Raw genomic sequence first — 121,896 nt, forward strand, 5'->3', positions numbered from 1 at the left:
TGCAAGTATCTTTGAAGCACTAATAATTAATATTGAGAGTAAAAAGTCTAAATATATTTTATTGGATTATCTATACCTGGAAAAAAAAGCCCACCCAATCAAACACTCTTGCTATACATCTTTATTTATTTATTTATTTATTTATTTATTTATTTTTGGCTGTGCTGGGTCTTCAGTTCGTGCGAGGGCTTTCTCTAGTTGCGGCAAGTGGGGGCCACTCTTCATCGCGGTGCGGGGACCGCTCTTCATCGCGGTGCGCGGGCCTTTCACTATCGCGGCCCCTCCCGTTGCGGGGCACAGGCTCCAGACGCGCAGGCTCAGCAGCTGTGGCTCACGGGCCCAGCTGCTCCGTGGCATGTGGGATCTTCCCAGACCAGGGCTCGAACCCGTGTCCCCTGCATTAGCAGGCAGATTCTCAACCACTGCGCCACCAGGGAAGCCCTCTTGCTATACATCTTTAATGTTAAAAAATGAGAAAGTACATGGCACAAAAACAGAAATATAGATCAACGGAACAAGATAGAAAGCCCAGAGATAAACCCACGCACCTATGGTCAACTAATCTATGACAAAGGAGGCAAAGATATACAATGGAGAAAAGACAGCCTCTTCAATAAGTGGTGCTGGGAAAACTGGACAGCTACATGTAAAAGAATGAAATTAGAACACTCCCTAACACCATACACAAAAATAAACTCAAAATGGATTCGAGACCTAAATGTAAGACCAGACACTATAAAACTCTTAGAGGAAAACATAGGAAGAACACTGTTTGACATAAATCACAGCAAGATATTTTTGTATCCACCTCCTAGAGTAATGGAAATAAAAACAAAAATAAACAAATGGGACCTAATGAAACTTCAAAGCTTTTGCACAGCAAAGGAAACCATAAACAAGACCAAAAGACAACCCTCAGAATGGGAGAAAATATTTGCAAACAAATCAACGGACAAAGGATTAATCTCCAAAATATATAAACAGCTCATGCAGCTCAATATTAAAAAAACAAACGACCCAATCCAAAACTGGGCAGAAGACCTAAATAGACATTTCTCCAAAGAAGACATACAGATGGCAAAGAAGCACATGAAAAGCTGCTCAACATCATGAATTATTAGAGAAATGCAAATCAAAACTACAATGAGGTATCACCTCACACCAGTTAGAATGGGCATCATCAGAAAATCTACAAACAACAAATGCTGGAGAGGGTGTGGAGAAAAGGGAACCCTCTTGCACTGTTGGTGGGAATGTAAATTGATACAGCCACTATGGAGAACAGTATGGTGGTTCCCTAAAAAACTAAAAATAGAATTACCATACGATCCAGCAATCCCATTACTGGGCATATACACAGAGAAAACCATAATTCAAAAAGACACATGCACCCCAATGTTCATTGCAGCACTATTTACAATAGCCAGGTCATGGAAGCAACCTAAATGCCCATCGACAGACGAATGGCTAAAGAAGATGTGGTACATATATACAATGGAATATTACTCAGCCATAAAAAGGAATGAAATTGGGTCATTTGTTGAGATATGGATGGATCTAGAGACTGTCATACAGAGTGAGGTAAGTCAGAAAGAGAAAAACAAATATCGTATATTAATGCATGTATGTGGAACCTAGAAAAATGGTACAGATGAACCGGTTTGCAGGGCAGAAATAGAGACATAGATGTAGAGAACAAACGTATGGACACCAAGGGGGAAAAGCGGCGGAGGCGGTGGGGGGGTGTGGTGTGATGAATTGGGAGATTGGGATTGACATGTATACACTGATGTGGATAAAATGGATGACTAATAAGAACCCGCTGTATAAAAAAATAAATAAAATAAAATTCAAAACTTCAAAAAATAAATAAATAAATAAAATCCTTTTGGAAAAAAAAATGAGAAAGTACAAATATAATGTAATTATAACCCATCTGAACCCTCTTTTGACCCACCTCCCCTATGTCTCTGCTTTCCTTTATAAAAAAGACTAAAAGAGTTGTCTTTTTTACTGTCTCCAATTTCTCTTCTTCCTTTCTTTGTTGAACCCATTGCAGCAAGACTTTTGTCCCCTCCACTCTTAGGGCCACCAAACATCTCCACATCTCTAAATACAACAGCCATTGCTAGTCCCCATCTAGCCTTCTTCAGTCTCTTTTGCTGGTCCCCCGTCTCCTGAACCCCTAAATGCTGAAGTATCCCAGGTCTCATTGCTGAGCTCTCCCCCTTCTCTATACTTTCTTGCTTAGTTGCGTGCTGATGGCTCCCAAATTTATATCTCTGGACCCAATATCGGCCTGGGATTCCAGACTACTTTGTTCAACTAGCTATCTGACATCTCCACTTGGATGTTTAATAAACATTTCAACCTTAACAAACCCAAAACCAACTCTTTATTTCCTACCCAAATCCTGAGCCTCCTGCAACCTTCCCCATCTCGATGGCAACTTCAACCTCCAGTTGCCTGAGCCAAAAACCTTGGAGCCATATTGGTTCCTCTCTTTCTCTCCCACCCCACCTCTAATCCATGAGAAAATTCTATTAGCTCCATCTTCAAAAGATATCCAAAATCTAACCACTTCTCCCCACTGTCTAAGCCATCCTACCTGGTCTCCCCATTTCCACCCTTGACCTTACAGTCTTTTTTTTTTTTTAATTTTTATTTATTTTTGGCTGCATTGGGTCTTCATTGCTGCATGCGGACTTTCCTCTAGTTGCAGCAACGGGGGGCTACTCTTCATTGCAGTGCGTAGGCTTCTCATTGTGGTGGCTTCTCTTGCTGTGGAGCACGGGCTCTAGGCATGTGGGCTTCAGTAGTTGTGGCACGCAGACTCAGTAGCTGTGGCTCTTGGGCTGTAGGGCGCAGGCTCAGTAGTTGTGGCGCACGGGCTTAGTCGCTCCATGGCATGTGGGTTCTTCCCAGACCAGGGCTCAAACCTGTGTCCCCTGCACTGGCAGGCAGATTCTTAATCACTGTGCCACCAGGGAAGTCCCGACCTTACAGTCTTTTGTCCCCATGATAGCCATGGGCATTTTTCTAAAACTGAAGTCAGATCACGTCACCTCTTGCTTAATCTCATTCAAAGTAAAATACCAAGTTTTCACTTTGTCAAAAAGTCCTATATGATGTGGGCCCAGCTCCCACTTCGACATCATTTCTTACCACCTTCCCCCTATTCACTCAATTCCACATGTTCCCTGCTGTTCCCCAACCATCCCAAACACAGTCTCTCCTCAAGGCCTTTACAGTTGCTTTCCCCTCTGCCTGAATACCTTTCCCCAGATATCCACTTTTAGGTACCTACTCAAATGTCACCTCGACATGGGGGACATCCCCCATCACTCTAGATAAGCAGGCACATGCGTGAGGGTACACATGCACATAGACATCAGCCTCTTGCTATCCTCTTACCCTGATTTATTTTTCTTCCCACCATCCAACCTACATTTATTCGTTTATTTTCATTTGCTACTTAAAGTGGGGTCAGCATCAGCATCACCCTGATGCTTGTTAGAAATGCAGAACCGCAGGCCTTATCCCAGACGTACTGAATCAGAATCTGCAACAGGATCTTCAAGTGATTCACATGCACAGTAAAGTCTGGAAAGCACTGGGCTAGTTCCTAACTGCCATGAGAATGGGAGCTTGTTTTCTTTCATTACTGTAACCTCAAAAAGCTGAGGTACTCAAGATACATTGAATGAATGGATGGATGGATGAATGAATGAATGAACACATAAACTGTTGCACCTGTTTCGAATGGGACTCCAATCTGATGATGTACAAAATGTTGGAGAGGAGTAAAAATGACATCCTAGGTCAAAATTATCCCCCATATATTGTGCTCAATTAGAGATTCTTTCAAAATGCAAATACATTCCCTGAATAAAGCAGTCATTAACAACTTGCTGTGGATTACTTAGATGAGATAATTATTCTAACATCTAACAGAATCAGCCAAACTAAGGGAATAGGAGTGAAAGAAGGCTGAAACTTTAATGAGTACCTACTCTGTGCTGGGCACTGTAACAGGCAAGAGGGAAACAAAGATAAATCAGGAACTTACAAGTTGGTGGGAGAAGCAGAGGAGGGCCAGGGGGGTGGAGCGCCTGTGAGGAGGGCTTGAGAAAGCCCAAGGGCAGTGAGAGAGTCCAGGGTACTCCTCCCTATAGCATCCTGTGCTTCTGGCCACAGAAGTAAAGAACCCTTTACTTCTCCTCTGCCTGAAATGCTACCATCAACCCTGCCAACACCTACTCATCCTCCAAAGCTCCCAGTCTTCCAGAATTAACTGTGCCTTCATTTTATTTGCTCTGACCACACAGTATCAGAGTTCAAGGACATGTATCACCCTATTCATGAGGGGTTTCTAAAAACTGTCTGACCCTTATGCATGTCTGTATCCCCTGCCCCAGCACAGCACCTGGACAGAGTAAATGTTCAGTCAATTTTATAAGAAGAGCTAGCATTCACTGAGCATTTACTATGTACCAAACACTGTTTTAAACACTTCGGATATATTAACTCATTGAATCTTCACAACAACCCAATCAGATTGGAGCTATTATTATCCCCATTTTACAGACAAGAGAACTGAGGCCCAGAGAGGCCAGGTCACATAATGGAATGAGCACTGTACCTGCACCTAAAAGACACACAGGAAATGTTTACTGACATGAACTGAATGGAAGATCAGTAGTTAAGAAGACCGGGAAGTCAAATTTGAACTTTACCAACCTGCCCAGAGCCTCAGAGGGCAAAAGAGAATGGGGAGATGTCAGAGCTTGCCTCTGCAAAGAACCTTCTTTTCCACACCAGTCTCCCACATGCAAAATAGAAGTCAGGGAGCAAGGGTTTCCTGGAGATGGAAGTTAGGAGAGGAAGTCCGAGAGAGGACATTCAAGACAGCAGCCTTGAGAAGGAACCCCAATTCCTCAGGAATATTAAATCAAAAGAATTTGGGGTGGAGTGGGTGGAGGTGGGCTGGGAACACACTGCAGGGGCTCCAGGACACAAAGGTCCTATAGCACTGTCCAGAAACCAACCTATTTTTACCTATTTGTCAGCCAAGGCAAATGTCTGGCTTAGCCTTGCTTAGAAAACAAGATGCAGCAACCATGCAAATGACATGACTGTAGCAAGCTAGCACATTCAGGGGGATCTTAGAATTAGCGTTTGGCTTCTCATGCAACCCGGCCTCAGACTCACTCTACAGCGAGTGGCAGCACCAAGCAGCAGCTGTGCCTCAGAAAAAGTTCAAAACCAGGGAGTCTGTTGAAAGTCAAAGGTCTCAGAAAAATGTCAGCTGTTCTCCTGCCTCCCTCCTGACACTGCTTCCTCCACAAACCCCTTGGGACTCCCTGCATCAGGTCCAGGACTCACTCACCCTGCAGTAAAGCTGCCTCAGGTAGAAATCAGAGAACAAATGAAAGCAGGCAGGAGGCAAGATAGGGAGCCCAACGTTAACTCTTCCATTGAGAGAGAAACAAGTCATGTAGTTGAATCAGAGGCAAACACACAGGAAACCATGGAAACCAGTAGTAGACTCTGGATCCACAGGTGAGCTGGACCACGGGAAATTAGTCATCAAGAGTGACAGCAGAAAGGACACCCAAAAAGCACAGAGGATGCAACGAGTCAGTCCAATGAGAAGGAAGAAGACAGAGGACTACTGGTTTTTACCATCATTTAAATCAAAGCATCTTTCCTAGCGAACCCCAGGATCACCACACTAAGAGAAAAAAGGAAAAGGACATCAGGGCTAAAAACAAAAGATACAGAACAGAAGTCCCCTAAGTCAGGCTCTGGCAGTCTGAAAGAAGAGCCAAGAAAAGTCACAGAGGTTGAGAAGGGGCAATGTACAAAGGTCAGAAGAGAGGTCAGAAATTCAAAGCCGATCAGAGGAAATCATCTGACATATAAGGTCGAATAGAATAAATACATAAAATCTAAATTTCACATATTACAAATGGTTGAACAGATTTTGGTATCTGCACTCAAATGGAGAACATCCAAAAGCTGGTATCTCAGAAACTGTTTACAAAACTATTAAGGATCTCATTCATTTTAAATAAAAACTCAAAGTGTGTTTCTGATCCAGTGAATACTAAGGTAATTACATGTGTCTGACCCAGAACTTACCTTTTAACCATCAAATACACATCACTAAAAACTGCTAGAGGCATAAAAACTGGGGGCTAAAGTTCTTCGGAGGTTTTCCCGGGTCTCGGGCACACATCCAAAGATTACTGAACTTTCTCACCACTATAATCACAAGAGACAATTCCTGGAGAGCAACTTGCACACATAGACACCTCATGTCAGTGACCTTTTAAGTGAATCAAAGGAAAATGGGCTTTGAATGAAGCTGTTGAAGACAGGAAATGTTTTTAACCTGAAACCCTCTTATCTAAAACAGTGTGAACTCCTTCATAATTAGGAGATTTAATCTAATTTGGGGGACGAGGCACACTGGGGAAAAAAACAGTCCTCTTCAATCCTTGCTAAAAACCACAGAAGTACAGAAGCATACTGGCTGAAGCAAGGGCTATATTCCTTGATAAATGAAATGTACCAAGAGCCCAGAATTTTACAAACAAAAGCCTGCCCTTCACAAGTGCCATAGTAATCATTCTTATTTCAAAGGCAATTGCTGACCCCACAGGAAGTTTTGAAGAACATTAGCCAAATAATTCCCCCTAAATAGTTACAACAGATTTTTTAAAACCGCCCAAGAAATTACAGAAATCTATTTCCTGAGGATTCTTGGGAGTCAAAAGAGCCAAGCGTGGTTATTTTTAACTAACCTCCTGCAAACAGTGGATTATATACTCGATCCCTTTGCAAGATGCAAGCAATTATTTTAGGTACCTCTATCCCAAAAGAAAAAGGAGTCTCCTGTCAAGACAGAGAGGAAAACGCCGACACGGGAATTGCCTAAAACTCTCTGGGTCATTTCGTGCAGTTAAAACAAAGTGGACAACCGTCAGGGAGCCCAAAACATAGTAGACGTCCCCACTTTGTGTGTTCTACTAAAACACATCCCTTTTCAGGTGTCCTAAACACAGCATATCTTTATCTAAATGAAGCGTGCCTTGGGGACCACTAGGAAGGACCTGCCACTTGTCCAGAAGGAAGATGCGAATGCACTTCTTTTTACTTCCCCGCCCAACGGTGCCTTCCCGGGAGACAGATTTCTGACAGCCCGCCTGCTGTTGCAGCAGCAAAGGGCGGGGGAAATCCTAGCGCCGGTGCTGCAAAGACCTCTCCATCCACCGCCACCCGGTCAGGTGCCGGCCCCGACGGGCAGCCCCGCTCCTCCAGAAACCTCCGCGGGCACAAAGCAGCCGCCAAGTGCTTACCCGAGTCGGCCAGGCAGTGCTTCGGGAGGGCCGCCAGCAGCAGGAGTCCCAGCAGCAGCAGCGGCGGCGGCAGCGGCGGCGCATCCTGGGACCCGGCAGCCCGGGGGCCCCTCACGCCCGGGCAGCGCGCGGCTCCCCCGCCAGCCCGGCCGAGCCCGCACGCCCGGATCCGGCCCCTGCGCCTCCGCACCTCCGGCCCATCTTCCCTCGGGTCCTGTGGCTTCGCCTCCTGCCGAGCCATGGGGACGCTTCACTCATCCAGGCCACTGCCTCGCTCCGCACCGCTCCGGGGAGCCCAGCCTTCGGCGCCCCGGTCCTCACCGGGCATCTCCGGCCACGGCCCGGGCGCCGGAGGGCGGGGGCGCGGGGCGGCGCGACTCGCTGGCTCGTGCTGCCGCGCCAGGAGCGAGCTCCGCGGAGCCGCGGCTTCACTCGCGCAGGGGCCGGGGCCGCATGGAGCCGCGGCGGGAGCGGGCCGGGGTTCCCACGGTGCCCGTCGCCGCGCGCCGGCGCGCCCGGGGCAGCGAGGGTGGGACGGGCGCCGCCCGGAGCCCCCACCCCCGGGCGGGCTCCCGCAGACTGAGGGGGCGAGGCTGCGAGCCGCGGGGGCCGGCAGCCGCTGGGCGCGCTCGGGGCCCTCCTTCCCGCCGCCGGCTGCAGCCTCTCCGCCGCGCTCTCCTCGCTCGCTTGCTCGGGCTCGGGCTCCAGCTCCGGCTCCGGCTCCCGGGCCGAGAGTGTTACTGCAGCTCAGAGCGGCGCCTCATTGACAAAGAAAGCACGTAGCCACCCGAGCGGGCGCGGGAGGCGAGGCGGGCGAGGCAGGCGCGCGCGCGCATCGCCGCGTGGAGCCACCGCGCGCCCCCCGCACCCGCGCGCCCCTCCGGGCTCCGGGCTGGGGAGGGGGACCCCTCGCGGCTGTTCGCGCGCCGCGGACATCCGCACAGGGCGGTGGAGGGGCGGGCTTCCCTTCCTCGCGTTCCCCACCAGTCCCTCGGCTGGAGGAGGGGAGATCGGCAGGAAAGGTCCTCCGGCCCGGAAAAGCGAGGTAAAGAGTCGTGGTCAACGTGCTGAAGAGGTCAGAAAGCCCTTTGGCCTGGGTTTGGGAAAGCCCTTTAGATGGGGGAAGCGCTTAGTGCTGTTTGTTCACTACTTCTCTGAGGGGCCCTCGGACACCCGCATGCCCGTTTTACCCCTGAGGAACCGAAGCGCCTGTGGCCTAGTTGCAGTAACACTCTGGGTTAAAACGCATTGTAAATATTTATTGCAGCCACACAATGTGCAAAGCCGTGCGCATTGGAAAGGCCAGGGGAAAGTCTCTTCATAAAAGCCCCTTCCTGAAAATAGGACACTTAGTCACTATCCGGTGGGACACAAGGGCCCCAAATCAGCAGAACTGGCCTCCTTGCTCTTCCCCTTGCGAAGCTGGATGTCCTGAAGCAAGTTACCTAGTTCATCGGAGCTTCACACATCCCCTATTTATTGACTAATATTTATTGAGGGCCCACTGCTTGCCAGCTACTATGCGAGGCACCAGGGATCTAAGTGATGAGCAAAAACACAGTCCCTGATGTGATGAAGCTCCAGCTCGATTCGTTCAACAATACTTCCCGACGGCCTGTTATGTGTCAGGCACTGTTCTAGACACTGAAGACAACAGCCACCAACAAAATCCCTGCCCTCTTAGAGCTGACATTCTAGTGGAAGTACACTGGCAATAAACAAATAAGTAAGAGATAAAATGTCAGCCGGTGATAAAAGCTATGGAGAAAAATCAGTGTGAAAGAAAAAATCGGGGAGGGAGTGTTGCAATGTTAAATAGGGGGGAGGAAGGTGTCACCAAGAAGGTGACATTTAAGCAAAGACCTTAAAGGAGGTGAAGGAATAAGCCTGGCAGGAAGAACATGCCAGGAAAAAGGGGCAGCAAGGGCGAAAACCCGGGAGCACAGCTGGCTGGGGCATTCAGGGCACAGCAAGCCAGCCAGTGGGCCTGGAAAAGTGTTAAATCTCACTTACTGTGCATCTGTAGGATAGAAATAACACCATATTTCATCTAAGACACACATTTTTTCACATATTAACTTCTCAGAAGTCAGATGTGTCTTATCATGCACCTAAAATTTGTTGACATACAGTAATACCTTCTTGGGGTTCTTATTATTTAAGCTTGCTGTTCAATTAAATCACTTCTGCTGGTTTTTTTTTTTTAAGTTGCAGTCTAATTGCGGCAATAAAAAAGCTCAAAAAAATCATTTTGAGCCACTAATGAGAAAGCCGTGATTCAGACAACACCATAAGATAGGAGGCATGGTGCTGGCCACAAGGGGTGATCCCAGGGACAGCGGGGTGGGGCGTGATGGTGCCAGCAGTCCAGGCAAAGTTGGACTGAAAGATGCCAAGGTCTGGAGCAGCAGAGGTGCTGAGGAGCAGGGAGCATGGAGGGAAAAGAGGGCAAAGAGAAAAGACAGCAAAGGTGGGCAGGGAGGTAGAAAAATGCATGCGTGGAGCCCTGGGGCCGCTTGTTTGAAGCTAAGAACTCTGTTAGGAAGAAGTGGGAGGTAGAGAGGGGAAGGAATATTGGGACCAACTTGTGGAAGGCTTTGGACACATTTGGGCTTTTTCCCAAAGGGAGGGAGAGGAAAAGGGGAAGAAAAGTCAGTCTCAGGAGCACCAGTGATGTGCGGGCTCTGAGTTAGCAGCTGAGGACACACAGGCAGGTGTGATGGAGAGAAATATAAACCCTTTACTAGTCATAGCCTCCCCCGCCCCACCCCACGAAACCCAGTCCTTTTCTGCACCTTGCAGTGGGGAGAGAATAGAGAGGGAGGCTAGGACTGAGGAAGCCAGAGGGGCTGACTGAATTCACATGGAAAGGGACAGAACGTTCGTTGCTGGCCTAAGAGATAGAAAAGATCCAGAAGGGGAGAGGCTATGAGGCAAGAGAGGCAAAACCCAACCAAAGCTGGGTTCTCCGTGAGCATGTAGAGAAAGTGGAGAGAGATTTGGGGGACAGAGATTTGGGGCTGAGAGATAGCGAAGTATATCCTCTGCATTGTAAATGGGATTTTCCCTTCAACATTATTTGCCAGAGTTAGATAAGGTATAAATTACTTGTCAGTGTTTTTGGTGGTTAGACTGATGTTTCATTGAATTTTTCTCTCTGATGAGCTGGCCTCAAGAGCAGACACAATGCTTATCCTCAAGAAGCCCCCAGTCTCAAATCTAGTCAGGGGGCAGACACATACGGCATTAGCCTCAGAGAGATGCAGCGAGTATGCGCTAGAGGCATATATGCACATCACCCATCATCGCGAGCATGTGGGTGAGGGCTGGCTATTTCTGCCTGGAGGGAGAGGAGAGGTGAAAGGAGATAACATTTAAACTTGGAGTTTGCTGGCACCACAAAAGGTGAGGTAGAAAGGTGTGAGAGTTTGCAGCATTTTTCAAGGAAAAGTAAAGTATCTGGTGAGGGCAGCACAGAGGGGACCTGAGGAGATCCTGCTTCAAGGCCGGAGACCTAAGCTGGAGGCAGATGTAGAGAGGCTGAGTTTGTACCTTATCCTCATCCAGTAGAAACATCTCCGGAGAGGTTTTCTGCAGGCCCAGGAAGCTTGATGAGATCCCAGTCCTTGACTGACCGGTGAGGGTACAGACTCTGTTACTTGACTGCTTAGATTTAAATTCTGCCTCTACCATTTACTAGCTGTATAACTTGGGGCAAATCCCATAATCTCTATAGATCTTATCTATAACATTGGAAATAGTAAGAGCACCTACCTCTTTGGGTTGTGTTAAGGATTGAATTGATACATTTCAAGCATTTAGAAGTACACTTGACACACAATAAGCAATCAATCTTATCTGTTACATATAATATGACAATTGCAACCCTCTTAAACCATAAACCCTCTTGTTAATTTTAGTCTATTTAAACAGGGCTTTTGGACTTAACCTATGTGCGAATTTTTTACTATGTAGCTTTATAAAGTCAGTGTCTTTTGTGCAAAGCATTTATGAGGCAGGATTGGGTTCGGGGGGTGGGGAGATCAATCCCTGGGCAGTGGTTTTAGGCCCTCAACTTGACATTTCCACCATTGCCATGGAGGGGAATGCCTGGGCCTGTTTCATTCTTTTTGCAATAAGCAGATATTTCTCCTCTAGTTCTAATCTCTGTTACTGACACTCCCTGCTGGTACAAAGCCCAGGTCTACACTGTGAAGCCCTTCTTTCCTGTGCCCCAAACTGTGTTAGGTCCTGGAGGCCCTGCGGTGTGCAAGGCGCTGCCCCCATCCTGGAGTGAAGGAGACAAGTAAACACACAAGTCTGCCTCGCCTGGCAAGTGTTGTGGGCACACGCAGAGGGGACCTGAGAGAGGAGCTACCCGGTAGAATGGGCTAGAGGAGGCATGAGACTAGAGAGAAGGGGCCACCTGAAAGGAGGCTGTTGCAGAAGGGTGGATCATCTTGGTTTCCCTTTTCGCTCATCTCTCAACCTATGTTTCTAAGTTTCCAAAGCTCACTCTAAGGCCCAGCACAACAGGCCCAACAAGGTGATGCCAGCACCCACTAGGGCCAACCCCGCGTGCCCAGGTGGGTGATGCTGATCTCAGCCCTCGCCGTAGCCCCTACCGCAGCCTAGAGATTCAGTGTTTGTTGATTTGAACTGGTTTTCCATTAATGATATTTCAGCTCCCCGGCTTCTGGCTAATTGCTCTCCAAATCCTCCAGTGGGAGGAGAAAATTAGTTTTTCAACCGTCAAGGGCTAATTTGTCTTGTTAATATTTGTTGCTTTGGGGGCTCGTCCAATCGCAGAGCGGGGATATGCTCCAGGTGTTGGCACTCTGAGGCTAGCTCATTTCCACTGCACACTTTGCTTTCATGTTCCAGCTTAGCTACGTTAAGCCCTTTCCTCAGGCCCTATGGGATGGCAACTAGCACTGGCCATTGAAAATCTCACTGATTCACAACCTGGATTCCAGTCCTAACTCTATCACCTAGTAACTGGTGACCTTGGGAAAATTTTTTAAACTCTCTGTGCCTCCGTATTCCTCTTTAAGAAAATTGGACATGTCTACCCAAGATATCAAGGTATCTACCCAACATAAATAAAAACAAATGTGCACACAAATACAAATATTTGTAGCAGCATATTGTTCACAAAAGCCAAGAAGTGGAAACAACCGAAATCTCTCTGAATTGGTGAACAGATAAAATGCTCCAGCAGCATGCTATTCATCAATAAAAAGGAATGAAGTTCTGAAACATGCTACAACGTGGATGAACCTTGAAAATATTATGATAAATCAAAGAAGTCAGTCACAAAAGGCCACACATTATATGATTCCACATATGTAATGTCCAGAAAAGGCAAACTCAAAGAGACAGAAAGTAGCACAGTGGTGACGGGGGGCCGAGGGAAGAAAAATGGGGAGTGACTGACTGCAAAGGGCACAAGCTTTCTTTTTAGGGTGACAGAAATGTTCTAAAATTAGGTCGTGGTGATGACGATTAGCTCTGTAAATATACCAAAATTCATTGAATTGTACACTTAAAACTAGTGAATTTTATGTTATGTAAGTCATAGCTCAATAAAGCTGTCCAAAAAAAACTAAGCTTGGCACACAGTGCTCAATAAATCTTTGATGTTATTTTTATATAAAGTCTTTCTCAATGCACATAAAGGAGAGAATATTTACATTTAAAATTTCATTTTAAAGTTCTATCATTTTTCAAAGGTCTATAAGAAGTGTAATACAAACAGTACATATCCTAACAAGGATATTAGCCCACTAGCAATAAATGCCAGCTCCTCCAACCAACCAATGCCCCTTTTTGTTTGCCAAAAACACTTCTATTTTATTAGAAAATCTAATCAAGTGCATCTTCAGACCAGATGAAACCATCACCCCTTCAGAGGCAACTTGCGGGAATTCCCTGGCGGTCCAGTGGTTAGGACTCCCCGCTTCCACTGCAGGGGGCATGGGCTCAATCCCTGGTCAGGGAACTAAGATCCCCAAGGCCACACAGCACGTCCAAATAATAATAAAGGCAACATGCACAGTAATAATGTCTTCCATTCTTGAGTACCTGTTAAGTGCCTGAGAGTGGAGACTTTCTATATGTTAACACGATCCTATCATTCTTCACAATGTCTGATTTAAACCATCATGTTTTCTTCACTCCTCCGTTCATTCAATAAACCTTTATTGATCTCTACTATTAATATGTGCCCAACATTGTGCTCACTGGGACTATGAAGATGAGCAAGACAAAATCCATCGCCCTCAGGGGTCTCAGGATATAGCAATGGATAAATTAAATCATAAAACAATGATTTATGCCATAGGTGAAAAATGACATAAGGAAGGAGATATGAAATCTCTTCCTGAGTCAAGGAAGGATGCCAGAGGAGGTGACACTTGAGCTGGGACATGTCAGGCAGACAAAATGGGGGCAAGAGAGAGGGCATCTGAGCCGTGCCAAAGTATGGTATTATAAATCAACAGGTACCTTCACACAAGACCAGGATGCTGATATGGCTGCTTAGTATGGGGAGGAAAGCAATGAGGGATTCTCTTGGTGAGGCAGACCAAGGACATATCACAGAGAATCTCCCCCTAAGAGATTTGGACATTACCCTAAAAGTGATAGTCACAATTTTAAAGCAGGCTAGCATACAATGTCAACTCCAGGATTTCTGCATGAGGAGCTTGGGGGGGAAATGGTCAAGAACTTGCCTTGAAACTGAATTTGATAGGCAGAACTCTGCTCTCAGAACTTTGTTCCTTTTTATCGATGAATAGTATGCTGTTAGACTGGATATTTACTTGCACTGCCTCCCTTGCCCAAGCATTTTTTTGTCATCTCCACTGCTACTATCTTAATCAGAACTGAATTTTAGTAAGACCCCACAGCAAGTAATAAGGAGGTTGGTTGGAGCTGGGAGAGGATGGTGGGCTGGAGGCAAGGAAGTCAGATAAGAGCATTAGTTTAGACAAGTTCCTAGGCCTGAGCCAAGGATGAAGTGGATCTGATAGGGGTAACTAATGATAGGAGGAGGACGGGGGTGGGAATTGAGGAAAACATTCAGCCTTTGGACTGGGGTGATTGAGGATGTCATTAACCAAGATCTGCGAATATAGGAAAGGGAGGTTTTAGGGAAAAGAAAACAAGAGATAGAAAGGGCATTCAGGTAGAGATGCCCATTAGGCCCAAGTTTCATACATTTTAATGTGTACATAAATTTGTAGATCTTGTTAAAAAGAAGATTCTGATTAAGTAGATCTGAGGTCACCCAAGAGTCTGCATTTCTAAAACACTCCGAGGTGATGCTAATCCTGATTGATAGATCACACTTGGAGTAACAAGACATTAGGTCATTGAACACAGGGCTTAATCCTATCTCAACAAATGAATTTTTAGAAATCAAATTCCTGACCTCTGGTAATTTTTGAGAAACTATTCCTGTCTTCTCACAAGTTGAAACAAAAAAAAGACAGATTTGCTTCTGTTCTTTACTTCCATGTAAGAAGATTATACTTCCTCACACATTACTGTGTGACTTGTAGTCTTGCTGTCCTGATAATTTTTCCCTCCCTATTGATACGAGGCTTGGCCATATGACATATGATTGGATAATGGCATGTGACAGTAGTGAGCGCGTGCCAGTTCCATTCATAAGCTTTAGGAACCATTGCGAGGTCCAATTCTGCGTCTTTTCCCTCTTCCATTAGGAGAGCATGTCCAATATTTATTACTCCTTTAGTCCAGATACAAACATGAAGAAAATCCATGGACTATACATAGGCTGTAGCTAGGAGCAGAGCTACCACCAACCTGGGACCTACATATAACAAGAGCAAGAGATAAGGCTGTGTTGCTTTTAGCTACTGAGATGTTGAGGGTCATTTGTTACTGCAGTATAACCTAGTGAAAGTTGACTAATAATAGTCTCTCTGCTATTAATGAAAGAAACAAGGCTAGGAATGAAATAGAAGAGCTAAAATAAATGTTTCGTTTTTTAAAGTTATTAACTTTTCTTATATATCCTCTTTACGGATACCAAGAAGACATAGAATGAGGTTGGAGGCTTATAGTAAACCTTGAGATCATTCGAACGCAAGTTATCAGGAGAGTTTAAAGAACAGCAGCCTTGGATATGTCATTCTGCCTATAAACTTGAACAAGTAACAAACAGCCCCTCTGCTGTTCACATAAATGAGGAAAGTGGAAGTACTAAATGCTTTATGGGGTTATGTAATGATGTGCTGGATCTGGCTTGTACCAAAGTCAGCTGAGAAATTTTCAGCTATTTTGTGAACCAGTTGTTAAACACACTCATTATTAAAAACTGTATTTCATAAACTTACAATTAAATGATATTAAAAACAAAAGTAATAAATATAAGCAGCTCTCACTTTATATGGTTCCGATACACACAAATTTCAGTTACCACAGTTTAGTTAAATAACACCAGTCCGTCAACAATGTGGTCCAAATTTTAGTTACCACAGTATATTTACTATGAGTGAAGGCATAAATTACAAACTTTGCTGTTGGCTCTTCAGTCCATAAATCACTAGGTTAATAATGAACGCACTTCATGATCAGTGACCAATCACATCGCCTCTTCCAAAGACTGTTGGTGATTGATCACTGCGCATCTGTTCATCAGTTCATGCAGACAGCAGAGTATGTAGTTTTGTTACCTTCTTGTCTTCCCGTGATAAACCCACGTGACATTTTACAAAAATGGATAATGGAAAGAGGGAATTGGCCAAAAAAGATGAAAGTGCAGCAGAGAAATGGAAAATGATAATGCTGGAAGTCAAATTTGAATCAAATGTAAATGGAGCCAAAGAAGACAAAGCTGATTGTGAGAAGGCTGACACGCCGCTGTTTGAGAGACTGTACATATACAGCCAGAGGAACTTAGTGAAGGCAAACTCATCAACATAAACTAGCAAAGTGTTGTGACAAAAAGGATGACGATGTCCCAGAGAGAAAGTGATGCCAGCAACAGAATTCACATTAGAGGAGTTACCAGAGATATCTCATGACTTTCAAAGCACAAAGGATAAAATGTTGGAAGATGATCGAAAAGTACGACAATTCACCAATATATAGAAAAGATGCATCATAAGTTATACAATGAGAAGAATGCAAGCACTGTTTAAACTCTTGATAAGTATTTTACAAAGAAATAAAACTTTAAAACTCTAATTCTCAATGTTTCTAATGTCTTAAATTATGTATTATATTAGCCGTACTATTTTTTCATTTTCCTATATACATTTATAACCAGCAGCAGAGAGTTTGTAATGCTTTAACAAAAAATATTCAAGGTGAGGGAACAATTGTAATTATTCCCATTGATTATTAAGATCACTTTGCATGGTTTCAGCTTGCATGGTCATTTTTATGGTCCCACACTACTGTGCAAAGGGAGAACTGCTTGTTTTCAAAACTTACCTCTCATTATTTCACTACATTTTGCTATTATCTGTGCTCTTGATGTTATTTATGTCTATTGTAACTATTTAATGGAAGTACTATCTAATGGTGCACATCTCTTCCCAACTTTATTTTCAGTGACATCATGTAGGTAGCTTGAAATGCTATGGCGGGAATATTTATAGCACGGAAATAGCAAACACTATAAACTCAACTACAAATTAGAGTTTAGTTTATTGTTTTGTTGATTTTCTAGACTTAAGTGATGAAGAAAATGTTAATGCAGTTAAAAGTATATCGTGTGTGTAGCTGTACGTTATAAATAGCACCAAAAAATTGAGGGAAAGCATATTCTCCCAGTGTTTGAAAACTATCATCAGACTGAGCAAAGAGTTCACTCATGTCATTGACCAACAGTGTATATATGATGATATATGACCAAGGTATATCTTTGTTGTTTCACTTTGGTCTTAAATGTAAAAGAAAATAACAGTGAACATTCAGGTCAGAACCGCCCTTGTTCATCAATAACATAAGCAATTCTTTGCTAAATCAGATAGTAATAAAGCATTTATTCATAGCCTGATTTTGTCAAGTTGTGGCTGAATTATAACCATATAAGAGTTTGGCAAAACTCAGTGAAAGCCTTCTGTGAGAATCAATTGACTATATGAGATTTATAATAAAAAGTGTTGTATATTTTATCATTTGTCAATTGTGTGCCACACATTATTTATATTAATAAAGGTTATAACACACTTATGTACATACATATGCATACAACCCCCAGGCAGCTATTAAATAGTTACCACGCTGGCTTTAGACAATGTAGTGAGGCGAAACATCCAAAAGCTTCAGAGTCAAACAGGGGCTTGTTTTCAGCATTGTTTCTTTCTGTGTTGTTTTATTAGTAAATTACTGAGCCTCTCTAAGCCTTTTCTTTCTTCTGCAGAATAAAAAAATAAAAAATAAAGAGGGATTTTGGCACAGGAAAAGGGTTATCATGAGGGAGATAATGTACATAAAAGGCTCTGGTAAAAACTAGGTACTGAGTCACTTTTTCCTGTTACCGTTTCCTTCCCCTTCCAGTTGCAACCCTCTAAGGTTGATTTCCTTTGCTGGAGATGAAATAATCCACACATTTTTGGACTACATGGCAGGTATACATGGCAGCAGAGGAATAGAGGGATGAATGGATATCTCCCTTTGATTCCATGATAAACCAACTAGTCTATTAATTCAAGGATTCACTGAGGCTTGGATTCCTTTCTCACTTTTTCAAATTCTATTTACAAAAGTCAGAAACTTCTCACTTTGTATTATCAGTGTTCGTGGGACATAGCCTACCCTGCCCCATCTCTACTTTGTTATTTTCTTTAATGTCGTTAGCCCACCAAACTGGAAAGAAAAATTATTAGAGTACTCTTTCTCCCCCTGCTGGCCATACTACAATATAGCAATAATGAAATGAACGGAATGATCAAATGTCAAAAGTGAAAGGAAACTCAAAGAATAACTATTCCAGCAAACCGGCTACCCACAAACCAACTCTGGCCTGCAGATGACTTGTGTCTGGCCTACGCCATATTTAAAACAAACATAACATTTTTTTTACGTTTCATTAGTTGTCAATATTTCACTGACATCCGTATTTGTTTTCTCAGAAAACTAGAAGTTGGTAGACGTTGGGTGTGCCATGCCACATGCGTGTCCTGCTCCCTTTGGACTTAACGCCCTGCTTGGCCACAGTGCCCACTCAGTCTGCTTCACTTACTTGTGTAGTCTGCCCAGCCCTTGCTGCCTTTGAGTTTGAAAGCCCAATCTCTCTCTCTCTCAATTTACCAGGGAAGCCCAAACTTGCTCAAAACCAGACCACCTACATGAGTAGCCAAGCAGGTAATAAAACTGGGCCTCCTAAATTCCATGCAACAGATTTTTGTTGATTTCATTCATTTATTTAACAAATGTTTTAGTGCCTGCCATGGCCAGGTACATAGAGTCAAAGACATGGCACAAACAAGATAAAAACGGCCTTTGCATTCAGAGTTTTAGTTAGTGAGAAAAGCAATCAAGATAATTATAAGAAATATGATGAAAGTGATGAAAGAATATGGGGACTATGATGAAGCAGCAGCACAGCTCCTGTTCTCACTTCATCACCTCCTTCAAGTTCATCATCATCGTCATGAATATAACACAACCATTTTCATGATTTACTAAATAAGGTCCTCAAATCCTAGGGTCCACATTTACTCAAAATCCATTGGGCACAAGGGCTAAACAATGGGGAAACAGCAGTAAACATGGCATTTATTAGATGAATTTTCCCATGCACGGGAAAACTCATCTTCCTCCCAGGTCAACTGCAATCAGAGTGTAAGCCTGAGAGTCACAAGATGGTTAAGGAAGGTAGGCTGTAGTTGCTGGACAAACAACATCTCTCTGCAAAAACGGAGTCAGGTATGAGCTTGAGTAATGGGGATACAGGATTAAAGCTAAACTAAGAGAAAAGATCAGTCTTTTCTCTTGGTCAGCAATACCTATGATACCATAATTGGACAGTACTACAAAAGACAAACGAACTACCTCTGTATCATAAACATTACTCACCTGGGTCCTTTGAAACCTTGGCTCTTTGGAGAAATGGCTAACTCCAGATCCAAGGCAGGAAAAATACAAGGTGAGCATGAGACACGTTATTAGGCCAGAAAATGAGGAAACATCCAGAGACTAATGCAATAATGTCAAAAGGATTCGACAGACTTGAAGATAATTAATAATTTTAACTTATTGAATAAAGCAAAATCCATGAATCCATAGTGGTGAGAGAGACAGGGAAAAACTGAAGGGAGCACAGGGAGAAAGGCAGAAAGCCTTTATTAGAAGAATGATGCCAGGTAAAGAATGTAGAAGGAACGATATAATTGAAAAATCACCATTTTGCAACCCCCAATGTAATAACTGATTCAGACAACAATCATCAATGGACGCTAAAGCCAATGAGCAAAATGCTACTGATACTGCCACAGTGCCAACCCCACAGACGACAATGGAGAGATTTGCTAGTAACCTCTTTATCTTAGTGTCACAGCCGATAATGGACAACCTGACATTATGCGCCCCTTAATGTGAAGCAGTAAGGCACAACTACTCCTACAATTCTTGCAAATGAGCAAACACTAAATCTGATCAAACCACTAGACCCAACTTGTACTTCACAGAAATTCATGCTACAATTAGCATGAAGAAACAAACACAGAATGTAGACTATTCTAGCCTGAACTCTTCAAAAAAATGTCATTAAAAAAAAAAAAGACTGTTCTGAATTTGAAATAGTCAGAGACATGTCATAAACAAAGGCAATGGGTGAATCCTTTTTTTTATATACATATATGCACTAATATGTATAAAATGGATAACTAATAAGAACCTGCTGTATAAAAAAATAAATTAAATTCAAAAATTTAAAAAAAAGGAAAACATTTATTCGCAACATCTTTTTTTCTCACATCTTTATTGGAGTATAATTGATTAACAATGTTGTGTTAGTTTCTGCTGTACAACAAAGTGAATCAGCTATACGTATACATATATCCCCATATCTCCTCCCTCTTGGATCTCCCTCCCACCTTCCCTATCCCACCCCTCTAGGTCATCACAAAGCGTCGAGCTGATCTCCCTATGCTATGCAGCAGCTTCCCACTAGCCATCCATTTTGCATTTGGTAGTGTATATACGTCGGTGCTACTCTCTCACTTCGTCCCAGCTTACCCTTCCCCCCTGTGCCCTCAGGTCCGTTCTCTACGTCTGCATCTTTATTCCTGCCTTGCCACTAGTACCATTTTTCTAGATTCCATGTACATGTGTTAGCATACGGTATTTGTTTTTCTCTGACTTACTTCACTCTGTATGACAGACTCTAGGTCCATCCACCTCACTACAAATAACTCAATTTTGTTTCTTTTTATGGCTAATATTCCATTGTATACAAGTGCCACATCTTCTTTATCCATTCATCTGTTGCTGGACATTTAGGTTGCTTCCATGTCCTAGCTATTGTAAACAGTGCTGCAATGAACGTTGCGGTACATGTCTCTTTTTGAATTATGTTTTTCTCAGGAACCTCCATACTGTTCTCCATAGTAGCTGTATCAATTTACATTCCCACCAACAGTGCAAGAGGGTTCCCTTTTCTCCACACCCTCTCCAGCATTTATTGTTTCTAGATTTTTTGATGATGGACATTCTGACCAGTGTGAGGTGATACCTCATTGCGGTTTTGATTTGCATTTCTCTAATGGCAATGGGTGAATCTTGATTGGCTCCTAGACAGGGGGAATGGGGAGATGGCTATAAAAGACACTCTTGAAACATCTGGGAAATTTTGAATATGGACTGGAAATTAGATGTTATAAAATTGTTAATTTTGCTAGGTGTTACACAGTTTTGTGATTAGCTGAAGAATGTTATTCTTACAAACAGATGCATGCTTGCTTAAGTACTTAGGGGCCAAGTATCATGATTATCCACAAAAGGTTCAACTTAAAAATTACATATAGAGAGATGAAGTTAATGTGGCAAATGTTAACTGGTGAATCTAGGTGTAGGTTGTGTGTGTGTTCGTTATACTATTTTTTTTGTTTTTCTAATTAAAAATTGGTTTATAGTAAGTATAAACATTCGATGTGATAAGAAAAAGTGAATTCTTTGGATTCTCCATAGTCACCGAGGAAATAAGCAATGTAGAACAAAGCTGATCACCTCTCTAAATTCCACATTTGGGCATTCAAAATATTTCTGAAGTTTGTAAAACATGCAAAATGCTCATGTTATAAATTGAAGTAGAAAATATCAGGATCTAAAATTGCTTACATTATTTTAACCACGTCAACACTTACATTTTTGAGTTTAAAAAAATGTTTTTCTGCATTTTCCAAGTACAATGTAATCAGGTGTTATTTTTATGATTGAAAAATACTAATTATTAACATCTTATTTTCCCACTTCAAATAACCATACTTCCATTTAGGGAAAAGTACAGATTCTCGGTAAGATAAAATAAGAACAAAAAGTTGACACAAAAATTAACATAAAGTGGACCACAGAGCTAATAAAAGCCAACACCTAAAACTCCCGGCACAAAACAAAGGAGGAAGTCTTTGCAACTTTGGGACTGGCAAAGCCTTGTTAGGACACAAAAAGCATAAACTGTAAGAAAATAAGTAACTTGGACTTAATCCAAATTCCAAACTTTTGCTCTTCCAAACACCCTGTAAAGAAAATGAGAAGAAAAGCCACAAACTGGGAGAAAATATTTGTAATACAAACGTCTTGACAAAAGACTAGTATCCAGCATCTCTTCTGGACTACTTCAGCAACCTCCTCTGGTCTTCCAGCTGCTCCACTGGCCCTGCCACCATTCTCCACGATAGCCAGTTCATGGTGTTTGCTTCCCATGAATGTAACACAATAAAATCTAGACTCCTTTGTTTGGCAAAAGGCCTGCATTCCCACCCCTCTGGTTCTGTCTTCTAGCTCCTGCTCCCCACTCACACACTTCCTCTCTGACCTCACAAGCCACTTTCCTGTTCTGTCCATATTAAATCTCATCCCTGACTCAGGGCCTTTGTACATAATGCTCCCTCTACCAGAAATACTCTTCCCCTGCGTGGCTGACTAGCATTCTTGTCACAACTCAAATGTCACCTTCTCATTGAGGCATATCCTGACACACTCCTTCTAGGTCACTTAAACAGGCTATTTTCTTCATTCTGCTTACCCTAACTGAACTTAATTTACTTTCAATCTTTCCCTCCCACAAAAAGATCTGTAGGAGCAAAAGAATCTTCTGGCTTTGTCCACTGACATATGCCTAGCATGGAATGCTTGGAACATGGTAGATGCTTCATAAATATTACTGAATGACTCCTGACATACCTGCTGTGACAGGCACTCTGCTAGGTACTGGCTGAATGGTTTACGTGTGTTGGTCAAAGACTTTTTAATCTCTTTAGAAAAAAATATTTTAAATTCCTAGATCCATTTAAATAGCTAAATACTTCCTAGTACACTCAAGAAGCCAATTTACCTTCAAGTAAATTGCAAAATCTGGATTTCACCTACATGTGGGATCAGTACTTTGGGCTAGAATGGTCACATAATTTTTAACAACTCACACCGGTAAGAATGACTAAATGGAAAGAAACAAAAAATACGTGTGAGGATGTAAAGTAACTAGAACTCTCATACACTGCATTGAGTGTAAATTAATTTAACCACTTTGGAATACTGTTTGCAGTATCTAATAATGTGAAACATCTGTATACCCTATGACCCAGGAATTCCATGCCTACATATATACCCAAAGGAAATGCATACGTGTTCACCAAAAGATATGAACAAAAATGTTTGTAGTAGCACGATTCCTAATAGCCAAAAAGTAAAAACAACTCAAATGTCTATCAACAAAACAGATAAATGATTACATATGCACACAGATGAATACTATACAGTAATGATCAACAACTACATACAACATGGATGTATCTTAGAAATAAAATGTTGAACGAAAAGAAGCCAGACACCCAAGTGCATATACATCGAGTAAAAGTTTACTGAGAGAGACTGAGAATACATATTCTCACTGGTATGTTCTGGCGGGGCGCTGAGAAACCTTCCTCCCGATGTTTCTCTAAAGTTAAATCCTGGAAGTATGAGGTGGTGTCTGAAGGCACAGCCGAAATTGGCCTACTGGAACCACATGCTTTTGAAGCCTTATGTTTTATATCTTAAAAATACTTGTGAATTCCCTATTCTTCATCTATGCATATTGAACAGAAATATTTACCTCAAAAAATATTCAAGAAAACAATATTCAAGGGAAGCAGGCCCTGGTTATCCTGTGGTTACAGTACTGTAGCACACTACCTTAGACTTCAGTTTAAAAAAGAACTGCTGGAAAGTAGACTGGTTTGGTTAGACAGCCTGGTTCATGTCTCATTAGTGCTGGGAGTTTGGGCAACTTACCTAGATATTTTGAGCCTATTTCTTCATTTACACAATGAAGATAGTATTATATCTCACAGGTGGTTTTGAGAATTAAATGCGACGATGTTAAGTTAGGTAACTCAATGCTCCTAACCGTTTCCTTCCCTACCCTGTAAGTAGTACTGGGGTGGAAAAAAAGTCAACAAGCTGTTTGCTGCAATATATATATTTTAATTCAAAGTGAATCGACAGTAATACACCATAAATTCTTATTTTGACACTCACCAAAATAGTCACCTGGAAAACCCGCTTTTTGTGACAAAGTACAGAAGGCTTGGTCACATTTAAATCACTGAGAACTAGAGAGAAATACTATCGCAAACCGTAATAGACATTACATCCATAAAAATTTTCCCAGTCCTTATTGTAATATTGCACAGTGCAATTGCTACATGGCAACCTAGTGTAGCATAGAAGTAAAAGCAAAAACAAACCAAAGAAAGAAAGCCACAAGTCTAAAACTGTTAAACAGTTAACAGTTCAAACTTAGTAATCAAATCTATATCATTGGGTTCTTTAAAACAAATCTTCCTACACCTTGCAGTGTATGATTTAACTTTTACTTAACACAAACCAACTTTAAAATTAGTAGTAGAGATTTTTAAAATGAAAAAGTTTTGCTACTACAGTAACATATTTAAACACCCTGAAGGAAAAGAAACGAAAAATCACGATATTTGATTAAAAAATAATTTGTAAATTAAAGTAGTATGCAAATACGCAACTTGGAAGTCATGCAGTGTTTTATTTAAGAAAGCAGTAAAACCAAAGAAAACTGGTAAAAATGGTTTTAAAGAGAGTACAAATTCTTTTGTCAGTATGCTAAATTTTGACTTTAGCAGGATCTTGGATCTTTTTTTATCTTCTTAAACACATAAAAAGCATGTGATTAGAATCAGTTAAGAGCAGTGTACTTAACTTGGGTACGCCTTTATCAAACAGGACTATTATATTACGAAAACACTGAAGTTTATCATTCACCATCAATTTAACAAGACATCTCAGTCTTGGAACAGAAATACAGGAAATACGATGTTTCAGGGTAGTGAACATGGCCCTGAACAGAAAGAAAACTGCGCCAGTTTTGTACCTGGTACAAACATCAATCAATCCTTTGCACTTGGTGTTTCTGAACATCCGCTGCCAGCAATGATTCTTCTCCAACAAGTGAGCAGATACCAGTAAACTGCTGGACCAGATAAATAAAATTAGAAGGCTGTGGAGGGCAGCAAGTTTACTTAAATAGTGACTCCATAAATTTGCCATCTGTAAATAATCTTTTAAATTAATCTTAGGCTACTCCTTTTTATGTGTAATATATATATATATATTTCTATTTATATAAAATGCATAGAATTGATCACTAAAAACACTGAAACTTGTGGGGAAAATTAAGTCCTTCATTTTCAGTGTGACTAAAAATGTACTGCTGGTTTTTATCTTATGATCTAATACTGTAATTTTTAAAATTAATTTCAGGCACATTTATTTCATTGATGATTATTAAATAAAACACTGCTTGTATTAATGGAGTAAAGAAAAGTTTATCCATTATTAGCTTATTGTCAACGCTGTACTAGATCTGTACTAGTGGTATGCAATTCATTTATCAAAGAAATGCTGTAAATCCAAAACAGCTGGAGTTTTACACTCAAATGCTTTGTACTGTTTATTCCAGTAAATGCTATAAGATTATATTCCAGATTTTTAAGGAAAAAAAGTTAAGTCAAGCCTGCAAGATACAGCTTTCTCAAGTGTCTACAATGCCAGTACGAAAATTAAAAATTAAGTTACATTGATACATCCCAGTTTTTTTTATATGCAGTGATGAGCACAAACATTAATTAGAGATAAAATACTGATGCAAATAACACACCCCAAAATAACATATGCAATTTTTTTCCATCATTTACAATACAGTAGTTACAATGACACTCCAAACAGAAAAGCAAAGTAAAAAATCAAAACCCCAACTTCTATTTCATGTAATTAGACTTATACAGAAATTAGAAGGCTAAATAACAACTAGTTAATCACCTAATTTCACAGCTATCTGAAGTGGCAATCGTTATATAGCAGCTTATCTATGATACATTCAAGATAAATGATACAATTTATTATTTGCCCATAAGCTAAAACACAGCCTGCTTAATACCTTCCTTTAAATTCCACCTCTACACTACAATATACTTGAGGTCTATGCAAAAAGTAGCTACCTTTTATATAGGAAATGGATGATTAAGTCTTTGGTGCTGTAAAAGCAACTTCATTTAAACATCACCACCACCACCACCCAAAAAAAAAAAAGAAAGAAAGAAAAAAAAGGAGGGAAAAACCCAAGACGCACTTCCTAGGAAAACAAGCATGTAATTTCTGTCCCTGACGGAATGTATTAAATAAGCAAACACCACCAACAAGCAAAACAAGTACTACAATGTAAAAATACTTAAAAACAAAACAAACCCTCTCACATGCATAAATGAAAAATTGCACACAAAGAACTCACATCTTTTCAAGCTTCAATAGTAAATATTCTGCTACTATTTATTAAATACTGCATGGTTTGCCCAAGCTAGGATGAAACCACATCATGAATCAATGAGCATTTTGCATTTTCTTTCATTATCTACTCAAAGTCATGCCTACTGCATCTCTAAACATTTTATTAAATCCAATTATACAGCAAACACTCCCAAAATAAACTTAGATTGTATTGCAGTTTCACTTAACAGTATATAAAATGCTGTGTTGTGACAGGTATCAACTATCCATTAGATACTGAATCAATTTTTCTTAAGCACTACTACCTGCTTGCTTTTCTTGAAGCTAGATCATTCTGAAAAATCAGACAGCAGAATTCAGCTATAGCAAACACGCTGCCCTCTTAGTAAGGAAAAAACAGCAACAACCTGAAATCATACCACACAAAACCAAAAATGAACATTACTCCATCAAAGGAAACTAAAAAGTCTGAACTTTAAGTGCTGCAGTCCTCAACATTTATATATAGTAATAACATTAACAACCTCAAATATTTAAGGCACTATGTGTGGGAACGGTTTACAATGCAGCTGAGATTATTAGAACAACATTTAAGAGCAAAGTCTAGGCAACATTGTGCCCATGCAAAGACACATGCAAATGTAAAGAACAATAGCTCAATTTCTTAGGTAAGTGACCCAACATTTATACACTAAGACACAGATAATACAATTCACTTGTATGCTGTAATTCTGACATATGTGCATCTGTTGCTCTAAATCTGTACACAGAATGGCTTCCCAAATATAGACGTGTCTTGCACTAGTTAGAAGGCAATTTTATAAAAAATAGCGGGAGCAAAACTGGACTTCTGCTCCCATAAGTCACCTGCCTAGAGTTACTACATAAGAAGATAACATGACCAAAGACAAGTTATACCAAATGTGCAAAACACATTAAAAGTGAGTTTTTTTTAAAGCTCAAAGTTGTTTAAATTGCACCCAAGTCTACATGATTCAAAAATAATTTTCTTGTGCCATGGCTAATATTTATTAAATACCATGTTTTATTTTTAATCAAATGTTTATATCATTGAGCTTCCTCAATATACTCTTTTGAATTTTCACATATATGGATACTGGCTGAGTTTGGTTGGACTCAGTGGAAATCCAGTATATGCAGGTGATGCTGCAATGTAAGAATGTGGTGGGAAGATTGGTTTGTACTGAGTCTGATGAATGGTTGGGGATGGTAACAGACGGGGATTTATGCCCACTGGGACTTGGTGAACTATGCCACTGGGATGGGAGATATTATAAGTTGGATGCTGTAACATAGGTCTTGAGGTACATGGAGAGGCTAAGAGGTGGGCCACTGGTGCAGCACTGCTGAGGGTAGCTGATGATGGGTATGGAAGTAGAGTAGGCTGTCCTCCGAGGTGCGTATTTCCAGCCAGATGGGCGTGCACAGCTGTGTGATTAGGACTTCCATGAGAAAGAGTGAATGGATTACTGGTAACACTAGTAGGGATATAAGCTTGCTGTCTTCGATGTCCAAAGTTTCCATTCCACTCTTGATGCCCAGATCCAAAGTGCTGAACCTATCCAAAAACAAAACAAAAAGATTAATTACATATTTTATAAGTCAAAAAGAAAGGGAAATTACAAGATACTCTGTGACTGATAACCCACAGAGGATCTCTCAGATCTTAGCTTATAGTAAGTATAAATAGAGTGGAGAAAAATATCGATCAATTTTATATATATATTAGTATTAGCATTTTAATATGCATTACTGCATATTATTATAATATTAACACTGCCACTACCCCTGCTAGTAGTGTCACTATTCCTACCACTACTGATAGCTACCATTTGTGGAGCACCTATTATATGTAAGACTAACACTTTACATACGAGATGGTATTTAATTCTAATTATAGTTATATAGCTATCATTCCCATTAACTGTGGTCCAGACTTGTTGAAGAGACCTGGCCAAGGTACTATACATAGCATTTGGCAAAACCAGGATGTGAACGCAGGTCTGACTCCAATACCTATGGTCTTTTCTTTCCCCCAAGTGAAACACAACTGCCAAGCACAGTGCTGACCAGATGGCAAGTACTCAATAAGGCATCTCTCACCATCACCACAACTAACACACAAGAAATGTAACCATCAATGCATTGGTGTGCATTCTGATTTAAAGGGTCTAAGACAACAAACACACTAAAAAACTTTAAGAGAACCTAAGAACCTAATCTTTCTGAAAAATTCAAGTTCCATGGATAATCTGATAATTATCCTATTATTAAGCCAATTACTTTTTAAGTCACTTGGGATAATGAAAAGGGAAAAATTTATTAAGATTTTATACAGTGTGAGAATCTTTTTCCCCCCAGTTAGAAAACTGCTGAATTTGAATCCCAAAGACTCATAAATTCACAAACATACCTGACTGAAATTCAAATGCTGCTGCTGGAATGCTGATGTCAATTTTTGCTGACGATTACCTACTGCGGAAGGCTGGTTTAATCTTCCAGGAGCAGATCGTCCTTTTATTAATGGCTGGCATACAGAATCTGGCAACAACAAAATATCAGAGAGTAGCTGCTTTTTCCTTCTTATATAAAAATTAGAAAGGTCTTTAGATATTTTACACAATAGTGATTTGAGAACCTTAAAATTAAATAAAAAGAAAAGATCTCATGGTTTCCAAGGACTGGGTGACATTAGAAGATGTCTCCTTTGTACAATAGATTTGGCAGGGTCTGGTTGGAAATTCAGAGATGACTTTTGGCTCTAATGTTCCTAAATTAAGACCTTTTAAGGGACAATCAGGGAAACAGAGAGGACTCAGTTTACCTGTGTTTGCCATATGCTCATCGGCATTTAATCCATTTTCTAGTCCCATTGGTGGCACCACAACAGTACAAACAGCTGGTTTGGTTTCTGTGTCAGCAGAGGTTACCAGTTCTGCGTTTTGATGAGTATCCGCCACAAAACTGCTCTCTGCAAACGGACTGTCATGTCCTGAAGAGTCTGATGTTGGAGAGCCATCCACAGTATCACAACTACTTTCCTGTTCTTCATCTGACATACTACAACAAGAAAGTATTTTTATGAACAATGTTTTTCAACATTAAATCTAAAGTTAAATAATTTCCAGACTCCCAGCAAATTGACAAGAATCTTATTCAACTATTTCATACCTAATTACAACTTCTTATCAAAAAAACATTTTTCATAGATTTCCTAGACTCTCACATTAATTCTCTTTTCAGACTGCTAACCCTAATTCTGTCTGTCTAGGAACACCCTCTTGGCACGTATTTTTCCCTCCTTTCCCTTCCTACTTGATCCTTAGTAGCAGTTCATAAAATCCCATTTATAAATTACAGAAGATTTCATCAAGACACTGCAAAAGAAGTACTGTTCTGGATAACTGAAACAAAATGTACAAACATATAAGCATGCAACTTGCATATTTCAGATTAAATTCTAATGTTATATACATGCCTTTAGTGATAATTTGGGTCCTTTTAACTAACCAGTTACCTGAAAGGTCTTTCCCACCTCTCTGAAGGTCTAGCCGGAGTCCTACTTCTCTTTTCGCCCTGACCCTTGGGCCCTGCCCACCACCCCCCAACTCCTTGGGATTTTTACAGCATTTATATTCTGTTTTACTACTCACTTCATACTTAACAATTTGAAGCATCTCTTTTTATATGTGTATTTTAATTATATATTTTTATCTTTGTATCTTATTTATATATATACACATCTTACATGTATGTGTGTATTTACATATATGTATGTATAATATCAACTTCAAAACCACATTATAAACAAGTTATAAGAAGAAGATGTGTTAATACTTCTTTATGCTTCCACAGAGCTTAGTTATAACCAAACTATTCAAAACCATATTTCCTGACTAAGGAAAAAAGAGAAAACGAACAAAATTAAAGCTGAAATTTTTCAAATTTTGTTTCCACTAAAAAAAAGAATTTCTAAAAGCTAAAATCAAATGTATTTCACTGAAATTTTTATGGCTCATCTCCCAATGCGTTAGTACATCATGCAGGTTAGGAGAAGCTCACTACTTTAGTGGCAACGCATGTCCCTGGCCAAAGGGAAGGGTAGGAAGGAAATACACATGAAACCATGCAAATCAATCACTATGAGAGAAAAAAAATCAGCAAATACTCTACTGACAGTGGGTCATTACTTTATTATGCAAAATATTCCTTTTTATTTTGCTGAAGTATATGTTCTTATTCCAAATTTAAATTACAATAGTAATCTGTGGAGCTGGAGTTGATAACGTGGCTTTTTCACCCTTTCAAAAACAAATGATTCTTCAAAAATCATTTATTAGAACCTCAATTTTTCATTTAGATCTGTTCTGTAATAGTAAAGAAAATTACTACTTAAAACCTGAATTTATAAAAAGATGATCTAGTTCAAAAATTATGATCAAGAGGGAAGTCACTGTGGTAAACTGGCAGGTACTTACTAATTTAAACAACAACAAAAGAAACATAGGCTTTTTAGTGGACTTAATATTTATAATGTACTGCTATTGAAATTCCTTTACCTGTTCGGTCTCTTGCAAGGGGATGGGCTGGACTGCCCTGAGGAGCTGGTGCTCAGAGTACTATCAGGACTACTTAATGAACAAATCCGATCAATATTCAAAGTGCTCTGGCAAGCTTCACAATCCAGATTACCTTTGCATCTAAGTAAAGAGGGAAGGGAAAACTGGGTCAAAAATGAGAACATACCCCCCAAGTAGCCAAAATTTACATTATTTGATTAAGGATATGAAACAGTTAAGAGTGACCTACATGGACAAAAATCTAAAGCTCATAATACAGGAAAAATGCTATAGTAATCATGGCTAAACACTATTCAGGAAGTTTACTCTGAAGGACATGAACAGACAAGTAATAAATCACAAAGCTTCTTCTTTTCCACTGCAGCAGAGGGTGCCATCATCATTACTTAAGGGTGCAGGGAAACCACAGGAAACTGCTTCTGGCACTTACTCTCTGAGCGAATGTCTCTGCGACGTCTCTTCCTCATCAGTGTCACTGCTAATGGTGATCACACTCACCGCAGGACTCGGGGAGTCAGCGATGATGATGGTTTGCCGCTGTTTATCTGAGACTGATGAATCAGAGTCCTGCCTGATAGAAGTTTCACAACAATTTCTTGCCTCTCCTTCTGAGTTATGATTGTCCTGTGTTTCTATGCAACTTGCTTCCTCGACATCTTTCCCATTTACTATCTTTGGAGAAATAAATGCTGATTGTGGGATGTTGGTATTCTGCAATGAATTACTCCTGCAATCAAAGGAACAAGGTGTCATTTCTATAATCAAAATATATACGTGACATTTTTCTAAGACAGCTTGTTATAATTAACAATGCAAACCTTCACTTGTTAAGATTATAACACACTAACATACAGATCGTGAGTCTGTGATATATAAAATACCTCTAGAAATATGAGTGTAGATTGCATTTACATATATTCAAATGGTCTTTTTTTTTTTTGGTAAATGTGATATCTGAGTATCTAAAATTGTCTAAAATTATAGGTAGATAATAAATCAAAAGGGCAATAAAGACAATCTTACCAACTGAAAGCATTTATTTCCTCTCTTCCTGGCTCCCATTCCATTAGTTTTACCAAAATACCTCTGAGAAATTGAGAAGGGAGCTGGCTTAGTGTTTGTAACAAAGCTATCAAAGAGGTCATTTTGAATACAACAAGAGTGACCCTTTGGTGTACATGCAAAATTTATTTTAATGATTAATTTTCAAAATGCAGAGGAAAGTTAAAATATCAATACCAACCTGTTCTGGCACAGTTTATTTTTCTTGGTGGTGGCAGGCTGAGGCCACACAACATGTGCGATGCCCACACTAATTGGCTGAGGGGCTGATAAGGTGATCTGATTGGTTAGAAGAGGTTGCGGCATCACTGAGCTGTAATGATTGCTGTGTGAAATCATTTTCCTAGGGAGAAAATTTAGAAAAATTGAATCCCTACTTTACCATATCTATTTTGCAAACTATTTACAAAGAAGTACCCTTGTTTTTAACTTACCCCCAGTCTCCGAGCCTTTGTGAACCAGCCATACCCTCAGAAGCTAATGTAGTAGTAGCAGGAGCCATGGGTGTTATCTGTTGCCAGGCAGGTACCAGCATCTGCTGTGTTCTACCAGACCATGTCTGTTGCAGCAAAAAACAAAACCAAAAACAAAAGAAAAACTAGTATGATACAAGTTAACTCAAAGTAACAATCTTCTAGACGGGAATAAAGACACAGACCTACTAGAGAATCAACTTGACAATACGGGGAGGGGGAAGAGTAAGCTGGGACAAAGTGAGAGAGTGGCATGGATATATATATACTACCAAATGTAAAATAGATAGCTAGTGGGAAGCAGCCGCATAGCACAGGGAGATCAGCTCGGTGCTTTGTGACCACCTAGAGGGGTGGGATAGGGAGGGTGGGAGGGAGGGAGATGCAAGAGGGAAGAAATATGGGGACATATGTATATGTATAACTTATTCACTTTGTTATAAAGCAGAAACTAACACACCACTGTAAAGCAATTATACTCCAATAAAGATGTTTAAAAAATTTTTAAATTTAAAAAAATTTAAAAATTCAATAATTAAAAAAAAAAAGTAACAATCTTCTAATAATTATAAAAGTTAAAGTCAATAATCTACAAGGATCGAATCCCCATCTAGGTCATTTTCACTGTTTCCAACAGCACCAGCTGATATATTACAAATGGATTAGTGCCTCTACCTGAGTAAAAGGAGGACAGCATATATGTAAAAATAATGAATTATTACCAACCTGAGAAAGAACTCCTGGTCGGATCTGTAGTGGCTGCATGGCTGGGGCCTGTGTTACAAGGGGTACTGTATTATCTACCCTTATTGAATAACTAGTGGGTTTACCATGTGTTGCAGGAATACCTGTGAAATATAAAAGAACAGTTCTCAAATAAAAGAAAAAACTTTTCTCTGAGTTACCTTATAAAACTCTTAGATTTATGAATTGTTAAAATTCTTATTAAGATTATGAAAAAATCCCCTGCATAAAATTTTCATATTAGAAAGCAATCTACTTGGAAAGTGAGATACTGTCTATCTACCTTGTGGTACATCATTCCAAAAATTATTATAAAGCTACTCTTTCTACCATTTTAAAATGCACAAAGTTGAATGATTTGTTTTTGAAACTTCCCATTCCTTTTAAAGTTTGCTATTATAGCTTTACTTTCCTTTTAGAAAGTTCTGCCACTGGTAAGACACGGAAAGGTGAATCTGGCTCAACATCCTTATCCTCTAGCAGGTAAATGTTCATCTTTTCATACAAACTTTTAGCTATGCTTGGTATTCTCTTCTTTAAAACTATGATAGGATCTTATACATGTCACCAAAGGAGGAATGTATCACAACTTCAACTTCAATGGCCATGATGGTTTACATGATTCAATAAAATTCAGGATGACACACTCATTTCAACCTCTAAAGGAAAAGCAAACAACAAACTTTTCTGCCTAATATGTTGACACAACTAAGCATTTATCATTGTGGTTTAATCTACTAGTATTTCTAGTGGAGAGCTACTGGAACTCCAGGACAAACATGTTCCATTTTGCTTACCCCCTAGGAAAATTAGAAAGCAGGATTACTACCCACGTTAATCCTGTTAATATTAATATGTCCGTGTCATACATTGCAAGAGCACCTTGCAAATATTAAGTCTTATGGTACTAAACTTTAAGAGAGTAAAGTAGTATTACACCAACTAAGAACTTTAACTAACAAGATTTTAGGGATATCTCCTAAGATTAGTAAGCTGAGTTACTAGAATAAATTCACTACTTCATAATTCCAGTCTATTGTAGCACTTACTTTCAATATGGGCTGGCAGATCATTTAAACATAATCAGTTTTTGGATAAAAGTGACCTTGTGTGATCAGCCATTTAAAAAAAGAATTTAAAAAACAATTGTTTTTTTTTCCTACTGAAAAATAACCTTACACTTTTTATTGCACAAATATTTGTAAGTGATAATTCTAAGGAGAATTTTATTGTGTTTATTTTCTTCACAGAGGTGCTTATCCTACTGGCAGGAGGTTCTAACCTCTGAGCTCCACCTAAAGAGCTACATGTGAGGGACTTCCCTGGCGGTCCAGTGATTAAGACTCTGCGCTTCCAATGCAGGGGGTGAGTGTTCGATCCCTGGTCAGGGAACTAAGATCCCACGTGCTGCAGCGCATGGCCAAAAAAAAGTTAAAAAAAAAGAAAAAGAAAAAAAAGAGCTACATGTGAATTAGATCTACAAAGATCTGTGAGTTATTTTCTTTAACTGACCTTCTAACCCTTTCCAAAAAGCATGTCTTGATCAGCAAATGCTCCAAGGAATGGAATATAAGCACACCCAGGCTGTGTAGATATATTGCAGCAATAGAGAATCTCATCAGAGAAAAAAGCATCCTCACTTTGATAAGGATGAAATCACAGAGCAAATTCTTAAATCCCAAACAAAACAGATTGCCCTTAAATTCTCCTCGTAATCAATGCCGTAAGACAAGAAGAATTCTCCTATAATCTTTTTTTTAAATCAAATTCAAAAGTAGGTTCAGATCCCACTTTTCTATATGCTTATTAGGTTAGCTAAAATTTTTATCTTTGATTACATTTGCTTGATACCTGGAAAGCATGACACAAAACGTTTAAAGACTGTTCTAGTACAACAGAGGAGAATTTTGCTGGAATGCGTTTGATTCTAAAATAGCAGTTTTCATCCAGAGGGGATGAATAAGTAGCTTTTCAGATTGCCAAATAATGTTAAATGCTTGTTTAGTAAATACAACAACCTACACTCAAATTTGTTAAGTAAAAGCTTGTCTAAGTCTTCTGTACTTAAACATGGCACAATATTAGGGATGTGGGGGCTTCCTTGGTGGTGCAGTGGTTGAGAGTCTGCCTGCCAATGCAGGGGACGCGGGTTCGAGCCCTGGTCTGGGAAGATCCCACATGCCGTGGAGCAACTGGGCCCGTGCGTCACAGCTGCTGAGCCTGCGCGTCTGGAGCCTGTGCTCCGCAATAAGAGAGGCCGCGATAGTGAGAGGCCCGCACACCGCGATGAAGAGTGGCCCCCGCTCACCGCAACTGGAGAGGGCCCTCGCACAGAAACGAAGACCCAACACAACCAAAAATAAGTAAATAAATAAATTTAAAATATATATATTAGGGATGTGGCATCCATATAGCTATACCTACATGTTATATCTATAGTATCTAAAATATATGAAACGCATGATGAACTTAAACAGTGTAGACCCAAGGTAAAAAATATAAAGTGAAGGACAGGGGCTCCCTGGTGGCGCAGTGGTTGAGAATCTGCCTGCCAATGCAGGGGACACGGGTTCGAGCCCTGGTCTGGGAAGATCCCACATGCCGCGGAGCAACTAGGCCCGTGAGCCACAATTACTGAGCCTGCGCGTCTGGAGCCTGTGCTCCGCAACAAGAGAGGCCGTGATAATGAGAGGCCCGTGCACCGCGATGAAGAGTGGCCCCCACTTGCCACAACTAGAGAAAGCCCTTGCACAGAAACGAAGACCCAACACAGCCATAAATAATAAATAAATAAATTTAAAAATAAATAAATAAATAAATAAATAAATAAATAAAGTGAAGGACAACAGACATAAATTTTATTTTAAAATACAAAGTATAATGGTACCATAACTGCTACCCAATAATCATTTAAATATGTTTCTTTGAAATGGATTGGCACATTATGGGGTAAAGGGGTAAGAAGGTCAATAACGGGATTTTCCACAGAGATGCCAAAATGGATTAGAGGGAAAGATTTCATTTCTAAGCAGACACTATACTAAGATAAGAAACAGTGAGACAACATATTACAGAGCCTGCCTGTTATGCTGCTGCAACTGCACCTGTTAGTTCTTTAAGCCAACAAATATTTTGCTTTCTCTCACTATTAATTCTAAAACTATTGTTCTTCACATTTGATGAGTTAATGAGCCTGAAAGTATCTTCTTTTCTTTCTGTTATCCTTGTTAGGAACCACTTGCAGTTGTTAACATATGTACAGAAAGGTTACTAACGTTTTATTAATTATAAGCTACATAAAAAGATAAAAGATTTGCCTAACCTCATTGAATGTTTTAAGAATGATGCTCAATTGTATTTAGAAATGTGTCCACAAAGCCTTCTGGTACAAACAGAAGGTAGCTCTGAAGATAAAAAATCGTTATTCCAAATTTTTTTTTTTTTTTTTTTTAAGCTGTGCCGCACGGCTTGCAGGATCTTAGTTCCACTACCAAGGATCAAACCCGGGCCCACAGCAGTGAAAGCCCAGAATCCTAACCACTGGAGCGCCAGGGAATTCCCTGCTATTCCAAATCTTGATGAAATATACCACACGGTAGGTAGGTGACCCCAAAACTGATTTTGGTACATAGAAGAGATCATTAGAACCTAAGAATCTACTAGTACAGATTAAAAACTCATCTAAGTGAAAATGTATTTGTCAAGATACCAATTACGTAGTAACTGATTGAAAAACAAAAAAGCATCAGTCTTGCATGCTCAAGTATTTAGAAGTAAAATGTCTATGACTTACTATTAACAGTATGTGTATGTGTAATAGACAGACAACAAATATAACATGTTAATACTTGTTGAATCTAGGAGAAAGGACATTATTATTCTTTGAACTTCTCTATATGTTTGAAATTTTTACAATAAACAGTTGAAGAAAAACAAAGAAACACAACAGCCTCTTTAAGAGTGCTGACAATATGATATAGGTATTTTTATTACCAAACCAGCCATGGGTCACTGTCACAGATAACAGACCAAAGCTACCCTGGTAGAACCAAAGTGGCTAAAGAGCTGCCATGTTTTCACATCTCTCATTACCAGCCAAGCAAGTCAACAAACATATTCTTTGTTAGGCACTGTGGGGAAGATTAAAATAAAAACTTTAAAAAGTTGCTCACATTCTTAAACGAAATAAAAATTTCAAATATAACCTTCAGAATCCAGAAATATTACAGCTGGAAACGATCAAGATAGTATCTATTCAGTCTGTTTTCTTTGACAAAGGCTGAAGCAAGTTAACAAACTTGTCTGGGATGGCAGAGCAAATAGCAGAAAGAGAACTAGATCCCAGGCCCACTTAGCACCAAGAGCTCTCACTTAACACTATACAGCATTACCACCACGCTTCAAAGAGTCATTTCGGGCCCATTTGGAATCAATCTCTTGATTTTAAGATATAACTAGATGTTACAGCCTAGCAAGGACAAAACGCTACCAAAGGACCTAGGAAAGAGGGCTTTATGCTAGCTATTCCAGTCAAAAAGTTCATTGCTATCACCCTTTTACCACTAAGAAGTTCCTCAGTGTGAAAATTTATGGCATCTTCAAAGGTATTCTGTCACCATCTCACTTGAGGATTTGATTTGACATTTTTATCTAAATAAGGGCAATTTGATCAAAATCAATCTTCAAGCAAACAAACAAACTAAGCTATGGGTAAAGAACAAGACTACAATATTTTAGGAAAGAAATCCTCTGGCCAAAACTTAAAGAACTGAGCTCTCAATCACTGTAATGTCCAGTGATGACATGCAGATAAGTACTTACTTGAACATCTGGAGCAGTTATACCCAGTATAGGATAATCCATACCTTTCCAAGTTCATTAATTTCCACTAAGGTATGTTATCATGCTAGACTCTACAGGAAATACAACTGTCATATGGTCCATTTTGTTAATGATGACTACAGTGGAGCTGCAGTCAAGAAGTATCACTGGTCGAAAGGCTACTGACCTGCTTAAATTAAATTCAAATGTAGCAGTAAATGTAGCAAAACCCATGCAGTATATTTAATGAATAGATGCCTAAACTTATTTTAAAGTAATGCATGCCTAAATTCAAAGTGTAATTGAAATAAAAGTATACCTTGAATAGCTGGTGGACAGATAATCAGGGTCTGCTGAAAAGCATCACCACAACCAAAATGAGCAGTTCCAGCCTGCAGAGGAATCCCATGGTGCACAACTGAATGAGCAGATGTGGTTAATGCCTGAAACGATAGACGTACATGGCATTCATTATACAGAGCAGGCTTCTAATTGCTGTACACATACTTTATAAGTAGAAATCAAATGCATTTCAAAAAATCATAATTCTATGATAAAAATGGACCCAGAAATTGATCTTACTGAAGTCTACTTTTTGTAGAGTTGAGACATAGAAGGGCAGGCAGATCATACTGAAAGAATAAAAGGTGAAGGAAAAAAATGGATTTGAGTAGATATGCTCCAACTGTTACCCTGAAATATTAGAGATTTAACAGAACAGCCATAGTAAGACTTCATCAGCACTGGAACTTCTAACTGCTGACATGGAAACTTCTGCATATTTCAAAAGCAAATGAGCAATCATTTAAAAAAAAAAAGAGGAGCATAAATTATCGAATACTATTAAGTTCTTACCTGACTTCTTAATGTGCCAATTTTAGTAAAATTTGCTGTCAGATTAGCAGTACTGCTTGGAGCAACTGGTCTCAAGAGTGAAGTTTTATTGTGATTATTTGTGTCACATGAATTCGGATGGGACTTACAAATATCCATAATATGAAAACAGGACTTTACACTGCAAAAGAAAAATCAAAAGGTAATTGTAATATTATTTTTTTTAATGTTTAGAGTAGTTTAAGATTAAAAATTATTTCTAAAAGGAAAAAAAAAGTCTATGGCTTGCACTTCATTTGCGTATTTCCAATAGTATTTCTACTAGGAAATCCTGTAAGATCAAATTTCAAAGCAAGCAGAAGTATATACTTGTTATCTGGAATATTTTCTTGAGACAGCAAAGCAACAGTGAGCACTTTTTGGTTATAATTTTAGGACCCCTACCCTAAACGGTTTTTTTCCTAAACTTCTAAACCTCCACATCCCTGAATTAAGGGCGCCATGTATGTGGTTACTACGTTATTTTCAAAGTGCTTACATACAGAAACCATTAGACATTTTTAAGTACTGGGGGTGTGGAGACTAGTTGGGCTTTATAAAAACATCTATTTTAATTGTAATTCACAATAACGAATATCAGTTTGTTCCTTTACCTCCTTCATTCAATATTTTTAAAATATTAAAAGAAGCTATTTTAAGTCACTTACTGTAATCTCTTCAGCCTATAAAAAAGAGGACTGGGGTTCAAAGAATTCACAAGATTTGCCTAAGGTAACTCTTCTAAGCCCTTCTCAATTTGGGCATATACTCTTCTCTACTAACCCATAAAAAAAACCTCCTTTCCTTCCACAACACAGAGGGGAAAGAAGGGGGACAAGAAAAGCAAATGCTGTGAAAGGAAATTGAAAATGGAGTTTGCAGGACTCAAAATTGAGGGAGGAACAACTTAACACTTCCTTTAACTATAAATATGCCTGGTTATTAAGGTAAGAATGTCATGTAAAACGACATCACTCAGTCATTCTCAGTATGCTATTTTGGAAAAAGAACATTGGAATGTGATTTAGATTTGCATTCTATTTCTACTCTGCAATTTACTGTCTATGTGAACTTGGCCAAGTTAGCTTAACCTCTTTTTACTCAGTTTACTTATATTTAATGAAGAAATTGAATCATTTTTCTAACACACTGGTTTACCACAAACAGCATTATCATTTCTCCAGAATCATTTTAAAAGATTTTAGAGTAACATACTGGTTGCTATGCGGGAAATCTAGAAGATGTTTCATATTAACAAAAGCATGGTTCAAAGTCTCTGCTGGAGTAATTCTTAAATCTGCATCAATCAGCAACATTTTTTTCAACAGACTAACAAATTCTCTTCTATCAGCTTTCTCAGCCAAAAGATCACTTCCTTCCAAATCCATCACTGTGTTCACCTGCAAAATCAAAATTTCAAGTCATCGAATAAAAATAAGCCATACAAGGTAGTATATGTTAAAGCCTCACAGTTTACAAAAAAAGCCCACAACACAGGAAAGAACAAAGAACTACAATTATTTTGAAATAAGAAAGAACAATTGAGGTTAACAAATCCTCAAAAATATTTTGAGGTACCAAAGAGCATTCAAAGCAGGAAAAAAAAATTTTTTTAACTAAACAAATATCCACTTCTAGAGAGATGTAAGGAAAAGAAACATGTCTGTTAGAGTTTTCCTTTTTATAGAAAATACTTGAATAATACAAATTAAATATTTGATAAAGATGAATGCAATTTAGGTTCCTGAAACCTTAGAATCAATTTTGTTTGAAAAGCTTAAAAACAGCAAGCACTCTACGTCACGTAGAAAATGATTAACGTGTTTTGGCATTCCTGGCATTCAAGTCCACCAACTTAAGCATAAGATTGACAAATGTGACTGCGGTACTCACATGCACTATATCATCCAGACTGTTGAATATGTACTTTCTGGCTTCTTTAGACTTCATTCCTGTCTCAGCCTCATGTTCTTCCAGTGTCTTATCGAATATATCAGAGAAGGAAAATATCTTATTACCCACCATTTGTAAATTCTTTATTTCTTCAATTCTGGCACATTCAGCCTAATATATTGAATATTCTAAGGCAAGTAGTAGTTTCAAAAGAATAACTATCAAAAATGTAATTTTGGGACTTCCCTGGTGGTGCAGTGGTTAAGAATCCACCTGCCAAGGCAGGGGACATGGGTTTGAGCCCAGGTCCGGGAGGATCCCACATGCTGCGGAGGAACTAAGCCTGTGTGCCACAACTACTGAGCCTGCGCTCTAGAGCCCGTGAGCCACAACTACTGAAGCCGACCCGCCTAGAGCCCGTGCTCTGCAACGAGAAGCCACTGCAATGAGAAGCCCATTAATCGCAACAAAGAGTGGACCCAATGCAACCAAAAATAAATAAATAAAATGAAATTTTTTTTAAATGTAAGTTTTTAGAAGTATACAAAAAATGAGAAGTTCAGGTTCAGATCAAAAAATATTACACATATAGATAAATTTCCTTAACAAAATAACTAAAGTTAATCATTAAAGATTTACTAATCCTAGGAATAAATTAGGTACTTGGGTTATGTAGTAAGTGGTTAGATTCAATCCCTGTCCTATAAAGCTTAATAAATGTAGAACTGGGTAGGGAAGATAAACACAAAATGATACACATAAAAATTTTTTTAACTATTTAAAATGAGTTAATAATTGTGTTGCCAGGTTAGAGAATGAGCTAAGGTATTCAGAAAGGACTCTCCTCGTTAAAAGGGGGGGTGGGGGAGGGGGACTGTCAAAAATGAAAATTCAAAAGAAGAAAAAAGTGCAATGAAAGAAAAATAGGCACAGAGTGTATTATCTGTGAACACGAGGCATCTTAGAAAATGTTTTTCTAAATATTTTTTTTAATGAATTACCTTTAATCTCCAACCAGAATGAGAGATATCTGTTTCTCTGCAAAAAAACCTTGTGGATTTTGTACCCACATTTAACAACTGTTCTCCTGGTAAACCTTGAGTCTGAGAAATGTATCGAATCTGAAAAATAATTTACGAAACGGAAGAGTCATTCTTTTATTGCATTAAGATATTTATTGAACAACTATATCAGACACTAAGCTAGATGTTAGGTCAAGAGTTAAATGAGGTACAGTGTGTGCCCTAAGAAATCAGTCTAGTGGGGAACATAGAAGTAAGCAATTATAATACAGTGTAATATACATTGATATAATACAGGTATAATAAATACATGCCTTATGGAAAGGCAAAGAAGAGACACATAAAATAATTGTAGTCATATAAAGTTCCAGATGAGGTGATGCTCCAGTTGGGTCAAAAAGAACAAACAGTTTGTTAGCCCTGAAGGAATGGGAAAAAATCTGAATTGTTATGATTTATGCTAAGGTTATAATATGAGTAAATATGGAAAATAAAAAGAATACATTCACACATTCAGAGACTGAAGTTCACTAAGGGAGAAATGGCAAGAGACGAAATTGATCTAGCAGGCAAAGGGCTTTATCAGTAGGTTAAGAAGTCTGGATTTTACTCCGAGAGGTAATACTGGGAAACCACCGGAGAAACTGGAGAAATCTACACAGGCAACTGACAAGTTACTTGACTTAGTGACAAGCTGACGTGGTGAATTAGGGTTATAGGAGCATTGGAGGGGATGCGTCTATGTCACTAGCATATGTGTGCTTGAGTCAGTAGAGGAGGACACAGGTGTGGATGAGCTCTCTCAGGAGGACATTGAAAAGCTCCATCCTCAGGGTCTCTGAACTCAACATCCTTCTGTTTGAACACTGTTCCCCCAGACATCTGTATGGCTAGTGCTTCACTTCCTTCAGCTCTCAGCTCAAATGTTACCTTATTCATGAGGCCTTTCATGCCCCACTAATAAATACGAACAAGCTCTCCCCTGCTCAGTACCCCTATCTCTACTTATTCTGTTGTATTTTTCTCTACTGTGCTTTTTATCATCTGATATTCTGTACATTTACTTTGTATTTTCTTACCCCATTCTGCAGTAGAATCTAAGTTTCATGAAGGGAAGAACTTTGTTTTGTTTTCTTACACGTACACCCATGACAGTGTCTGGTACATAGTTGGCCCTCAAATATCTGTTCCCCAGATCAACAACTGGGCAGCACAGGGAATAAACAGAGGCTTAACCCCTTGAAACTGTGTTTGAGAACACAGGATTCTTTTTTTAAACTTCAAGTACAACTAGTCCATCCTCTCCTGCATCTTGTATTTCTTGCTCTGTATGAGATTTTTGCCCTCTATCTACAAAAATGTTTAATATCTTCCAGCCTAAAAACAACAAAAAAACCCAAAAAACTCCCTTAACTATTTAAAACACTTTTCTCATTCAGTTAAAAGCCTTAAAATAGTGGTCTATATTTTACTTTCCATTCTAACCTCAACACACAACAATTGGAATTTTACTATTACTCTCACGAAATGATACTGTCCTGTTATTAACTGAGACATTTAATAGTCCCATATTAATCCTTATCTTACTTCAACGCTATTGGCTATTTTCAAGTGAATAACTTGAAAACTCTGTTCCTTTCTTTTCCACATCATTCTTTTCTATTTCTCTTCCTACTTCTTGGCACTCTTTAATTGCCTTCCTCCATTTGTTATATGGCATTGCATTCTAGAGTTTTATCTATCTTCTTTTCCTCTACAAGCCCCACGTGCCCATAGTTTTATCTCTAATTCTATGTCTAAATATTTATCTCTAGCTCTGGAGCTGTAGATCCAACTGCTTGCTGATACTCTCCATCTGGCAGGCCTTCAGGTACCTCGAAGTGAACACATTCTAAACTGATTTTCCTTAAACCTGTTAATCCTCATGTATTTCCCCCTTTGGAGACCACCACCAACCACCCGAATCAGAAACCTGAAATTTATGCCCAACAATTACCTCACCCTCATCACCCAACATCCAAAACCGTAACAATTTTACCTCATTAGTATTTTTCATAACTGTCTCTCCTCTCCATTCCTCTTTCAGGTCTTCTTCAATTCTGAGTTATACAATCTCACAAGCCTCCTAATTAGTCTACCTGCCTCCCTAATGACCCCATCCACTCACTCCCAATTCATTATTCACATTGCTAAGAACAAGAAATTGCTAACAGCCATTTTAATAAAATGCAAATCTGATTATTACTCCACTGTATAAAATTACTTTACTGCCTACAGGATGGATTCCAAATCTCTAAACATGGCACACAGGCCCTCCAGCTTTATCTCTTCCGGGCTCTTAACATGCTCCTGTACTCCAGCCCCCTCTAGCACCTGCTAAACCTTGCATGGGTTAGTTTCTCTTTCCTAGATTGCTCTCTAACCCCTACTTATCAACATCCCTGTTCCTCTCCCTCCTTACTCCCCTCCCTGCCACTTCACCAAATCCATGTGGCAAATTTTACTGTTCCTCCTTCAAGACTCAATTCAGGAACTTCTCCTCTGTAAAGCTAGGCCTAACCATCCAAAACAGAGGCAATCACCTTCCTCTGTGCTACCATCACACCTAGAACATAACAATTTTACTGCATTTATAACACTACATTACAATTATTTTTACATGTCAGTCTTCCCTGCTAGACTATGCCCCTCCTAACAACAGAGTCTATGTTCATGCATATTTGTATCCCCAATTTTACATGAAATGATAACTAAAATCTCCACCTTACAAATTAGTTTCATTACATTAAAGTGCAGTACCTCCTGCTCACCCCACATCCCCCAAGTGCCTGAGTTCCCTGTTTTATGGAAACAGAAAATGAAAAGTACTAAGAGCTTAGTACCTCGATGTTGCATCAGAGTATCACAGATGGTAAGAAAGGTGCTCAACAATTCAATTTCAACAAACATACACAGGGCATTTATTATGTGTCAGATGCTAAAGCTATGCAGAACAATAAAATATGTTGCCAATCTTCAAAATTTATTCAAAAAATTCAGTAGAATAAATATTTAAGCACATAATCTGCAATTAAACTAGGAAATGCCATTATAAAGAAGAAAACAAAGTGCTAAGAGAATACAATAGAGCAATTAATATACCTAAGAAGTTGAGATGGCACTGAAAAAACAAAACGGCAAATGAACCTGCCAAGTTTATTTTTGGTCGTAATGCCTGCCAGTCATTTGAAAAGAACTTGGTCCATCTGTATGCCCCTCCTGTCTCCAGTGGATGAAGGGTGCAGACCTGACCTAGAAGCAATTAATTCATAAATTTGCCTTGTGAACTCAACTAGAATTAAGCTAAGCAAATCAGATTTACAGTGTCGGAAACGCAAACTAAGAAATTCCAGATACTGTTAGAGGATGAGCTGAAGAGTTATAAGGCAGAGCTAGAGTTTGATGACCATGTTAACATAACCAGAGTTAAGAATGAGCAGAAATTCTGAGTAGCAAGTTAGAATCAGAACAGATAAAAGCACTTAAAGAGCAGCTAAGTTACACTTAAGATCGAGCCCCAGAGTGAAATTCTACCAAAGCCTATTAATTTCTCTAAGTGTTGCCTTGAATCTAAAAGCACCTTCAACTCCAGACTTCACAAAATCGAGTCATAATAAAGCTCATTCTTGGATTTTTGGACAGTCCACACATAAATAAATGAACTCTTCCTTGAGTCAACTTGAGAAGGTCTCTTTGAGACCTGAATAGCTTGACAAAATAGAATTCTTTGAAGATTCCCACCCCCACCCCTGGAGTGAGCTTTATTCTTCTTACATAAGATATAATTTGATATTACCAAGTATAATAAAATTTGAATATAAATTCAGGCTTTCAGCTGTTCTGGATAAGATTCTACCTAAACTCTAACAAACATTTTTCAAGAGCAATCAACATTTACCAACTAAAAACTGTCCATTCATACATAAAAATATTATTTTATTTCCTAGAATGTTACTGATATTTCCCAGCAAATATAAGTCAAATCAAATACATATAGCACTAATGAGACAGTAGATTTAATTGATATTTATAGGACATTCCGTCCAAAAACAGCAGATTACACTTTCTTCTCAAGTGCGCACAGAACATTCTCCAGGATAGATCACATCTTGGGTCACAAATCAAGCCTCAGTAAATTTAAGAAAGTTGAAATCATATCAAGCATCTTTTCTGACCACAATGCTATGAGATTAGAAATGAATTACAGGGAAAAATACGTAAAAAACACAAACACATGGAGGCTAAACAATACGTTACTAAATAATCAAGAGATCACTGAAGAAATCAAAGAGGAAATAAAAAAATACCTAGAGAAAAATTACAATGAAAACACAACGATCCAAAACCTATGGGATGCAGCAAAAGCAGTTCTAAGAGGGAAGTTTATAGCTATACAAGAAACAAGAAACAAGAAAAATCTCAAGTAAACAATCTATCCTTACACCTAAAGGAACAAGAGAAAGAAGAACAAACAAAACCCAAAGTTAGCAGAAGGAAAGAAATCATAAAGATCAGAGCAGAAATGAATGAAATAGAAACAAACAAAGAAAACAATAGCAAAGATCAATAAAACTAAAAGCTAGTTCTTTGAGAAAATAAACAAAATTGATAAGCCATTAGCCGGACTCATCAAGAAAAAGAGGGAGAAGACTCAAATCAATAAAATTAGAAATGAAAAAGGAGAAGTTACAACAGACACCGCAGAAATACAAAGCATCCTAAGAGACTACTACAAGCAACTCTATGCCAATAAAATGGACAACCTGGAAGAAATGGACAAATTCTTAGAAAGGTATAACCTTCCAAGACGGAACCAGGATGAAACAGAAAATATGAACAGACCAATCACAAGTAATGAAATTGAAACTGTGATTAAAAATCTTCCAACAAACAAAAGTCCAGGACCAGATGGCTTCACAGGTGAATTCTATCAAACGTTTAGAGAAAACCTAACACCCATCCTTCTCAAACTCTTCCAGAAAACTGCAGAGGAAGGAACACTCCCAAACTCATTCTATGAGGCCACCATCACCCTGATACCAAAACCAGACAAAGATACTACAAAAAAAGAAAATTACAGACCAATATCACTGATGAATATACATGCAAAAATCCTCAACAAAATACTAGCAAACAGAATCCAACAACACATTAAAAGGATCATACACCACAATCAAGTGGGATTTATCCCAGGGATACAAGGATTCTTCAGTATACGCAAATCAATCAATGGGATACACCATATTAACAAATTGAAGAATAAAAACCGTATGATCATCTCAATAGATGCAGAAAAAGCCTTTGACAAAATTCAACACCCATTTATGATAAAAACTCTCCAGAAAGTGGGCAGAGAGGGAACCTACCTCAACATAATAAAGGCCATATACAACAAACCCACAGCAAACATCATTCTCAACGGTGAAAAACTGAAAGCATTTCCTCTAAGATCAGGAACGAGACAAGGATGTCCACTCTCACCACTATTATTCAACATAGTTTTGGAAGTCCTAGCCACGGCAATCAGAGAAGAAAAAGAAATAAAAGGAATACAAATTGGAAAAGAAGAAGTAAAACTGTCACTGTTTGCAGATGACATGATACTACACATAGAGAATCCTAAAAATGCCACCAGAAAACTATTAGAGCTAATCAATGAATTTGGTAAAGTTGCAGGACACAAAATTAATGCAGAGAAATCTCTTGCATTCCTATACACTCATGATGAAAAATCTGAAAGAGAAATTATGGAAACACTCCCATTTACCATTGCAACAAAAAGAATAAAATACCTAGAAATAAACCTACCTAGGGAGACAAAAGACCTGTATGCAGAAAACTATAAGACACTGATGAAAGAAATTTAAGATGATACCAACATATGGATGTTCTTGGATTGGAAGAATCAATATTGTGAAAATGACTATACTACCCAAAGCAACCTACAGATTCAATGCAATCCCTATCAAATTACCAATGGCATTTTTTACAGAACTAGAACAAATCATCTTAAAATTTGTATGGAGACACAAAAGACCCTGAATAGCCAAAGCAGTTTTGAGGGGAAAAAACGGAGCTGGAGGAATCAAGATTCCCTGACTTCAGACTATGCTACAAAGCTACGGTAATCAAGACAATATGGTACTGGCACAAAAACAGAAACATAGATCAATGGAACAAGATCGAAAGCCCAGAGATAAACGCACGCACCTATGGTCAACTAATCTATGACAAAGGAGGCAAAGATACACAATGGAGAAAAGACAGTTTCTTCAATAAGTGGTGCTGGGAAAACTGGACAGCTACATGTAAAAGAATGAAATTAGAATACTCCCTAACACCATACACAAAAATAAACTCAAAATGGATTCGAGAACTAAATGTAAGATCGGACACTATAAAACTCTTAGAGGAAAACATAGGAAGAACACTCTTTGACATAAATCACAGCAAGACCTTTTTTGATCCACCTCCTAGAGTAATGGAAATAAAAACAAAAATAAACAAATGGGACCTAATGAAACTTCAAAGCTTTTGCACAGCAAAGGAAACCATAAACAAGACGAAAAGACAACCCTCAGAATGGGAGAAAATATTTGCAAATGAAGCAACTGACAAAGGATTAATCTGCAAAATTTACAAGCAGCTCATGCAGGTCAATATCAAAAAAACAAACAACCCAATCCAAAAATGGGCAGAAGACCTAAACAGACATTTCTCCAAAGAAGATATACAGATTGCCATCAGACACATGAAAGGACACTCAACATCACTTATCATTAGAGAAATGCAAATCAAAAGTACAATGAGGTATCACCTCACACCAGTTAGAATGGGCATCATCAGAAAATCTACAAACAACAAATGCTGGAGAGGGTGTGGAGAAAAGGGAACCCTCTTGCACTACTGGTGGGAATGTAAATTGATACAGCCACTATGGAGAACAATATGGAGGTTCCTTAAAAAACTAAAAATAGAATTACCATATGATCCAGCAATCCCACTACTGGGCATATACCCAGAGAAAACCGTAATTCAAAAAGACACATGCACCCCAATGTTCATTGCAGCACTATTTACAATAGCCAGGTCCTGGAAGCAACCTAAATGCCCATCGACAGACGAATGGATAAAGAAGATGTGGTACATATATACAATGGAATATTACTCAGCCATAAAAAGGAATGAAATTGAGTCATTTGTTGAGACGTGGATGGATCTAGAGACTGTCATACAGAGTGAAGTAAGTCAGAAAGAGAAAAACAAATATCGTATATTAACGCATGTATGTGGAACTTAGAAAAATGGTACAGATTAACCGGTTTGCAGGGCAGAAGTTGAGACACAGATGTAGAGAACAAACGTATGGACACCAAGGGGGGAAAGCCGTGGTGGGGTGGGGATGTGCTGAATTGGGCAATTGGGATTGACATGTATACACTGATGTGTATAAAATTGATGACTGATTAAAAATAAAAAGTTATCACAGGACAAAACGATAAACTAGCATAGGCTGCTGGCTCCTTCCCTAGAACTCAAATTTGGAGACAGAATAACAATGGAGGTTGATGAATCTGAATAACTAATATACAGACTGTGAAAACCCTCTTCAAGCAATAGCAGATTGACAGTGGTAGTAGGGTAGAGGTGGAGTCTGGAAGAGGGCCAGTGCCAGGGAGCTAGGGCAGACTAGGGCAGGGTTCAGCTGGACTCTTTTAGTGTCTTGAAAGTATCATTATCCATGAAGTAGTGTAGAGGTGGTCTACTGCTAATAGCATAGCTTCTAAATTCAGACTGCCCGTGTTAGACTATTGGGCAAGCTTATTAAACTTCCCCACACCTCAGCTTTCTCATCTATAAAACTTCATAGGGTTGTTGTGAACATTAAATGAGTTAAAGTGTTGACAGTTCCAGGCACACAAAAGAGCTCGATAAGTATTAATTAGTAATGTTACTACTATTGCCCACTGTACTGCCACTGTAAGGCAAAAAATAAGTTAAAAAAATAAAATAGCAACAACACCCCAATTGGGTATCCAAGTATATCATGGCAGCTGATGCCCAGAATAGGAAACAGATAACAGACAGAGGCATGCCCTTTCACATCCTAATTAGTTGATCATAATCCAGGGAGTTGAGGAAATTTTATGAAATTCAACCACATAAATAGACTAAAGTAAAAAAACAACCCCAAAAAACCCCACTCGTGAATATTTTAATAGATGCACAAAAGCATTTCAGAGTCCAAAACCAATTTAGGATTTTAAAAAAACCTTAAAATTAGGAATAAAGGGATAGCCCTTATCTTGAAAACAGACATTTATCAAAACCTATACAGCAAGCATCATATTTGAAAATGAGTATGAAGTCCAAGACTAGAACCAAAAAACACATCACTCCTATTCGTTTGCATTCATATATCTTGGAAAATACCTTTTAAAACACTGAATTGATAACTGTGTGGCTATTTATGCTGTATGCTAATAACTTTTTTCAATTACTGCACCCTTTTGGAATTAAAGTAATATACATTCTGAAAATATTGTTGATCTGGATCAGATAACACCTCCCAGTTTAAAAAAAAAAATCTGTTATAGATTTTAGAAAAACTGAGCTTTGGTCAGGACTTTGTGTTAAATTACCATTGTAACGTTTGACAAGTCATTTCATTTTTCCAGGCCTCAGTTTTCTCCTTTATAAATGTGAAGGGGTAGTAACTAGATAATCTGTAGGGTCCTTTTCAGTATCAACATTAGTTGTCCAACACTACAACTGTAAAGTCCAAATCCAGAGTACAATAGCAAACTGACCTTTATATTGCCACTAGATGGTGTCCTGCTCCAGAGTACTATGCATGTCATAAACTGTGGTCCACAAAGCCAAAGGTATATTTCTAGAATTTGACAGGTACCTCAGTACTTCAGCAGCTAAGGGATTATGGGACTCTCCAACTAGATCACTAACTCTTTCAAAACTAGTAACAGTTTGGCACCTGCATCGAAGTTAATGATTGGGTAAAAAGATGAAGGAAGCTAGAATGTACGGAAATTTTTATGGAAGTGGTCTTTTAAGAGGTATGCTGAACATGGAGGGGGAAAGTAGAGAATATTAAAAAAAAACCTGGCCTAAAAGAAATTTTATGGGTAGAAAGTCATTGGAAGAGGATAAGATTAAAGTTAATGATAACATCTAACCTAATAATTAATATTAAATGACTTTTAGGGTCATCTCAGCAACATTTAAGTCACTAAATTAACTACCTCTCATATCCCCTTTTATATAGAAAGCTAAAATCAGGCATTTTGCTACAAGTTATGTGTGCTTTAAAATGTTCTGTTTTCTATTTTTTTCATGTTTAAAAGTTAAATAGTATATCATTTAAATAAAAATACAAGCCAGACAAAATATATGTAACCACTGTTAATTCTGACTAACATTTTCTACTAAAATATGAGTTGAGTATATATCTCTCTAATAAGGGAGATGCTATGAAACTTTCAAATAATAGTGAAGAAGGTAACAATTACCCAAAAAAGAATCTTGATATTAAAAACCAAGTAAATAGCAAACAACATTGTCTAGGAGCTTAGAGAGACTAATGAACACACCTGAAAACTACCATGAAAAGTGTGTAATGAGGTGATTTGCTGGATTCTACTGAGAGTCATTTCAATAATGTTAAGCTAGACTTTTAGCACCACCAAAAACAGCTAAAAATACTAAAGAGGGTTAGGGTGACTGAGGTACTTAAGACCACCAGTAAAGGTTGTTGGTTCAAGACCAGCAGCTATGATGACTTTTATTCCTTGGGAGAGGCTGACATTTCAGCTGTCATCACCCAAGTGATGTCTGTCACCCAAGCAAAGCACTATCATTTAAATGGACACAGTCCAGCCCTTTATATATCTATAATATAAAAATGGTACCAAAAAAATTCTCCCAAAAGGTTTTCAGGCCTGTGGATTATACCCTTGTTTATGAAAACACTTTAAAAATCAAGTTCTGTTTTGAGATCCTGAATTTAAATTCCGTTAGATCCCAGGTTTTGCCAATTTATTCTAAAAAGAGTCTCACATGTATTGTATACCTGGGAAAATGCATTCCTGTAAGTCTATTATTTTTCTTTACATTCTACCAATTCTACTGGGTTATCATGACAGTTCTATTACCTGGTCATACTCCAAGGCTCCTGGGTAGAGAGGCCATCCAAGGAATAATTCTGCAATCACGCATCCCAGTGACCACATGTCTATGGCTTCACAAAATGGCAACCCCAATATAATCTCTGGAGCTCTGAAATTTAAAAAAATAATAATAATCAATCAATCAATCAGAGCAGTTTTCTTTTAAAATTATCCGATTCATTTGATATTCTAAGAGAAGTTTGTAAAATGAGAGCGAAATCATCTACTATTTATAGTAAGTCTTCATTTTTCAGAACTTGTTGAAACCTAGCCATAATCCTGAATTAAACTTCAAGGGGTGCTATGAGTACAACATTGCTATGATAAAATATCTATACTTAATCCGAGCTTTACTAACATGACAGTAAAAAAAGGAAAAGCATAGATCTTGTTTTTGAGACTACAGGAGATTAGAAATAACACACTAGAAAGAGAACTGACAAATTAAAAATACATGCACCATGACACCAACAGAACTTAAAGCCAGACACCGGAATATAAGACCCAAACCAAACAAAACAAAACCCCAAAGGCTAACCATGGATCTAGACGTGGGTATTACTTCAGAAGATAATAATAAAAACTGGGCTATTTGTTATCCAAAACAGATAAGACCAAGTTCAATATATTCAGCCTTAAAAGGCAGAAAAGTACAGGATACATCAAAACAGTTAAAAAAGCATTTTAGCACTTGAAGAGCTTTGATTATTTGGAAAATTATTTCATGAAAGATACAATTCCCCGATAAATTATCTTGCTACTTCACATGACTTTTCCATAAGAAAATTAACATTCTAAGAGTTCTCTAAATCCAAAGTCATACAATCATAGTTATCCTGCACAGTCTCAAACTTACAGAGAAGTTATAAGAACAGTACAATAAATACTTTCTCCTAACGCACTTGAGAGTAATTTGCCAAATAATGGCATGCTTCGTATTTCCTACAAACAAGAATATTCTCCTACATAATCACAATACAATCATCAAAATCAGGAAACAAATACTGATACATCTCCACCATCTAAGCCTTGGACTGCGAGATTGGCCAATTACACTGATAACGTCCTTTATGAAAAAGAATCCAATTCTGAATCATGCACTGCATTTAGCTGTCATATCTCTTTCAGTCTTTTCCAATATGGAATAGTCCCTCAAGTTTTTCCTTGATTGCTATGACCCTGGCATAAGATATTACAGGCCAGTTATTTGTTAAATGTCCCTCAGTATGGGTCTCTCTGATGTTTTCTTGTAATTAGATGAGGGTTATAGATCTTTGGGAGAAATGTTTAAAAAGTGATGGGGTTTTTTTCTCATTATATGCTATCAGGTGGTACAAAATTTTGATTTGCTCCACTACTGATAATATTCACTTTGACTACTTAACATGGTATCTGCTAGATTTCTCCACTATCAAGTTTCTCCTTTCCCCTCTGTAATGAAGTATTTTGTGGAGTTTCAATTTGAGACTGTACAAATAATCCAATTTCAATTTATTCATTTATTTACCTACGTAAGTATAATGGATTCCTATTTTATTCAATGGGTTATAATCCATTACTATAATTACTTATTTTGATGCTCTAATTTTCCCAGACTTGACCAGTCGGAACTCCCTCAATGAGCTATGGGTCCTCATTACTATTGGGATGGCACTGTTCCCAGGATCTCTCAGTGTATATTTTATACAGTTAAAAAAAATAAGCCTTCTGCTAATTTTTTTTAACTGAGAGTGCTGATTGTCACTATCTCCTAATGCGGTGGTTCTCAATCTTGGCTGCACATTACAATCCCTTTGTCCTGGCCACACCCCATACCAATTAAATCAGAAACTCTGGGGATGGGAGGTAGGCATCAGTAGTTTTTAAAGCTCCCCAGGTGATTCCAACACATGGCCAAAGTTGAGAACCAAAGCACTAGACTCAAGTAGTTAAACCCAATGGGAAAACTATTCCATCTCCTCCCTTCAACTCTTCTGATCAGAATAAGTTCAAAGGATAATAAACAAATTGTTTTCTACCATAGATTTGAGATCTGTCCAGTGACTCTCTACTCCTAAACACCTCTGCTATAATTAATACTTAAGATTCAGTAGACTCTTAATGCACAAGTACTTGTAAAAAACAAGTAAGTGTCATGGGGAGATGTTACGAGGCATAAAAGAACCTTAAAACATAGTTATAAAAGGTCTTCATTCTTTTGACGAAATACTTAACTCAGTAAGTGTGTAGATGTACAAACATGAGTTATATTCAGCTATAATCAAATGCTAAACTGTATTGTAGAAAGATAAAAAAATAGGTTACACTAAATTATCAATCTTATATATTCACAATATAGAGATATTATCCTTTTTTGTTCACTATTTTATACGCAGAATGTAGCAGAGAATATGCACTCAGTAAACATTTCTAGGATAAGTCATGCCAACACAGGTTGATTCACACAAAGGAAAGAAAGCATCAGTGTGAAATGTGGGTTTGAACTAGGCCTCAAAGAATAGAAGTCTAGGCAGAAAGAAAGAGAAATGGACACAAGAGTTTATAAAGGGTATATACTAATCTGTACTTTAAAAGGTTCAAAGCAAAAGGCAGCCTGTTTCAAAAGTATGGAGTAAATGAGATTCACTAGTGATACTTAATCATGTACTAATTTGAATCCTAAAGACTTATTAATAAGACTGAGCTATAGCTGCGTATAAGAGCTTTATGATTATTTTGAAATAATTAATATAAAAAATTCATGGGAAAAAAAAAAATTCATGGGACTTGAAATTGGCTACTGTAGAAAACTTCAACACTGCATTTGGTAATGAAAGAAAATTAACAAAATGATAGTATCTAGGATATTCAACTTAAAGAGACCAAAATTATTTGAAATCTGGTTAACAATTAAGAAGAGTTTCTGTCAACTAGACAAAGAGTGATGAATTCCTTCTGCCATTTGTTACCATTTAATGAATGAGCCAAGTTTCTAGTTGACAGTGACAAGAATATAGAGTTATCTTTTCAAACTCTTGACTAGGAATTGTATAAAACCACTTCAAATAAAAATCTAAGATTCAAAAGTTGTATTTATGGAAGCAAACTCAACTTTCTCATTTTAAAAAATGAAAGAATTTTAACTGCAAGTTTTATACAAATTCATTATGTATTATTGCATCAGTTTAAATCCTCTGAGAAGCAGATAAGATGTGCAAGAAAGTTCTTGGGGAAAATGTCTCTGAAAGATACACAGGGAGAGGAAGAAGGAATAGGTGAAGAGAGCCTCAGACCTTGAGCAGTTCTGACACCTGTGAAAGAGGTGCAAAGGAAGAACTGGGTGGAAAGAACCTCCAACAGGAGTGCTGTTAAGAGAAAATCTTGGCAGGGTCAATGGGGAGTCCCCAGGCAAAAATTATCTGCTAGGCTAGTTCCCCAACAAACTAGAACAGCGCAGCTCTAGGACCCCCACTGTGTTTGGTCACTGGCTGAGAGCAGCCCAGCAGCAAAGGGGCCTCTCCGAGCACTGATGCATTACCTAAAGGCACAACAGCTGGAGGCTGTCAGTTAACCGCCCTTCACAGGAGGTTCTCTTGAAGTGGATCCGAATGGCACAATTCCAAGGCTGCCACAACTATCTTCCCAAAAGCTTTTGTATTTTATTTTATAATACTACATATCATAAAGAAAATGTAATAAATTCCTTTACCAAGTCTGAGTCAAATGTGCCTAAATTCTCTCCAGTTTACCGTGGCATGCCATAAAACATTATATTTTCTATATGTATCATCACATGTAAAAAGGTGGGAAAGCAATACCGTTAAGCATTTACAGTCTAGATGAAAACTGCCAGAGCTGTCAGAGCTCTGCTGGCCAGTCTTACAATACAATAAACTTTTAAAATCAAATTATGCACTAAAGAATAATATATCCATCTGTCAGTAATGAATAATGCTTAGTTTTCTGGTTGTATCTTAATTGGCTCTCAAATTATTCCTCTGGGCTAAATATACTTTTGTATATAAATGACCACAGCAGAAATTCTGATTTATGGACCACTCTTAAAAATAAATCTTTTGTTCTACACCTAAAGGAAATTCTTCTACTTCTTTTCTCATCTAACTTAACTCCCCTCTGAGCACCTATAATGTGGTGGTGCTAAGGATATAGCAGGGAACAGATATCATTTGTACTTCTGTAGACAGGCAAGGCACACATTAAACATGTCCACTGGACCGAGAGTATAACTAAACCTGTTGTTCACCACTCTATAAATAATAACTCACAATTAGAAGGCAAGTGTCAAATCCACAAACCAACTCAAAAATTTAGGTTATATGGTAACAAAGGCAATCTACATATAAAATGCCATGTTTCCTTTTTTTGCTATATGACTTTAATAAAATTTATCAATATTCATTAAGACCAAATCCTTTTTTTACTTTTCTAAAACCTTGAAACACTGATATAACATACAGGTAAAGTGGGGAAGCTAAAAAAAAATTTTTTTAAGTGGGTAAACTGAACTCTGAATGGTTTGTGGGTCTTTTGCTAGAGAACTCAAAAAGAATGTTAGCAGTAGATGGTTCAATTAAGAACACAGTGAAATACCATCACTCAGAAAAGAAGATAACTATTAATGGCATTACTTTATTTCATTTTTATTTACTTTTTTAAGCTGAAAATTCAATTACTGGCAGAGAAACCCAGCCGTGTTAGGAAAAGGGATGTCTCAGTTCAGGAACTCAATATGTCAAGTTCTAGGAACAATTATATTCTTATAAGAGAAAGATGCCCTGGGTTATCCCTGCAAATGCCATTAAACTATGAACTCATGTGATGATTTCATGGCCATCAAGAAAACAGTGATCATAATATGACTCCTAACTTATTTTTTCAAATACAGAGAATATAATGCTTAGGCCAACTTGATTATTTAGTCTGCCTAACGTTTCTCATTAAAGTTAATCAACTAGCGTAATGCTGATATATTTCAGTTTCTTGAGAATCTAGTGACAGAACCCAGGTCTGGTCAAGTCTAGGACACTGATCAAATAATTTCTGAAATGACAAAACGAAGGGCCAGATTCTGATGATTCTGTCAGAAATGTCACTCAGTAAAAATGAAAGGTACAGCTATCCAGACTTCTCTTGATGATACTCCTCTACATACAAGTGTATAGCTACATGCTTCTCTCTATTTTTGACAATAAGAAGATACCAGAGAAATGCAGCACAAACTTGGAAAAGGTAAATAAATGGTAAATTCAATAAAGATAAAAATAATAAAATTAGAACAGTCTTCTCTTGAGGTAGGTGATGCAGAAGGCATTTCTTATAATAACAGTTTTATTAAGACATAATTCACATACCATACAATTCACCCATTCAAATGGTACAATCAATGATTTTTAGTATATTCACAGAATTATGCAACCATTACTGCAATCAATTTTAGAACATTTTCATCACCATCAAAAGAAACCCTATATCCATGACCAGTCACTCCCCATTTCTCCCAAACTCCTCCATCTCTAGGCTACCACAAATCTACTTTGTCACTTTAGATCTCTCTTTTTTTTGTCTCTTTTTTGTCTTTTTTGTCTCTTTAGATCTGCCTGTTCTGGACATGTCATACAAATGGAATGGCACAACATGTGATCTCTCATTTGGGGGTCAACCACAGGTCATGGGTAAATTCTGGGGTAAAAACATTCATAAGAATGTTTTGCTACAGTGGTACTTAAAAATCTCTGCAGAATGTTCTGGGAGGACAAATCTTGGGAGTCTGGTAAGGAAGCACTGACTTCAAATAATGCAAATCATCTAAATAGAGCTAGATTTTAAACACTCAACAGACACCTAGCAATCCCTCTAATAGCAAGTAATTTACCTGAGCCTTAGTATTTTCATTTTTAAAATGGGGTTTTACTGATGTAGCGTGCTCTGAAAATTATCCAAAGGACTAAGTAAAAGAATCTATGTAAAATGTAAAACATTATATACATTCTCTTAATTTATTCATACTCCCACTGTCCTAGTTCACACCTCCTCTCTTCTCAAACCATCACCTCCTCCCTCATCCTCACTCCTGACTCCTGTCCTTGCATCCAACTTTACTGGGGGCAGGGGGGGATTTGAAAGAAACTTCCACATTCTCGCCACCACATCTACTAGCCCACTTGCATCTGTCAGTGCTTCTATCTAAGGCACCCATGCTCACTTACTGAAGTACATCACTCCACCAATTTCCCACTCTCTCTCATCACCAACCTCTCTCTCCCTCTCCCTCCTTCTCTCTACATATATATATATATATATATATATATATAATGATATCCCATATCTCCCATTTTGAAAAAAAAAAAAGAAAAAGAAAAAACTTTCTTGTTTATATACTCTCCTTCAGCCATCACCCGTTTCTCTATGCCCCCTTACACCAGTCCTTCTTGAAAGCACTGTTAAGAAAAGCTGCCTCCAATTCTGCCCCTTTCTTGAACTCACTCTAATCAGGCTTTCATTTCCCCATCATTCCACCAAAATAGCTCTTGTCAAAGTCACCATCAGCCATTGCATTGCCACATCCTTGATTTATTTGACTTGCAGCATTTGACACAGTTGATTGTGCTCTCCTGCTTTAAACAGTATGCAACTGACTGCCAGGACACCACTCTGCTCTCCTCTTTACCTCACCTGCAGTCCCTTCTCAGATTCCTTTCCAGTTCCATCGTATTTCCACAACCTTTAAATTCTGGGGTGCCCCAAGGCTCAGTCTTTGGATGCCTATCTTCTCTAACTACATTCATTTCCCTTAGGTGATCTCATCCAATCACACAGTTTTAAATACCACCTCTATTCTTAAAACCCAAATGTGTATCTCCAACCCAGACTTCTCTCCCCAACTCCAGACTTACGTATCCAACTGTCTACTCAACATCTCTTACTGAGTGTCTACTAGATATCTCAAACCGAACATGTTCAAAACATGTTCATAATTCCCTCCAACCCACTCCTCCTCCAGCCTTCCCCACCTCAGGAATGACAACTCTATCCTCCCAGTTTCTCAGGCCCATAATTTGTGCGAGAATCAAATTTGACTCTCCTCTTTCTCTCACTTCCTGCATTTATCGGCAAATCCCATTGACTTTATCTGCAAAATAGATCCAGAATTTGACCATTCTGCTTTACCTTTACTGCTACAACCCCAGTCCAAGCCACCAGCATCTCTCGTTGCACGCTCCCCAACTGTTCTTGCTTCTGCCCCGTCCTCTACCATCTACTCTCAACTTAGCAGCCAGAGTGATCCATTTAGTACACAAGTCAGACCGCATCACTCTTCTCCTCAAAACCTCCCAAGAGCTTCTTCCCATCTCACAGTAAAGTCAAGTTCCTCACAATGGCCTCCAAGGTCATACGTGATTCAGCCCGCAGCTGTATCTAGTATTTCCCACCATTATCTCATTTGTTTGCTCTCATCCACCTACACTGGCTTCCTTACTGTCTCTAACCATAGTTGCTGCCTCAAAACCTTTACATTTATCTAGAAGAAGGTTCCAGGCAGAGGGAACAGCAGGACTTGATCCCCTCACTCTTAGTTTGTGTTTCTGCCCAAAGATCTTATTAGAAAGGCTTTCCCTGACCACCTTAAACAGAAGGGTAAGCCCCCACCAGCACATATACTTATCTCTCCTCCTTTATCCTGCTTTAGTGTTCTCTATAGCACTTGCCACCAACTGATATATATGTTTGCTTATTATCTGTTTTCCCCTCCCCCAGTAAATATAAAACCCATGAGGGAAAGAACTTTAATTCTTTCAATGCTATATTCCCAGCACTGAGAACATTGTCTGGCATATAGTAGGCATTTACTCATTAATTTGTTCACTGAATTGATCAACCAGTGGAAGCTGTCAGAGTTCTGCTGTGAATAGCTTTGTTAACTCAAACACATGAGCCAAACAAGTATAGACCAAGAGACTTTTTTTACATGCTAGCCACTTTACATTTGGGACAGTTGAATTGTTTTGACTATTAAATAAAAATCAACACCATTTCCTGAGTTTTAACAATGGCCAGGCATCACAGAAGTAACTTTTAACACATTAGCTCATTTAAATAAAATGTTCTAAAAACAGATTTCAGCATTGTTGTTCTGTTCCGAGATCAAAAATGCTGGTAAACAAAATGTTCCACGTAAAACAGAAGAACCCCTCAACTGAGTACAGTCAGGCCACAAAATCATGAGAAATAATAAATCGTTTTTGAAGCAACTAAGTTTTGGAGTTGTCACACAGCAACAGATAACTGAATCACTACCCGAAGTTACCCAGAAAGTGATGGAAATGAGATTTCAAATGCCTTATTCCAAAAGCTTTTCTCTATACCATACCATCTCAATTATAAAATCTTGTAACCGAAAGAAACACAGAAAGCCAAACTAACAGAAAATCTAGAAATTGACACCGAACGTATTTTTTAACAATTCAATTAAAGTTATGTTCTAGTTTTATTTTCCACAGAATAAGAAAATACTAACTGACCTATATTTTCTAATAGTTCTGTGCCTTTTTTGAGGCTAACTGGTCTTTAGCTTTCTAGGACAATCAAAGTATTTCACTGCCATTTTTTAAACCTACTTTTCATTCTGTGTAAATCCTTTAAAATAAATATAATAACAGCAGTAACATCAAGCAGTTACCTAGCACTATGAACCAGGCAATGCTCTAAGCACTTTATAAACATTAACCCATTTGATATTCATACCAATCCTTTTAATAGATAAAGAAACAGACACAAGGATAAGCAACTTGCCTAAGGGTCATACAGCTAGTGTGACAAGCAGCTGGGATTTAAAGCCAGGTATTATGGCTTCAGGATCCATGCTTTAACTACTACGTGTTAAAATAAATAATTCCTAGGATTACTAAAACTATCAGACTTTTATCTTACTAGAAGTCCTCCCACTCAGATGCTATACTTATCATTAATGTGTTCTTTTCTCTTTCAACATATCACCTTTGATTTTTAGACTAACCGGGAAATGTGAGATATACACTTATGTTAAAAGAACTGTAGTTGACATTTTACTAAGTCCTTTTCCTGATCTTTAAGCATTTACTCATCTTAACCATAAATAATCTTCCATGTTAAATACACAGACATCTGCTGGATACTTCTCAGTTAAAATACGGCTCTTATTTTGGCAGATACTGTGGTTCCAAAAGATGACTACAACAACCTTTTACAAAAGCAATAAGGAAATGAGTTCAATAGTAGATGTGACCATCCAGTAGGTGTGATTACTAATAAATATAACGTCAGGTACTCAATAAATTCTTACAAGGCAAAGCCCTTAGCAAAAGACAGCAAAGACCTAAAGTGGTTATAAAATGCAGGCACTAATAAACACGTGTTTATACAAGCACAGCAAATCTAGCAAAGGATACACACCCAAGTTTTATCAGCAATTATCTCTGAGGAATCAACCTGGAAAGGAGAGAGAAGTATACATTTCCATAATACTTGTTACTAAAACAAGCATCTCATACAATACAACAAAAGACCAATGTTTAAAATTTTTCAGTCACCTAAATCTTACAGGAATTTCGTGTTTTCTTCTAATATTATTACCATCAAACTACATAATCAGTGTTAACTCAATTTTTTTATTTCCTTTTATTCCCAGGAACAATTTCCTACTGAGAATCTCTGACGCTGGGAGGGAAGGAATACTGGAAGTATCCCTGAGAGGCTCTACACTGTCTGCAGGGGCTATCACGAAGGAGACTCCTCTAAGTACAGCAGGGGAACTGGAATACCTCCAAGAATCTTCCAAATCATAATGCAACTACAATTTATGAAAATATGAAAGAACATTTGTACAACTGGAACTTTAAAGAAGGATGACTTAAAATATACTAGGGAGTTTACTTCCAGCTTAATCAGCACTTGTTTAAATATCCTGCAGAATGGTACTTTTTTAAAGCAACCAACAAAACTTCAACACTCTCAGAAAGGCGAATAAATTTCAAAAGAGCCAATCAATCACTTCTAGAAATATTTTCTTTTTGAAGTCACGAGTGTTTACCATGATAAGAAACTTGTTGCTGTAGGCAGTAACAACGCTACAGAATACTGGATATTCGCACAGATTGCTTTTATGACTGTAACTGCAACTATTCATTAACGTGTTCAAATGTAATCAAAGTACAGGCTCTTAGAATAGACACTCATTCAAACGTAGCTTGAGTCATAGACTAAAAATACCACAATTAAAAATATCCTAATTGCAAGGCCACTTAATCTTTTAAGTATGCTGCACAATGATCCAGATCAAAGCGCCTCCAGATCAAAGCGCCAAGTACAAAGAACTGCAGTAATAATAAATATCTTCAAAATCTATTAAATGTAAAACCTGAGAGGTAGAGGATAGGTGATAGCAAAGATTTAATAGTCATTACCAGTATGCTAAATGTATCGCTTAGAGCCCAACACCGAAAAGATGTATACATCAATAATTTGCACATCTATGACTGATCAATAGCTAATATTTTGTAAAGGTAGGAGTCAGAAATTTATTTCGTTTACAGACAGCCCTATTTATTTTATGTTTTATCTACCAAGAACAGTTGCAAGATCTCAAAATTCCATCTTACGGAAGAGAAAACGGAGGAAATTGTTATTAACATATATCAAGAGAGAGAAGCTTGGTAGGGGAATATGAAAAGTATCTGGAAAATAAAGGAAAAACATGTCAGCAACTGAGGTTGAAAGTGTCTGTTTTTTATATATTGGTTTATATGCTACTGGATGTAGAAAAGTCAATGTCTAATTATCACAGATCATATAAATGGACTATATTATTAATATTTTACATCTGCATTGCATTTGTATTTTACAACCCTTTCAAATATTTTATTCTATGAGGTAATAAGACAAATGCTGTAATCTTTATTCTACAGGTGATTAGGAGGGAAGTACAAAACAATACAGGATTTCTCAAATTTATTTGACCATGAGATATATTTAAAATCATAATGTATCATCAGTAGATGCCAACAGAAGTTCATAATCTATACAGTGTATTTAAACTAAACCAGACAAAAAAAATTATTTAATTGCAATAAATGACTCAATTCTGCAAAATTACTGAAAATAACAAAAATGTTTATTGAGCTCTAGTGAGGAATCAGATTCTGTGCTAAGTGTTTTATATTCATTATCTCATTAAATTCTAACAAAATCCTCTGAGGTGGGTACTGTATTATCCCACTGTAGCCAAGAGGAAACTAAAGCACAGAAGTAACTTTCCAAGTTCTCTCAGCAAGTGGGAGGGCTTATAAACAAACCTACACAGTCTCAGTGAAAATCCAAGCTCCTCAACACCATGTAGATAGATCATTTTATTTTATGAACTATTGCAAATGCGTTATTTAATCATAAGACCACATACCTATGCATTACCAAGCAGGTAGATTAGATCACTCGGTGAGCGATCTCTTACACAACCTGGTGGCACTCTGGAGCATGCCATTTCTTAAAGGTGAAATTCTTAAATTTCACTTAACTCAGTAAATATATAACGATTTTTCTCATACTTTTTTCCTTATAACATTTTATGTTGACATACTTTCAGATTTATAGAAAAGTTACAAAACTAATACAAAGAATTCTTATACACCCTTAACCAGATTTGCCAAATGTTAACATTTTACCACATTTGTATTATCCTCTTTTATACACACACACAAATATGATTTTTATGAATCATTTGACAGTTAAGATGCAGACGCTGTATCCCTTTACCCTTAAATACTTCATTCAGTGTTTACTTCCTAAAAACAAGGGGAGCCTCTTACATAGTTACAGCATATTCGTCAAAACCAGGAAATCAATATTACTGTGATACTACTATTCAGATTTTGCCAATTGTCTCGATAATGCCTTCTTTTACAATAAACAATTCTTAAAAATAAATAACTCCCAGACTCATGTCTCTTTAGTTCCCCTTATCTGGAAGAGCTCCACAACATTTTTTTCCCCAAAAATAAAATTTATTCTTCACATGGTTGCATACTCAATTACATTTTATTCTCAAATCAGCCAAATTTTCCATTTTAGATTAAGAATGCAATGCCTTAAAGGAGAAAGATACTCTCGGATATGATACCTATCCTCTCCTTTTATATCAATTCAGCATCCATAGAATCCTAACTTAATCATCAAAATCAATGCCAAAAGCGAATTTTCCTCAATTACAGTGAAACTTCCTCATACTTATTTCGCAGAGTGGAGAACAATATAAGGAGAAAAGAGTGAACGCGCTCCTCAGCATTTTGATGGTTCTCATGATGCTGTCATTTTGAAGAATACAAACCAGTTATTGTGTAGAATTTCCCTCAATTTGTGTTTAGTTAATGTTTCCTCACGAGAAGGTTCAGGTTATCTATTCAGCAGGAATACCAAAGGAGTGACACTATCTACAACTTAATACCCAAGGTCCAGTGCTAAAGAAACAAACAAGCAAACAAACAAAAAGATACCAGCCTAACAGGAACTATAATCAAATGCAAAGAAACAAAAGGAGGAAATATCAATAGAGGCAGCCTCACAGTTACCTAGTTATTGAAATAATAACAGGGACTTTAAAATAATGATAAAAAAAGAAGTTCAAGAGAATGAATGAAATGATAGAAAGTTTCGGCAAAAAAACCTGGAATCTACTTGTTAAAAAAACAAATTCTTGATTTCTAAATACCATTCCCATACTAAAAGGAACTAATAAGGCCCCTTGGAGAAATGGCTGATTCCAGAACCGAGTGGGGAAAAGTATAAGGTAGGCCTGGAAATCTTGTGCCAGAAAAATTACTCATCAATAAGAAGAAATGATCTACTGATACAAGCAAAAATACCAATAAATCACAAAATCCTCATGTTGAGAGACATAAACCTTAGACAAAAGGTATGTTCCACTGACATGAAGTTCTAGAACAGAAAAACTAATTTGTCATAAAAAAACTCAGATCAGTAGATACGAATGAAAGGGCTAAGATGGAGGGACAGATATGAGGGAACTTTCTAGGGTGACGGTAATGTTCTATATCTCGATAGGAATTTGGGTTACACAGGTGTGTGCATTTGTCAAAACTCACTGGGATAGTGCTTAAGATTTGTGCATTTCACTGTATATAACATGTACTTCCAAATAAAGAATCATAAATAAATACTGAGCTATTTTATGAGAGGCATGCCTAAGTGCTTAATGGTACAGTGTACTGATGTCTGTAACTTACTTTGAATTCCCTCATGAAATATAGATGGAATGACAAATAGATAGAGGGGTATCTGTGATAAAGCCAATATAGCAAAATCTTAATTGTAGAATCCAGGTGGTGAGTATATGCATGTTCACTGTATATCCTTTCAAATTATTTCTAAGTTTGAAAAGTTTCACAATAAAATACGGGGGACGGAGGGGATTTAAATAAGGCCAAGCAGAATTTCACACACACACACACACCATAGTCAACTGCTTAAACCAAATAAAAAACCTTAAATATACCCAAAAGGGAAAGAAGAACATACCATCATCAAAGGAGCCAATTTTCTATAGAAATAATGGACACCAGACTATAACATCTTTTAAAGTGCTGAAGGAAAATAACTCCCCAAGCATTCCCAGGGGTAAATATATATATATACTTCAAAAATAGGCCTTCCCTGATGGCACAGTGGTTGAAAATCTGCCTGCCAATGCAGGGCACACGGGTTCGAGCCCTGGTCTGGGAAGATCCCACATGCCGCGGAGCAACTAGGCCCGTGAGCCACAACTACTGAGCCTGCGCGTCTGGAGCCTGTGCTCCGCAACAAGAGAGGCCGCGACAGTGAGAGGCCCGTGCACCGCGATGAAGAGTGGTCCCTGCTTACCGCAACTAGAGAAAGCCCTCGCACAGAAACGAAGACCCAACACAGCCAAAAATAAATAAATTAAATAAATAAATAAATTTTAAAAATAAATAAAAGTATTTTTTGTAGAATTGACACACTCTAGAATTCATCTAGAAATCCAAAGGACCAGAAACAATCCTTTGAAGAATAAGCAAAAGGACTCATACTATCAATCATGGTAATGACACTGTGATACTGGTATAAGAATAGACAAATGAATATAACAGAACAAAGAGTCCAAAAACAGATCCACACATATAAGGTCACCTGGTTTGTGACAAAACTGTCCCTTCCATGTAGTGGAATAATAAACGGTGCTCAGTTAAGGGATATCCATGTGGAGAAAAATGTACATTAATCCCTAGCTCATACTATACACAAAAATCAATCCCCAAAAAACAGCAGAGCTAAATGTGAAAAGTAAAACAATAGAAGTTTTAAAAGAAAACAAGCAGAAAAAAATCTTAGTGAACCTAGAATACATGAAGATCCCTTAAATAGGACACAGTGTTAATTATAAAGGAAATTTTTGAGAAATAAAACTATTTTAAAATAAGATTATTATGCATTAAAAGAGTCCACATACTCACCCAAGGCAGCCTTAAGAGAGTGAAAAGCAAACCATAGAATGGAAGAAGTTATTTTTCTCCTAAAAGTTTCATATAGAGAATATATACTTTAAAAACCACAAATGAACAATAAGAAAGCCAAGCAAATAGAAAATTAGGCAAGGGCTTCCCTGGTGGCACAGTGGTTAAGAATCCGCCTGCCAATGCAGGAGACACGGGTTCAAGCCCTGGTCTGGGAAGATCCCACATGCTGCGGAGCAACTAAGCCCATGTGCCACAACTAGTAAGCCTGTGCTATAGAACCCGCAAGCCACAACTACTGAAGCCCACGCGCCTAGAGCATGTGCTCCGCAACAAGAGAAGCCACCGCAATGAGAAGCCCGCGCACCGCGACGAAGAGTAGCTCCCGCTCACCACAACTAGAGAAAAGCCCGTGCGCAGCAACGAAGACCCAAGGCAGCCAAAAATAAATAAATAAATAAATTTATAAAAAAAGAAAATTGGGCAAAAGAAACTTCACAAACTAGAACAGCCAAACAGTCAATAAACTTGACTTGGGTAGTGGTTATATGGGTCAGTTCACACTGTAATTTATTAAGCTGTAAACTTAAAATTTGTGTACTGTATCTTATATGTCAACATAAGTTCACCCCTCCTCCCAAAATGTCTGTATTAACGAATATTAACACAAATTCAACTACTTTTTCTAAGATTTCACAGTTTCTACTCCAAAGAATAAAGCAGCACATATACCTAATGCAGGCCACCAGGGAATAATTATGGGAGACTCCTTATCATCTTGTTACCATTATTAATTTCCTTTAAACCATACCACTTTTTTTTTAAAGTAGCTTCTACTTATAAAATGTCCCAAGACTGTATTGTTTTACATGCATTATGGAGTTTAACCTTCATAAGAACCTTTGAGGTAGCTAATATTATTTTACATATGAGTAAACTGAGGTTCAGAAAGGTTAAACAACTTGCTCTAAGGGACACAATAAGTGGCAGAGCTGAAATTATGAAACCTGTGAATAAATAATTTGGCATTATTTAGCACCAGATATAAGTATAATGTTTCATTTGTTTTTTTACTTAAATTCTATCCTTCTTGTTTTGAAAGGCTTTGTATTTAGTGTCTCATATGAACCACTAAAAAGTATAAAGTTTTCTTATAAGCCCTAAAAAAGGAATATCATCATATCCAAAATACTATATCGTGTTTAGAATCTTGTTACTAATTCAATGACATATTAGTCTCTCTGAAGGACTTATATATTAATGAAAAGCAATTTAGAGTAAATAAAATCTTTAAAAGATTCAAATACATTTCTGTCATGTTACATAGCTTCACCATCATATTACTCAAATGAGTTTATTCAATGAGTTTATTCCTTCTAAATACTTCTAAAAGTATTTTGCTTGAAAATGATATCCTGTTTTCAGATGACTTTTGCAGTCACTGATTGTCAATTTCTTCCATTATGTCTTCCCATTTACAGAGAAGCTATATCCTTAGGTTCAAAGAATAATTTATTATTACTTTGTTATTACTCAAAATCTATAAATACACCCCTATTACATACATGTAAAAGAGTTATTTATAAATGTTGATATGCCAAATCTCATTTAGGTATACTGCATTTCACTAGTCTCTTCTATAAAGTAAGTTGGACTAAATGTCTATGTAGCTGTTTCCACCTCTATTTGCTTGTACATCCAGCATCCTTAATACAAATATTTTTATCTTTAGGAACTGTTGATGATTAACTTAGCCTTACAGGAAGGAAAGGGGAAAATCCACGTTTATTTTATAATGCCAGGGAGCATTTTGCTACAATATGAAACAGCTCCTTACCACAGAGAGACTCCTGACATAACAGATATACAGGGTTCGTGTTATCAGGGGGTGTATGATAAAAACTATTGAAAGTTATCAAATGCTTCCTAAGTACAACATTTTACCCACACATTTTTAAGTATTCTAATCCCTTTTTTGATTAGTTTATCAGCCTCTTCCAACTGTACACAACTATTTCAAGGACAAAGGCATGCTATAATCTTGATGCCACCACAATTAGGTTTCCAAAAGGTCATTAGGTTGTGACATTTGCTGATCAGAACTGAAGGGGTAAAAAAGAGCAAAGTAGTTAAAAAAAAAAAAAAAGTCTTCTAATATATCTGTGTGTGCACACATCTGTGATCTCTCAAACCAATCCATAACACACCTCTAACAATGCAGGATAAGAAGAGTAAGAGGCAGACACTATAGGTTAAAAAATCAATTACTAATCTAGTACAGAAGGCCAAACCAGAACAAGGCGGTGAGAAGAGCATGGCAAAATTTACATATGAGGATATTTCAGAGGTAAAATCAAAAGGATCTGGTCATACAATGATTAGATACATAGCACAGAAACAGCCAACACTAAATAACAAAGGAAATGGTTCCTTTAATAATTTTGATATGTAATATGGGAGGATGAGAAAACTTTGGGAGAAAGATGAATCATTTGAACATGAGTTAGTAACATCCAGAGACTGCCCAAGGAGATAACTGGAAACAAACTAGGTGTTCAAAGGGAGAGCAGGGCTACAAGAAGATATTTGAAAATTTACCATATTAAGCAAACAAACTGAAGTCATGGGAGAGAGTAAGATCTCCAAGAGGGAACTATATTGAATGAGAAAGGGGCCGAAACTGAACCCTGAAGAATGTACTCATTTAAGAGGTGAAAAAATGAACAAGAAAGTTTGTCAGAGAAGTGAAAGAAGGACCTGAAGGTATAGTGTTTAGGAAACCAGTACAGAACATTTCAATAAAATAAAGCACTAACAGCAGTGAAAGACAGAGGTCCAGCCAGATGTGGACTTTAAACAAAAAAAAAAAATCTACCAAATTTGGTGATTAACAAACCAGTCATCAGTGTCCTTCAGCACAGGAGTTTCAGGAGGATGAGGGGAAATCTCTGAAGAAGGAGCATGGTAAAATGGATAGACTGAACTGAGCTCAAATCACAGCTCTGCAATTAGCTGTGTACCACTGGGCAAGTTGCTTAACGTATCTGAATCTCAAATTCCCCATTTGTCAAATAAAGACAGTACTACCACTTATCATGGTTGCTATAAGGATAAAGGGTAATTATGAAAAGTTTCTGGCACAGTGGCTGGTACTAAGCAGTCAATAAATGCTGCTTTTATATGAACTCTGTTTACTTTTACATTCTCATTCCCCACATAAGAGCATCTACCAGTACAACGTATGACAGAGAAGACAGATATAAAACTTTTTAAAATGTAGTGAAGAGTGAAGATAAAATTTAAATGATTTTGCTTTTTGCCTATTTACAGCCACCAATTTGAAAAACCAGAAATACCCTTGTGATGACAAGAATGTGAAGAAAAGGACACGTTCACACATTATTGGTAAGACTGTGCACTGGAATGGTACATTTCTGAAAGGAAATTGGCAGTGACCAGCAGCATAACGTACATATCCTTTGACCCAACAATTCTCCTCCTAGAAATGTTGTGGAAATGTACCTACAAGTGTCCAAGGACTTCCAGAAGGTTCCCGGTAGCATTATCAGAAAACAAACGAAATGTACATCATAGAGAACTGTTTAAAGAACAAAACATATTATAAAAATTATAAAGCAGAGTCACAATAAAGGGGAAAACTGTTCCTGTTTTGCTTCTTAGCCTTCTGTATTATTGAATTTTTTCTGACAGTGAGCATCCATAACTATTATAATTCTAAAAACATTAAATCAAATAAATTTTACTTAGTACACTGGTTTTAGATAAATACATTCGAAACTTTTTGTAATTCACTGTTCTATCAAAAAAAAACACATTTGTTCTTTTTAATGTCAAAGTTTAGCACATATTAAATTCTCTCCTAAGTAATACAATCTTGCCACACCAACTGATGACTAAATTATTCACTGGCCACTGAACTGGCACTCTTCCGTGGCAGCAGGCATTCTGTTAATAACATCCAGGGTGCTGAATTCCATTCATGGGAAAATGCTGAAGACTCAGAAACAAACAGGCACATGCATTCTGAGGTGCGTGGGGTCAGGACCGACATCTAATCCATGATGTCATTACATTCTATTACAGTACATTCATGACACTATATACACCTTTGAAACAAAGCTATATAGCACAAGGGGAAAAACTGATAACCTTAGAAATTAAAGGCTTTTATTCAACTTAATTTTAAAAACCATCACAAAAGTTTTCTTTTTAACCTGCTATACTGTTAGTTATTTCTATTTCTATATAACTACTATATTCAATTCTAGAATACAGTCATTCCAATCTGACATAAAATTACTGACTAGCCGTTCACATGGCATTACATTTATTACATATTTTACATCTAAAATCAACAGAATTAACAAACTCACTTTGTGACCAAGCTTTTACAAAATGATTTTGTCCTATGCCATACTAGTATTACTTAGCATTTATGTACTGTTATCTTATAACTTAACATCACACATATACAGCAAGAGGATCATAATACAGCTTTAAACCATTAATGTGCAAATATATAAAGTTAAGTAGCCTCCTCACAAGTCACATATACTAAGTAAATCAGTACTAGAATTAGGATTAAAATTCAGAATTCCTAATCTGCTAGTTCTACCCAAATCCTATGATATTTTTCATGTTGTTTCTTTTTCGTTATTACTGAAATCATTTGTGAAATCATAAGCACTGATTTGTCATCATATAAAAGAATTGAGTAAGGGATTATCTTAGAAGAGTTTATTAGGGAGAATAAAGTATGGACTCTTCAAAATACAGAAATGATTATATGGGAAATGCCGTATTATTATTATTATTTTTTTAAATTTTATAGCTACTTTATTTATTTTTGGCTGTGTTGGGTCTTCGGTTCGTGCGAGGGCTTTCTCTAGTTGCGGCAAGCGGGGGCCATTCTTCATCGCGGTGCGGGGACCGCTCTTCATCGCGGTGCGCGGGCCTTTCACTATCGCGGCCCCTCCCGTTGCGGGGCACAGGCTCCAGACGCGCAGGCTCAGTAGTTGTGGCTCACGGGCCCAGCTGCTCCGTGGCATGTGGGATCTTCCCAGACCAGGGCTCGAACCCGTGTCCCCTGCATTAGCAGGCAGACTCTCAACCACTGCGCCACCAGGGAAGCCCTCCCGTATTATTTTTCATTTCATTTCAGGAAGGATGAAGGGAAGTAAGGAGAAAATTGGGAAGAAATGAAATTAGAAGTTACAAGTGCCTAGGCACATAGAACTGAAGGGGGTCTTAAATAACCTTTACAGAATTTAATACTTAGAATATCTAGATTAATTCCAAAGCTGTTTCCAAATGGACAGAATTTAGTACAAGGCAAAGTAGTCGTATTCTCTTTTCTCTCTTGAAGTAGTTTAGTTCCTTAGGTACTTAAAGAGACCTTATCTAAACTATAGTCACTTGGCACAGACAGCCCAAGGACAGTCCTCTAAGCAAGATACTAATACACTTTGTTCTAAATTGGGTCTTCGTTGCTGCACAGAGGCTTTCTCTAGTTGTGGCGAGCAGGGGTTACTCTTCGTTGCAGTGCACGGGCTTCTCACTGCGGTGGCTTCTCTTGTTGCAGAGCACAGGCTCTAGGTGTGTGGGCTTCAGTAGTTCAGTAGTTGTGGCATGCGGGTTCAGGAGTTGCGGCTCACAGGCTCTAGAGCGCAGGTTCAGTAGTTGTGGCACATGGGCTCAGTTGTTCCACAGCATGTGGGATCTTCCCGGACCAGGGCTTGAACCCGTGTCCCTTGCACTGGCAACTGGATTCTTTTTTTTTTTTTTTAATAAATTTATTTATTTATTTATTTTTGGCTATGTTGGGTCTCCCTTGCTGCACACAGGCTTTCTCTAGTTGTGGCGAGTGAGGGCTACTCTCCGCTGCAGTGCGCGGGCTTCTCGTTGCGGTGGCTTCTCTTGTTGCGGAGCACGGGCTCTAGGTGCACGGGCTTCAGTAGTTGTGGTACACGGGCTCAGCAGTCGTGGCGCACGGGCTTAGTTGCTCTGTAGCATGTTGGATCTTCCCGGACCAGGGCTCAAACCCATGTCCCATGCATTGGCAGGTGGATTCTTAACCACTGCGCCACCAGGGAAGCCTTAGTTCAGGATTCTAAACTGAGATATATTTATGTTCCTCAGATAAAATACATGTATCTAATCCACTTGTTAACCAAGTTTCTTATGGTTAGCAGAATCAGTTACTTTACGTAAGTGGGGGTGAGGATATGTTAGAATTCTAGTTACCAAAGAGGAAATTTTTTTAACAATGAAAGATGCCTGAAAACAAAGAGGCCTACTTCATGTAATTCCCAAAAAAATTTCCCTCGATATAAACTTAAAGACTACATAGAGAAGAATAAACTCATGGCCTTAGAACAGTCTAGACATCTAAAAGACATCTATGAACTTCTGTATCTGTTTCTATAATATACCTGTAATTACCCCAAAAAAGTATTTATTTCTTAAAATTTAAGACCACAAAAAAGTGACATCACAAAAAGACCTATTATACTTATCCCACTATATGAAATACTCCCACACACCTTAAGTACCCATGGGTCTAAGCAGGACCTCGTTTTAAAAGGGAAGTCTCCTGTGATTACTGAAAAGAGTTCAGGGTGAGGTTGGACAAATAAATGTGTTAGGATACTATTAAAAGTTATGCATGTATGGGTAGGGGATTATATAAGAAGATATCAAAAGTCCCTTCCAACTTTAAAATTTTGAGTCTATGTTCCAGTAATTCACAATAAGAGTAAGTATTTCCTAATTAAGGCTCAGTGAGTGCCTATTCCACATATAAATACCCTACTATGCTAAATATAGCTCAGAAGGAATGACTACAGGGTACTTCAGGAAAAGACTATCCAGGAGGTAACATCTAAGTTAAGCCTTGAAGGATGAATACAATTTTCTTAGGAAGAACAGAGAAGGATATTCAGGCCTAGACAAAGGAATAGGAGTGAAAAGTACACAGCACGTTCAGAAATTATTACTAGGCAAGGGATGCTCTGAGGGTAAATTGTACTATAAAGCTGAAAAGGAAAGATGAATCAAAATGTTAACATAGACAAAATGCATTATGTATTGACTATACCCACTGGTCAATCTACATTCTTAAATTGTGACATATATTAAAGGTAGTTTTAACATTGAAATTCTCAATATGTATTTTTATAACTATGTATGGGGACAGATGTTAACGACTTATTGTGGTGATCATTTCACAGTATATACAAATATTGAACCATTATGTTGTACACCTGAAACTAATGTAATATTATGTATCAATTATACATCAATAAAAAAAATTCTCAATGTGACCTCAAATTTGAGGGAAAATGATGATATAAATAAAAACAATTCAAGGGACCTCGAATATTCATCTCTGAAAAAGAACAAAGTCGGAGGGCTCACACTTCCTGATTTCAAAACTTATTACAAAAGCTATGGTAATCAAATCACGCGGTATTGGTATAAACACAAATAGGCCAATGGAATAGAATATAAAGCCCACAAATAAACCCTCAAGCATATGATCAAATGATCTTCTACAAGGGTACCAAGACCACTCAATGGGGAAAGGACAGTCTCTTCAACAAACGATGTTGAAAAACTTGATATCCAAATGCAAAAAAAAATGAAATTGGATCCTTATACTCACAATATACCAAAATTAACTCAAAATGGATTAAGGAGCTAAACCCTAAGACCTAAAGCTACAGAGCTCTTAGAAGAAATCAAGGAGGAAAACTTCAGGACATTGGGTTTAGCAATGATTTTTTTGCTATGACACCAAAAGCACAGGCAACAAAAGCAAAAACAGACAAATAGCACTACATCAGACTTAAAAATTTTGTACATCAAAGGACACAGAATGGAAAGTTAACCTACAGAATGGTAGAAAATATTTGCAAATAATATATCTGATAAAGGGTTAATAACCAGAATATATAAAGAATTCCTACAACTCAACAACAAATAACAAGTAAGTTTTTAAATGGACAAAAGAATAGACATTTCTCCAAAGATGATATCAAATGGCCAATATGCATATGAAAAAGTGTTCAACATCACTAGTTAAAGAAATGCAAATCAAAACCACCATGGGATATCACCTCATACCCATTAGGATGGCAAAAACAAAGAAGGAGACAGCAGGGGAGAAGGGTAAATGGAAGTAACCCAAAAGTCCACGGATGGAAGAATGGATAAACAAAATGTGGTATATGCATACAATAAAATATATTCAGCCTTAAAAATGGAGGAAATCCTGTCACACGCTACAACATGGATGAATCTTGAGGACATTATGCTAGGTGAAATACACCAGGCACAAAAAGACAAGGACCGTATGATTCTGCTTACATGAGATATTTCAAATAGTCAAACTCATAGCAACAGAAAGTAGAAAAAGTAGAATGATAGTTACCAGGGGCTGGGGAGAGGGAGAAAAGGGGAGGTGTTGTTTAATGAGTATAGAGTTTCAGATATGCAAGATGAAAAGTTCTAGAAATCCATTTCACGACAACGTGAACATACTTAACACCACTGAACCGCATGCTTAAAAATGGTTAAGATAGTAAATACTATGTTATGTGTTTTTTCACAACAAATAATGAAAAATAGTTTCCATATTAAAAATAATTTTGGCCACCAAATTGTTAGCTCAAGATGATACAGCACAGATATCAATTTGTTTTTCTAATATGTAGGTAGCGGTATGGACAAAATTTTTCAGAGTGAAATACATAAAGAAAGGGGTTAGCTAAGTACAAAAGTGGTCTAATATTATGTAGCAATTTTTAGAATAATTATGTTTAACATTCCTTCCTAAATATTAATATAGCTCAAATTATAATTCAGTAAAATAATTCTAAAACAAAATGTAAAAGAATGTTTTTTTAATTCCCATCAATAATCAAGATTTCTATTTTTTACCTATTAGAAATTGAAAATTGTCTAAAACTAAGTAAAAAGAAAAAAGAGGAGTTAACTAAAATTCAGAAAGCATCTTAGCTAGTCACGTTGATCTGAAAATATTTAAAGTGACTTAAATCACTCAATCGTGAAACTAAAGGAACTTAGTCACAGTTGCAACTAAAATATTATTATCAAAAACTTCATGAAAGTTTAGCAAGGTGGGCTTCCCTGGTGGCACAGTGGTTAGGAATCCACCTGCTAATGCAGGGAACACGGGTTCGAGCCCTGGTCCGGGAGGATCCCCCATGCCACGGAGCAGCTGGGCCCGTGTGCCACAACTGCTGAGCCTGCGCTCTGGAGCCCGTGAGCCACAACTACTGAGGCCCGTGCACCTAGACCCTGTGCTCTGCAACAAGAGAAGCCACCGCAATGAGAAGCCCGCGCACCACAACAAAGAGTAGCCCCACTTACCGCAACTAGAGAAAGCCAGTGTACAGCAACAAAGACCCGATGCAGCCAAAAAAAAAAAAAGTTTAGCAAGGTAAAGGCATGAAAGATCTAATTTCAATTCTATTTAATCAAACAAACATTTTGAATCTTACACTTTGAAGTTTATATCCCTCCCCCACACCCAAAACTCTGCTTTTGATTAAAGCCACACGCTAGGAAACTACCAGTATATTCCATGGATATTAAGAACTATGATAACTGTTTTTGGCATTCAATTTGAAAGTGTTTAAGACCTAACTGCATTTATTTACTTTTTATTGTAGAAAATTTCAAATACGTACAGTTGAACCACCATCTACCAACCACCCAGCTTCAAAAATTACCAGTGCATCAACAAAAAGACTCTAAAATTATAATGGCTACCCACTAGGTGGTAGTTGGAAAATCCCAAGTATATTACATTTATAAATACTTCAACAGGGAACTTCCCTGGCAGTCCAGTGGTTATGACTCCGAGCTTCCAATTCAAGGGGCACGGGTTCGGTCCCTGGTCAGGGAACTAGGAACCCACATGCTGCATGGGGCAGGTAAAAAATAAAAAAATTTTAAAAAATTAACTTTTTTGGGGGAGCAGGAGGGCTGTGTTGGGTGTTAGTTGCAACATGCAGGAATCTTTGTTGCGTTGCCCGGGCTTCTCTCTAGTTGTGGCGTGCTGGGCTTTTGTATGTTTGTTTGTTTGTTCTCTCTAGTTGTGGCACGCAGGCTCCAGAGCACATGGGCTCTGTAGTTTGCAGCACGTGGGTTCTCTCGTTGAGGTGCAAGGGCTCGGTAGTTGTGGCACGCAGCCTTAGTTGCCCTGCAGCATGTGGGATCTTAGTTCCCCGACCAGGAATCAAACCTGCGTCCCCTGCATTGGAAGGTGGATTCTTTATCACTGGACCACGAGGGAAGTCCTAGAAAACTTTTTAAAAAAATACCTCAACATATAAAACTTTAAGAGGTACTTTAATAATAATAACCACAATTCTATTATCACACATTAAAAAATTCATTAATTCCTTAATATCATCTGACATCCCATTTTTCTCTACTGCCTTATAACTGTCTCTTTACAGTTGATGTGTTCAATTAGTATCTAAATGGAGGTCACACGTGAAATTTCTATTTAAATAGTTTCATAGAGTAAGATTACTCTATAGAAACTTAGATTTAAAAAAAAAGTCCAAAGATATACAGTTAACCAAAAGCAAATTGCAAAACAATGTATTCTGTAACACTGTTTTTGTTTAAATATTTTTCTTAATATATGATAAGAAAAAGTAGTCATTTCTAGGGGGTAAACAATAACCATTTATTCGGGGGAATTATAAAAACAGCCTAAAATAACTTAACTTTAAAAACAAAATGTCATGATTTAGCTTAAAATTTTTTAAAGGCTATTATTTCACTTCCTCTGATTCAGGCAGTCATGTCTAGTAGAGCTTTCCAGGTTAAGTGCATATATATAGAAATATACTCTGAATCATAATGACATTCCTATTTGACAAATGAGAAAGCTGAGGCCATGGAAGTCAGGTGTTTGTCCAAACTCACACACAATTTAAGTCAACAAATATCAACCATAACAAAGCATCTATCTCAAGGGAAAAACATTAATTCTAGTAAAAAACAAAATAGACACATTAATACTAAAACGTATCTCAAAATCTATCGATTTCTTTCCACTGGCACCGCCTCTTCTCTGTGGATTGATTACTTTAATGCCTCCTTCCTAATGGGTTTTCTACTCCTACTTTCATTCTTGTCCCCTTCCCCCTTGAAAGAGCAGCCAGAGAGATAAAGACATAAACCATATTGTGGCTACCCTCCAACCTCAAGTCACACCTCTACTACTATACCCACTCCAACAGGCCGAACTCTCATCGGCAGGCTTTCAGATTCTTTACCTAACCAAGCTCTTTCTAATCTCAGAGCCTTCACGTGTGCTCTTTCCTCTGTCTAGGGCTCTCATTCCAACCACTGTGGATGACAGGCTCCCATCAGATCTTACTTTAATATAGCATGTCCTTATAGCTTTTTCCCTGTCCACCCAATCTAAAGTAGGTCCCTACAACTGATTAGCTATTTGGAAAAAGAACATTAGATCCACACCTCACACCAATTACAAGAATAAACTCGAAATGGATTAGAAATCTAAATGCTAAAAAAGTATCTCAATACGTACTAGAAGAAAAGAGGGCAAATGCTTCTTTAAACTTGGTGTAGGAAAAAGGCTTTCTAACTATGATTTAAAATCCAGAAGCAATAAAAGATTGATAAAATTGACCACACACACACAAAATTTTCACAAGGCAAAAAACATAAAAAATGAAACCAAAATGAAAGAAAAAGGGCAACATATATCATACATAAAGAGCTAATATCCCTCATATATAAAGAAATCTTAAAATCTGAGGGACAAAGGACCAAATGCTTGATAGAAAAATGGGCAAAAGATATGAATAGACAATTCACAAACACACACACATACACACACACACCCTATAATTTTAAAATGATCCCTAAACATGAGATACTTAACTTCACTCATAAGACACATGCAAATTAATACCACAGATATACCACGCTTGGCAAAATTTTAAAAGAATGACAACATATTCTGTTGGCAAGGCAATAGAGAAGGAGGCACTATCATACGTTGCTGATGAGAATGCAAATTTATACAGTCCTTATTGAAAAGAATTTGGCAATATTTAACAAAACTACACATGTATTTACCTTTTGACTAATTCCACTTCTGGAAATTTACCTTGAAGATGCAACTCCAACAAGACAAAAATACATATGTACAGAGTTATTCTTTGCAATTGTTTGTAATTGGGATACACAATAATTAGAAAAGTGGTTAGGAATTCCCTGGAGGTCCAGAGGTTAGGACTCTTGTGCTCTCAGTGCTGAGGGCCCAGGTTCAATCCCTGATTGGGGAATTAGGATCCCACAAGTCGTGTGGTGCAGCCAAAAAAAAGAAAAAAAGGCTAAATAAACTATGGTAATACACACAATAAAGTGCTATTAAGTAGCAAAACAGAATGAGAAAGATCTCTGTGAATTGACATGAAGCGATTTCCAGGAAACACTGTTAAGGGAAAATAGCCAAGCGCAAACAGGTATCTACAGTATGTTATCTTTCTTATAAAAGGGGAACTGAGACATTTATCTGCTTACTTGCACCCACTGCCAAACACACACACACACACACACACACACACACACACACACACACAGAATAAATTAAAAAACCAATGATTATGATTACTAAAAGGGGTTGGGTAGGAATGAGGTAGAAAGAATGAGGGGAAGTCATGGAAGAGGGGGCATGACACTTCTGAGATAATATTTTAATATTGTTCTGATTTTCAGAACTATGTTAATGTTTCACATAGTCAAATAAATAAACAAGGATATAAAGGACCCAAAATGGAATACAATGAAATGAACTTAATTATATTTCAAATAAATAACAATCACATTGAAGATGGGGGAAAGAGGAGCTGAGGAAGAACTAACCTAAGTAACTTTGGAACCCAGTACTTTGAATACATCCTCCAAGTCTAAGGCTAAAGAATAAAACCAACTATAAATAAATCCATACTCCAGCTAGTAAATTAGCAGTGGTATGGGTTAGCAATTCCAAAACTACTTGAAGTGTATTCTAGAATTGAGCAAAGAAGTAACATTGTGGATAATGAGAGCCAAGTTCCTTCATGTCAGAGAAGAGATCATAAATAAAGGAAGAGGACAGAATGAACTCTGAGGTGTCAGAACTAAACATATCAGTATGAATTCATTGTTTTAATATATAAACAGATAGATACAGAATTACAGAATTACATATACACACTAACACAAACACACACACACATCTTCTAGCTTTGCCACTCAAAGGACCTAAAAGCAGTAACACCCTAGTACCAATGAGCACATCTGGGACTAGCATCCAGATCTTGTTTCCTAAATACCATTATCTCCAATAACAGGAACCAACGGTCCTTAGAAAAATGGCCAATACCAAGCATGGAGCAGGAAAAGTACAAAGTAAGCCTGGAACATCTTGTGCTGTCAGCAAGTAAGCTCTCAAGGAAGGACAGGGCCATGTCAAAGGGATACAGGAGCAAGCTTAAAAAGGCTCTTCTTACTAGACAGTTTAGGACAATTGTGCAGTAAAACAAATGACAAGTAATAGATTATAACCCATTGAATATGAATCTGTAAGTCTATACAAGAACAAACAGAGTGAAGGAAAGCTCTTCCTTACAGGAGAATTCCTTACACAGAGGAATGATAATGATAAAGTTAGAAAATCATCATTTTGCAACCCCACACTTAATAACTGTTAAAGGCCATATTCATCAATGGATGCTAAAATTGGCCTGTGAAAATAAGATGAGAAACAGTATATAGGAATAGTCTCAAAGTATCTCTCCACAAGATACTTATTAATTACAAAGAAAAAACCTTATAGTAGAAAAATCTGGCAGTCACCACCTCAATCAAGTGATCAAAGTTAACATTACTAGTAATGGGACGAATTGACAATATGTGCCTCCCGATATGTGAGAACAAAACATCAGTTCTGTAAGTTAAGACACATAACATGAAAACATCAGACAAATCCAAACTAAGGAAGTTCTACAAAATAACTGGCCAGTACTCTTCAAAAGTGTCAGGATCATGAAAGGCAAAGAAAATAAGAAGCTAATCCAGATAAGAGGACACTAGAGAGATATATGTGGCAAATAATGCAATGTGTGATTTTTTTTACATTGAGATATAGTTGATGTACAATAGTATATACAGGTATATAACATAGTGATTCACAATTTTTAAAGGTTATATTCAATTTATACTTATTATAAACTACTGGCTATATTCCCTGTGTTCTACAATATATCGCTGTATCTTTATTTTATACATAACAGTTTGTACCTCTTAACCCCCACCCCTATTTTGCCCCTCCCCCAACCCATCTCCCCAGTGGTAATGACCAGTTTGTTCTCTGTATCTGTCTGTTTCCTTTTTGTTACACTCACTAGTTTGATTTTTTAGATTTCACATATAAGTGTTATCATACAGTATTGTCTTTCTCTGTCTGACTTATTTCCCTTAGCATTATACCCTCTAAGTACATCCGTGTTGTTGCAATGGCAAAGCTTCAGTCTTTTTTATGGCTGAGTAGTATACCACTGTATATATATATGGCAATGTGTGAACTTGAATTCTGAGCAAGAAAAAAGTCAACAGTAAGACAACTGGCAAAATCTGAATTAAGTCTATAAATAAGCTACTAGTACTAAACTGATTTTCATTTCCTCAAATCAAATAGTATTGAGCAGTTCAAACAGTTCATCAAATCAGTAATACTGATGTTAACCAATGATGGTTCTGATTATTGCACTGGGGTTATGCAAGAGAATGTCCTTAAGTTTAAGAATACTGTGTATTCCTAAACATAAGGACATTCTCTTACATATAATTATTTAGAGGTAAAGGGGCTTTATATCTAAAACTTGCTCTCAAACACTGTAACAACAGAAAAAATATACCTGTGTATCTGTATGTGCACACACACAGAAAAAGAATGAGTGATATGGGCTTCCCTGGTGGCACAGTGGTTAAGAATCCGCCTGCCAATGCAGGGGACACAGACACAGGTTTGAGCCCTGGTCCGGGAAGATCCCACATGCTGCAGAGCAACTAAGCCTGTGCGCCACCACTACTGAGCCTGCACTCTAGAGCCTGCAAGTCACAACTACTGAGCCCACGTGCCACAACCACTGAAGCTTGCGTGCCTAGAGCCCGTGCTCCACAACAAGAGAAGCCACCGCAATGAGAAGCCCACGCACCACAATGAAGAGCAGCCCCTGCTCACCGCCGCAACTAGAGGAAGCCCTCACACAGCAACGAAGAAGGGAGAGAGGGAGGAAGGGAGGAAGGGAGGAAGGGAGGAAGGGAGGAAGGGAGGGAGGAAGGGAGGAAGGGAGGAAGGGAAAGAAAAGAAGAATGGGTGATAAAACTAGGGTGGTAAAATGCTTCTATTTGAAACATTTGGAGAATCTGCATAGAATTCTTTGTACTATTTTTGCAACTTTTTTATGTCTAAAATTATTGCAAAGTAAAAAGTTAAAAAACAAGACAAAACAAAAAAGTAAGTATCCTGTTAGTCTCTCTCCCTGTTCTTTTCCCATTACTTTACTTTTTGGTTATCTACACATTAGATTGTAAACATCATAATGGTAGGGTCTATATTTTTGCTCCTCAATGTATAACCAGCACTCAGCACAATATTTTACACTTTATAGGCACTAAATATTTTGAATGAAAGACTTAATCATGGGGCTATATTAGAGTTTTCTATTCACATATCTTTGCACTGAGGTCTCCATCAACTGATGAATGGATACATAAAATGTGGTATATCTATACAATGGAATTATTTGGCAACAACAACAAAAAAAGTGAAGTGTTGATACATGCTACAACATGGATGAATCTTGAAAACATGACACTAAGTGGAAAAAAGCCAGTTAAAAAAGACAACATACTGTATGATTACACTCATGAGATGTTTGGAAAATGCAAATCTGTAGAGACAGAAAGTCGATTTTTTGTTGCCTAGGGCTAGAGGTGGGAAGATTGTGGAAAGATGGCTAAAGAGTGCTGGGGAGAAGGGATCGGGGTTCTTGAGGGGTAAGGAAAATGTTCTAAAATTGTGGTGATGATGCACAACTGTGAATACACTAAAAGACAATGAATTGTACACTTTAAACGGGTAAAATTCATAGCATGTGATTTATAGCTCAATAAAGGTGTTTAAAAATAAAAACTTTAAGAGCTCTGTCAAAATTTTTATTTGAAGGCCTGATATAGTAGTAAAGTAATCTATGTCTGTGACCACAATGTATGGCACTGAAAACCACTTCATTACAGACTTTTGGAATCTTCTGTTAAAACTTCTGTTAAAACGAAACCCAGTTGACAACTTTTTATTTGTCTAATAAAGATTCCTAAGCAAAAACAACTTTTATGATACAGAGAAGAAGCTGCCAGCAATTTCAGCCAATACTGAGCTCTAAGGTAAGGGTGAGTTTGTGAGAGAACACTCCTTAAGACTAGCCAATCCTGGGAATTCCCTGGAGGTCCGGTGGTTAGGACTTGGCGCTTTCACTGCCATGGCCCGGGTTTAATCCATGGTCTGGGAACTAAGATCCCGCAAGCCAAAAACAAAAAAAAAAAGACTAGTCAATACTAACTCCTTCTCTACTTTCAAGTCTCATTCAAGTCAAGGGTCATCTTTCCCCAGACACCCTCTCTGAACCCTCACATTAGGCTAAGGGCTCTGCTCTGGGTTCCCACAGCACCCTGCACACACTTCTACCCTAGAACTTCTTGAGACAAACTATTTTTCTCCTCCATTAAATGATGAAACCATGTTTTATCTGTATCCCTAGCACCTAGCACAGTGCCAGTACACAAAAAGGGCTCAACAAAAATTGTGTTAATCTTGCATTGTAAACTGGGACCTGTGTGAACTGTATAAGCCTCAGTTTTCTATTTATTAAATAGGAATTCCACCAAGCGTCTAAGAACACAGAGATTGAGACATGAGGAATAAACTAGGAATTATATGTAGAAGCACTTGAAAAAAGGATGCCGTATACATGCACAATCTTCTGTTATTATAAAGTACCCTATATAAAATACTAGTTATTTTTTTATGGATCATTCTGTGTGCCTTAATTTTGTTACAGGAACTTTGTCTTTGATACTTCAGGGTCTAAAAAGGCATGAGGGGTTGGGAATGCCCTAAACCAAAACTGATAAGCCTGAATTGTGTTTTACCATTACATATCTCTTTGTCAACTGTCACATGGAAAAAAGCAGCATTTACTTCAACAACAACTAATGCTAAAAATAAGCAGCAAAGAATACAACTGCTATACAGGTTACTTTCCAGCCCACTTTCCTGTCTCTCTGTCTCTCTGCTCTGAAATGACTCAGAACCACAGGCTAAAATTCTATATTTAAAAAAGAAGAAAAAGATATTTATGACCTGAATGTTGCCACCACACCTCATAAATACAGCACCTTCTGCTGCTAAAACCTTTTATGCATTCAAGAGCCCTACGTGTTCTTGACAGAAACCATACTCAAGCAGCTGAATTTAGAACATGCTGACCTTGAGCAAATCAATGCCCTTAGCATGTACTTCTGGCTTATATCACTACAAGAGCTAGACAGCCTCACCATCTATAGTAGTCAACAATTTCTGGCCACTATCCGCTGTCTATTTTAAGATATCCCTACTATGCTTCTGTGTTGCACAGTTCAAAGAAATAGAATAACACATGAACCTGTGTTTAAATGCAAATCGTTTACTTTGGAACCTGGGCTATGTGTATTCCCACTGTGATTAGCTCAAAAATATTTAATTTGGTAAGTTTCACTTCCTGCTTTCTTTTTTTTTTTTTTTTAGCAATTTTTAATTTTTCTCTTTTTTTAATTTATTTATTTTTTAGCTGCGTTGGGTCTTCGTTGCTCCACACGGGCTTTCTCTAGTTGCGGCGAACGGGAGCTACGCTTCATTGCAGTGCGCGGGCTTCTCATTGCAGTGGCTTCTCTTGTTGCGAAGCACAGGCCCTAGAGCGTGCAGGCTTCGGTAGTTGTGGCACGTGGACTCAGTAGTTGTGGCTCTCAGGCTCTAGAGCTCAGACTCAGTAGTTGTGGCGTGCGGGCTTAGTTGCTCCATGGCATGTGGGATCTTCCCAGACCAGGCCTCGAACCCGCGTCCCCTGCACTGGCAGGCAGATTCTTAACCACTGCACCACCAGGGAAGTCCCTCATTTTTTAAATACAATCTATTTTAAACAAAGAGTAAAAAAAAATCAAGTATGAGACACTTCTGCTTATTGCCTAATCAGGTTTATAACAAAAACTAAGGCAGAGGGACTTCCCTGGTGGTCCAGGGGTTGAGAATCCGCCTTCCAATGCACGGGACCGGGTTCGATCCCTGGTCAGGGAACTAAGATCCCAAATGCCGTGGGGCAACTAAGCCCGCGCTGCAACTACTGAGCCCCTGCACCACAACTACAGAGCCCACACGCCCTGGAGCCTGCATGCCACAACTAGAAAGCCCATGCGCCGCAAATACTGAGCCTGCACACTCTGGAGCCTGCACGCTGCAACTACTGAGCCCATGCACCACAACTAGAGAGAAGCCTGTGCACTGCAACGAAAGATCCCGCGTGCCGCAACTAAGACCCAATGCAGTGTGATGAATTGGGAGACTGGGATTGACATATATACACTGATATGTATAAAATGGATAACTAATAAGAACCTGCTGTATAAAAAAATAAATTAAATAAAATTCAAAAAAAAGACCCAATGCAGCCATAAATAAATAAATAAACAGTAAATATTAAAAAAAAAAAAACTAAGGCAGAACTGACAAAGCTCCAAATAAAAAGCACAAATACTGAAAAATAATGGCTACCTGCTATTTTTAAGCAAAATTATACTAGACATTAAAACACTAGCTGATTAAGGGCTACATTACATTTTTACCAATCTACCATAATATTTACAAACTCTTCTAACTCTTGATCCAACTGACAAACTCCATTTTTAAATTTTTGTTATCCAAGCAACACCAACTACTCTTTTTACAAATAAGAGCCTCATTTTTTTTTATCTAAACACAGAACCTGTAATTTAGCAATTGTATAGCTTCTGAAATTCAGGTAAATTATTTACTTGAAATGTATGTATAAAAACAAATTAGAAACTACTAGTTGCACTTAGCAATTATTCATAGCTTATTTTTCCATTCCCAAAAGAGGGTAATATTTGTGCAAAGGTCTAATGCTAAAAACCAATATCATAAAATATTTAGTGTCTTAGACTGCTTTTTAAAGGATTTCCTTTACTCTCTTGAAACATTTAATAAACAGATCATCTCAAGTACAAAAAATAGAGCTCTTTTTTACTCTCATCCAAAAGATTTCAAATAAAGAAAAGGAGTCTAGGTATCACACATAACTAAATCTGATATGCCTAATAATGCAGGACCCAAATATAATGAAGTCATTTACTAACAAGTGAACTAAAAATAGAGCCCAAGCAGCTGGAGCCTGGGGGTTTATATAATACGCTAGCTGACTTCTAAAAGCTCCTAAGACAGAATCCACAGAATACAAAGGCAAGAGGGAAACAACACCATTCCTCTCATGCTGTTAAATCAGATATTAAAATAATTTTTCCAGAAAAAAATTAACTAAAAGCTAATCTTGTGTTACATTAAATTGAAAAAAAAATTGTCAAGAGCACAGAGGATCAAATAAACCTAATTACAGAAGATGTCAATTAAGACTCACTACAGTGCCACACTACAATACCTTTTAAAACATCTAAAAGGTTTTAAGGGACTTCCCTGGTGGCTCAGTGGTTAACAATCCACCTGACAATGCAGGGAACACGGGTTCAATCCCTGGTCCGGGAAGATCCCACATGCCGCGAGCAACTAAGCCCATGTGCCACAACTACTGAGCCTGCGCTCTAGAGCCCAAGAGCCACAACTACTGAGCCCGCACGCCATAACTACTGAAACCCACGCATTCTAGGGCCCGCATGCGCAACTACTGAGCCCACGTGCTGCAACTACTGAAGCCCACGTGCCTAGAGTCCATGTTCCGCAACAAGAGAAGCCACCTCAATGAGAAGCCCATGCACCGCAGCAAAGAGCAGCCCCCGCTCGCCTCAACTAGAGAAAAGCCTGCGCACAGCAACAAAGACCCAACACAGCCAAAAAATAAAAATAAATTAAAAAAATTTTTTTAATAAAATTTTTTTTAATTTTTTCAATAAAAAATAAATTAAAAAAAATAAAAGGTTTTAAGAACAGTATCTAGCACTCTAATACTAAAAATTATAACATCAGGAATATAAAGGGTAAATTAGGCTATATTCCTAATTTCAACATATATTTTAGTAAACTTAATTATCACCAAGTGACATAAATGTGGGTTTCCTTCTGACAAACTATTAATGGTAGAACATATGTTTGGAGCTGATTTTTGTAGTAGCTAATTTCTGCTTTATCTTGTCCTGGGTACAAGGCATATATTTGCAAAAAGCTAATCAGGGTGAGAGGTATAGTACAAAGGCAGATGCAATACCAGAAAATAACTACCCCGTGTTGGGCCTAAATATATAATCCTCATGTTCTAACAATTTCCAACAATAAACTGCATGTGTTCATCTATTTACTAACTTATTAATAATGGCCAATATTGGCAGATCCTATATCTGCCCACTCTGTTGGGGCTTGTGGGGTTCCAGAATACACCAAGACCATAAACTCATTTAGGCTGAAATGAAAAGAATTTCCCAAAATTATAGGACTACGAATTCAGGGACTTTCCTGGTGGTGCAGTGGTTAAGAATCTGCCTGCCAATGAAGGGGACACAGGTTCGAGCCCTGGTCCGGGAAGATCCCACATGCCGTGGAGCAACTAAGCCCGTGCAACGCAACTACTGAGCCTGCGCTCTAGAGCCCGCGAGCCACAACTGCTGAGCCCACGTGCCACAACTACTGAAGCCCGTGCACCTAGAGCCCGTGCTCCGCAACGAGAGAAGCCACCACAATGGGAAGCCCGCGCACCGCAATGGAGAGTAGCCCCCACTCACCGCAACTAGAGAAAGCCCGCGCACAGCAACAAAGACCCAACGCAGCCAAAAATAAGTTTTAAAAAAAAGACTATGAATTCAAAAACATTTACAAACTAAAGAAGATATTTTGAATCACAGTAATCATTAGCTACCCTCAAGACCATCTATTGTACTCCAGGCTAGCGTTAATCATGACACTGTAGTACACAGAAATTATTTTCTTCTTCAAATTCCACCCATAGCACCAACACCAAAACAACATTTACCTAAAGCATATATGGAAAGACCATAATAAAACTTGTTATGAAAAAGTGGTCTGAACATTTGTGGCAGCCATGGAAGTGTGTTTAAGTCTTAAAATCACTAATCTGAATTTTTATAACTTTTCTAAATGTTCAGTTACATAAGATGTGTCATTAAAAAGCTAGTTCTCTTAAGTGCTGAAAAATGCCCAAAGATATGTACAAAAATTACTATAAACCCTTTCTCAATATTTAGACTTCTGTTTAATCATCACTGATCACCTATCATTCCTTCAGGTCCTCTATTAACAATAAAAATAACCAATGTCTTTAGCACAGAACTTTGCAGTAGGAATTTCTATTCTGCTTGAGCAGATTTTATGCCTAAATTTTTTTCTTTTTAATATGAGTTCACTTGTTCCCTCTGTCCTTTGTTTCTTTTCCTACCTTCTCTTGTGTTTGTGGGGGGTTTTTTTTACATCATTATTGGAGTATAATTGCTTTACAATGGTGTGTTGGTTTTTACTGTACAACAAAGTGAATCAGCTATATGTATACATATATCCCCATATCCCCTCCCTCTTGCGTCTCCCTCCCACCCTCCCTATCCCACCCCTCTAGGTGGTCACAAAGCACCGAGCTGATCTCCCTGTGCTATGCAGCTGCTTCCCACTAGCTATCTATTTTACATTTGGTAGTGTATATATGTCAATGCTACTCTCTCACTTCGTCCCAGCTTCCCCTTCCCCACCTGTGTCTTCAAGTCCATTCTCTACGTCTGCGTCTTTATTCCTGTCCTGCCCCTAGGTTCTTCAGAACCTTTTTTTTTTTTTAAGATTCCATATATTTTTTTTTATAGATTCCATATATATTCCAGAACCTTTTTTTTTTTTTTAGATTCCATAAAGTAAGTCTTTCTGACTTACTTTGTATGATGGTCTCTAGGTCCATCCACCTCACTACAAATAACTCAATTTCGTTTCTTTTTATGTATGCCTAGATTTTTAAAACCTCAAGGCTAAACTGAACTTATCTTGATCTCTATTTATCCAAAGCAGTCTTCTTCACCACATACACACACAAAATTATTTCATTCAGCAAAAATTCAACACTTATCAAATAACCAAAAAATAGTTGTCACCTACCTGTAGTACCGAGATTGCAGATATGTTGAACAAACAGTCTTTGATACATGACTGGCAGACCCAAAGTCTATTACTTTAACCCTATATGGCTGTCGAACAGGATCCACCAACATAATATTCTCTGGTTTGAGGTCTGCATGAATTAAACCAAGACTTTTCAATTTTTTCAGTGCAGTGGCCACTTGCTGAAGAATGGGTCGAATTACTTTTAGTGGCAGAGGACTGAACTTATTTTGTTTCAGAAAGTCATACAAGTTTTGTTCCAGCATCTCAAAGACTAAACAAGTATGGTTACGGTGCTGAAAGCATTCATAAGCTCGTACAAAGTTATATTCATCAGCATTTTCAGTACTGAGCCTTGCTAATATGCTCACTTCTATCTGACCTTGACGTGCATAAGAAGGGTGGTTCTTCAAAATTTTGATTGCTACAATTTCATTTGTCCCTCTTTTCCAGCATTTGACTACCTGGCCAAAAGTGCCTCGACCAAGAAAATCAAGGACTTCGTAAGTATTTTTCATGGAGCATAAGACTTCATGCTGTACTAACTGATAGTCACCTTCTCCGGTGGTACAATTCTGTTTTGTTCCTGTGGTAGTTGTCACAACTGTCACTGGATTTCCCATGTTGGTTTGCAACATTGCAGGAAGTATGGACAACTCATCCACAATCTGCATTGCGCTATGATTATCCAACTCCTCACTCTTGCGCTTCAATCCACATCGCTGGGGGCCTTCTAGGAAATTTAACCTGTGTCGCCACGCCCCAATCTGAGGTGCCTCCACTTGAGTTTGCTGCGCCTGAGCTGCTATAACCTTAGTAGCACCCGCAGTGCTTTTTAAAACAACAGCACTTGTCTGCAATGAAAGGTTGTGTCCTCGAGGTCTGTTAAATGGTATCTTTGTCTGAAAAGCACTACCCTTAGCGGGAGGATGAGAATTTCCAACGTTTCTACCATTCACATAGGTCCGTGGATAGTTTCTTTCCTGGAATACACAACTGCTTGGCTCTACTTTGAGTTTCTTCACACTACAAAAGGCACTTGACTGAGTTTGATAAATATACGGTGGGTAGACCAAGACTTGTGAGGCCATACCTGCAAAAGAAAAAAAGGGCCATGTTAGCTACAAAAATTTAATTTTTTAAATCTCATGAAGAAAACATTTAAGGATCAAGTCCATAATTTATAAAAATAGTTAAATTCCATTAAGATTTTTTCCCCTTGGAGGAGAAAAACATTTTCAATGCTCCATTTTAGTTACTTAGTACTTCAGATATTTTGTGTATTGCATGAAAGGTCGGGACTAAACAGCTGAGTACATTCATTTAATCAATAAATATTTACTGCTAAGCTACACGGCCAAGATATGCCCTAAGAACTGTACCAACCATTTTCCCTCCAAAAGAAAAGGTACAAATCCTTAAACTGTACACATTTGGCAAAAGTAAAACATTCTATTACCAATATATCATTTATGAACCAATGACCAAAAAAGAAAATATATATTACATAAATGTAGTTACATTCCATAAACCTAAAGCTCCAGAACTGCCTCAGGGAGAAAAAAAATCAATTGTAAAAATAAGTATATAAGCCAGATAGAGTTCGTTTTCACAATGTCCTCTTTACTTAACGTCATTTTCCACATCCACCCTTGTAGCAAACTCCTTTACATTCAAATCAAAGTGATACAATTTTTTTCTGTTGGCTTGTGGGATCTTAGTCCTCCAACCAGGGATTGAACCCAGGCCCTCAGCAGTGAAAGCACTGAATCCTAACCACTGGACCGCCAGGGAATTCCTGAGACAATACCTTTTTTTTTTAAATAGACTTTCTATTTTATATTGGAGTATAGTTGATTAACAATGTTGTGTTAGTTTCAGGTTTACAGCAAAGTGATTCAGTTATACATATACATGTATCTATTCTTTTTCAAATTCTTTTCCCATTTACATTGTTACATAATATTGATCATTGGCCCCTGTGCTATACAGTAGGTCCTTGTTGGTTATCTGTTTTAAATATAGCAGTATATACATGTCAATCCCAAACTTCCTAACTATCCATTCCCCCCTGGTAATCATAAGTTCATTCTCTAAGTCTGTGAGTCTGTTTCTGTTTTGTAAATAAGTTCATCTTTTTTTTTTTTTTAGATTCCACATGTAAGCAATACCTTACTATATTTCTCTTTCTCTTTCTGACTTACTTCACTCAGTATGACAATTTCCAGGTCCATCTATGTTGCTGCAAATGGCATTATTTCATTCTTTTTAATGGCTGAGTAATATTCCATTGTACAATACCTTCTTGATGAACCCTTGCCTGGAACACCCACACTCACCACTCACCCTCCAGGCAGAATTGGGCATTCAGTGCTCTCGTAGAAGCTTACATATTCCTCTAATTAGCATTCATGATATGACATGCCTGACATTACATTGTAACTGTCAGCACATACAACAGTCTTTCACACTAGATCTGAAACAAAGTGCTCATAATATAGAGTTGGTTTTCAATAAATGTTGGTTGGTTGAATTAACTTCAAAATATTTCCGCTCTCCACAATTTAAAAATCTGTATCATATTCTGGGCAGTCTCCTACCATTTTAACAAATCAAACATCAATTCTTTAACTCAAAAACAACAGATTGCCATCACTATATGTAATATATATAATATTTAAAATAATAAGAGCTACCACCTACTATGCAACAGTTTAACAAATGCTTTATTTGCAGCATTTTATTTAGTCCCAATTTGCTGTTAAGGAAACTAAAGCTCAGAGGGACTAGGTAATTGGTTCAAAGTCACATAGCTAGGGTGTAGTAAAAGGAGCAGGAAAATACAATGGCCCTTCAGGTAAAAGGCATAAATTTATGCCTCCTTCAACTTCATAAACAATTCTTGTTACAACCTACCACTTTCCTAAGTTGACCTGGCTTTGGCAAGAAATCAGCTACAAAACCTTATTACACAAATTAAGATTTGCTGTTCAATGCGTAAGAGAAAATCGTAAATTGAAATCCTGGAGTTCCAAACCTTTTCATCCATTTTCTTAAAATCTTATTGGCATCTATTCTATACTTTTACTCAGGGGAGATTTCAAAACTCCACCAATTTATCATCTTTTTAATGAGGCAAAGGCACATCAAAAACTCCTTCTAAACATATCAAGCTCACTCTCTAACTCACTTAACACTGTGAAGCTCCCCAACCTCATCTTCAACAACTTAACATTATCATGATTCTCCTTATTTCAAAGCACTTCTGTAACCCACACCCATAGAAACAGACACAATGACAGATGATGAAATTCACAAACAAGAGTTTCTAAAACAGCTCTTATAAATATACTAATGGATTTAAAGAACATGAACATAAACAGGAGACACATGAAAATCATTTTAAAAATGGAACTGGTGAGCCTGGAGAACCCTACATACCATACACAGATGGTGGGAAAGAAATTTGGCAATACCTAACAAAACTGCAAATGGATATGTTCTCTGATCAAGAATCAGATAACTCAGATACAGTACAAGATAGTCATGCAGCACTGTCTGTAAAGAAATACAACACTGGAAACAACCTAAGCATCCATCCAAAAGGCATGAGTTAGATACACTTTGATACACAGACCAACCAGAGTCTTAAAAAAAAACAATGAAAACAATCTTTTTACCCTGCTATAACCTGATTCCCAAGATAATATTGTTACATGAAGAAGGCAAAATTCAGAAAAATGTGTACTTTACAACAGATATTACCACGTGTGTTTAATTAAAAAGGGGAATTATATTATCTATATTTTTGCACATACATTAATATGTGTACATACATAAAGAAGTTGTAGGTTTCTCTGCCTTAGAGAAGAATAACAAGAATACTGGGGGCAATGAGAAAGACTGACTTTACACTGTACGTCCTTTTTACCACCTTATTTTTTACTATGTACCTCTATTACCTGTTCAAAAAAGTTTTTTAATCATCTGGGAAACCTATTAAAACATACAGATGAAACAATTTCAAGATGAAATAATATATCTGGGATATGCTTCAAAATAACAGAGAAAGTGGATGGGGATATAGATAAAATGAAATTAGCCATAAATTATTCATCATAGGAGCTTGATAGTGAATAAAAAGGGGTTCATTACACTATCCTATCTACTTTTGAATATGTATATGTTTTTCCTTAATAAAAAGTTAAGTAAGGGACTTCCCTGGTGGTCCAATGGGTAAGACTCTGCACTCCCAATGCAGGGGCCCGGGTTCAATCCCTGGTTAGGGAACTAGATCCCACACACATGGCGCAACTAAGAGTTCGCATGCTGCAACTAAGAGTCCACATGCTGCAACTAAGAAGTCTGCATGCCGTACTCAAGATCCCACACACCGGGGCTTCCCTGGTGGCGCAGTGGTTGAGAATCTGCCTGCCAATGCAGGGCACACGGGTTCGAGTCCTGGTCTGGGAAGATCCCACATGCCGCGGAGCAACTGGGCCCGTGAGCCACAATTACTGAGCCTGCGCGTCTGAAGCCTGTGCTCCGCAGCAAGAGAGGCCGCGATAGTGAGAGGCCCGCACATCGCGATGAAGAGTGGCCCCCACTTGCCACAACTAGAGAAAGCCCTCGCACAGAAACGAAGACCCAACACAGCCATAAATAAAATAAATAAATAAAATTTGAAAATAGAAAATGCTCCCTATTAAAAAAAAAAAAAAAAAAAAAAAAGATCCCACACACCGCAACTAAACATGCCACAACGAAGATCCCGCGTGCCACACTAAGACCCTGCACAGCCAAAATAAGTAAATAAATAATGCTTTTTAAATGTTTAAAAACAAAAAGTTAAGTAAACATATATTTAAAATTCCAGAAAAATTCTGATTCAGTAAATCTGTGGTGAGGTTCAGTTACCTGTATGTATACAAGTTCCCAAGGCCATTTACTGATAGATTCACACTAACTATTGACATTACTGAGAACCAATGATCTCATCTGTACAAAACCCAAGGCAAATTCAAGTCCTACCACTTCAGGGCCCTCAAGTCTGAAAAATCAGGCTGAAGTCCTAGGGAATAAAATGCATACCACGCTAGGCCAATCCATGCCATGTTAAATAAAGGTGTTATGTGAACAACAGCTGAGATCCAGGTAATTGACCTAGAGATGTTTTTTTAAAAAACTACTACAATTTCTGAATCCAGCTGTCCCTACCTTTTCTTTTCCAACATGCCAAGCTGGAAGGCAAACAGCCCAAAGGTTCCAACCAGGGCCAACTAAAGGAAGCTTAGAGAAAGTAATTACCCCTCACCAACCACTGTACTCTGTGGGACCAATCTCAAAGGAAACTTTAGAAAATAAACACAGGGTAGGAATGTCACGTAATTTACATAGCACATAAGAAGAAGTGGGTGAGGGGGTAATGCTGGAGATAGTTGTTATAACAGACCACAAGAAAAGAACTCTAAATTACTAATTAACTTGACTACTGTGACTCCCTACCACAGGTATTAAGTCTTTCCCTTCTCCCACCCTCCATCAGATTAACTCATGACCTGAGAAGAGTATCTTATACTTGGTGTTTATGGATTTTACAGAGTATAGTTAGTACTCTGAGAAGCTGCTGAAGTCCAGAGTCCAAAACACTGATTCAGTACAATACTACATATTTCCTATTATTTTTCATTGCAATATATACTGTTATACCTCTGCAGTTATATTTCATGACTTTATCATTTGTTCTCACCAACTGACCAAGAAATGAAGTCTTGAAATACCACCCTTTTGTGAGCTGGAGCTGCCTATAAAATCACTCCAAGGACAGTCAAGACTCCTGTTAGGGACTTCCCTGGTGGCACAGTGGTTAAGAATCCGCCTGCCAATTCAGGGGACAAGGGTTCGAGCCCGGGTCCAGGAAGATCCCACAGGCCGTGGAACAACTAAGCCCGTGAGCCACAACTACTGAGCCCGTGTGCTGCAATTACAGAAGCCCACGCTCACAGAGCCCATGCTCCGCAACAAGAGAAGCCACCGCAATAAGAAGCCTGCTCGCCGCAACTAGAGAAAGCCCACGCACAGCAATGAAGACACAATGCAGCCAAAAATAAATAAATAAAATAAATAAATTTATTAAAAAAAAAAAAAAGACTCCCATTAGAGTAACCGTTAAGTTTCCATTCCTCAGGCTTAATAATCTCAGGTACTTTAATAGGCCTTATTTTTCCAAGCCTCTAAAAAACTTTAAGACTCATCTGAATTCTATTCAAATTCTTCACATCCTTTTACAATTATCAAAACAGCAATGTAACCAATGTTGATAACTAAACCACCACTAACCATAAAGATATGGTTTCTTCTTTTTTTTTTTTCTTATTACACATAATATCAGGCCTTCTGAAAAGGGAGGGAGGTAGCAGAGATAGAAATACTTTGACTATCTTATATTCAATTAATTAGCCAATATCAAAGTTCTGGATCATTTTCTGCCAAACTTATACATAGCGCTATACGTGATCAGGTTCTTCTTTAAAATAGCCTGTGATATCACAAATACATTTAATTAAAGGTAAATAATGCCTTGCATTCTCCTCACTCAACTCTCTTCTTCTACTTGTTTAAATCTCAATTTTTAAACTTTTTTTTCCTTAAAAAACTGTGGTAAAATATACATACATAAAATTTATCATTTTTAGGTGCACAGCTCAGTGGCATTAAGGTCATTCACACTGTTGTGCAACCATCACCACCATCCACCTCCAGAACTTTCCCCCCCACTTTGAAAACTAAAACTAAAACAACTGTCCACTGTCCCCTCCCACTAGCCCCTGGCAACCACCTTTCTACACTCTGTATCTACAAATTTGACTACTCTAGGTACCTCATATAAGTTTAATTATACAATACTTGTCCTTTTATAACTGGCTTATTCCACTCAGCATGTCTTCAAGGTTCATCCATGTTGCAGCATGTGTCAGAATTTCCTTCCTTTTTAAAGCTAAGTAATTTCCCATTGCATGTTTATGCCATATTTTGTTTATCCATTCAGTCATCAGAAGATATTTGCGTTGTTTCCACCATTCAACTATTGTGACTAATGCAGCTGTGAACATGGATGTACAAACATCTCTGCAAGACCCTGTTTGCAATTCTTTTGTATATATACCCAGAAGCGGAATTGCTGGATTACATGGAAATTCCTTTGTTTTTTGTTTTGTTTTGTTTTAGGCCGCACCACACGGGTTACAGGATCTTAGTTCCCCAACCAGGGATCGAACCCGTGAGCTCGGCAGTGAAAGTGCAGAGTCCTAACCACTGGACCACCAGGGAATTCCCATGGTAATTCCATTTTTAATTCGAGGAATCACTAGACTGTTTTCCATAGCAGCTGCACCATTTTACACTCCAACCAGTAGTGCACAAGGGTTCCAATTTTTCCACATCCCTGCCAATGCTTGTTATTTTCTTCTTTCTTCTTTTTTAATAATAGCCATCCTAATGGGTATGAAGGGGTATCTTATTGTGGTTTTCAAATCTCCATTTTTTTAAATCTAATTCTTCATCAATACTGGCTACACTAACACCTAGAGCTTGATGTCATCAGTAGCTATAACACATAAACTTTGTATTTTTTCATTTGAGTTACTGATGAATATTAAACATTACACTTAAGACTAAGCTCTATAGAAACCCATTCCCAAGTGATTACTGAACAAACTCCCTTCTTTCAGACCATCACTGAAAAGTATAGAAATTATTAAATTACTAAAAACATCAAGTTTTAGGGACTTCCCTGGTGGCGCAGTGGTTAAGAATCCACCTGCCAATGCAGGGGACACGGGTTCGAGCCCTGGTCCGGAGGATCCCACGTGCGGCAGAGCAACTAAGTCCATGCACCACAACTACTGAGCCTGCACTCTGGAGCCTACGCGCCACAACTACTAAGCCCACGCGCCACAACTACTGAAGCCCGCGTGCCTAGAGCCCGTGTTCCGCCAACAAGAGAAGCCACCACAATGAGAAGCCCGCGCACCGCAACGAAGAGTAGTCCCCGCTCACCACAACTAGAGAAAGCATACAGGCAGCGATGAAGACCCAATGCAGCCAAAAATAAATAAATAAATAAAAATTTTTTTTTGAAAACCAAATTTTAAATTAAGATACAAATATGGAAATGTGATCAGTATTGAAGATTTCTAAAGATCTACAAGAAGAAATAAATCAAAACAAAAGAAAACCCTTTTAAAAACAAAGGAAAAAGGTTTCCTTTACCTAAAGAGAGGCTCAGGACACTAAAAGATTATCTCATAATAAACAGGGATAAAAGACCAAAACATTAAATATATAGCCAGTAATACACAATTTAAAAAAAAAAGACTGTCAATACAACAAACAAAAAAGTCAGCTCAATGAACATTACCTTAGGGAATATTTTCATTCAACTGGAAATCAGCAAACAGCTACACTAGATCAAGGTAAACGACTGATTCTGTTACATAAAAACCCTGCATTTAGATTTCTTTTCTGAACACACCTATCAACCCTGTTTCCAGGATATACTAAAATAAGTAGACACAAGTACAGTTCACTTTCAAAAGTGAACTTATTACCACTCTATAAAGGGAGATAGAATGTAACAGGAAAGGAAAAGTTGAGACTCCTTTATCAGGTAAAATGTACAAATGCACCTTTAATCTACCAGCTTCAAAGCTAAGAGCTAGAAAATCATCCTGTGTGAAAACAGTAATGATAGCTTATGTCTTCGCAGCTATAGTAGTACTAAATTCACTAATGGAATAATGTGTTTTTAGTCAAATCACACAAATACACATTAATTGCCTTTCAGCAATGATTACAACTGCCTTTCGGCATGCTATGATTAGCATGAGACAAAAAGACTGAAATGTACTTCGTAAAAACTCAGTGAGCATGCTAAAAAACAAAACTATAACACCACCACCCCACACACACAAGCCACTGCTTCCTGACCTACTACCAAGTCCTCATCATCCTATTCTGGTCTTTATCTGGATCCAGTCACCTCTCATAATCCTCTTTCCTTCCCTCATCTCAATTAAACCCCAAGATCTGACCTGCCAATATCAACACAGTACTTCACATTCTGTCCTCAAAATATTATCTCTTCCTTTGATCTACCATCTCTTTCTGATTATCTCCCACCACACAAACTCCCAATATTCCTTGCTAAATTCTAGTTCCTCTGCTTCTAGTAAAATAGATTCAAAATTAACACTTCTCTTATGTAACACACAAAAATATTTTTAAAGATGCTTAGGAGCAAAAGAACCCAAAATTCTAAATCTGAATACAGTAGCTCTCAATCTTTTTCCTGAAACATTTCCGGTATGATGAACTTTGAAGAAGTGAAGCACTTCAGGGGAGGTAGTATTAAAGGGCAAAACTTTTTCAGAGAAGTAAAAGTACTTTGGGGAAGGTGGTCTTCACAAAAGCATTTTTATTAACACATGCAAATGAAGTAATTTAGTCATTCTAAGAAAGGAGGTTTGTGCATCATTAGAATGACTTTCAAAACTGCAGAAAATCTTGGGCTTCCCTGGTGGTGCAGTGGTTAAGAATCTGCCTGCCAATGCAAGGGACACGGGGTTGAGCCCTGGTCCGGGAAGATCGCACATGCCGTGGAACAACTAAGCCCGCGCACCACAACTACTGAGCCTGAGCTCTACAGCCTGCGAGCCACAACTACTGAGCTCACGTGCCACAACTACTGAGCCCACGTGCCACAACTACTGAAACCTGCACGCCTAGAGCCCGTGCTCCACAACAAGAGAAGCCACGACAATGAGAAGCCCGCACACTGCAAGGAAGAGTAGCCCCCGCTCACTGCAACTAGAGAAAGCCCGCGCACAGCAACGAAGACCCAACACAGCCAAAAATAAATTAATTAATTAATTAATTAATTTTTTTAAAAAACTGCAGAAAATCTTTTGCAAAACAGCAGGGTCAACCTACTTCATCTAGGTAGTGGGCCAAAGAGAAATGATGCCATTCTTACACTACTTCTGCATTCCTCACAAAGTCTAGCACAGAGTTAAATGAATAAAGAAAGCCTCAAGCTTTTATAGTCTCAAATCTTTTCACTTATTTTTTTTTTCACTTATTTTTTATAGGATATTAAAAACACCAGTTTTATCACAACTCTAATGTTTGTACAAATGATTATGTCTTGGATTCATAAGGTCTGACAAGCAAAGAGATCAAAGGAGATAGAAAGAAATCTTCAAGGTAACAATACTGTCCATAATCTAGTTTCATGTAAATAACAGATTGTTCCAGCTTGGTTTATCCATAGACTTAAAAATTTTGCTTTCATGAATATACTTAGAAAAAGTTTCATTTTTTCCATTTTTAAAATATTTTCAGGCACATGAATATTTTCAAAGGATATTAAGACATTACAATAAAGTTTCATTCAGAATCATTTTTTTGATACTTGTAACTGGACACAATGCAAACAATATCAGAATTTCATTTCTGTTTCAACTGAAAATTTGTCATCATTTTATTGAGGGATAAAATGACATTTGTCTTAAGAGCTTTAAAACTGAAAGGCATCCAATATAGAGAAGAATGTTAAAAACAAATATCACACTTTTACTTAGAGTGACTGAACGAAGCTATAAATTGCACAACTATTTGTTATTGTAATGCCCCTTTAACCATTTTATCTTGGATTAGCTCACAAATATAACTTTAAATTAATGTTAGTTTGTTGTATATATTTCCAAAAAAAATCAGCTCCTGAAATAATTATGGTGATACCACAAATGAAAACCTTTAACCAAAAGCTGTATTATTTGGGCTGAAGTTTAAATCCCTAACTAACTGACCTAATTTTCAACATATTGTTCAAATGATAAATGAGTTAATAATCTATGAAAGTTACATCAAATTCACTTTTTTAATGTCTCATAGCTACATCCACTGTGATTATCAAATAATGTTTTCATATATTTTAATTCTACCTTTACCATACTTATCCCTGACAACAGATGGTTGGCCTCGTTCTCAAGTTGCAAGTTTGAAGTTTAAAGATTCAATTACTTGAGGGAAAAGAAAAGTCTAGATATACCTTCATTAGTACCCAAACTTTAATTTATGACAATAAAATACATATGAACCTACCAATGTTTTTTCTAACAACATCAAAGAAACATCATATTTTGTGGAAGAAATGGAAGAATTGTTAATTAAATTCAATGGAAAACTCTTTCATAAATTTTCACTTGTACATTCAAATTTTGGGATACTATTTTTTAAATAATCAAGTTAGTTTATCCAAAATTTAGTCACTCCTTATTTGTTCTTTAACATGTACAGCCTACAAAGATAAAGCCATTTATAACTCCTTTACATCTTGTATGGACTGAACAGATAACTATCTGCTTCACTTTGGTATGTTTACCCACTTCACCCTACCCCATCCAAAAAGAGAGTTCTTCACTAATTAAAAAAAAACACACACACACAAGACACAAAACTGTCTCCAGTTAGTGATTTCCCAAATTTTTATCCTATAATGACCACCTGTTAATTTATCATGAGAAGTTTATAATGCTATATTTGTCCCTCATTACATTTAAACAATTTCACACCCACAGGCTCTAATTAGTCTCCAACTGAGGTGCTAGAATTTCCTTCTAGAAGATAAATATAAAGGGGGGGGGAGGAATCTTTCCCTTTCAGTTTAAAAGTTATGTTACATTTTTAACAAATCGCAAACCTCTGATAGAAAGGAAGGAAGGTTTTCTTTAAACAAGATACAAAAAGCACAAACTATAAGAGGAAGAGATTGGAAAATGTGACTTGATTAAAACTTAAAACTTTTATTTATTTATCAAATGATACAGTAAAGATAAGCCACAGATATGGAGAAGTCACTGGCTACATACATAACTGACAAAAGATCTAAAGAAGTCATAGTGTGTTTGGCAAAACACAGTAAAAAATGGGTAGAAGGTATGAGCTGGCAATTCACAGGTAAGGAAATACAAGCCAAAAGGCTTTTTAAAAAAAATTTTCAACCTCATTAGTAATAAGAAAAATACTAATTAAAACTACAGGAAGATGCCATTTTAAACCCATCAGGCTGACAAAAGGTAGGACAACACCCAATGCTGAAGAGGAGCAGGGCAGCAGAGACTCTTACAGACTAGGTAGGGTAAGAAGTACAACCACTTTAGAAAGCAAAGCTGAAAATGGATGTGCTCTATAACTGGCAAGTCTTCTCCCAGGTACATGTCCTGCCTGGAGAAGCTCTCACACATAAGTACAACAAAACATGTAAAATAATGTTTACTGCAGCATAATGATAAAATTTTGAAATAACCTAACTGTCAGAAAAGGGATGGATATAGTAGCGTGGCTTTTTCATACAACATACACAATGACTGTGGCTTATAGCACAGTCACCATACAGTTATGTACCACAAAAAAGAAAAAATACCTATTATAAGGGTAAGACACTGATTAAGATGTATCACAATTTCAAAGATGTTAAACATGGGAAAAATTGTGCATGTTAGAATTAAAGACATGCAACAAAATGAATTAACTGAAATTATATATATATCAATATGGATAAATCTCAAAACAACAATGTAGAACAAGAAACAAGTTGCAAAACAGTGTGTATCATTTATTTTAAAGTCAGCAGCAGACAAAACGATACTGCGGTTTTAGATATAGTAAGTATGTGGTAAAAGTATAAAATCATGCATAGAAATGATAAACATGCCAGGAAGAAAGGGAAAAGGAGGGACTTCAACTGCAGGAACTATTTTGCACCCAGGGTGGCAGCTGCATAGGAATTGGTTCTATTACTCTCTGTACTTTCATAGCCTAAATTTACATTAATTTTTAAATAAAGAAGGGGAAAAGATCTACCAGAGAATAGAATAACCTCTTTAATTGATTGTATCTTTAAAAGTTAGAAAAATATAACCATTTTAGATATATTTTATTAGCGTATTCAATCAGCCATACACTATTTCATCCCATTTTTCTTTCAATTTTTAAATTTTTCTTTCAATTCAAATCAAGTAAAGACATTTAGGAGCAGGAAGATTTAGCAATGAAGTATGTTTTTCATCAATGAGCTCCTTCTAGCAAGAGGCAAACACATGTATACACATAACTACATCACTAATGAGGGCAGTAACATAAGGATGTGTGAAGCACACAGGCAGCAAAGAAAAGGGGATGATTAACATATGCCCTGAAGGAGCACTGAAGTATTCAATAAGAAGTTAATCTGAGCTAAATTTTGAAGGATGATGGAAAGAAGCCTGCTATTTAGGAGGGATAGTCCAATAGCACAAACCAACAGCACATACAAGAGCAGAGACTAATGAAAAATATGACATATTAGCTATATTTGGCTAGAATAGGAGACCACAAATTATGGTTAGTCAAATCCAACCCAGACTATTTTTGTATGGCCCACGAGCTAAGAATGGTTTTTATATTTTTAAAGGTTTAAAAAAAAGCATGCAACAGGGATCATATGCCACTTGCAAAGCCTAAAATATTTCCCATCTAGCCATTTAAGAAAATTTGCCAAGCTCTGCTCTAGAACATAACTTGCTGCCAGTGGAGAGGGCAGCTGGAGAAAAAAGATGATCCTTGAGAAGAAGAAAGACAACCTTAAAAAGAAAGATCAGGGCTTCCCTGGTGGCGCAGTGGTTGAGAATCTGCCTGCTAATGCAGGGGACACGGGTTCGAGCCCTGGTCTGGGAAGATCCCACATGCCGCAGAGCGGCTGGGCCCGTGAGCCACAATTACTGAGCCTGCGCATCTGGAGCCTGTGCTCCGCAACAAGAGAGGCCGTGACAGTGAGAGGCCCGCGCACCGTGATGAAGAGTGGCCCCCGCTTGCCACAACTAGAGAAAGCCCTAGCACAGAAACGAAGACCCAACATAGCAATCAATCAATCAATCAATTAATCAATAAAAAAATAAATCTAAAAAAAAAAAAAAAAAAAAAAAAGAAAGATCATGAAGAACTTTGTCTTCCATAGTAAGGAGCTATGAGGTGCCTCTGAAGGGTTTTAAATAGAAAAATCATATAATCATATAATCATATTTGTATTTTAGAAAGATTACTCAGGCAAATTTGTGACGGATAAACTGGACAGAAACAATAATGGAGGACTTCCCTGGTGGTCCAGGGGTCAAGACTCTGCACTTCCACTGCAGGGGACAAGGGTTCAATCCCTGGTCGGGGAACTAAGATCCCAAATGCTGCTCAGCATGGCCAAAAAAAAAATAGAAACAACAGTTTAAAGACTAGGGTAATAATCCAGATAATAGTTGATCAGAGACCGAGCAAAAGCAGTAGTAATAGAATGAGAGAGTATTGATTACCAATAGTTAGCTATAGGTAGCTAGGAGATAGAACCACAGAACTTGGTGACGAGTGAAGGAAGGAAGGAATTGATACAACCATGTTTCTGGCTTGAAAAACTGATAGCCAAATGTTAACAAAAAAAATTTTTTTTGAGGAGAAATGAGAGGAAAAATTAACTCAATTTTAGACATGCTGAGTTTGAGGTACCTTGTGACTTAGCCCAAGTTCCCTTAAATGTAGACTCTTATAAAAAGGCCTGCATTCAGGTAGTTTACTTGGGAAGTTATCCTAGAGGGCATGAGTAAGGGACGTGAAGAATAAGTCAGGAAAGAGGGAAAAGCAATTAATAAACATAAAGGAATGATAGAATTAAAAATTAACTATTTGGCAACAATCATAATAATTGATTCAAACAAGAATTATAAATGGATGCAAAAACTAGCAGGTGAGAAAATGAATGAATATATGTATATGTATAACTGAATCACTTTTCTGTACACCTGAAACTAACACAACATTGTAAATCAACTATACTCCAGTAAAATTTAAGGGGGAAAAAAAAAAAACTAGTGGGTGAAAGTTTCAAGAATAACAGGATATTATTGTTGGGAGACAATTCACCATGGATCTCTCATGTTTCTCCATGTCTTGCAAGCAGGGACACTGAATGCCTTTGTTCTGCAGTCTCCTTTCAAGGATATTTGTATACTGAACAGTCTTGAAGGTAGAGATAGCGTCTTCCTCCTGAGCAAAGGGCAGGTTGTTTCATGTCCAGGATAACAAAAGATAATGACTCCTTCTTGGGTGCATGTCAGGCAGGCTCACTGCCCCTTATAAAAGTTTCCTAAACCTAGGGTTCCCCTCCTGGAGTGCAACTCCTCTTGTGCAGGAGTCATCGGGCCCTGTTTGCAGCACCCTGTAGGAACTGAATCGGGGAAACAGGAAATACTGACACACTGACTACCACTATCGCTGAGTAGGAAAGTCCTTTAGCTCTGACCTCAGAGTCTATCTTCTGCCAGCAGCCATGGCTAATTTGTTAGCTCGCAAGACCCTTCATGGTCATACATTTCAAAGTACATTCCCACAAGATACATACGAATCAAAAGGAAGAAACCAGCAGATGCCACCTTAACCAAGTGATCAATGTTAAAATCACTTGTAATGGGATATATATCGACATCATGTGCCTCCTGGTATGATGTACTGAGAGGAATACATGTCACTGTGATACTTCCAAGCACAAGAAAACAAATATCCAAATTGAGAGCCATGCCACAAAATAACTGGCAGTATTCTTCAAAATGTCAATATCAGGAAACAACACAAAGACTGAGAAACTTTTCAGATTACAGAAAACATAGACATAAAACAAAACAATCTTGCTTTTAGGAAAAAAATCAGGTGTATATGGACGTCAAGTCTGCAACTTACAAAAAGTTGAAGGAAAAAAATAGATATAGAGAGAAAAGGTAAATGCAAATGGGGTAAAATGTTAACATTTTAAGAATCTAGGTGAAAAATATAGAGGAATTCTTTGTACTATTCTTGTAAATTTTCTGTAGGTCTGAATTATTGTCAAGTGACAAATTAAACAGAAAAAAAAGAGTATATGAGTGACAGGCATAAAATAATGTTTTTCTTACACAAGGCTGCTCTTCAAGGGTTACTCATTTGGGAATGAACTGCTGAATATCTTAGGCATGGCCCAGATCACCTAAAATCCAGAATTCTCAGGCACAGAGCAAGTCCGTGGGATCATGTGCCAGCACTAATTTAAAAAAAAAAAAGTATTCATAAACAGTGAGAGGAAATCTTTTCATTTAGAAGTATTACTTTGGGACTTCCCTGGTGGCACAGTGGTTAAGAATCTGCCTGCCAGTGCGGGGGACACGTGTTCGAGCCCTTGTCCAGGAAGATTCCACACACCACGGAGCAACTAAGCCCGTGAGCCACAACTACTGAGCCTGAGCTCTAGAGCCCGCGAGCCACAACTACTGAAGCTCACGCACCTAAAGCCTGCGCTCCGCAACAAGAGAAGCCACTGCAGTGAGAAGTCCGCACATAGCAACGAAGAGTAGCCTCCGCTCGCCGCAACTAGAGAAAGCCCGCGCGCAGCAACGAAGACCCAACGCAGCCAAAAATTAAAAAAAAAAAAAAAAAAGTATTACTTAATTCACTTTGGTTTTTGGAGCTTTGGGTCATTATGCAATTTCTTCAATCAACAGAGACTAAAATTAGTATTTTAGGTCCAATAAATTCAACTAAAAAGGTCTTTTCATTCTTGAAAGACAGAGAACCTTAGTACTAGTCTATACAAGGCTCTATAATAGGAATTTAAAAATGGAACTATATGTCTAGCAATATTCAGGCAATAAAAAGCAGTATCTAGTTACACTTCCATTTTTCACTTACTTTGTTTAAAGTGCGTATTTATAAAAGACAAAACAGCATGTCTTCTTAGAAATAAAAGACAAGGTACACTAGAAAATAAGTTTTTAGTGTGAATAGTAAGTTTAACTCTTCATTGGACATTTTAATACCTATATCATTAAACAGGTCATTTTACCAGTATTATATCCAGGAAATTACTGACACTAAAACATCTCATGTAAGAAACCTTTTCATATAAATGAACCACCACAAATTGTAAAGCTTCATAAAATAAACCTGCTGTCTCAGGTACTCACAAAACATTTATTTGAAAACACTAAAGTCTTGGGTATTTTCCAGCAGTATTGTGAGCAAAGCATCTAGGGAATGTGTTGACTATAACACAAATCAGCATGTTAAATAACAAGCTTCATCTGACTTAGCAAAACATTCCAACTTTTGGAACAGAAAGTGATCTGTTGGACATTTCAAAGCTGCTAGAATTCACCCTGCTAATACAAGTTTTTACTTTAGAAAGGCTAGAAAAGAGTTAATTAAAAACAGTGCTTAAGAACTACGCTTACTAAAGCATATAATTCTCTAGATTTTTTTTAAAGCTATATAAAAATCAAAACTCAGAAATGGAAACATCGACAGAAAAGTTGAATAAAAATGAAAAGTTCACCTGAAGCACTCTTTATTGAAGTAAACTTTAAGATTAATAATTCACATCTGGTTTATAAAACATGTACAAAAGTAAACTTTATTTAAATTCGTCACACAATATCTATCAATACCAATACCTACCAATGGATTGCTAGAAAAATTAAACAGCTTTACATCTTTAGGTTATGAACAACTCCCTTACTAGAAAGCCAAATGAATTATTTTCTACTTTGTAGGAAATTTGTCCCAAAAGAACCACCACAAAACTTTTATTTCTTATAAAAATCCTTTAGAACCTGAATTATTAAAGATTAAGAAGGCAAAGGTCAAATGATCCTTACCAGAAGAATATCTCCTAACCTAAAACACCTCTGAAACAATTCAGAGGAAGCTGAATCGTAGATTAATAATTTGATCAAATGTCCACTGTTGATAAAGCAATATAAAGGAAAAGATTATGCTGACAAATAAGATTTTTGTAAGAGATAATAGTTCAAAGTTCTAAATGAACATTTACAGAATTAAAGGTCAAGTTCTATAAAACTTTTCTAAATTATGGGCTATGCTAAATAAACAACTTTTACATTCACCTTTGTACAGCATTCTACATTCAGTACTACTCAAAGAGTACTATCACTCCAGAGTAACGTACGCTACAAGAATTAGAAGTCTAAAAACCAGTGTGGGGGCTTCCCTGGTGGCGCAGTGGTTGAGAGTCTGCCTGCCAATGCAGGGGACGCGGGTTCGAGCCCTGGTCTGGGAGGATCCCACATGCCACGTAGCAACTGGGCCCGTGAGCCACAATTACTGAGCCTGCGCGTCTGGAGCCTGTGCTCCGCAACAAGAGAGGCCGCGATGGTGAGAGGCCTGCGCACCGCGATGAAGAGTGGTTCCCCACTTGCCACAACTAGAGAAAGCCCTCGCACAGAAACTAAGACCCAACACAGTCATAAATAAATAAATAAATAAATAAATAAATGAACGCGAATTTCTTTAAAAAAAAAAAAAAAAACAAAAAACCAGTGTGAAGTGGTAACAGTAGCTGCCCCCCTACCAGGCACACACTAACAACAGTTTTGCATTTCTAAGAGCTGAAAAGACAAAAATTTACAGCTGTATAAGCCTGATTTTAGTACTTTTAGTTTTAAAAAATCTTTATGAAAAACATTTTAGGGCTTGAAAAAATAAACTGGAACAAAAAATTCAACTACTTGTTCTTTCCAAATTATGTTAAGACCCTACATGGTCATGATGTGACCTACACTGCTAAATCCAAAGCTGTTTTTTTCTTCCCTACAATTATGTTTTCTCTATTCATATTTGGTTGCCAGATATGCCGCTTTATATAAATGCCCTTTTTTAGGAATTTAGTGAAGTACCTTCAAAAACCTTTCTAAATGCAGAAACCTTTGAGTTTCAAAATTTAAATGTCATATATACCTTATGAACTGAGGATGATCTTTCACAATGGCATCAGGAAATCCTGTGCTTCAGGAAACTCTCTATGGTATCAAGTGAGAAACAACAGAAGGAACAAAAATGAGACTATGTTAAGAAAAATAAAGATCTCATTCTTATTCTCATGACAAAAATTTGAGGAAGAGGACAGGGCAGAGATTCACAAAAGGTATCCTTAAGAAAGCCAGAAAAAACTAGAACAATGTAATTCATAAAGCCCTAAAGAGTAAAGAAAACAATCAGCTTCTCAAAAGTACTCCCAAAGATGGGACTTCCCTGGTGGCACAGTGGTTAAGAATCCCCCTACCAAAGTAGGGGACACGGGTTCGAGCCCTGGTCCGGGAGGGTCCCAAATGCCGCGGAGCAAATGCGCCACAACTACTGAGCCTGCTCTCCGCAACAAAAGAAGCCACCGCAATGAGAAGCCCACGCACCACAAAGAAGAGTAGCCACCCCGCCCCACCCGCCCCCCCCACCCGCTCGACGCAAGTAGAGAAAGCCCTCGTGTAGCAACAAAGACCCGATGCAGCCAAAAATAAATAAATAAATAAATTTTTTAAAAAACAAAGTACTCTCTAAGAAAGGACACTGAATTCTTAGTAATTATCAGAACTGCTTCTGTTTGGCTCTGACTACCACTAATCATTAACTTCTTAAAGTGACATTGTTGGGTTGCATATAACAAGCTGTGAACTAAAACTGCAGATTTATATGCATTTAGCAAGGGTCACATAAATATTTCTTCTACAAGCTCCACAGAAACACACTGAAAAAAAATTTTTATATTGGTGTAAAAAGCCACACTGTCATATAGGATACTACACAATTATATGTATCAGAATTATAATGACAAAAACTTATTCAGATTTATCTGGCTAAAGAGGGTTTTTAATGCCATAAACATATAAAAAGATAAAAAGATGATTAAGAAAGTTTAATTCAAAAAAAAAAAAAAAGAAAGTTTAATTCACAGAAACAGACTCACAGATATAACAGACATGTGGTTGCCAAGGGGGAAGGGGGGATGGATTGGGAGCTGGTATTAGCAGATGCAAACTATTGTGTATAGAATCAATAAACAACAAGGGGGATTCCCTGGTGGCGCAGTGGTTGAGAATCTGCCTGCCAATGCAGGGCACACGGGTTCGAGCCCTGGTCTGGGAAGATCCCACATGCCGCGGAGCAACTGGGCCCGTGAGCCACAATTACGGAGCCTGCGCGTCTGGAGCCTGTGCTCCGCAACAAGGGAGGCCGCGATAATGAGAGGCCCGCGCACCGCGATGAAGAGGGGCCCCCACTTGCTGCAACTAGAGAAAGCCTTCGCACAGAAACGAAGACCTACCACAGCCATAAATTAATTAATTAATTAATTAAAAAAACAAACAAAACATCACAATTAATACCTTCTGTTGATTAAAATATGCTGTTAAAAAATCAATGGGCAGGCCACAAAAATATTTAAAAAAATCAAAAAACAACAACAAGGTCCAATTATATAGCACAGGGAACTATATTCAGTATCCTATAATAAACCATAATGGAAAGGAATATGAAAAACACTATATATATATGTATATATGTATAGTGGAATCACTTTGCTGTACAGTAGAAATTAACACATTGTAAATCAACTATACTTCAATAAATTTTTTTTTTAATACTCAAAGCACTCTGTACCTTTCTTTTTTTTTTTTTTTTAATTTTTATTTATTTATTTATTTTTAATTTATGGCTATGTTGGGTCTTCGTTTCTGTGCGAGGGCTTTCACTAGTTGTGGCAAGTGGGGGCCACTCTTCATCGCTGTGCGCGGGCCTCTCACTATCGCGGCCTCTCTTGTTGCAGAGCACAGGCTCCAGACACGCAGGCTCAGTAATTGTGGCTCACGGGCCCAGCCGCTCCGCGGCATGTGGGATCCTCCCAGGCCAGGGCTCGAACCCGTGTTCCCTGCATTAGCAGGCAGATTCTCAACCACTGCGCCACCAGGGAAGCCCAATAAATTTTTTAAAAAAGAAAGTTTAGTTCAGATTGAAGTTGCCTAAGTAATATCTAATACATTTTAAGTTCAAAATTAAGGCTAGCTATTGATCCCATGGCATAAAATATAGAAAAACATGCTAAATCATTTGAAAATGGCCAAAAAGTAGTTATAGTTTACTGATGAGAAATTTATTCTCAGATAATAACTAAAAATTTCTTATTGGCCAAAACTGACCTCATGTCATTTTTCAGGCAACTGCATAAGAGGCTAGATAAAATCTCAGCTATAAAAGTAATGATTACATATTAATTATACATGATGAATATGCCAAAATGGTTATTTTATAACAATGTTATCACTTAAAATATTATTTATTCATAGAAACCTTGCAAATTCAAAGAGTAAAAATTATCACTAAGCCATTATCATTACCTGAAATCAGACTTCACTAGAGTGGCATGGACAGAGAGCTACACTGCCAAGAGCTAAGAAGTGAGTAGAAATTCAAGTAGAGGCTAGAGTACACATTACGAAGTGTGGAAGAAATAGAGTAGGGAAGGAAGATAGGTCCACAGACCTGGGGAGGCACAATTAAAAGATGGCTGCTTAAGGATGCCAGATACCTGACCATTTTAAAAGGCTGAAGAAAAAGGGCCAAGAAAAAGGGGGAAATTGAAGTTATCGGACAGGTTCAAGATGCTGAAAAACACAATTCAGGATGAAACCCATAAGAGAGAATAGGGAGTAATCTTGGAGGGAAGGAGATATTTCTTTTCTTGAGAGTGTAGTGAAAACACAAAGTGTGTACTGGTAGAAGTTATGCTCAGAGGTAGAGGGTTGGAAATTTGGAGTAATTCATGCCTGTTAACCTCTACATGAGAAATAGACTCATCTGTTAGAATTAAGGAAGTGAGGGGAAGAGGAGAGTTTTGGGAACTCAAATGTGTCTATGACACATTCACAACTGCTTGGTGAGGTACCTGTCAAGCTACTCAATAAAGACGCTATCCTTTGATTAAAGGATATGAGTATAGAATGCCTGTATTTGATTACTTTTATAATAATTATATTTGATTCCCCAATGTCAACTAGGCACTTTAGGAGATATAAAGAAAACCTTTAAGACATGGTCTCTGACCTCAAGGAACAGTTCAGATACTATTTTATATTTTTTAGTGTAACCCTTCCCCAAAACGTAAGGTATTAGGTTACCTTTTAACAGGTTATAAATTGAGGTATTTCATTTTCTTCCAGTCAGATTAATAGGAAACAATTTCAAGCTAGATATACCTTCAGATATGAGATACTTTAAAGAGATTTTACAAGTTACAAAGTAGCCACTAGAAATACTTTCAGCAACGCCACACTAGGCTTAGGGCAACTCACAAAGCAAGCATTCCAACTATTTTCTACGCAAAAGCTACTGGCAGCAACTATACTCCAATTAAAAAAAAAAAAAAAGCTATTGGCAAACCAATTATGCTATAGTCCCTAACACCCTAAGTAGGTTTCCATGCAGAATTCAATTTTGGGGAATTCCCTGGCATGGTGCTTTCACTGCTGGGACCTGAGTTCAACCCCTGGTCGGGGAACTAAGATCCCGCAAGCTGCGGGGTGTGCAGCCAAAAACAAAACAAAACAAACAAACAAAAAAACCAAAAAAACCAAGAATTCAATTTTAAATACACATATATAAAATATCAAAATGTTACCAAATTGTCAAAGCTCGTAAAGAATGTATCATACAGCACTTCCCTGGTGGCGCAGTGGTTAAGAATCCGCCTGCCAATGCAGGGGGCATGGGTTCAAGCCCTGCTCCAGGAAGATCCCACATGCTGCAGAGCAACTAAGCCCGTGCGCCACAACTACTGAGCCTGCGCTCTAGAGCATACGAGCCACAACTACTGAGCCTGAGTGCCACAACTACTGAAGTCCACGCACCTAGAGCCGGTTCTCCGCAACAAGAGAAGCCACCGCAATGAGAAGCCTGCGCACCGCAGCGAAGAGTAGCCCCCACTCGCTGCAACTAGAGAAAGCCCGCGCGCAGCAACGAAGACCCAACGCAGCCATAAATAAATAAATAAATTTATTTATTTATTTTAAGAAAAAGAATATATCATATACAACTATAATAGGAGCAACACAATACTTGCCCTTTGCACGACTGTTTTTAAGGACTCCAAGTTAAACAGACTTTGGATTTACACAAATTAACTACACAAATAATATCCCTTCTGAATAGTGGTTTCAAAATAAGTTACAGCTAGCAATTTCAATATTTTTTAAAGTACCGTAAAATGGAATTCTATCTATACGCTGTTTTCACCTATTTTCTTTCCACAGGTGGCATAAGAGAGAGGTTTGGAGATCTCTGTACTCCAAACTGAGAAGGTAATAATATAGTTAGAAAAGGCAAACCTTTAACAACTTTCTCAGGCAATGCAAGAATTGTGCATGTTCAGAAGGAAAAACCCTGAGAGAACAAGAGAACTAGATTAACCATATTTGAGAAATGACCAACTCCTTCATTTAAATTAACATACAGCACGTCTCTATAAGGCAATTATACTACTAAACTGGTAAAAATAACTGGTAAAAATAAAATTTACTTCCTCAAAGTAGGGATCATCATGTCTTACTCTCTTCATTCACAGCACAGTACACCTTGCACTTAATGGGCACTCAAACTAGATAATATAGTTTTCAAACACTTATTTTATCATTGTTTTACCTGCCATAATAAAATTCATTTATTTGCGGTCAGAGTCTGTGATCTAGCTACAAAAAAATATTTAAAGCATACTAACCAGATTAAAAAGCTAACACTTTTAAACCCAATACTATTCTTATCTAACTTAAAATACAAAACTACAACTAATATACTATAGAGATAGTTGTACTGTCTCCGATGAAACTGATTACAAGTTGGCTCAAAATGTGTTTGTTTTGTTTTGTTTTGAGAATGTAGTAAAGCGTAGCATCATAGCAATAGGCTATCTAGCATATAACCTGTAATTTCAATTGTGATTTTAAGTCACTGTGCCCTATTTAACCTCAATAGAAGTTGTAATAAATTACAGATTTAAAGTCCTCAGAAGTATTAAATTATACTCTAAAAAAATGTCTGTAGAAAGTCAGGTTCAATTTTCAATATGTTATCAGTCCATCTGACTTATTAACTATTTAAGACTGTAGCATTATTTATCTAAAGTAGTATAGTCTACCAAACCTACAAGACTCTTACTGTATTATTAAACAGATAACACACAGTCAAAGTAGGCACAAATGAAATTTTTACGCCTTTAAAATAATTGCTTTATAGGGGAGAAAACATTTTCTAAGCAAGTTATTTTCTGCAAAGTTTACTATTCTGTTTTTTAAAAACTGCAACAGATTTTGTTTAATTTATGAATAATATACAACAAAGTAGGAAGAAGTTGAATTTAAAACTAATATTAGTGTTTTTAGTAAATCAAATACTTTTTTTAATTTCTAAAAGGGAATAACTGGCTAGTCAAATGCAGCCAAGTTTTATATTTTCTATCAAATTCTAAAGACAATTTTCTTGGTAAGCCATATGTAATCAAATATAGTTTATAATAAATGACTACAAAATTTTAAAGAGGGGGAGACAGTGACTCATATTTTGTTGATTTGATTATTTCAATATCAATCAAGCCTAAACAATTTTTTTACCAATTAGAAAAGGTGTTCCAGCATTAATAATTATATAAAATAAAGAATTTATCTGACCACCTCTGGCAATCCTTTATTTTCAATGTGACCAAGGGTTATACTAAATAATCAGTCTTTCACAATTTAGATCCTTACCTAAAGGAAAAAGGAGAGCTCAAAGGAGCAAAGTATTATACTTCTCTTTATGCTTCTCTACATCTCCACTTCTTTTAGGTGTAACCTTTTTGGTTAAGGAGACAAAAAAAAAAGACAAAGCAGCAAAGAAAATGCAACATGAAAAAGTATCCGGAAATCTAATCTTCAAAAGAAGAGACGGCGCTTCCTTGGTGGCACAGTGGTTAAGAATCTGCCTGCCAATGCAGGGGACACGGGTTCGAGCCCTGGTCTGGGAAGATCCCACGTGCTGCAGAGCAACTAAGCCCGTGTGCCACAACTACGGAGCCTGAACTCTAGAGCCCACGAGCCACAACTACTGAGCCCACGTGCCACAACTACCGAAGCCCTCACGCCCAGAACCCATTCTCCACACAAGAGAAGCCAATGCAATGAGAAGCCCACGCACCACAATGAAGATTAGCCCCTGCTAACAGCTACCACAATATTTCACTGACATTATAACTAAGAGAACCGTGGTTTCTAGCAACTTGAACATTTAAATCAAAACAGATTTCTAAGTCTCCCAAATCCAATTAAGTCACCCCCACTACAGCCCAGCTTTTTCTACCTCATCTGTCCCCCTACCTTCCCTCCCATTCAGTCTCCCTTAGGAGTGAAAAGTTCTCAGAAAATTAGAGAAATTATTTGGGTCAAAAAAAAATACATTTCAGGTAAAAAATATTATCCTTGGTTTGTTTCACTTCAAAGACTTCTCTGTTAGAATAAGATAGCTTTCTAAAGTATTGACTTGGCATTAACAACTAAATATAAAACACAAAGTAAATCAGTTTAATGACTTAGCTGTCCCCAAACTACAAATGCCATCCTAAAAATATAGTATTTCCAATACTCATCCAGTTCTTTTAATTTCCACACAAGTAGTAAGAACAGAGGCTCTAACACCCTAGCATACAGTGGTATGCTTCAGAATCTAGGCAATATGTTGCCTTTGTGTAGTGACACATGGCCCAAGTATCAACTGAGGAGAACAGCATGATCTGCTAAATCAGTCAAGGCCTAATTCAACAAACATTTAGGTAAAGTGTATTACATACATCCTCTAAATATCTGTTCTACCTTGGTCCCAACAGTGATTAAGATAAAGCCCAAAACAACAGCTGTGACAAAGCTACAGAAGCAGCACTCTAACATTAAATTGTTCTTCCCCAAACCACTCTTTCTTTTTTTTAAACAATTTTATTTATTGATTTATTTATTGGCTGTGTTAGGTCTTTGTTGCGGTGCGCGGGCTTCTCATTGTGGTGGCTTCTCTTGTTGCGGAGCACGGGCGCTAGAGCACGCGGGCTTCAGTAGGTGCCGCGCGTGGGCTCAGTAGTTGTGGCTCATGGGCTCTAGAGCGCAGGCTCAGTAGTTGTGGCTCATGGGCTTAGTTGCTCCGCGGCATGTGGGATCTTCCCGGACCAGGGCTCAAACCCGTGTCCCCTGCATTGGCAGGCGGATTCTTAACCACTGCGCCACCAGGGAAGCCCCAAATCACTCTTAATTATACCAACCCAGCCAAAAGAAGTGGACTGTATTTCCTCAAGTCGGTCACATAAGTGCTTTGGCTATCCTAAAATCCTCCACTGATTCAAAACTTCTACTCCAAATCTATATTCCCTATATTCAACTTATGTTAAATGCTTAAAGGTACTAGACAAAATGTTATTTTTTTAAGCAGTTGAATCCAGAACCAGTAAGGACATTTCAAATAATTTATTTAGACTTACATATGTATCATACAGAAAGGGTTCCCCATGACACAGCTTTCAGCAAGTGGGGGTGGGGGGCGGGAGGGAACACCCTTTCAAAAATAATAAAATACACTGACAGCTTCCTTGATTTTAACAAAGTTCTAGGAATTTGTCATCAAAAGTAACTTCCAATTTAAACATACCACACTGGGACTTTCAACTTCAGATATTAGGAAATTAGGACAGCTGCAAACCCAGAAATTATACATGAAGATTTCTTTTGGCAGCAACAATGTAATCATGTAGCAAGTTACTTTATGTCCTTTAATAGTTAAGAGGCAAGAATAATTCTGAAGGAATATTTTTAAATGTGGAAAATTTCACAGTTCCTTGGAATACCTTTAAATCTAAATATTGCCATGACATTTTCGTCTCCAAATTCAAATGTATGTAAAGTTGCAATGGAAACTATTTTTCAAACCTTTGAATTAACTAACCACCAATAATGCAATTCTAATCTACCATATCATCACCCTCAGTGGTGAACTGCTACAATCAGAAAAGCATATTAAGAAAGTTAACTTCAAAAGTTACCAAAGGGGGCTTCCTTGGTGGCGCAGTGGTTGAGAATCTGCCTGCCGATGCAGGGGACACGGGTTCGAGCCCTGGTCTGGGAAGATCCCACATGCTGCGGAGCAACTAGGCCCGTGAGCCACAACTACTGAGCCTGCGCGTCTGGAGCCTGTGCTCCGCAACAAAGAGAGGCCACAATAGTGAGAGGCCCGCGCACCGTGATGAAGAGTGGCCCCCGCTTGCCGCAACTGGAGAAAGCCCTCGCACAGAAACGAAGACCCAACACAGCCAAAAATAATAAATAAATAAATAAATAAATAAAAATTTAAAAAAACAAAAACAAAAACAACTCACATAAAAAAAAAAAAAGTTACCAAAGGGTGAGAGAGTGGCATGGACATATTTACACTACCAAATGTAAAATAGATAGCTAGTGGGAAGCAGCCGCATAGCACAGGGAGATCAGCTCGGTGCTTTGTGACCACCTAGAGGGGTGGGATAGGGAGGGTGGGAGGGAGGGAGACGCAAGAGGGAAGAAATACGGGAACATATGTATATGTATAACTGATTCATTTTGTTATAAAGCAGAAACTAACACACCATTGTAAAGCAATTATACTCTAATAAAGATGTTAAAAAAAAAAAAAGTTACCAGAATAAGTCATTCTAATATTCAAATGGAAAATAACATGCAAACAAGTATTCCACTCAATGGATGTGAAACAGGCTTGGGAAACAGCATTTTAGCACTCTGAAATTTACATTTTCCTCTTCCACCCTTACATATAGATGCCCTCAATGCTGATGTATCAAATATTTAAAACGAAGCTCAATCAAAAAGTTCACTTGACAGCTGTTGCTATTTTAAGTTGCAAGAAAAAAAGGGGGGGGGGCGGGCTTTCAATAACCTGCATTCAACAAATACTTATGTGCCCTGCCATACTAACTACAGCAATCTACCTCTGTAATTTGCACCGTTTTATGATACCCCATGACAGAAGATCCAAAAAATTAAAATAGTATGATCTGAAACTTCTTTTCAAGCATGTTTACAAGAAGAATTATCTCATAAAAACCATCCACTTTTATGTGACTCTAAAACTCCATGCCCAGAAGCCAATGACTAGTTTATAAGCAATATAATGACAAATTCAATGGAAAAGATATTATGACAATAGACTAAGGCTGGCTCACCATGTTATGATCTGCTTGCCTAATATGCATGTTTAGCTGGTCAGCAATGTCCAAATATAAATCTGAAATATTTAATGGCTGGTTCTGTTCTAGATTTCAAGCTCATTTTATCTTTCTAAAACATAGTTTTAATCTAAGGTTCTCCACAAAAAAATTTTTAAATACAGTCCCTAGAGTATAAAAAATTAAGGAACAAATTTTTCAATTTTCCCATAAATGCAGAAAAAACTGCACAATGAAATGTCCAAAGTATCAAATATATCAGCACACCTTTACCTTAACACAAATTAAAAACAAGTTTCAAAAATAGAAGAAAAATAAACTTCAATGAGGTTGAGCATTATGTTTCATAAATAAGAGTTCCCTGTACTTTAGGAATGCACCCATAAATATACCAAAAAATACTTTGTTGATTTAAAAGTAAGGAACTTTATTTGGTTGGTTACATTTCAATTACTCTTAAGTGGCATATAAAGACATAAGGTAACCAACAAAACTATAAAAACTATGTTTCAAAAAAAGGTCAGTCTTATTTTGTTTACTTAAATACTAAGTTTAATCATGACTTATCAAAATCTTATCATGGCTCACTGTATAAAATTAGCACCGCACTTGCAAGCATAAGCAGAATCTAGACTTATCAAACATATGGTGAGGCATGCCTAGCTTCTGAAAAATCAAATGAGAATGCAGGATTAAAATGTCTTTGGTTGGGTGACAAACAAAAAACGATCCTGTTTAAAAGTTTGCATCAAAAATTTGATCAAGAGAATCTCTTAAAATTTTAAAGCGCCCAGCAATTAAATCTTGGAAATAAACTGAAATGGTTTAAATATAAATCCTTCCACTTCAGAAGCTAGACCTAACAAGCAAATACCTAAAATAGAAAAAAAAAAAAAAATTCGCCCCCATCTCCAAACTACTAGAAGGTATGCATAAACACAGGCACAGGCTGCTCTACCAGCTAACTTTTCTGGCCCTAGACCAAAGAGACATCAAAGCTGACAACAGAACCAACCATGAGCTTGCCCTGTAAACTAGACGATAATCTGAAAAACTTCACTGTTGCTAAAAGGAGCTCCTTTTAATGAGAAGCAGCGAACGGCAGGTGGAAAAATAAATTCTAACAGGGCAGCAAGAGGTTGTGAAAACACGGTTCAAGGACTGAACGTGTTATGACTGCTCTGTAACAGGTCCAAGGTAATTTACGCACACACCCTTCAAGCGCAATTCCTCAAGCAGAGATAAGATTGGGAAACAACAGGCTTCGGCCAAGAGCCACATACCATTTTAAAACAGCCGTCTCCCTCCCGACAGGAAAACATACATTCTCGCTCATCCAAAGTCTTTCCGCGAGTTCTCCCAGCGCCGCGAAGGGAAGCGGGCGGCCGCCACCCTAACGAGAGACGCCGGCAGCAGACCCGCCGCGCGGCCGCCACGCCTTCCTCAGGCCGCGGCGGGGGACGCGGAGCGGCGGATCACATTTCTCCTCCCCAACAATCACACGCACTCACGTCCCCAGAGGTGACACCCTCCAAACCCGCCGCTCGGCGACGCTGGGGACTGGGCCACAAAGCCAGGGACGCAGCCATCGGCCGCGGCGCTCAAGTTGCGTGCGTGCGTGTGTTTGTGTTTGTTCCCCTTTAATGAAAGACAAGAGGTCTCCGTAGTGACGGCCCAGGCTGCGGTGAGGGAAGAGGCCCCATGTGGGACTAAACAAAACTTCGGTTGCTGGGAAGAGCCGTTGCGCAACCCTGGCAGGGGGCGGCGGGGGCCGCCCGGCCTGGCCCAGCCCAAGCGCGGCTTCCCCGAGGCTGCGCCACCGCGCGCAGGAACCACGCGCGGCCCCCGCGTCCGGCGGCCTCGGGCCCGGGGCGCCCCGGCCTCAAGGGAGACGCCTGGCCCCGCCACCCCGCGGGGACCGGGACGGAAACGCGGGGCATGAGGGCACAGGGGATGCGGATGGGGGTGCAGGACGCGCAACGGGTGCGGGCCGCTCCGGGGACGTCGGGCCCGCGAGGGTCCGGGGGAGGGCCCCGCTGGCCACCCCCCCCCGGAACGCAGGCGCGGCCGGTGGAGCCGGTCCCCCCGCCCCGGGGTGGGGACGCCCCTCGCCCCTCGCCCCTCGCCCCTCGCCCTATTCCCTTACCTTCCTAGAGGCCTGCGCTCTCCCCTCTTCGGGCGGCCGCAGCCCTGAGCATGTCCGGGGTGGGTGCGGGGCCGTGTCGGGGACAGGGAGCCAGGCGCTTCAGCAGGCGGCACCACCCAGCCCGGGCTCAGCCCCTCTCCGCAGCCGCTGCCATCTTGTCCTGGCGGCTGAGAGGAAACGGCGAAACACCCTCCCCCGACCGCTGCTGCTGCTGCTCTGGCTGCTGAGCGCCGGGCCCGTGTCCCTCATCTTCCTTCCCGGGGATTTGGGGTGGGGACGGCTTGGCTAGGGCGAAGGGGTGGTGAGAGGTCGGGCGGCCGGCCTCCCACTGCTGGGGCCTACGGGCGGCGCGCGGTGCGGGGCCCGCGGCGGTTGGGGCCCATTCCTGACGCCCCCGCCGAGAGAGGAGAAGGAAGACAACAGGGAGCGGCGGCGGCGGCGGGGCCCGCGGCTCGGTCTCCTCAGGTCGCTGCGCTGCCGGCAGTCGTCACGGAGGCGGCTACCGCCGGCCGCCCCACTCTCGGGCCCCTCCTCCGCGCCCGCCGGCCTCGGTCGCCGCCTCCGCAGCGCCACCGCTCGCCCGGCCGCTCTGCGCGCCGAGCCCGGGCGGCCCCGCTCGGCTCGGCCCGCGGCGCCTCTGTGAAGCCCCTCCCCGGGGCCCGCCCGCCCGCGGCCGCGCCCTTGTGTTGATAGCTTCGAGCCCGCCTGGCGGCCGGCGGGAGTTTGACCCGGAGCTCCCTCACGCCAGCGCCCCCTTTACTGTTCCGAACCTCAGTCTTCGGCCCACTCCGCCAAAAATATATATTGTAAAAGGATCCTAACACCAAAGAAAGGCTGAAAATGCGGAAGCGGATTTTACAGGCCTTTCGAGATCCCGTAATCATAGTTTCCCCTGCCACCCCTTTGGGATCTGTTTCTTGGCTTTTTTTTTTTCTTTCTTTTTTTAAGGTCTAATAATAAGGGGAAATGCTTAAAGTGAACAATCCTAGTCTAAAATAGGTCCTTCCCGCTCCCCCATCCCAAAGGGTCAAGGGAATTGTAAAAATCAGGTTAAAGAACGAGGAAAAGGCCCGCGTGGAAATTTTCCAAGAGCATCTCTGTGGTCCAAACCCCCGTAAATATCAAGTTCACCCACCTCTGCGTTGATAATTCTCCATCAAGGTAGTCAGTTCCACTCCCAGAGACTAGTTACCTCCCTCATGGAGACTAGGAAATCAACAGAATGGCCCATCTCAAACAACGGAATCACAGAACCATAGAATTTTAGAGATGAAAGAACGTTAGAGATCCTTGGTCCAAACTCTTTAAGTAGGGCAGGGGTTCAAAGAAGTTTAGGTTACCTACCCAAGGTTATACAGCCAAGCCCAGGTCTGCACTCCCTCGCTCCTTCTCTTACCTATCAAACAACTGACCTTCTAAGTATCATTCAGAGTTAATCTTTTTAAATATTCGTTTCTTTTTGTCCTGAATTAGTGTTTAACCTTTTGGGAACACCTTTCTCTGAGGAGTGGAAGTACCCTCTCTTTGTTCCCTTCATAATCTTCACTAGGAGGATTGAACCTACCACACAAGGATTTATCCCCAGACATTTTCTATTGCAGTAACTGAGGCAGGGCCTAAAGGGAGTGGCAAATTGCTGCATATTTAATTCCACACCTTGACTCCCTGCTGCTTTTCAAACTGGGAGAAGAGTATTCTGAAGAATACCTTTAAAAGAGAAAAAGGATAGTATGCCCTGAGGCAGTAGGAAATAACATTTTCGAACAACAGTTTTCTTCAAGTTAGGATAACCAGTTGCAAAGGTTTCCAAAATAGAAAAACAAAACACTGACTGTCTCTCAGATAGCAGCATATTAGCCATTCCTTTTTACTTAGTATTTAGTTACTTTTGATTTTTTTAAAAAAGTAATAGTTAAAAGAACCAAAAAAGGATAAAAACATGACTCAAAGGAGAAAGTTACAATAATAGAAAAATCTATCAGTGAAACAAGGAAAATATTCCACTAGAACTTCAAACTTTCAGAATTTTTGCAAAACATTTCTCTGGGTCACCCCTAATGGAAGGCTTCCATTCTCCTTATTACAGCATTGCTACATCTATGAAGGAAGCTGAAAAGGGGAAGGATTTTTTTTTTTTCCAGGACACAGTAAGTTCCAGGAAAGGATCCTGTCATCTTTTTTTTTTTACGATTGTATTGTGAATGCCTAATACACTAGCTGATTTATAGTAAGTCCTTAGTAAATATAGCTGAATAAGTAAATGAACACTATTAGTTCAGGTCTTCCTCCATTTTATACCTATTGTCTCCTAACTTAATCTCTTTACCGCCAATCTCTCCCTCTCCAATCCATGCAGAACACCAACCTCCAGATAATTCTTCAAAGCCCCTGATTTAGCCAGTTTATGAAATTTGTTTTAAAAAATGGAAAATTTTCTCAGTGTTAAGTTTTTTTTAAAATGCAGATTACTGC

At 38.4% G+C, this 121,896-nt stretch overlaps 1 protein-coding gene across 4 annotated transcripts; it reads right to left on the bottom strand.

The window, feature by feature from the left end:
* Positions 1 to 24,287: 24,287 nt before the first annotated feature.
* Positions 24,288 to 120,024, bottom strand: HIPK3 (homeodomain interacting protein kinase 3). 4 transcript variants are annotated; one of them, XM_057552508.1, is made up of 17 exons: positions 119,425 to 120,024; positions 89,099 to 90,194; positions 52,061 to 52,184; positions 41,832 to 41,951; positions 40,831 to 40,917; positions 40,153 to 40,337; positions 38,920 to 39,079; positions 38,384 to 38,507; positions 33,226 to 33,347; positions 32,461 to 32,585; positions 32,208 to 32,369; positions 31,988 to 32,050; positions 31,395 to 31,691; positions 30,944 to 31,084; positions 29,209 to 29,444; positions 28,798 to 28,925; positions 24,288 to 27,942 (listed from the first exon to the last, which is right to left on the bottom strand). In XM_057552508.1, exons 2-17 carry the CDS (start codon positions 90,190 to 90,192, stop codon positions 27,466 to 27,468), a joined length of 3,645 nt encoding a protein of 1,214 aa, XP_057408491.1. In that variant the 5' UTR covers positions 90,193 to 90,194; positions 119,425 to 120,024; the 3' UTR covers positions 24,288 to 27,465. The 4 variants fall into 4 exon arrangements, with proteins under 4 accessions (XP_057408491.1, XP_007181105.1, XP_057408493.1 ...); XM_007181043.2 differs by lacking the exon at positions 119,425 to 120,024 and adding an exon at positions 118,562 to 118,856; XM_057552510.1 differs by lacking the exon at positions 41,832 to 41,951.
* Positions 120,025 to 121,896: the final 1,872 nt, after the last annotated feature.

Source organism: Balaenoptera acutorostrata, chromosome 9 (genome assembly GCF_949987535.1).
Source record: "Balaenoptera acutorostrata chromosome 9, mBalAcu1.1, whole genome shotgun sequence".
Classification (NCBI taxonomy): domain Eukaryota; kingdom Metazoa; phylum Chordata; class Mammalia; order Artiodactyla; family Balaenopteridae; genus Balaenoptera; species Balaenoptera acutorostrata.

Coding starts and splice junctions, on each gene's coding strand:
- HIPK3 (XM_057552508.1), bottom strand. CDS start 90,192: ATGGCCTCACAAGTCTTGGTCTACCCACCGTATATTTATCAAACTCAG. Junction 52,185..89,098: donor CTGCAATCTCGGTACTACAG/GTAGGTGACAAC, acceptor TTTAAATTTCAG/AGCTCCAGAGATTATATTGG. Junction 32,051..32,207: donor AATAAACTGTGCCAGAACAG/GTTGGTATTGAT, acceptor TCAATTTCTCAG/AGGTATTTTGGTAAAACTAA.